The sequence below is a fragment of the Accipiter gentilis genome, chromosome 28, assembly GCF_929443795.1.
Source record: "Accipiter gentilis chromosome 28, bAccGen1.1, whole genome shotgun sequence".
NCBI lineage: Eukaryota > Metazoa > Chordata > Aves > Accipitriformes > Accipitridae > Astur > Astur gentilis.
Window position 1 is genome coordinate 5006710 of NC_064907.1, and position 142074 is coordinate 5148783.

Here is a 142074-nt window from a genome sequence, read left to right on the forward strand (position 1 = left end):
AGGTCGGACCAAGCTGCTTTGGAGTATCATGATGCAAAATCACCTGGCGATTTTGAAGATGAAGTCATCTTTATAGCTGCTAATCCAGCTAATTCTTCCACTGAAGAAACTGCCGATTTTGAAGAACTGGAGAAGGAGGAAGACAGTGAAATAGCTGAAGAGAAACCCTTCCCGATGGGACAACCAGATTCCTCAGAACTAAGAAAAGCAGCTGGTATGTTTCCTGCTACGATAACCTAAGCTTCTGCATTTTTCAGATGTCTTCAAAAGTCTAAATTACGGATGGGTGCAACAGTCCGTGATGAGCATTCACAAATGTCCGAGGCACTTCCTTGTCCTAGGCTTTTAATATTGCCACTGTGTTTTGAGTCCTTTTTTAGGTCTCGTGGACATTCTGAATGTATACTGCTTTTGGCTGGCATTTCTTGTGTGTAATTGCAGCGGAGAGGCAGCAATGAGTCGTGGGAGTTTTGAGAGGGGTACAAGTTGAAAACTTAGGCTTCTGGTTCTGTTTTAGGGGTGCTTCTGTAGGCTGCAGGTTTTTTTACAGCACGTTTAGCGTATGGTGTGCTTTGACTAGATAGGTCATCTTTTGTTGTTCTTTTGGTTTTCTACCCCCCTCGTTAGTGCTCAGTTAAATAGTTTTCTTTGGGAAGTGAGTCTGCTTGTGTATCTGCTTCTCATTACAGCTATGCTTGCTCCTTTTGCTGGCTCAACAGCTTATGCAGCCTTTTCCAAACCTATTTCAGCTGGTCTTTGGTAATTCAGCTCCATTCAACTCATTCAAGCCAGTGCGGCTGCTGAGGATGTGTTCATATGAGCAGGTCTGCTGGCAGGTTAGAAGAGATGTCACTCACTAGGTGGTGAGCAGTGATGAAGAGCTGGGAATGACAGTAGTGCAGGAACAGGGAGAAGATGTGTAAACACAGCTACAATCAGGATTGGACAAACAGAGCTCAGTCCGCTCAGCTCCTTATAACAAAAGTTTGCTATTCCTGGGAGAGGTATGCAAGTGTTGGAGTTCTGCGTCCGAGGTCTCGAAACAGTTTGTAGCGGGGAGCGTGTACTCCAGTATCAGTGCATCATAGGAAGCCTGATTCAGTCCTAAGCCCGAGATGATTCCGGAGGATCCTGGAGAGTGACTGCTGCTCCTGAAGTTCCTCAGCTCCTTTTCTTTTTCTATAAGAGCAGTGCCCAGACAGGGGCTCCGTGTACATGGGAATTCAGACCTGGGGTTCTCCAGGTCTGAGTGTTTCTAGTAAGACAGGTCAAAACATTTGCCTGTCTGATTTTAGCTGCCCTGTGTTTGGACAAGAAATCAAGGGTGCTTTTCCTTAAAAACAGTGATGAGGTCCTAATCATTAAAGAATAACCTTATGAAGAAAGTTTGTCATTGCCGGACTACGGTACAAAGAGTTCTGTACAATTTCAGTACTCTGGAAGCGTTAGAGGGCAGTCAGTATAGCTCTTGTTTGGCCTGAGCTAGCAAAATTATCCCAGTCCTGCGTACTGTCTGCAAAGGTAATTGTTGGATCTGGAGGAAGCAGACGGCAGAAACAAAGAAGAAAAGGAGGAGGGTGTTTCTAAAATTTGGCCTGTTGAGAGAAAAACAGGCTAGCAAGCAGTTGGGTTTCAACAGCACCAGTCAATCGCTAGAGAAAAGAACAGGAGACGACCTTAGATGCATTCTTGTAGAAGAGGGGAAACGAAATCAAGAGAGGAAAGAAGCATTGCTGGGATTTTCCAAAAAGAAATAAGAAAAACTTATGACCCAATTTTAAGAAGGAGGGATGTTTCGTGAGGTTTTCATGTATTAGGTCAGTAACATATCAAGTTGAGTTTGTAAACAGAATGTCAATGGCCATGCTGTTTTGTTGACGGAAATTATGCGTCAGACTTCTTCTTTTACTGGAAAGAAGAATTCAGACCTTCTGTGCATTTGAAGTCTTGGTAGCGTTGTTTTGTTAGGTCACCATCCTAGGTGAAATGCGTTACAGCTCTCTTGAAAATCATACGAGCATTTTAAAAGAAATGATGTTAAGTGCAACAGGGAAGTCACCCATCTGTCTGTTTTTGTAGGATTTGTGGAAGAATCAAATGCTGAACGTCTTACCCTTCCTGAGGATGGTAAATGGTTGTTTCAAGCTGCTGAGGCTGCTACTTCTGGGACTGCAAGTGAAGGGTAAGTTTAGGAAATAGATAACACCTTTAGGTTCACACAACATGTGACTGCTGGCTTTCCTGTGTTTGAAAACTATGATTTTTGAGCTGGTATTGGTTCTCTCCTGTGTTCTTAAATACAACAGGTTTCCTGTCCCTTTCTGTCTGTGGACAGAACTAACGTGGCATGAATAGAAGTCAAGTTGATGAGCTGTCACTTTGAGCCTTTTTTCTCAAATCATTGCAGACCCCAAAGTAGTGGGCTGAGGACTTCATTCAGCAGGCTGTACGCACCTTTCTACAGTTTGAGGGGGCTACTAAGCAGATACTGTGAAAAGAAGCCCTGCTTTTGTCTGAATGTTATGTCGGTGAAAATTACACCTGAGATTCCTGTAACTTTAGTGGGTTTATTGTGGGGCTTGAATACTTTCTGGCAGTATTTTATACACTTAATTTCTATTTTCTGTGTGTGGTCAATTAGCATCTATTTGTTTCTGGAAAGGGAAGCAGTTTTCTCACCAGGTACTTGAAAAGCTGCAACTGCTTAGTGAGAGACGTTAGCGATGAAATAACCCTTAATTTCACGTGGTAACTTACAGTGGCACAAACTTTTGTTCAGTTGCTTCTAGACCTCGAGTATGGCAGCTGCACTCTTTCTACAGAAGACAAATAATATATTATTCTTTAATACAACTCTGTTGTTATGTTATTATCCAGTGTGAGATAGCTGGGAAGAATGTTAAGTACTTGATTCGTTGCACAAGATGAGTCGGGAATTGAATGTCGATGTGTTGGTAAAGGAATTTCTAATTTTTCTTAATTTTTTTCTGTTTGGAAACTTGAAGACTTTACAGTGAGAAAGTAATTTGTAAAGCTCTTCAAGGTTTGTTTTGAAGCTTTATGATGGATTTCTCTCTTTCTGTTCATGCAGTGAAGCAAACCAGCAGGAGTCCAAAATGTCCTCTTCATCAGCAGAAAAAGCCATACCAGTTGCAACAAACCCACAGCTTTCTGAATCCCTGCAGGCAGAGGGTGAATGTACGTAACAGTATGTGGGAGATGTTATGTGAGTTAAGGTAGCTGAACGCCTCAAGTAAAACGTGCAGTTTGCCATAGCGCTACAGGCGTCTCAGACTGAAGTAGTACTAGCATGTTACTGCTACCTTTCATTAAACCGTAGAGGGAAGAATACCCTCCTCAGAGAAAGTCCTTGTAGAAAATGCATAGCCAATGTTCCTGTTCTGGATAAAGGTACTGAGAACACTGGTAGAATGTAAAATATTAGAAGGAGAGATCAGTATTTATTTCGGTGTTGTACACCACTACTAACTTGTGTGCTATGGGATCTGCTGCTTGAGTTACTATTTTGAAAGATGATGCATGCCTCAGTATTCCGGCTGTGAAGAATAACTAGCTGCCAGGTAGATGGTTCTGGTTTCTAGCGTTTGGGGAAAGCCCGATGTATGTGGCAGGATGGAGAACTGTATTCTTGGCTCCTGCTCCCTCTGTTACTTCCTGTTGTTTAAACGCATCTCATTTGTAGAGCAGTTAAGTTAAAATCATATAAATCTCTTCCAGCTGTGATACGTACCCTTGACAGCGAGGATGTGGTCAGTACTCATTCAGAAAATTGCCTTGAGGGGAAGTGTGTGGATTTACCTGAAGAACGTAACCCAGAAGCAGCTGAAGATGAAGGAAACGTTCCTCTTCCACAGGAAGAGGTAACTGTTTGTAACAATCTTCCTAAAACTGAGGAAATTAATGTAAGTAAACTATTTTCCCATTTTCTACAAAAGAGAAAACACCTTGCAAATTGAGGACAGTCCTGTCTAACTGACAATTAGAAGGCACGCAAAACCGTCTCAGTTTCTTTAGCTGGGTAACACAAGTCCAAACCTCGTTGGGTAAGGGCAGATAGGTTTTTCTCCTATGCATTTGCTGTACCTAGAACACAGAATAGAACCTGTCAAGACTTGGGCCTTTGAGAGCTGTAGGAGTGCCAAACCCCACCTAAATATTCTTTAAAATCACCGTGCCGTCATTTGGTTTGCTAGACTGTAAATGTTTCTTATTTGACTTAAAAAAAGAAATAGTTTTAATGTTGAAGACAATAAGAAAAGTTGGGGAGCGCAGCTTTTCAATACCGGAGGCCGTTTACCAAATGACAAAATGACGTGGGAACCAAACTCATTTTCAGAATGATTTGGGTGCTTAGGTCCTTTGCTATTTGTTCCTTATTAACATAAAGAGAATTCCCAGTAATGAGTTAATTTCAGTGTCAAGATATTTCCAGCTACCTAAAACTCTTTTTGTGTGTGTGTGAAAATGTGGGGGTTTTAATATCTCAACTTTGTAAAATATGAATTTTAAAAGGTTGTTCACAAGGGCTGAAAATCAGAGCCAGAGATTCCTCAGTTGTCGCAGGTTGTCCCCATTGTTCTCACTTCTGCTGGGGCCGAGGAGTGATTTGGATTCATTGTGGATGTCCTCTAAGTAGCATATAGAGTATGCTGTCGATTTCCTGTAGGGTTGTTCTCACAGGAATTAGTAATAGTTAGAGTGAAATACAAACTGAAAGGTAGGCGTAGCACAACTAGATTGGTCTCAAGCAACAGAAGATGCTTTTTGGTGTCCCAGATTTCAGATGAAGTTGAATAGGCAGTCGCTTGCGTAGCTCGTCTCGGCTTTGGGGTTTAGGACAATGCTCTAGAGAAGATGATTATAGACTTGGGAATACATAAATCACGCACTTATGGGAGTAAATGGAAAATTTGTGATGGGAAGAAGGGAGCCGGCATGTGAGACGGTCACAAAGCTGCTGCAGCCATTCCTGTAGCAGTAGAGTGAAGGTTTTCCTGTTTTCGTTATGACTGGTTCTTACTGAGCTATACGTAAAGGTGTCTTTTTGGCTTGTCTACCTTCACTGAATTTAGGACAAACTACTTCCTACTGTCTTGGTCGTAGATTTATAAGCATAAAAGGAAAGTTTATGCAGACTGAGAGGGTTGTCAAACATTGAAATGTGCTGCCCAGGGAAGTGGTTGAGTCACCATCCCTGGAGATATTCAAAAAGCGAGTGGACAGGGTACTTCAGGACATGGTTTAGTGGGCATGGTTAATGGTTGGACTCGATGATCTTGAAGGTCTTTTCCAACCTAAATGATTCTACGATTCTACAATTCTATGACTAGTGTTTCTCGAATTTAGCTTTGAAGCGTGGCACGTTGCTAGATGCGTGTTGCACAACTACATGCACTTGTTCTCAAATTTGCGCTAATACCTCGCTTGCGGTCTGTGCTCCCTGCCGTGCTGTTAATGGCCGGTGGGAACCGGGCTGGAGTTACCCTGTTGTACTTCGTAACGCCGGCTTATGACAGGGTAGAATTGCTGGTGGTCGTGAAACTAGTCTGGTATTTGTACTCGGTATTGCCGTCACCTTCATACTTCGGGAGCCATCCATCGGAAACTATTAGTAATTACAGCTTTTAGCTTTTTTCCTCGGCGAGCCCGCCTATGGGGGGCATCTCCGTACTTGGGGTGCCATCGCCTGGAGACTGTTAATGATTACACTGTTTACCTTTTCTCCTTGGGGAGCCAGCCTAGGGAGGAGAAATCTGCCCGCATCTTCCCCTTCTCTGCCAGGCTAATTACAATAGTGTTTGAGGACTTTGAAAATTTGCATATCCTTGGGCTGCTGAAACCAGCATGGTCCTATGCGAGGTCTCCTGCATGTCGTTCGGGTCTTGTTTAGGGTTGAACAACTGTTTAAGAATACGATAAAAGATGATGCTTTAGCAACTTTTGACAAGGCAGGAGGCAAGAAAATAAGCAGATTCTATGGAGGCTCCCGCTGAGTGGCTTCTTCCTTCTGCCCTCTTCGGCTAGCACTGTAACTTAGAGGGTTGGGCAAAGGTCTTCACGCGTTGATTAAATTATCTTGGCCATCTGAGTCACTTGAAATACATAACAGAGACTACTTTTGTTCTCAACATAAAAGCTTGAGTGTCTCATGTGGCTCTAGCAGGAGAGAATAATTGCTCAGTATGGGGAGCTACAAAGGCTGAGAGGGAGGTACTTAGAATCTATGTGTTGTCTCCTGCAATCCAAGTGATTCCTTAAAGTGCGGTGTTGAGTTGTGCGATGTGATACCTGGCCAGTTTGACTAAGTGTTGCGGTGACAACTATGATGACCGAAACTTTAAGCTTGGGGGACATCATTGTACTTTACCCCGTTAGATGCAGGGTCGGTCACTCTGTGTGGATTTGTAGTCAGTCCGGAAAGTACTGCAATGTGATGATTACTGCCAGCTGGGTATACAGCTTGTATTGTAAAACTGCTCACTTTGTTCACGGGTGGTGGCAAATCATTAGTCATGAACAGAAGTATCAGAAATGGAGCATGTGATTCCATACACGGAATACTCTGTTCTCTGTCCCTTAAACGCATAAACTTTTATCTGTAGTAGAGAGTACCTTGTATGTTTCTAACTTTACATTTGGTGGCGATCTGAAAGGAAAAGCAGCATTTCACTGTCCTCAGCTTCATCTAGCTCAGCCTGAAGTTAGTCTGTTTGGTAACTGATAATGCATTAAGAGACATTTTTTAACTTCAGGTTATTGAAGATGGTGCGGTTAAGGCACAAGCCTCGGAAGCAGCACCTGAAACATCACCATATAGTGAACTACATCCCTCAGGCAATCTTCAGTACAGCTATGATACGACAGAGCAACAGCTTGCGTGTCATTTGCCTGATAACAGAGATGGTGAATGTGATGCAGCTGAGGGAGATGGAGAGCTTTTTCCATCTCAGAGTAATTCTACTTTAGTCTTGGAAGGAGAAGAAGGTGAAGCAGAGGTGGGAGACCCTACATTAGTAGATGCTTCTAAAGCAGCTGGCACAACAACAGAGGAAAAACCTGTCAACAGTTTAGGAAATACTGAAACCCAAGAGCATGTTACCAACTCAGTGTCCACTGTAACTAGTGATCGGGCATCTCAAAATATTGCAGAGCCGCTCCCGTATGTGCCTGAACCCATTAAGGCAGCTATTGCTGAGAACTTACTGGATGCAATCAAAGACACAAGAAGTAAAGAATTTACATCTGAAGTTGTAGAACAATCTATTCATGAAACCACAGGTAAAAAGGTAACTGGATTCCAGAAGGCAAAAGCTCCCTTAAGAACTGTGCCAGAAGGAGTGGAAGACGAAACCAGCGTACGTCAAGTAGAGTACGGCATCGCTCCTAGAACACGTGCAAGGGGACAGCTGAGTAGAAGTCTAAGTACTCCATCGGCAGGCACTCAGCAGCTACTGAAGACAGGCAAACCAGGTCTGTTTGCACTGTCTCCTAGGAGAAGTACCAGGCGAACAAAAGAAGCACCTGAGACTTCTAGTCTTCAAACAGAAGAAAATGCTCAAGAGGAGCAAATGCTTGTGATGCCTGTTACTCCTAGGAGAGGCAGGAAGCCTAAACCAAGTAGTGCAGAAAAAGTAGAAAGCAGTCTTTCTGATGGACGAACATTGTCCCTCCCTACACAGTCTGTAGCCGCTACTCCAAGAAGAAGATCAAGGAGAGCGAAGGAAGCTGCAGCTGAACTCTTGGGAGAGGCTAACGAGGAAACTTCTCTTGCTGAAGGTAGCATTATCGCTTCTGCTACTTCCCAAAGGACTAGAGGAGGGAAAAGTTCAGCAGGAGGTCAAGAAACTGGCCAGACTGACACTGGTCATAAGATAAAAACGTCAGTCAGTCCCAGCAGAAGTGCAAGAAAACTGAAAAGCGTTAATTTACAATTTATGCAAAATATTGTCAAAGATCAAGAGGTGCAGCCTAGTGCCCAACTCCTTTTACCGGTGCCAGCTAAAAGAGGCAGAAGAAGAAAGATGAGTTCATCAGAAGATTCAGAAAATTCTGACCTTGATCTGTCTAAATCATCGCTTCCTCAAACAGAATTCAAACTTCCCATCACTCCGAGAAGAAGGGCCAGGAAGTGGGCACAAAATCTCCTGGCAGACACAGAATCTCTCTCTGCTCAGGAAGACATGTGTGCAGGTGGGAAAGTGGGAATCCTTGATACTCCTAAGAGGAGAATAAGAGGAGTCCCACCTGCTAAACTAGAAAAAAACGGATGCTCCTGAGCAAAGAGCTGCCCAGCCAAACCAGGAATCAAGCACACCCACGACTACAGTAGGAACAGGGCGTCGGGGCAGAAAGAGATGATTAGTACTGCAGGAGAGCACAGGGAGGAGGCCTTCCCCCAAAGACCTGGTGGCAGTCCTATGATTCTTGAAGAGTGAAACCCATCAAAATGTGCTGCAATATTAAGATCTGTAATGGATCGTATTACAAGAACATGCCTAGTGTGTAAATAAAGGCGCAGATAACTCTCAGGGTTGTCAGTGCAATACATTTATTTCCTGGAATTTCATCGGTTCCCATGTAACTAATCAGAAATAGCCTAGGTGTTGATTTCTGGCGGGGAAAAAAACAAGTTACAGGCAGAAACCAGTCCATAGTTTCTTGTGAGTTGTTAGGCAATACTTGTAACCTATTAGTCTAGGCCAATCTGAAAATACAAAGAGAGAATAGGATTTCAAGTAATAAGACAGCATTTGTTTCCTATTCTCTTTGTACTTTTGCCTTCTATGCAAAACTTCCAGGTTTCCATTCCAGGAACGCTTTTTTTCACCAAAGCATTCAAGATCATGAGTCTCTTTGATATGCCTGGAGATAAATGTACTGCAGTTCCTTTTGAATTAAAGCTGTTCCTAAAATGCAATGCATTTTCCAATGCACTGTGCTGTGTGGATGACCAATCTGTGAGGTAGTGGGAAAAATGCAAGTTACAGTCACTGATGTGGCTTGTTCGTTCAGGTCACTCACTCCTTGGCTGTGACTCTGACCTGGCAAGGTCCAAGAGCAGGCTTATCCCACAGCAGTCATTGGTGTGGTGCGCGTTGCTGTTGAACTTGGTTTCAATCCAGCCTAAATCGTGAATTCTTAGTGAATGACTGATTGCTTGTATTTTGGTACTACGACTGCAACTTCAATACACAGAGAGAGAAAGGTGAGGAGGTAGGTGTGCGATTTCTATGAGCACCAACAGCACAAGCATATGTAGAATCCTTTTGGAAGCAGGACGTTGGGAACAGTCTTGAAGAGGGGAAGTTTAGTTCTAAGTTAACTGCAGTTAACTCAACTCGCAAGCCTTCTCCCCGGCTCGGCTCGTTGCCGTTGAAGCTCACGGGTGACACCAGAGGCATGCTGTCACCCTGCAGGTTCCCACGCATGCCCATGTTTCCAGAGCCCCGGAAGGTCAGCACAGCCTCGAGCCCAGGTGCCGTCTGTGCCCCCACCCTGGGCTCCCTCGCTCCCCTCTGGCTGAGACACCGAGTCTCTCCAGAGCGGGGTTTTCCTCCCGCTCGCTGCCTAGCCCACCCCAGACTCTGCTAGCTATGTACACGTGCGCCTACGGCTAGGGGAAAATACAATCACCTGCTCCCTCCCCTTGCTGGCACCTCGGGCGCCTGCGCCCCATGACTGCGGTCCCCCGTCCAGCTGCTGGCACCGAGACCCTCACCGCCCCGCTTGCGGACACCGCAGACACACGGGCCTCTGTCACCCGTGACCTGACTTGGGTTGCTGACGCTTAACCGTGACCCATGGTCCCACCAGTTGCTGGCTCGGGGACCCTCGTGCGATCTGATCGCCGTGAGGTAGCAGATGCTCTCACGTCACACGTATACCCTTACGCAGGTAATACGTATGGCTGCAGCTGTTCATCCAGAAATCAGAACCATTGGCTTTTTCTTTCTTAAAACAGCCTCGAAAATAAGTACTGGTTGAACCACCATGCCCAGCTATCAAAAATTAACATTTGTCCTTCTTGAATTTTCTGCATAGCTGTCTAGATGCTGCATAACTTAATTTCTAAGTAAAATGCCTTCTTGAAATGCACCTTCTGATGGCGTCTACCTAGACGGCGATAAGGATTATGCACGTAAGAGTAGGTTGGAGAAATGCTGGAGAAGAAAGAGAGCTGGGATGAAACGGTACGGATCTGATCAATAGCTGCATGAAGTAAGCTTATGTAATGGTTTGGGATGAAGGCAAGTTTTCATCTGTGTAACCTGTGTTATTTTTACAGTGGGATGACACTCTGTGAAGTTGGTGGGTTTTTGCCCAAACACGTGTTACCTTCTAGTCACTTCTCGTCTTTACAGATTACTTCCAGTATGCTGGGAACTTCTAACCAACAGGTGATGAACTCGCTTTGTTTCAGCATTAACAAACCTTAGTTTTCTGTGTACATTTATTTCTCTTTTTTTGCTTACTGCAATTGGAAAGTCATCCGTTCTGCTATCTTAACATGAGCCTTCTGGGCACGTTGGCTGAAGTGTGGGGGTGCTACCTGGACCTCGCAGCACCTTTGTGCTGCTTTTTGCTGCCCGGCTGCTCTGCCGTGCCACTGGCCAAGCTGTTTCATCCCTTGTAGTACTTCTCTTCTTTCTGTATTTTGCTCCTTGGTGAAGAAGAAAGGGGTTAAGAAGAAAGTTAGCATTTTTATCTGCTCTCTTTCCCCGCTGCTCCTCGTCTCGTTAGTCTCTGACGTTGGCAGACGCGGGACTCGTTGCTAATTGGAAATGGGTAATCTGTTTCTCTTGAGCTGGGAGGGGATTTTGAAGATGGTGTATGTGTCAGAGCACTGAATTTTTAGCTTTCCTTCTAAGGTTTATGCAGTTTGCCACTTGCCTGCGAACTACTTTCCCCTGTACCTTCCTCCTCATTGGTCTGGAGCCACGTGGCCAATTTCAGACAGGTTTGATGCAATGGGCAGGAAAAAAATAGGAAAAAAATGAGCACAGGGGAAGACAGACCTCATTCACTTTAGCGGCTCATGGAATAAGCTTGTTTAAACTCCTTGTCTAATGGCGATGACAGAAGCAGAGGCAAATGACGCCTTTATCCTGAACGTTGCAAACGTCTTAAGTCTACAGATGTGAGCTCTCAGTGCAGATTAAATTTGCCTGGCAAGTGGAACTCTCCGGGAATGAACTTCTCACCATGGTAAAGCCCCAACAACTCCCCCGTGCTCCGCCATAGTCGATCTTAATTTTTGTTCTATCCTTACTAAGCGTAACGTGGTTTTTTTTCTTGTGCTGGTCACACATTTTGGCTCTCTAAAACCAGGAAGCCTGGTGGGCTCAAGGTAAGAGAAGAGCAGCAGCGAGGTTTTTAAGTGGACGGTTTGAAGCTGGTGCCCTGGGCTATTTACGCACAGGTGGAGAGGTTAATGGAACACAGGAATAAGATGAGAAGAGCAGCTACGACTACCGTGAATGCCACCAGCCGTCGGCCTCAGGGGGTCGTCACCATCCAGTTGGAAGAGGTGTAGTGTGCAGGCACTGTTTCCACCGTTCAGGATAGCTGTTTAGCACTCTGAATGAACTCGGTCCTCTTAGATGCACCGTCAGACGAACTCGTGGAAGTTCGTGCAGACGCAAAACGCAGGGTGGCTCTGTTTTACCTAGACCCACCCTTGTTTATTGGCACCTCCACGACAGCGAGCAGGTGAGAGCCTGTCGGGTTGCCTCACCCCGGGCTGCAGGGCCAGCCTTGCCAGCCCACCTTTTCGGCGCTTGCACGCTGCCCGCCACTGCTGCTCTCGGAGCGGGGATCGCCGAAGGCAGAGGTGTCCGAAACCACTGCCTGCCTGCAGGTTGGCTCCGTCTTTAAGATCCTCTGTGTGCCAGAGATTACAGGCGGTCTTTGAAAATCTCTCGCTGGTGTCCAGAAATAACCTACGGTGGTCCCTGTTTCTCTCTGGCAGCTGCTGCTTGCCCGTGAGCGCTCGGCAGAACTCCTGGGCTCGCGCTAACCAGCAGCCCTGCAGGGAGCAAGCTCACAGGGCACGGCACAAGGGCGGGGCAGTCTGCGGCACCGCCCCGAGCCCGCGTGAGGGAAGGCCGCAGCGCGGCGGTGGCAAAGACGTGACCCCAGAGGGTCGCCGTGGCCCGAATCCTGCTGTCCTCGCTGTGTGTGCCCCCGGCCAGGCGGAGGGGTGCTGGGTGAGCCTGGTGCTGCTGCTGACGGGCGGCTGAACCACCTCAGAGCAGCCGGGCCGGGGGAGGCGACTGCTCGCGGCTCTGCTCCGGACAGCGGGCCTTGCTGCTGTCGTCGCTCCCCCAATGCTTCTCCTCGGGAGACTGACACCGGAACTACCGTTTTCGCTGAAGTCCCCTGTCGACAGAGCTGGAGAGGGGTCTGCAGAGCCGCTTACGCAGGACGAGCCCGGGCTGGGGCTGGTTGAGGAGGAGGGGGCTCCGGCTGGCCCGGACGTGCGTGACCCGTCTCTGGAGCACACGCGAGCTCAGCTCCCCACGGCTGCTGGCGCAGGCAGCTCCGAAAGCTGCTCAGCCCTGGCAGGCCCGGCCAGTCCTGGGCTCCTCTGGGACGGGGATGGGAGGGAGACGTCGTCTTTGCAGCCGGGGGAGGTTGGGAGCCAGCGGTGCTTCCATACCCCCTTTCCGCGGGTGCAGGGGATGAGCGGCTTTGTCTGCTGCTTAATCCTGAGAGACGGTAGGTCGTTTGCTTTGTGGTCCTCGTATTTAAAGCAATTCGTCGTATGTCAGGTGTTCCGATAGCGGTAACTGTCACAACCTATTTCCTCTGCGTTTCTGCGGAGTACCGTTTTCTGTATCTTCCTTCATAATGTCTGAGCGACGGATTTGGTAATTTTTCCTGCTGTTGATACCGTATTGTAACAGATTTTTCTCGATGGAGCAATCGCCAAACAGCCAGTTACAAATCTGGCGGACTTGGCAGGAAGCGAAAGGCAGAAATCCTCTGAAGGACCTGCAGGAGACAGGCTGAAGGAAGGCAGGTGGGTAAATCTAAGTCTAACCACATTAGGAAATGTCACCAGGTATTTTTCTTCCTCTTTTTTGTTTGTTGTTTGTTTGTTTGTTTGTTTGTTTTTAAAATCCTTTCCTGTGAAGTAAAAATTAAATTCCTGCAGGTGAAAAATAGTTTTCCCTCCTTTCAGGATTCCTTGCCGTCTGGCTAATGAAGTTACTTAAATGAATAAAGCCTGAGATGTCCATAAGCGCAAACATACTGAAGCATGTGCCTAAGCATGAATATACGGAAGTTTCTAATCTGGTAGCCTCTTCCCCGCCGCCAGCCCCCCAGATTTGCTTTTCATAGTCATGCTTCTACTTTTCACTTTATTTTCCCTTAGTGCTCTGGCTGAGGTCGCTGCAGGAAAGAGGGCGGTGCATATCCCATACAGGGACTTGGTCCTGACGAGACTCCTGCAGTCTGCTCAGGGGGGAAGCAGCAGGACCATCATGGTAAATTGATTCTTGAATTTATAACCCGCTTTGCCCATTGAAATAGAATTGTGCGGCTCGGACATTGGTGAAAGGGAGTGTAGTTTAAAAGTTGACCTTGCTTCCTGTGCAACATAAAGGGGAGATCCCCTCTGCTGGTCTCAAAAGCTTCTAGCCACTACTAAACGCGTTACTCAAATGGAGAGCACTTCTGTTTTCGGAACAGAAATGTGGCTGGCACAAAAGAGATATCTCTGTCTACGTTAGAGATACAACCTCCGTTTCTTCTGAAAGAGTTTTCTGCACATCTGTGAAAATTTATCGACATCTAGGTAAATGTAGCTATAAAACTCAGAAGCACCTGTTTTATATAAAAGCCGTGTTCTTTACCTACCTAAAACTAGGCAGCATTATGAAACAAGTCCTTTTTTCCCTGAATTCTGAGATTATTGTTTGTGCTGTGCACCAGCGGTTGCATGCCTAAATGAGATGAAACTCCCCTAGGTTCTTCCTTGTCTCAGGTGAATTAACTGTATGCTCCAGCATCTTTGAAGAGGTAGTTTTTAAATAGGAAGTGCAATTAAATGAAAGATGGAAGAATATGAACAGAAAATGTGCACATGTGAAAAGGTTGACTGTAAATGCTGATACTCTCAAAACAGCTTACCTGGGTTTCTTCAAATGCTAACTTGCGTAATTCATCGAAGATGTTTTGAACAAATTGAAGGACAGATTCCTCAATTACTACTTGTACAAATACCATCAAAGTGGTTTTGCGCCTTTTTTTTTTTTTTTTTTTTGCGTTGGTGCTAGCATTAAGGCAGAGTTAGCAGGATTCGAGCGCCTTCAGTATCAATTTTTGCAAAAAACCACCTCTGTCTTCTCATCTTCCTTTCTGTCTCATTTCTCTTCTGGCACAAGTGTTAGAAAGAGTTAATATATGGCCAGATTGCTAAGATACCTGGGTTCTCCTTTTCTATTTGAGCACTTAATGGTCTATCTTTCCACGTTAATCCCTATCTGGTTTTTGGTAGTGTTTAAAACTATTTTAAAAACCCTCCTTCAAAATCTAATGTCAGTTAATACTTTTCATCTGCTTAGAGATTGCGGCCGTTGAGTCCAGCAGACATCTGTTACGAAGAAACTTTGTCAACCTTACGATATGCTGAAAGGTACGCTTTCATAAGTTTCCCCTTTCTGGTCTTGGTGCACATTGCGGTCAGGTGCTGGGCAAAATGACAGAGGATACCAGTTCAACGGGACTGACAGCTTGGAAGGAAGAAAGGGTGAATCTGTCCATAGGCAGGGGCGGCACATTAAGAGCTTATTCTTTACCCTTATTAACGAACGGCATATGTTTTTACACCTAAGTTGTGCGACAGAGGTAACTCTATTTCCTCAGAATTCCAGGTCTCCCTCATATGTGTGACTTAATTGAGCTTCTTTCCTCCCCTTCCTCTCCCAGGAACACAGCACCTCTAAAACTAAGCTGAGGTTTGGGGTCCCACAGCCCAACCGTGGTTGAAACGTAGAACGTAGAAGTGAAGCCTGCTGCCAGGCATTTGTCGCCTCTGCTTCCCAATCCCAGAGCCCAGCGACAGTACCACACAGAGCTATTCCTTCCTGCCCAGGAGCAGCTTGCTTTCCCGGCCACTTTCCCAGTCCGTCAGCTCCTTCTGGAGGAGAAGGTTCCCTCTCTGCTCCCCTTTGCTCTCCTCCTGCGCTTCCTGGGCCTCAGGACTGAAAACCGCTCTCTTTGCAGTCCTTTCAGTCAGGCTTTTGCTGGGACGCCAGCACTAATGCCTTCTTATTCCCTCTCCCATAAAAAGAGGTCAGGCACTTACACCCCAGTCCGTTATCCCAAAGCGGATGAGGGCTCAGTGACCTTGTAGCCGCAGCAGCCTGGCTGTTCGCAGGTGTCAGGAGCAGAAGGTTTAATGTCTCCAGCAGCAGTTCAGTCCTGCGGAGAGCTGAACTGCTTTCATGTGCCGATATGAACGCAGACCAGCAAACTCCCCACGCCTGAGCCAGCTCCGTGCAGGGGCAGCTGGAGTTGTGCTTTGCCTGCCTCCCTGCTGTACCCACGCTTAGAGTGGGTGAGGTGTGGTTTTGAAGTATCCCATCCCATCTTGCCCCGCATACTAGAGGCAGAGCGGCTATGGCTACATTGCTGCAAGTTAGGGTTAGCTGGAGAAGAGAAGGGCTTTCGTGGGCTGGCAGGGGCAAAACCAAACCAGGCTGTGATTGCTGGTAGCGGTACAAGAGAGGGCATCGGGTGTTTCCACCGAAGGAGCAAAGTGGCTGTGAGACTTTTTCGCTTGTGAAGTTCCAGAGCTACATGGGAAATTTCCGAACAGGGAAAAGAACAAAACAAAACAAACCCCAAAGTCACGTTTGGTTGGAAACGTTGTCGTTTGCTGGGATTGTCTGGGTAACAGCTTCTTTTTTGTCTTTTATGTATTTCCATATTTAAAAGGGCAAAACGGGTGAGGAACAAAGCAGTGGTAAATGCAAGTCCCAGTGAGAAGCTTCTAAGAGAACCAACCGCAGGCTGAAAATAACAAACTGTTGTCCAGACTGGCTGGGCTCGGGAGCACAGGGCGACCAACAGCCGATGGAACACGTACGTATTTCAGCATAAATACAGCTATGAATAGCAAGCAGATTTTGACTTCCCAAAACATTATCAGGAGGCATTTTTGGTAATCTGTAACGCTGAAGAAGTATGGTGGGCATGGAGCTGAGGAGGATTCGCCGGGGTTGGCTCCTGTGCACGCTCTGGGCGCCGTGTTTTGTTGATCACCTTCTGGTTAGAAGAGGACAAGGAAGATGGCAGCTTTCATTTTCAGTTCAGGATGCTGACAGCAGCAACAAACATCTCCGCTGTTCCGCAGCGAGGTGAGTTTGTGTCCCCACGTGCCATACGGTCCCCAGGAGGTTTGGGTTGGAAGGGCTTGCTCTGCAAGAGGCCAGACCGCCTCCCACTGCATGGCTTCCTCGCTGCTGGTCCTCGTCTCTCACGGGGTTTGATATTTTACACGTAGGTACCCTGGTTAAAGCTGTCTTGCTGTTCACAAGAGGTGTGGTTTTTGCTGGCTGAGAACAAATGGCAGATCTGGAGCACGCAGGCGACGTGGGAGTCCCGGCTGGAGGAAGCCCAGAAGGAGTGGGAGCACCAGCACGCTGCAGTGGCTCAGGCGAGTTTCCCAGTAATGGGCATCGTGGCCAGATACCTTAACCTCTGCTCTTCTGCTTCCGATGTTTTCCCCTTCTTGTCATTTTAAGACTCGTTACTCACACGCTTCTCTGCCAGCAATGCCCCGACGAGACCCTCCAGGGGCTTTTCAGCCTGGGTAAACTGGCAATAACGTAGTCCTGGGTTAAGGGTCCACAATATAATAGCAAATCTCGCATGAGTTCAGATAACAGAATATTCTGTCTACTTCTAAGTACCTTACGGTTTCTTGGTTTCATTTTGTAGTTGTGAGAAATCATGACTGAAATAAAAGATGCCAGTGAATGTACCGAGCCATGTCAAAGCAGCTCAGGCTTGGGTCGCTTCAAAGTCCTTGACAGGCAGAACCAGAGGTTTTCACTTTAAAACCAGTCATGAGATGAACACCCTAGAACTTGGGGCAGATGTGTTCTTTGCACTTTCTGAAAGAAAAAACCAAATGCAACAACAAACCAAAACCCCCAAAACCAAACCCCCCAAACCCAACACCCCCTCCCCCCCTTTTAGTTTTGGGCATGTTTCTGAAAGCAACCAAAGTTCACATGACTTAGCCAGAGAGAAGCATCTCAGTAGGAGGCTGTGGCGGTGTGTAAGAGCCAAGGAGTGCATGACGGGCTGCTCTGGGAAAGAAGGGGCCTGGTGGTGACTTGATGAATAAGTCGTTCAAGGCACACCTTCACTGAAAGGCCATACGCTGCTCCCCTCCCAGCTGCTTTTCACGAACCATTTTATTGCTTCAACATGGGTAACTGCCAAACAGAGGAGCTGGGAAATTGGCTCTCTGCATAGAGCGGCGATTGATTGTGGGAAGAGGGCTGGGTTTAATGGGGGGAGCAGAGCTTTACAGGAATCCAGAGCGTTTTGTGGGGGTCTCTTGATTTTTGCATGAAGCCTGCATCACGCGGCAAAGTTGCTGACTTAAACAAAAGTGCTTGATTTCTTCTGGCCTCGAGGTCTGGAGCTTCTGCCAATAGAAGGAAGCGTGGAGTCAGTCTTTCAGCTCTAGTAATTGCTTGCTGATGGTGTTTGGTAAAACTAGGGGAAATTCAGGGGCTGCATTCTGTCGGGAATGCTGAACCCCGTGTAGGGTGTACGGCTAAACGTGGTAGTTCAAGTGCCGCCTTAGGCCCATCGGTCTGGGTGATGGCATCAGTCTTGCCTGGCAGCTGTCACAGGTGTTTGGGCACACAGGGCAGTACCCTGTTCTGCTGAGGACAGCTCCTCATCCACTTGCTGCATCAGCTCGTTTTCCTGCATTGATTTGCCTAGGGTTTGCTTTTTGAAGACGGTGAAATGAACTTAATTGGGCTTCTTATTAGTTCTGTGTCTTCTCCCTAGCAAGCTGTTGGATATAGTTTTAGAGAAGTAATGGTGACAAGCCTTTGCTGGTGTGGTATTTTTTCACCTGTGTGGTGGAGAGAATACTTAAATTGGTAGGAGAGAGTCACGAAAAGCCTGGGCCTGTTGCACGTGTTGCCAATGTTTCTGCGGTTCAGCTTGTCAGGTTGCTGTTTGTCCAAGTACGTTTCAGAGCTAGATACTCAGAAGCCGTCTGGATGTGGTGCTGGGCAGGCTGCTCTAGGTGACCCTGCTTGAGCAGGGGCTTGGAACAGATGGCCTCCAGTGATTCTGGAAGGCCATCTTCTTCCAGAAGAGAACTTCTGGAAGTTCTCTTCCTTGTGATTCTGTGATTCTAGAATTTGTGCTGGGAGGGGCAAGCACCAGGGCGATGGCACACCGGTGTGGTATGCTGGAAACGTCAGCTGCTGTCTCCCTCTCTTAGGAAGGCTGCGCCTGTGTTCTTTACTGAGACACTTGGCACCAATGTCTGTCCAGGTACGCCAAGCAATGTAAAAAGAGCGTAAGTTCAGGAGGGGCTTGAGGAACTTTTGCTAGCTTAGCCACGTTAGACAGGGGCTTCGACTCTTGAATGCAAGTATGGTCGTGTTAGAGAATAACCATAGGAGGTGGCTGGGTAAACTGGCTCCAGTGTCAAACTCTGAGCTGTGTTGGTTTTGTTTGTGTTTTCATTTGAGGGGAAGTCAAATCTATGGTCTTAGCTGTTGGGGGTTGTTGGGATAGAGAGCTGAAATTCTTCCTTCTCCTGGCCTTCTGCTGTAGGTTTGGGCTTGTGGAGCATCCGCACAAACTCTGCAGGAGAATCTGTAGGCTGCACTTGAGTGAAATAAGCCTGGTTGTGGAGTTCCGATACAGACCGTCTCTGTTTCGCTGGTGGCTTTTTAGACTAGAACTTAGGCCTTGGATTAAATGTAGGGTTGTTGCCTAAAGCATCGGGGCGGGGGGGTGTTTCTGCCTAAGTGGGAAAGAAATGACCCTGTGGTACTCACAAAGTCACCTGCTAACTCACTCACTAAATCCTCTTTCGGCAGGAGTAAAATATGGCAAAGCACAAATTCACTGAACCCGACTACTAAGGTGCAGAAAGTGTCTTTTCCGTCCACTGCTCCTCCAGCACTTGTGAGCTGCCTCCTGCTTTTCTGGGGAAAATGTCATTGAACCAGTCGTTAATTATAATTCAGAAAATTCTGTCATTGTCATCTTTACGCGTTATTCAACAAAGTGGATGCTGTTTTTCTCAAAAGAACTTAGTTTTTCTTCCGTTTCTTCTTCTTTGGCTTCGTCCCACTCTTTGTCCTGTTTCCTTGGAAAATGTGACCTGAATCGTGTCGCACACTGTTGTCCGTTCTCTGATCGCCAGGTAGCACTTCCCTGAAATCGCTTTAGCTTCCACATCTGGCTGAATGAAAGAATGACGCCTGTCAGCTGCAGCCTTTCTCAGTGAGACAGTGAGTCTCTACGCGCACGAGGGAGTTAAAAGTTGACTGGCTGTGTCTCGGGTGGTGTCCTTTCTAAAAGGAAAGGGTTCTGCAGCTCTCCTTGCAAACTGCGTGCGTAGTTTCACACGTGTATGAGCTAGCATAACGGCTTACTGCCACCAAATGGAGACGGACGAATTCCCTCTCCTTCTTCCCAGCGCGCTGTCCTGCCTCCTTCCTTGTGCCAACTTTCATGCTTGCTCGTTCTCTCTGCCAGCCAGTTTAACTCTCTAAGCTGGTGGAAAACTAGCTCCTCTTCTGGGTTCGTTTCCCGTCTGCTTAGGCAGTTAACCTGGCTCGTAAAGTGCTCTAAAAAGTGCTCAAGTCAGTGCAAGGTAAGCCACAGGAATACAGCAGTAGAACAAAGGAGCAGATGGAGAGATGGGAGGCGGCAGCAAGGCCTCTCTTCCGGCGGCAGTGAAGGCAACGTGTTTTGTGAAGCCGTATCTTCAGCTGCGACTGAGCGTGTTTTTAGCTTTTTCTTCAGTAAGCCTGTAACATTGTTGGCCTTTGATTTTCCTGGACTACCGTCAGTCAGAACTGACATCGCAGAACTCTGACTTGGCTGTATGTGATTCCACTTGAACATGTAATTTCTCTCTTTTTTTTTTTTTTTTTTTTCCTGGGGATTTTTAATCCAGAAGTCTGTCATCAGTCTATGACTTGTGGCATGTTCCTTTCTTTGGAAACAGTTCATGGTGTTTAGAGGTCATAAGTAGCAAGGGTGAAGAAGAACGGTAATTTTGGCAACTTGTGCGCAGACCACTTTGGTGTCGGATACAGCTGGGAGGTTGGATTCTGGCTTCCTCCTGAACATGGAGTAGGCCTGTGGCATTTTACACTGATCCGTTTTCTACCAGACAGAAGGAGGAATGTGACTGTAGTTGTTGTTTTCAAAGAGAGCAGAAGTGCAGTTAGCGTTGGATATCTCTCTTAAAGGAGAGGCTTCATGCCTTTAACCTGGTTCTATCTAACTATTTTCCCACTGTGTGGATTTGCCAGTAATCCTTGGTTTAACTTAGCAGAATGATGCAAGTCAAACATCCTAATAGCCAGGTCACTGTATATACAGTTCAGGCTTTATTATGGAGTTTATCTTCCTAGTTCCATATTGCCAAGCCAGATGCCTAGGAACAAAATGTTTCAAATGCCCATTGGCATACTGGAGGAAACCTGGGCATGCCTGATGGTGTAGCGTTTTCACGTGCTTTTCTACGCCGTTAATAACTGCAGTGGAATTAAATTTAAAGTTCCATGAACGGTCCGGGCATTGGAGTGCTACATATTTGGTGGTTCTTAGCGGTGGTATGGGCCTGATAAGCACATTTGATGTGTACTGTAGGCAGGAGTACACTGTGTCAAGGTGCGAGCTTTCCACCAGAGAAGAATTCTTTCTGATTTGGTGGGGAGTTTGGGGTGGCGAGTAGTTTGTTTTTACGCTCAACTCTCCCCAGTAGAGTATCTTAAAATTTGATGTGCAATTTGGCCACGCAAAGTTCTGTGCTCTTGGCCTGTCCAGGTAGGCAGTGGCAAAGGCAGGGTGACGCAGGGTGACTCTTGTTCTTCCTCTTCTGAAATTTCTTCCCGTGATAATCTTCTCTGGTCATTCCTCCTTTCTTATTCAGCATCACGGTATTGCTGAAGGCACCTATCAAAACAGTTGGACGTTGAAGGCCTTTGAGAGATGCTATTCACCACCCAAATAGATCTGTATTTGTATTTGGTATTATGGGTTACTCATAAACCATATTGATTAAATCATTACAATTAAACTGAGCCAGAAGGCTGGTCAAACTGTGGGGCTTTTTACTCTCTGGAGCCCCTGGATGCAGTGCAAAAGTTCATCCGGCTGTCACTGTGGAAGGATGGCAAGTACCAAAAAGCAAACGCGAGAAAAGTGCTGCAAATGAGTTGTCCCACTTGGAACTTGACCTGTGCTAGTTGTGAATGCTGGCAGGGCAGTCAGGCTGGCTGGCTGCAGCAGCACCCTGCGATACTGGCTTTGCCATCGGCAACCTTTTTTTCCGAGGGTTGACTTGCGCTTAGTGCGGGACCCTGGCTCACACTGCCTGTGTTTCACGCGCTCGTTGTTTTCATGCTGGCAGAAGATACTGGAACGTGTTCTCAGGTAGAGTGCTTGTGGCCTGAAATATAGTAGATTCCAGTGCCCAGGCTTTAGAGCATAACCTTTCTCCACAGCAGTACAATTTGTGTAAATGGTATTATTTATAAGCGTTTCCCTTGAATAACTTTGTGTTGCTCCCAGAGTCTGGTCTTCAGAACTAGCTGTAACCTCCTATGCCGTAAGGAAAATAGGTTATTAGTGCACGCTGCAAGGAGCAACCATAAAACTTTGTTTGCGGGAGAACGTGTGTGCTACAGTTAATGCAGTGGGCTTTGTGTGCCCATTGAAGTGGCTGGCTGTACTGGTTTGTGGCATAGGGTAAGGGTTCTGTTTGATGCCCGAATTGGTCGGCACGTGTAACGCCCAGGAACAGCGAGCTACGTAGAATATCTTCCTTCTGAGACTCCATGGAGAAAGCAGTGCTATTTGAAGAGATGCTTGAACCTGTCTTGTCTTCCGGAGGCTTTTTCGATAACCCATAGAACTTGCAAGACGTAGTGAGCTAAAGTAGTTTGTATTTCCACGTGTGTGGCATATCTCTTCTTTAGCCTCCTATTCAATCTTGTAAGTCACCTGAGCTTTTAAGTGTGTGTGTCCCCCCCAAATCTGTCTTGACATGGTGAAATGTGAACTGTCTGTGGAGCACCGATAGAGGTGTGGAAACTGAAAGGCCTCGAAGTTTTTGTAAAATACTGCAGAGATGTGATAAGGACTGGCAATAGGAAGGAAAGGACTGGAATAAGGAATATGGGGATTTAAGTGTAGAAAAGAATCCGTGTTTTAAGGTGCTGTGTTACGTTCAGGTGATAAGTGTACGGAAAACTACTTTCCAGCTGATGAGCTATGAAAGTCTGTATTGCTTGTGATGTGGAAACATCAACAGTACATTATCTGGAAGAGTTTGAGAGTGAAAGTAGTAAAGGACTTAGTATTCCTTAAAGTTCAAAATAAACACACAAGAAGTGAACAAGACACAAATGATGCCTGAAATCTACTAGAAGACAATTGGCAATAAATAATGAAGTACAAAATCAAGAGCAAGGACAAATGGAAACTCATACCTCTTACTGCAGCGCTAATTGAAATACGCTTTTTCTCGGACCGCATCTTACTACAGACTTACATATCTGAGTAGACTTGAACTCGGTGTATTGGTTTTTTTCCTGTTATTGACCTTATCAATACCCCTGTGTCACTTTTTGTTGGTGATCTCATAGGCATTAGAAAAGTAAAAGCATTGTCCTTTTGCTCTGCTGTGAGATCAAAAACTGTCCTGAGTGCCATTTTTTGAAGGAAAAGAGCTACAGGAGCTGTATAGGGATTATTTGCGGCATACTGATGAAACTTCTGTCAATCTCAGAAAGCAAATCTCAGTTATGGCTGACATGAGTCTATTTTTGCATTTTTTTCTTTATTTACAGTGAAGAATGCAACACCTATCTGCTCAGGTAACGAGCAGTCTGCTGCAATTTCCAGAGGTGACTACTCAGGCACTTGGGGAAGATGAGATAACCCTAGGTTCTGTGCTGCGCGGGAAGTTTTCTGGAGGTGAGCATTCTGCTTTAAATTTGGTCTCGGTCTGAAGTTCTTGTTGCCTGGAGGTTACCTGAAGCACAGGGTCACAGTATCGACTGTGTCAGGCTGGTGCTGTTAAGATGCATCAGGTTTCGAGAGAACAGCAAGGAAGGAAGTTTTAACTATTAAAAATGCTAATGTTAAAACTTTACAACTAGTAGAGTTAAACTTTGAAATTACAGCAACCTTCACCAGTCTTGTGCTATTCAAATAATTTACTTAAGCATGCTGAGTCAGCAGGCCTTCCTCAATGTCGTGGTCACTCAATTTTTAATTAAATAAAAGACAGTTTTCAAAAAAGTAATAGTGTTGTTTGGGCCCTGTTTATTTGTACCAGCTCAAGCTCTATGACCATCGTAACACCACATGCTGAACTAGTTCTTCTACAACGTTACAGAGGCACCCCCCCGTTACAGAGGCACCCCCCCGTTACAGAGGCTTTGTCTTTTCCTAGTGTGAATACAAACAGCAAAGGAAGAGGATAACACTGTTAAGCGCTGCAGCCATATTTCCAACGTATTTAACAGGGTGCAGATGAGTACCCAGGGAGAGCTGCTGAAAGTGGCTAAGCAGATTAGGTAGTTGACTTTCTAGGCGATCCACAAGTAGAGCTAGCTGGGTACCTGTCTGGTTGTCTAGGCTTCTGTTAGACCAGGTGGAATCCATCTACCTGACTGAAAGTGCAGTAATTGAGTTAATACTTCCTCCGAGTTTGTTCAGTGAAAGAAAATGTGTTAAATTCTTTCTGTCATCAGCCCATGTAAAAGATTAGATTTACTCATGCAGTGCCCATTTTACAATAATTTCTTGCTGCCATCCAAATCCCTGCCCCAAGCAGGCGTGTGTCAAGTAAAATTAATAAACTAGAAATGAATTGGTTTAGATTTGTTATCTTTGAAGTATGCTTTAAGACTCGTATTCCCGTATGTATTTAGACGATTTCTAGCCAAAACAAGCCGAATATGGGATGAAGACTCTAGATCAATATGTTGTCATCTTCATCCCGAACAGTCAAAATCCTTCAGTGCGGGAATGACAAGTAGAAGTGCAAAATAATGAGGTTGTTAACATTAAGAGGTAGTGCTGGCGGATCTCCATGGGTGATTTTAAATAATTGACCACAACTAGGGAAGTCGGTCTTCCCTTTGGGGTACTTTAATTGAAGGAAAGGGGCAGTGGCTGCAATTTTTCCGTTGTTTGCAATCTTGTGTTGGAAATTTGCTTTAGTTAGCTTTCTTTTCTCTTACAGGGAGAAGTGGCTTGGCATGGTTGGCGTGTGGTCCTCAACTGGAGGTAGTGAACTATGTGACGGGAGAGCGGCGCTCTGCTTACCGTTTCCGTGGAGTAAAGAAAAAGCCTCCCACCATTCGTGTGGTGAAGGATTTTTCCTGGCAGAAGAGAACGGGACTGCTGGTTGGGTTGGAAGAAGCAGAGGGAAGTGTTCTCTGTCTGTACGACCTTGGAATATCGAGAGTGGTTAAAGCAGTTGTTCTCCCAGGAAGGGTACGTACAGTTTAATCGGAGGAACGAAGCTTTTGCATTGTCAGGTGCTGCGTAATCCTGTTTCAGGAGAAGCTTTGGAGCGTCTCTTTGCAGGCAGTATTTCTTCTATCTTGCATTAGTGCAGACTGTCACTTCAGAGTATCCAGTCGAGAGAGCCTTGGTGTGGTGCGAACTCTTGGGCTTAACGGTACCATAATCTTTTGAGCTTACTGATGGTAAAACAAGTTTTCTGGGTTTATGGTAGAGCACATAGTTACCTAATTCTCCACTGCCACAAAAAGGCATTGAGAACTATCTTTTTTTGGCCAGAGTGAAAAAGAAAAAAACCAAAACCCCCTGTTCCCAGTGTTTGTAACATACATTTCCTAAATGCTTGATTTCTATATATGATAGAAATAGTGTCTTTAAAATATCTGAAACTTCCATAGTTGTGCTGTAAATGACTTAGACACATTCCCCAGAATCTCGGACTAGCAAGCAGGTGGCTTTAGAGCAGAACAGATTTTTATGTTGACTTAGGATAGGAAAGAAGAGCCGTTAGGGAGTTACTGATGGACTGTCGAAAGATTGACTTTCAGCTTGCCGTCCTTGAATCTCTGCTTATTGAATATTGTGTTTGTGTAGATGGGAGAGGCTGGTGGAATGTTACTCCTTTTTTTCTGTCTTCTATAACCCAGGAAGTCCAATGATGTAATGTCCCCTAGTCTCATTATCTGAATGTAAACAAGGATCAGTGCAAGTTAATAGAACATCAAGATTCACTATATTGTTTTTTTCTTGATATAACTGGAAACAATGCTTTGGTTTTAAGTCTTATGGTCCTCTGTAGTTACTTTCTTGTTTCTGATGTGCTAATTCTGGCTTCACTTTTGAATGATTTCTGTTTAGCTTGTCAAAGAGCTTAAATGCTAGCTTGCAGTTTTCCTGTAGGTAACTGCTATAGAACCCATAACTAATCACGGAGGACCCAGCGTGAGCACTCGGCACCTACATCAGAGTCTGCGATGGTTCTTTGGAGTGGCAGCAGTGGCTACAGATGTTGGTCATCTACTTCTGGTAGACCTTTGTTTGGATTTCTCTTGCAATCAGAATGAAACACAAGCCTCGGGTAAGCCTGCAGTTTTTAAACTTGAATTTGAGAGTGAGAAAACTTGTGTATAAACAATATGCATCCCACTTGGAAGACACTAGTGTGCAGGCATTTCTGACTGCTGATTACAGGTGGCGGTTTGACTTGGTGTAGTCCTGACCTGCTTAAAAACGGGAGTGACTTAATACTCCTTCTAATGTGATAAATGCCCCCCTGCCACCAAGATCCGTATGTCACTATGATGCTTGCCGGTGAGGTGTAGGAATTTTACCACGTTTTGTCAATGCAGCTGCCTGAGAGGAAGTGGTGTCAGAGGCGCCCTATTTCTTGGGAATGTTCTTCTGCTTCTGTGAATTGACTTGGGGCAAATTTTAGGCTTGCTTGTTAAAATGAATCCGACTTGTCAAAAATCGTGCCTTTGGATGACGGGATTCTCTAATTTGCATATTCGGATTGCATGCGCTGTTTTGGCTATTACAAGAGTGGCTTCAGGAGTTGGTGTCGCTTCAGACAGCTTCATCATGAGGCCCAAACGCGTGATTATTATAGAGTCCAGGAAGAATTTGTCTACGAAGGTTACGCTTTTACCTGGTTTTATAATACGATTGAGAATACCTGTCCGATCAGAGAGTTCCTCTGTTCTTTGGAAACATGCAAAAGAAAGCGTTGCATAAATGGGTATTTTGCCCGGGGCGGTAGAATTGGATGAGATGTGTTGTCACATCAGTGTTCAAAATGCAGCCTAAATGGCCTAACACATTAATTCATGGCGTGGTTTTGTGTGTGTAGGTCTAGAAGTTGCCACTAGAATTCCTGCTGAAGTTCCACAAAGAAGAGAAGCTGTGACCAGAGAAGGGAGACATCTCTGCTTTCAACTACAAAATTCTTCAGGAACAGCAATATCAACCCTGTACTACATAAGCAGAAGCAATCAGCTCGTTGTGGGTTTTTCAGATGGCTGCCTGTCACTGTGGAATATGAAAACTTTGAAGAGGGAGTAAGTAGGCCTTTACACCTGGCCATGCCTGGAGGTGCAGGGGTCTCAATTGTTTGCTTACGGAAGCATGTTCACGAAAGAGAACATTTTAGGGACTGAAATTTTGGGTATAATCTTGGAATGTTTAGAAATCCTCTTCTGAAATGACTATGAAAAGTCAAACATGGATTAAGTGGACCGCCTTCTCCCCAGTGGGCTGGGATTGTTTTCCTTCTTGTGCCTGTGGCTCGAGGGATTGTGGAAAGCATGCTTCTTTGGGTTACGTCAAGCAGTTTAGGATGCGGTAGAGCTCATTTTTCTAAGACGCTTTGTCCGATCAGTAGTGTTCAGGGAAGCCAGGAAATGTGTGTATTTTGATGAACCAGGTTTTAGGAATGATTTTGCAGAACCAGTTACTGCAATTAGGGCATACATTGTGAAGCTTAAGTATGTTAATAATGTGGGTTTGGTGGTAATATTCTTTAAAGTGTCCAGGATGAAACTAGTGAGACACGAAATATCAATAGCTGATCTGTGCCTGACAAGATATTCTTTCCTACATGTCAGCCTTGTCCAAACTAGGAGGCAACATTGTGTGTGAATGAAAATTTGCTTGGAACACGATGAGGATAAGGGGCATGTAAATCTATAAGCAATAGAAAAATTAAGAGACGATTTTATATCTGCCAAAGAGCAATCGCACGTGAAATATGTGACCAAATTCAGATAGGGATTGGCTTAAGCAAACGTGCAGTGACTCACCAGAAACTGTTGGATGCATAAATAGACAGTGGAGGACTAATTGGGTGGCAAGAATAGATTGTGAAGACACACGTAAGGTTCAGAAGTCTGGAGGAAAAATGCTTTACGTAGCATCCGAGTGAAGAAATGAGAAAGTACTTGTGTTTGGCACTGTCCTAGATTTGTTCAGAAGATAGGCTGCATTTTAAGTTCAATATTGAAGTCGGCCGGAACAGGAGGAACAGTCTTTTGCCTGGCAGCTGAAGTAATCATTTATGTTCTTCCTCCCTAGGCAGAGGAGGATATAAACCCAGGTTATTGCACTTGATGGACAGTAATTTCCTCAGCTCTTGACTGTTGCATAAAAAGCAGTCGCTTCCCTGACTCACTTGTCTGAGATGGAAGTGTGACCTTCTGTACTTTGAGGATAAGCATGGAAGGATAAGCTCTTTTCTCAGAAGATGCTTCTACCCTTCCACAAACAGTTAGGGCCCATCGTAGGCTCACAGGGGTTTTATTTCCTACCTTTTCCCCTTTTCCTTTTTCTTTTTTTCATTTTTTTTCTTTCTTCTTCCCCCCCCCCCCCCCGCCCCCCCCAAACACGTAGGCACCACTCTCAGCTTGAAGGAGGAAGGATTCCTGTCTATGCTGTTACTTTTCAGGAGCCTGAGAATGATCCTCGCCATTGTTGCTACTTGTGGGCTGTTCAGTCTACACAAGAAAGGTGAATAAAAAGTTACGATAAGCCACGGAATGCATTTAAATTTTTTTGTATCTTTGTTCACATACAGTTGATACATGTATATTTGTTTTGTTTATGTAGCTGTGCAGGAATTCTCTCAGGTATGGAAGGTGTTAAGCTTACAATGCAATTTTTACAGGATTTAACAGATGTGAAGAGGGACCTACTAGTGCCTACCTTCTGAAAGAAGGCAGAGCAACAGTGGCTATATTTTTGTGCTTGCATTCTGAAACGATTTCCTTTGTTTCTTGAGGACTGCTTCACGATTTGTTTGGTACTCGCACCATGGGATTAAAATACCATTACAAGTAGTTGGGGCTGCAGATCCCGAGCGCTAAACGTGCCAATGTGACAGCCGGCTGCCCCTAAAGGAGGGAGGTGACAGTATTGCGGATTATCTTGTGCCAACTTGCGCGGTCTTTGGAGCCTTTGTGAGCCAGGTCAGCTCACCTGGCAGAGACCGATCACTGTTCAGCAGCAAAGTCAATGGTTTCCTGCTGGGCTAATGACCCAAATCCGTATGTGGAAGGGTGCAGTGTGTGTATGCAAGAGAGGGGCTGGAACTTTGGTGGGAAGGGAAGGGAAGGGAAGGGAAGGGAAGGGAAGGGAAGGGAAGGGAAGGGAAGGGAAGGGAAGGGAAGGGAAGGGAAGGGAAGGGAAGGGAAGGGAAGGGAAGGGAAGGGAAGGGAAGGGAAGGGAAGGGAAGGGGAGAAAGATCTCTCTCTTTCAGCATCAGCAAGCTATTTAATCAGCTCAGCTGTTCACAGAGTGGCAGTCTTCTTAAGTTTGACTTTAAAGCAGCAATTTGTAGTCCATACAACATATTAAAGCTTTCAGATTGTATGGTTAGCATTTGCCCCTGAAGCTGTTAGTGTCCAAATGTCCTCCTTGGTGTTATAGCGGCTACACATGACCAGTTATCTGATGGTTTGGGAAGTGGTGTTTTTCTTTTCAGCAAGAAAACACCAGTCTAGATCTAATAAAATGATAACAAGGCCTCTGAAGCAGCTTTGTAATCAAATGTCATAATTTCTACCTTTTTCAGTGAAGGTGACGTTGTGAGTTTACGTCTGTTGCAGTTAGCATTTGGTGACAGAAAACGCTTGGCCCCAGGACAAGTCATGTATGAGGTAAGGCGTGCATGTATGTGAAAAGATGAAAATAGTGATTTTGTCTATGTGAGTATCAGTTAAGTTGTCAGGGGTGATTTTTACCATCAAAATTCAGCGGTGACTGAAAACCCAATCTTTTGCTGAGTCTTCTTGGGCATGTTTTATACTGCTGCATCTCTTGTAGTGCTCTAAGCACTTGGGCAGGTCGACTGGAGAAAGATGCTTTAATCGTTCTCCAGTTTCACATTTGAACTTCTGCTTTGCTTTATCCTCTTGTAAAAGTTATTTGTAGCTACAGTCTTAGCAGTGGCAAAGACAATACCTTGTACTGTGTGCTGCTTTGGAAGAAAACCCAGACGTCGATAGCCATTCCTCACGTGGCTACTTTGTTCTGTCTCAAGGCTTTAATGTTAAAATGGGGGACCTTTTACTATTTGGCAATGCTTTGTCTCGGTCATCTTATTTTCCTGAATAAGGTGTGACGAGTGTCAGATTTCACCTCAGAGGGTTGAAATGTTTCAGCAGCTTTGAAAAATGGGTCTACTAAAAACTCCAGTTTTAAAAAAAGCACACAAAGTGATTAAATTATGTGGTTTGCGTTTGTGACCTGAGAAGGCTGTGGTGTCGTTAGTGTAAGACTTTTAACCCTCTACAGACGGTGCAACCAGTAATACATTCACAGGCTTCTAAGAGGTGTCAGGCACCAGTTTCTGGCTTTGAGATATTTTACTCCCCTGCTGTTCCTGCGTTCCTGTGATGAGCGTTGTGCAAGGTTGAAACAGGAACCAATCTCACAAGGTAGTTGAAGAGAGAACTAAACAGCTGGACCTCTGGGGGGAAAAGTCAGGTTCTTCAGCTAGCTTCCAGATGAGCCACTTAACACATGTAGCTTCATACCAAGTCTTGCTAACACCTACTGCCAAACCCCGCCCCAAACAACTCTCCCCCCCCCCCCCCGGAAAAAAAACATAAAAGAAGCATTAGTACAGGATCTGTGTTCTACAGAGGACACTTGGAGTGTTGGAATACTTCCCTGTAGTCACAGGTTGGTCAGTACTACGTGACTGTCTGCCTGCGTGACTGGCTGAGTCAAGTTTCTTGTCCGTCTTCCGTGGCAGAAAATTTCAGAGTTGTTCCCAGTTGCCAGGCCAAATTTGAGTAAAGGAGGAGGAATCTCCTGTTGACCCTTGTTCGTTGAAGAGGATGCACAGAAGCTTGAAAGAAAGCTTGAAATCTAGTGCATCCAGGCACGGTCGTGGAGCGCACCTTTACGTTTGTCCTACGTGATGCTTGCAGGTGGATAGAGTATACAGCCTCCACTTCCACATCAGAGTCTGACAAGTGCATCTCATTTGAAAACTGTCTTCAGATTTTACGGGTCAATAAAGTCATTATTTAACATCTTCCATGCAGTGGAGTTCCTTAACTTAGATTTGCTTGCCCCAGTGGAGAGCTTAAAATACACTGTTTTGCTTCAGAAGTTGTCTTAGGCAGGAATGGTTTGATATCTTTTTTCCCTTCCCCTCAGCCCTAACTTTGGGAGGGACTGGCTCTTCCTAGATGAATAAAAGTTGAAATTTCTAGCGGTTAAAATTCATCTCTAAGAGGGTGATGGAGTTGTAGTACTTTATCCGACGAAAGGGTCTTTTGGCATGGTGGACCTGTTCAGGACATCTTTTATGATAAACTGTGTTTGGTGATTATTCCTTCTGCAATAAAAATGGGATTCTTTGCTTAGGCTTCATGCTAGTTTTTCGAAGAGATGGTTTAGATTTTTCCTATCTACTCTGCACATGTCTGTTATTTCCAAAGTTACTTGATAAAGTAGAAGGAACTGTGCATACTTCAGAGCAAATTTTAGCTAGGGAAATGCTAAATTTTGAAAGTGTGCAAAGCCCGTTACTATTTGACGCTTCATTCTCTTGCATGTCAGGTGTAGTTTCTATTTGCCATCAGAAATAAGCTCATGGGAAATATACAGTACAATAGGCATATTATATTATACATATCCACATTCTTTCGTATTTAGCTGTAATGTATGTTTTTATCTCAAAATGACCTTTTCTCTCTCCTTTTATTTTTTCCCCAGGGTCTGGAATACTGTGTCGAAAGATACAGTTTAGGTCTCACAGGTGGAGTCTTTCCCTTGAGCGGGCGGGCCAGCGATATTAAATTACTTAGCTGTCAGACTGTAGAAAAACTTCCCAAATGTGTCGACGGAGAGGATAGCGTTAATGCAGGTTTGTTCTAATGTCCCTGTTTGGTTATTCTAAAATAAGTAGTTTTGGAATCTAAGCAATGAATGCTGTTCTGTACCCCAGTCTGTGAGTCTTGAATACCTTTACAGACTAGCTTGTTGGGCTTATTTAAAATGGGTGCTTAAGTTATATGGGACTTCTTCAAAGGAAAAAATAAGTTGTATTTTATGCTTGCTGACATGCTATAGCAATGTATGGTGGAGTCACCTGCATGATGCTTGCCAGTCGTTTTATTCCTCCAGCTGTCATCTTTGAACAATAAGATGATGCTCCCCATTGCTTAGGAGTGTTACCTGAATTTTTCTTTCCCTGTTCCAACCTATGTCTGCATCTGCATCCAGCTGGTGGCCGGTCACAAGTGGTGTTCCCCAGGGCTGGGTATTGGGGCCAGTTCTGTTTAATATCTCTGTCAATGATCTGGACGAGGGGATTGAGTGCACCCTCAGTAAGTTTGCAGATGACACCAAGTTGGGTGGGAGTGTTGATCTGCTTGAGGGTCTACAGAGGCTCTGTGGAGGGATCTGGACAGGCTGGCTCAATGGGCCAAGGCCAACTGTATGAGGTTCATCAAGGCTAAGTGCCAGGTCCTGCTCTTGGGTCACAAGAACCCCATGCAACACTACAGGCTTGGGAAGGAGTGGCTGGAAAGCTGCCTGGCTTTGGGCCCCTCGCTACAAGAAAGACATTGAGGTGCTGGAGTGCATCCAAAGAAGGGCAACAGAGCTGGTGAAGGGTCTGGAGAACAAGTCTTACGGGGGGCAGCTGAGGCAACTGGGGTTGTTTAGCCTGGAGAAGAGGAGGCTGAGGGGAGACCTTACCGCTCCCTACGAGTACCTGAAAGGAGGTTGTAGCGAGGTGTAGTGTTGGTCTCTTCTCCCAGGTAGCAAGTGATAGGACGAGAGGAAATGGCCTCAAGTTGCGCCTGGGGAGGTTCAGGTTGGATATTAGGAAAAATTTCTTCACTGACTGGGTTACGAAGCATTGGAACAGGCTGCCCGGGGGTGAGTCGCCATCCCTGGAGGTATGTAAAAGACAGGGAGACGTGGCGCTTAGGGACGTGGTTTGGTGGCGGACTTGGCAGTTGGGTTTAGGGTTGGGCTCAATGAGCATAAAGGTCTTTTCCAACCTAAGCAACTCTATGATTCTATGATCTGCCTGTCCATTTCTTCCTCTCTAAATCTAATAGGTTCCTACACCTGCAAGTTCTTAAAGCAATAGCTTTCCTTGTCCATATGCACAGTTAAAACTCCTACGACGTCTTTCATTATCTTGCAATAATTAAATGTCCATCTCTGGGTTTACAACTTCTCTTATGCTCTGACCATATTTTTGAGCCCGCTGCAGTGATAACTTTCATGGCCCTTTGTTTTGACTGCATTATTCACCTTCCCTCTCTTCTTACTGGCCTTTACTGATGTATGATGTTTACAAAGAAGACACTTGCATGATCTATCTAGGCTACTTCTGTTTATCATCTTTGACTTAGTCCTGAAGCGGCAACTTGCATCTCTTTTGTGATGCCACCCTCTGTCAACAGTGTGTCCAAATCTAACAAAAACCCCTTTGGATTTTCTCCACTCGTGTCACGTTTCTGAGGAGAGTGCCTCCTAAAAGCTTGTTAAAAACAAACACACACCACCACTCCACCACACCCGACAAAAAAAAACCCAAACCAAAATAAGAACAACAAAGCCCCTTTCTGTCTCCTTTTTATGAAGCATGAGGCATGGAGAAATACCTGTAATTTCTCTGATGGTTTCTAATTAGCTCTTATTCAGAATCTGTTCAAGTGAAGTTCTAGGCACACAGGAGCTGCTGTTGGATGTGGGTTGAGGCTAGCAACGAAGCTGTCTTCTGAATTATGAAATTAATTGGTATCTTCAAAGGCACTTGCAGCAGCTACAAAACAGAAGCGGCACAGGTGTTCACAATGAAACGTAGTAAAGTGTGTGAGGATCCCTAAACGTAATGATGAATTCAGCAGAGAACAGAGAAACATTTTGCCAAACAAACTGTCGCCCCCTTCCTTACTCTACTAGGGTAAATGATATACCACATCCTTTGCTTCCATCTGGAGAATGCGTTCTCCCCAGAGAAGACAAACCATTCCACTTATTGAGAGAAGTGGAGTATAACATTGTGAATGTTTTATGTTAAAATCTTTATTCCAATTTCCCGTTTGTTGGGTTTGGGGTTTTTGTACTTGTTTTGTGTGATAATTGTGTTCGTTCATTCTGAATGTGCTGGAAAGGAGCTATTCTTAAAACCTGTAATTGAGTCCAATCTGGAAATTAGTAGTGCCTGCTGAGTGATACAAGAAGAGGGGGCAGTATGACTGAAACCTGTCACAGAGATGTTTGCTATTCCGTACATTTTTTTGTTATTCTCAGTGAGTGTTGTGCTTCGTGAGTGATATAACAGAATTAAGCCAAAATAGGAAGTGGTGTTTTAAACATATCAGCTATAGCGTTATTTTCTACAAACAAGAAACAATGTCTTGTCTTTTACAGTAGTATCGCCTGACACCAGTGTATCAATCTTCAGCTGGCAAGTGAATACATGTGGTCAGGGAAAACCATCTGCTTACTTGGGTGTATTTGACATTAATTGCTGGTATCATGCTCACATGCCAGATTCACTAAGGTATATTTTTATTAAGTTGTTTTCAATATCCCTACAAATCAATCATTTGAAAGTCGGTGTTTAGCTCATGCACTTGCTTGCTTTCAGGCCAGAAGAACTCCTTCATCATTGCCCCTATTTTGCGTTGTGGTCACTGGATACTGTAATAAGCATGACTTCTCCAAACCCCCTTTTGGATATTCTGGTACACGAGCGGAGTCTAAGTCGGGGAGTTCCTCTTTCTCATCCACTACCTGAGCAGTTTTTTCATCCAAGCTCCTACAATTTTGGTAGGTATTTCACTGCTTTTGATAGTGATAAGCTTAAAGTGAGGTCAAATGCCATTTATTGGTTCTCCTGTTCATTGTTTGTCACTCAAAACCCATCCGAAACCAAAAAGCCCCAAACCCTCACAAGCTCAACCCTTGATTACGTTGTACTAACAAGGTGTTTAATGCTGTGACACATACCTGACAGTCTGCTGAGGTTTGGGTTTTGGTGCTTTTGTAATGTAGCCTGTGAAGTGGTGATGGTCATCAAATGAAATGACGTTGAACTGAAGCTCAGAGCAGAGCACCTCGCTAGCACTAGAGATAAAATTTCTACACGCAGTAATTATTTTCAAAAAAAAAAGTTTGGAAGTGATCTGACGAAGAAAATGGGTACTCAGTTACAGCTTTCCAGATACTGCTATTTACAAAACGTAAACTGGTCATAAGCTAAGTGCGAGAGTATGGAAGGCTGTCAAACGTTCATTGTCTCTGCAGGTGGTACGTGCTTGCTGAACTCCGGAGTTGTTCATATGACTTGCATCGGCTTCCAGAAGGAGGTGATCTTTTACTGTATCTTTATTGAGAATGGCAAGAGATGAACCTTTCCTCTGTTTTCTATTGCACTGCTTTCAGTGTCGGAGATCATTTTATGCCCATCCTGCCCATCCACACGCATGACGGCAATTGTGTCCTGCCAGTTTTATGCAAATGGTAACATTTTAGGTCCACTCTTGGGACTGTAAAACTACCACTGTCTCCTGTTGAAGCACGCTGAGGGATTGAATGTCTAGAGCGGAATACAACGTTGCTGTTGTAGGAGCAAGAACAAAAATGTTGTGGAAGTTGGGGAAAGCTGTTACTTCTGCATTACCCATCAGTGGAACTGCGTCCATAGTCTTGAGTTAGGGTTTTGATGCCTGATTAACTTGAAAAAGGAGGGCAGAATGGAGAAAATGAAATATTACTTAACTGTTTGAGAAGAAATGATTATTTTTTTTTCTCCCGCACTTGGCCAAACTGAAACTTCCAAGCCACTGCACAGCTTGTGACAAATAATTTTGAATTAAATTTCAGCTCACTAAGTGTTTCCAACATAAATCGACTTGTGCACAAACAAGCACAGAAAGGGTCCTCCAAAGCGTGATTTGGAGTTGTGTGCTAGCTTTAGCTTATACAGAATATATTTTGTGTCAGTGTTCAGGGTCAAAAAAGGTCTGTGTATTGACAGAGAAGCTAGAGAATACTTAATTAAGCATTGCAAGGGCTGACCTTTTGTTTTACAGGATATTTTTTATAAATCGTAGCGGTTAGTTTGGCTGCCGTCTTTAAGACTCTACGTAGTAGTGCTTACCGATGCAAGCTTTCTAACAATTTAAGCGAACATTTGTATTATTTCTCTTAGCGATTATTCAGAACCTTAGTGACTGGATAACACTGCTGTCTTAATCCGTAGTTTTTGATTAATGTTTCAGGCCTTGAATTTTTTAAAGAAATGTGGTCCTTTAAGAAGTGAAGCCATTCATGATAGCTACAAGAGGTGTCTTGTAGCTGGCTTGCTGCCTCCAAGACGCGTTGATGTCCAGCCATCCAGTTTGAGTCAGGTGAGTGCGTATCAGGGAATCAAGGGGGAAATACATCCATCTTGTCTGACAGGGCTGTAGAGGCTACAAGACATGATAATCTGATTTTCCTATTATTCGCAAGTTGCATTGAAATGCAGGTGTTGACTTGAGTTAGCAGAAGTTACAGTATTCTTCAATCCAAACTACCGAGTTTGAGTGGGGGCAGCCCTAAGAGATCTGCGTTGAGAGACCCATCTCTTAATTCCGTGCCACAGATGGGCACAAGGAAGCGTGCAGGCAGTGCTGGTCATGCGCAACATAAAGCATCTTTCCCTCACAACAACCTTCACCCCATCGGTTTCTCAAAGCATTATGTTCAGTGCAGTAGCTGACTATGGGGGTGTCTCACTCGGATGCGAGCTGTTGCAAACATCAGCTTGCTGCACTAGACGTGATCACTTGCTTCCAAGGAATTGGGCTGTGGTAAACAGTTACTCTTGTCAGCTCTGCCCGACAACTTCATCACCGCTCCCCCTCATCTTCCCTTCATCAGTAGGCTTTCCTGCAGCCTCTCAAAGCAGATCTTCACCTCTGTAGCCTCGTAGCCCAATTTACTCTGCTTAGAGTGCCCCCTTGTTGCTGCAACACCTGCATCGCCTTTATCTCATGACACCCACTATCTTCTCTCTGCTTTGTCCCCCCATAGGGACTCCACCCCCCTCGTCACAGGTTTTCCATTTGCAGTGCACCAACCTTTCTCTCTCATCTGAAGAGTTTCATGAGAGACGGAGCCTTTGTGATGAACAGCCCCTCTTCACCCAGGCAGGATCCAAGCTAAACGATTAGCTAGCTGGTCGTCACACAGTGGAGCCATTGGTAGGAAGGGGAGAGCGGTCTTCTCACTGCCCTCATCTTCCTGTCTACTGGATTGTTCACCAGATTTGTGGAAATGCGTTAAGGCAAATAACACTTCTGCACAGTGTGGTAGCTAAAATAAGTTTCTTGGCAAGCTGCCCTAGCCCACAGACTGCTTATTTTGCAAGCCTGACGTAGACTCTTGCATTCAAATGGGATGTTCTGATGTCAGCTCCGATTTGGAAATAGCTTGGGAAATCAAGACGCGTTTTAAGAACCTTTGCTGAATTGTGGCCATATCATTCAGAGACTTGTTATGCATTTGAGCAGGGATTTCTTTTGAAAGTTACTAAAACAAATTTCAGAGTTAGGGTCAAGAAGCTGGGTTTGGAGTTTTGTTTGCCACCATAAGTAGTATCTGGTGTGTTTCCTCGTGTGAAACCCATTTTCAGAAAAAGATGGACATATCATATGTGTATTCTAATGGGTAGAAATTGCTTTGAATGTAATGATTTTGCCTAGAAGGGAAAGCTACTTTTGAATGTCTTTAAAAAAACCACATTAAAAAAAAAACAAACAAAGAAAAAAACAAAAAGAAAAAAGTAAAATTTTATGAAGGCTCATTTCACCTGAAAGAAGTATCACAACACCAGCTGAAATTAGCTGCTACTTAATAATCGCACGTCTGTGCATAGCTGTGCATTATCCTGCTCAAGGATTACCACTGCATTATAATACAGTATTTGAGCAGCCTAAAATTTAAACCTATTAGAATTTAAATGTTTCACGTCTTTTTCTGTCATTTTAGAAAATGATAAAGTTTTGGGTGTCTGAACTGCTTCATGTCTTCAGAGTCTAGGAAGCTGCTTGACCTTAGCTTCACTGTTTCCGTGCAAGCGTTGCACCGTTGTCTTTGCTCTGTCCCCTTCACGCATTCCTGATGGCAAACTTCTATGTGCAAAATGCGTGACGGGTATTAGCAGAGGATGTTACCGGAAACAGTTAATTGGAACTCGGTAAACTGAGACTATGCTGCAGAGGCATGCAAATAAAGGTTAGAATCAGCCTTCAGTAAGTTGCAATGTTAGAGGAAGAGTTTAACGTGTTTCTCAGACCAACAAGCAGTGCAGCCTGTGGCTAGAGTCAAGAAAAGGAACGTGGAATTAGCTGTGTGTGTACTAGCGGACTGTGTGATGCCTGAATGAGTGTACAGTTAGAAACAAACGCTTGCTGTTGCTGGTTCAGATATTGAAAACATGTAAGATTCTCAGTTTATTTTGTCGGTTACGTTTAGGAGGAGCAGTTAGAAGCGGTATTGTCAGCTGCTGTCCAGACAGGTTCTTTAGAACTTCTGACTGGATGCATTAAACACTGGGCATCTGAAGGTAATATTTCTTACGTTGTTCTTATGTTATCTATTTTTCTAGTTTGCAATTGTCGATTCATTTCTTTTTTGTTTTCTTTTTTTAAAGCGCAGCCAAGTTCTGCTGCTAATTTACGGTTTGTTCTTGAGTGGACATGGAAGAAAGTGATCTATGCAAAAGATGAGTTTGACCAAATATGTGAGTACTAGTGTAGTCATTCTGCAAACATAAAATGGTTCTTTCTAGTTGAGCGTATTCAGGAATGTGGCGGTATATGGTACTGCACGGGGTTCTTTAAGCGTACTTTGAAACTCTGAAATTGCTCTGCAGGCTAATGATGTAATATTTATTCTTGAAAAGGTGTTCCGCTGTTTGATGGCTCTCGCAACTTTGTTGACCCGCAGACGTTACAGTCTCTTCAGCACTGCCAGTTGCTTTTGAGCAACCTTAGCGTGGTCTTAACCCGTTTTCTAACAGAAGCACAAGAGCTTACTGGAAAAGGTTTGTAATCCTATCTATGAAATCTTTGGTACGTTTTACTAAGATTTGGAATTATGCTTGAGTTGTAAGTGTGGAAAGATGAGCTTCTGTTGGTTTTGATGATTGGAAGACAGCCAAATTTAGCTGGGAGAAGGGGCTTAAATCTGAGAAGTTGGGACTACCACTTAATATGCGTTGATTTCAGGGAAATAGTTGGTTGTGGAGTTCATGCAAGTGGGTAGGGGAGGCTACATTCAGCAAGAAGCTGTGTAAGCAGCTGGGTGGAGATTCCAGCAACCGGATGTGGTAGCCCTGCAAATGATTCCTTTTAATTCTTAGCTAGCAATTTATAATTGCATGTGAATATTGTATTGCAAATTGCTAGAAAATACAAAGGAAGCACAAATGAGTAACTTGTGAAATAAGTTACTTGAGTTTCTGTAGCTTTTTATGTTATCACTTGTCCTTGGCATATTGAGGGGAAAAGAAGACTGTCCCTTTGCTACGGTAAAAATTCCCGCTATGTGAAAAACAAGTGTCTTATTCGTGAGTGTTTTTAATAGTTCCGGCTTTAGGGTTTTTTTCTTTTAACCTTTAGTGAATCTGGTTCTTTGTAGGGGTTGCTTTTTTGTTTTGGTGGTGAATGTGTTTTTTTTCTTCAAATAAGAAGGTGCTACAGAGCGCGAAATGCAAAGACCACGATTTCTACCGCATTGCTTTTACAATTTCTATTCGGGATGATGAAGGGGGTTTTGTAAAAATGAAAGGAACTGGATAACAAAAATCATCTTATGCCTTTTTTTCAGGTTTTGCTGACTTGACAAACAAGCAGGTGGTAACTGGCCTCCTTTCTTTGTATGCACGAGTGGTCATCTGGTTCTGTCGATCCAGTCTCCTTCCAGAGGGTTTAGGTAAGCATAACCTGTAATACATTTGTAACCGGGAGACTATCCAGTAAGTGATTCCAATGAACACATGCTTAGCCGTGTTTTTGTAAATGTTTTGCCAGTGCTGAAGTTCTGTTGGTGAAACGGAGATTCTCCTGTTTTTTTCAAATGCATAATGTAGAATAATGCAAGCAGTTTCTTTCTTGGATGTTCCTTAGAAAGAGCAATAAGCCTCTGACTTGAAGGAGTTGCTTGTGTCCACAGCTTGAAAGACTTGGGATTTTAAACAAATTACTGTTACACAACAAATACGGGAATGCTTGTTTTTACAGCAAAGGCATTACCTGCGTGTTTGGAACTTTTTATTCATTGCTTGAGGAAAAAATACACCTCAGCAAGACTTCTTTATTTGGGTGGATTATAAAGTCTATCGTCAGCCTTCATTGTCTCACAAATGCTCACAGGACATGTTTAAGAAACCATTCCCTTTGAGAATTGTCCTTTCGGTAGTGAGCTTGCGCTTACAGTACGTGTTCTGAATGCTACCTCAATTGTAAACTTGAAATGGCACTTGAGAGAAGAGGGAATTGAGTCTTGTGTCTTACCGCTCGTTTAGCAAAGGCAGAAAGAGGATTGGCTTCTTTCAAAGTTGGAGGCTTGCCTGTGTGCTTCTTGATGCTTAGCTCGTATGATCGTCTGTCTTTTTAGTCAAACGTTTCAGTTTCAAAATGTGATATTGCTTCTTTAACTTGCTTTTACTTTATTGCCTGTAGATGATGATGCGCGTTTGGGTAGACCTTTCTACAATTACCCTCTGATTCAGAGCTACTACACTGGTCATCGACAGAAACTTGAGCGTTTATCAAGGTAAGCCTTACAGGAGAACTCGAGAACACTTCCACTGTGAAATCAGAAGTGGCAGTGAGTGGCTTTGCTATCGACAGTTGGTATTTGCTCTTCACTTCAGCGATGCATGCGTTCTCTTGAACACAGAGGTTACTTTCCTGTGTTACAATATTTGTATATACCTCTGCTTAGTACCACTTGTTGGCATCCTTGTTTCTTGGTAGCGTACTTAATCCAGCGGCCAATCTGTATCATTTGGTACTACTGAAAAAGGTCATGTGTTCAGGATAGGGTCAGCGATCTCCCGTTCAGCAAAGCACGGCATTCACAGAACAGGTGCTTTGGACAGAGAAGAAAGCAAGTTTTAAAAACAAAACAAACCTCATCTCGTTTATTGACTAGTGAGCAAGGCTAATAACTGTATTGGCCTAATTCACAAGTACATTTGTGTGATTTAATGAGATAGAGTTCGATGTAGTTGGCACACCTAGCATTCTACTGGCTGTTGGATAAAAGTCACTTGCTGAACGTGAAGTCTCTTTGCTGCGCTAGCTCACTAGCATATAGGTGATATGCCTTGGATTAGACGATAATAGATTTTTCTTTGGAAATTGTGCTGAAAACTAAATAAAGAGCTGAAGAAGCTTAGGCTATGGCACTGCAAACAAGAAGAGGATGCTGCAAGATGAGTTAAGGTGCAAGCTGCGGTGTAGTAGCTATTGACTTTAAAGTTCATCTTACTTAGCTTACTTCTCAAGTAACTTACATACCGGCTCAGGTGTTCCTTAGAAGCATACAAGCTCCAGTGTGCTCTTTCTGCTTCTTATGATGGGGAAATGAAAGGGTAGTGTCCCAGTCAGCCAATGATTGCGATGGACTTGTGAAGAAAGCAATTTTTAAAGGTTCACCCATCCGTGGTTGTAATGGTCTGTGCATAGAAACATAATGGGGATGTGCATAGAAACATAAATGCTGCTTAAGATGACACTAAACTTCACCTGTATGCTCAGCTTTCTGAAAACAACTTTTTTTCAGTAAGAAAAGTGAGATGCTGAGAACAAAATCTGAACTTTCCGTTGTGTTGTCTTCTTCTCACAGCTGTGGATTGGAACACTCCAACGGGAGGCATTAGACTTGCGTTAAAGAATAGTCCTGGTATTTTGACACTGTTGCGTTTCCTCTGTTAGACAGTAGGAGAGTGGTTATTTCTGGCACATAAAAAACTTAGTTCACACTTCCTTTGTACTACAAGACAACAAAAGAGAAAACCTGAAAACGAAAAGGTCCCTTAGTAGGAGAGCTTTCCAGGATGTCTATTTGGAATTCCTCTAATAATTCAGTATGATCTAACAAAGATCTTTCATCTGACTCAGACATTCCTTTCATGTGCCGTTTCAAGTCATAATCATGCCTTTGTGTGTTTGTCACTTTCTTTGCCTCGTGGGAGCTTTTTTTTGTTTGGTTTGACTGGAGGAGATCTGTTACACTGAGAGGCTGGAATCAGTGTTTGACTCTCCAAATCCTTGCTACCTTTTGTTCCAGAGGAAAATGGGATTCTGACTGCTTGATGATTGATGGAATGGTTTCCCAGTTAGGAGACCAAGTTGAGAAGTTGTGGCGGAGAGATGAAGGAGGAACTGGGAAATACCCACCTGCTAGTTTACACGTGAGTGTTATGTTCACTGTAAACAGCAACGAACCCCCCAAAGCCCCACCCAAAAGCCAATGATTGATGAAAGACAGGAGTTTTTAAAAAACTTTTGATTTTTCATTTTCAGGCACTGCTGGATCTCTATTTGCTAGAAGGCATTGAAGAAAGCTACAAACATGCAATTGTATCCTTTCTCGTTATTTTTACTACACCTTCAGTATACGCACATAAATGTTCTTAAATGTTTGTCACCTGCGCGTTTAATAACGTTTTTGAATTTATGCTTCCAACACAGTGCAAGTGAAAACATTTAGTTTAGAATGGAGATGTGGACAGGAGCATTGTTTTATTTCTTTGTACTGTGGATTCTTGATGGTTTTTTTTTTTTTAATGTTTTGTTGCAAAGTCTTTTCTGACATGCGAAAACAGGTTTACTAAGAAATGTTAAAGATAAAAATCTCCCTTGGTTTTTCTGAAAACTTAGCACAGTTTTTAATTTTTTAAAGCACCCGTATCTGTAGCAAATGGCCGCTTACTAGGATGATGCAGTAATACGTGCTGCTTGAGAGCAGAAGGATTTCTAACCGGTACCTGATTTTTGCCCAATTCTTCCGTCTTCCAGCCCAGATAGCAGTGCTTGCTTTTGTTCTGTTAGAAGTGCAGGCACATGGAATAAGAAAGAGAGAGAAGAGAAAAGTCATTGGGCAGAAACTTATTTTTTAAGCTGCTGAAATATACAGAATTACATGCAGTTTTGTGGTTAGGACCTGACCGTCCTCAGGTTATAATAGCTCAAAATGGCCAGACTAATACGGCAGTGTTTTCTGCTTCCTACCACTTGTATATTCTGATTTCACTGTGTTTTTCGAAACGTGATGTGATAAATGTTTGGTCTTCCAAATTTGTTAGCCTTAACTAGATACTTGATGTCAGACAATTTACTTGCTGCTAGATATCACGCATTCCTTTCCGAATAAAACAGAGACGTCAGTCAACTCCTTCCCAACTGCCTTTGCTATCCCCTGGGGACTTGTTAAGCTTGTTGAAGGCTTTTGGCTTCTAGATCACAATGATTACGAAGTAAGTACGTTACAGTTCAGTTAGACATCCCTTACAGTCCAAAGCTGTAATCTGTAAAATGATTTTAAAAAATCGGTGCTTAGCTGATAACAGGTGCTACAACATTAGAAGCCCTTTTGTCATACTGCTACGACATCTTCAGCAATAAGTTATAATCTGAAATTTTCTTTTAGCCACTTTGACAGGAAATTGATTAAAACAAAGAAGAAATCAACTTTAATAATGCTTGATACTTGAATTTTCAAAGCCATCCATTTAGGTTGTTTTCAGCAGACCGATGGAGCGCTTTCTCAAAGACAGTGTTTTAGGTACTTTAAATATTAAAACGATGATCATAGCAGCAAGGTTTGAGGCAGAAGACTGCAGAAGTGACTGTTCAACCTAATTCATGTTCTTTCTGATGCTGAAGGTTGTTCTTTGCCTGTCACGAAGTTAATATATCTGTTTGTCTGGGAGAACAGCTTATTATTTGGTAATGTATTTATAAAAAGTGGTGTTTGTACACAGAGATTTGGTTACTCTGGAAAAGTGTGAATTACTCCTTTTAAAACACTCACTTTGTTCTGTACGGCTAACTGGATTTTTTTTTTGCAAATACTTGAGAATTTTTATTTACAGTAGTTAGTCATCTAAGTTTATTTAAGACACGTCCACCCTTACTTAAGATACTTTTGAATGTTCTTGTGGCGTGCGTGCATGTGCATATCGTAATACACCTGACCTCTAACCTCTACAGAATTCACTGGCCCTGCTCTTTCATCCAGCTACAATCAAAACTGTGTCATGGCAGCACAGGAGAATTATTCAATCCCTGATGTGCCAAGGAGAGCATAGGCGAGCCCTCAGATACCTACAGATGATGAAGCCAGCAATGCCAAGCAGCAGTGAAGTGCGGCTTTTCCTCACTGTGTTGTTGTCCAATAGGTAAAGAAACCTGTCCCACCGTTTTGGCATTCAAATATTGTGAAAGGTGGAGAACAAATAATACGAATCACCATCCCCTAACTTCCCTTTAAACTCTGAAGACAGTAGTTTGGGGGCATCTTTTTGGTTACACTATTAGTAAGCCTTTACGTCTCAAAAAATTTAATTACAGGTGCGTGGTGGAGGCTTGGGGTCTGTTGCGGCAACATGCCACCAGGTTAAACATCGAAGAGCTGTTAAAACACGTGTATGAAATCTGTCAGGAGATGGGACTAATGGAAGACTTACTGAAGCTACCTTTCACAGGCACTGAACAAGTAAGTGTGGACACGACAAAAATCTTAATGGTCTCTTTGAAAAGAGAAGAGGCAGAATCATAACAGATTTTTGAAATGTGTTATTTCGCATAGGAGTGTTTGGAGAAGATTTTACAGAGCGACGCTGCTGTTCGGAATCCTAGATTTCCTTTAGACCACCATGTGCAGCGTGCCAACTATATCCCAGTGCTGCAGTCGAATCGTTCATTGAACGTTAATCTTACGGTAAGCATGAAAGTTCTGTCAAGTGTGCAGGTTTCTGGTAGGTGTTACTGACCATTTTTGGTAGTAAATAAAATAAAAATCAATGCTTTGTTTTTTGTACCATTCTTTGAAATACTAGGAATAAGTTTCTGTTACAGCTGAACCTAAAAGTTGAACAAAATATTTCACTACTCCAAAGCTACTGCGTGAAGTTATAAATTAAGTGTTGCAGACCATTGTCGACTCCACTTAGAATAGTTTGTTTGCATCTAAGGAATAATGGTTTAGAATGCTGAACGCTGTTTGTGTCACTCCTTTCTGTGGCATGAAGAGTATGTTGTATGTCACCTCTTGAATCTTACACACAACTTTATTTTTCTAGCTGAGAGCAGTCTGGATGCCAATCCACAGGTAAAATCTGTGTGCTGGCTTGGTTTTCTTTTTATTTCCTCCAGTTATAGCATGAGCTCTGGGATTCCACAACTTCTGTTTTACCCCTTTGATGACAGAAATTCTTATCTAACTTCTATTTCTCAGAACAGCCAGATTAAATTTTGCGTTTTGCAAACTTCTGTTATGAATCTGTGATACTTTTTCTGTTTTCCGGAAACATAGTTTTCTAGTGAATCGCACTTATAAGGTGGTCTTGGAAGATTTAGGTCCTGCATTTGAAAACTTTCCTTCGGCCAGAAGGTGTGTGTAGGTAGCCTTTTCTTACTTGTTTTAATGTTCACATCATTGCGTCCACCGTAATTTGCAGTTGCCCTGTGCATTCAGTCATCTCGGACACTGGTGTTTCAGGAAAAAGACAAGGGAAAGCCTGCTATTTCGTAAGCCATTTGAAAATTGCAGGTGAGAACAAGAGGATCGGAGTAAGGTTCTGCCGAGTGCCAGAATTGTTTCAACTTGAAGTTGTAGGTTCTGTTCTTATCCTAGTCTGCCGTGCCCTTTGCTGAAATTACCAGGTGGAATTGGTGTGTGCCGAGGAGTAGAACTTGCTGCTCCTCTGTGCAGTGGCGGTATTGTACAGTATCTGTGGAGGAAATGTATTCACTAATTAGAAATAGCAGAGATAGTTGTGTGCAATGAACTTCTTGTAATCAGTTGCCTTCTTTCTTTATGCTTTTTGATCATCAGAATGATGGTGAGCCTCCCTTGAGCGAGAGAGCAGTTGCCAGAAATTCTACATTGGACCAATATGGCAAGATCCTTCCTAGAGTTCAAAGGAAGCTGGCCGTAGGGAGAGCCAAGCCTTACCACTTGCTTTCATTGGTCTCAAGAGAAGGTAATGTTTAGGGGAGGGAAATGCAATGGACAACTGACCACAACTTTGATCACACAAGGCTGATATTTTTTCCCCTCTTGCTTTACAGTCGCAGGACCAAAGCCGTTATCAACAGTACCAAAACAAGCACGTGCAGGAAATGTGCGTACAAGAGCAACGTTCATCAGTAATATATTGTCCAAAATTGGAGAAGTAGGGGTAGGAAGTGAGCAGAAAACCAGTTGCTCACGCCGTGATAGGTAAGCTGCCTTTTAACAAAGTTTAGTCTTGAGCTGCGTGTTTGAAGGGAGAGAGAGAGAGAAATCCACTTGAATTATGTTTGTGTTTTGGAGGGAAGGGGCACCTGAATAAAGCTTTCTTTGGCTTTTTTGCACCTACAAGATATAACATTTAAGAATCAATTCATCGTAAGTAATACTTGGAGCGAGAGTTCTTCTGCTATGATAATCTCATTTATGCAAATACATCTATTGACATTACAGTAAATGTGTTTACAGAATTTAAGGTAGCTGAAATGAAAACCGTGATTGCCAACAAGCTATTGGTGTACAGGTTTTGGTAGACTTGATTGTGTGATCAAATAGTAATCTTTTACCACTTTGCGCCCAGTTTCTGCTTCGTTTCTGCCGTTTTGGTTTTTTTTTACTTGAAACTAGGCAGAATTATAAAGAGCAAAAAAGAAGCTAGCAGTTGTCAGATGGTTTTCCTAGAGGTGGTATATTCAAGGTGAAACTTGAATTCTGGTACGTTTGGACTTGAGGGGAGTGAAAGTCAGTTACATTTTCCTTTCAATTCTAGGCCTAGTCATACCAGTCATAGCATGTCCTCTCCCTGATGCAGAGCTGCCCGATGCGTTTGTTGGGACACCCGTTAACAAAATTTAGCTTTGTACCTGTTAAAGAAAAGGTCGGCTTGGGGACACAACTAAGTGGAGAATTTGAAGTGGCCCCAGCAGTGAAATGCAGAGGAATTTTCTTCTGACGTGAGAACTACATCACTTGTGCCACGTAAAATTGCATTACTCTTGCCTCAGATGGCAGGGATTTAGGAAATTCAGTGTGACATGTCACGAAATAATGAAAAAGCAAGAGAAGGCCTGTAACTTGTTCATGGGCCTGATACATCAGCCCAGCAGTGAGGGTTCACCTGTATTTCTTGTTCCTTGAATGTTTTTGTTATGTATCACCTCAGATGTCTTGAGCGCAGCGTGATTTTATTTCATTTATTTTATTATATGTTGATATTTTCAATTGTGTATCTTCACAGATTGCTGGATTCGCTGGTTTATCCTGTTCCTTCAAGTTCTGCAGCACAGGGTGGTAGCTGGCAGTCACCATGCAGCGATTCTACTTCATTCATGGCACCCAGCCCGCTGAAACCAAATATGCTTGGTTCCATCTCACAAAAGAATTTTTCAAGAGCATCGGAGCTGAATTTACTGGAGACACCTCTTGTGGTTAAGGTTTGTGTTTTAAAAAACAGGATCAACCAACCGAAGCAAAAGCCTGTAAGCTTTGTTTAACATGAAACCACCACAGTATTTAACACAAACCCGGTTGGATTCAGACTGTGGAATATTTTCAGCATGCGTGTGGTTATTGGACGTAGAATCCTTTTGGAAGCAGGACAAAGTTGGGAACAGCCTTGAAGAGGGAAAGTTTAGTTCTAAGTTAACTGCTGTACGCACATTGTCCCATAGCTTTGTGAAATACTTTGTTCCATGCAATAAAACGAGTGTAAGTTAAAAAATGGACTTCTCAGTACACATAGATCCTTAGAGATGCAATTTGTAGCTTAACCATCTCATTGTTTAAGTGCTCAATAGCTCTGTGGAGTTTGACTTGCATGCCTACAAGCAAGAATGTATATGCTTCCGTTTCTTAATCCACTTAAGGGAATGACAACATAAGGGATGCCAGTTAAGCGATGTCAGTCTCTGTCAAATTCAGTGATGGCTTTTTGCAGGGATTCTACATATTGATGCTTGTGTTAAACTCTCTTTCCATTCACCGCCATCAAACTCTCCTCATGTAAGGAAATAACGACGGACCCATCTTCTTGGTGCTGCTCTTTTTGCCTTTGCCTACCTGAACAGAATAGTAGTGATCTCTCTGAATTATAACCTTTTTCTTCTTACTAACTATTGTCCATATCGTTAAGCTGGTTTCATTCTCTTCCTTTTAAACCCATTCAATACTGTAAAATCTTTTCTGAGCTGACGTAAGGAGACCTGAACGCTTCTAGATGAAGATGTGTAGGTATGTTTACAGCAGTGTCACTTCATTCAGTCCAGTGCGTGGATTGATTAATCAGAGAAGAAAGAAGGTATCGCTGTTGCTTTGCCGATTGCCATTTCTCATGGCAGTGTTTTCAGTTGCTGTATCTGGGGTAGCATTTGAAGCTGTATGCCTTGTAGAAGAGCAGTGTAGATATGGCAAAAGTTACTGGGATGGGAGATAGCATTGCAGACAAGAAGATGCCATATCCTTGTTTCTTCAGGAAATTAATTTGAACACTAATGTTTTATGTTGCATTAATAAAAAAGAAAAAAAAAAGAAGAAAGAAGCCAAAAGAGTCATAAGAAACATAAAACGCATGGTTTTTATACCATTAAGTTTTTTGTCCATTTGGAAAAAGAGCAGTGCAGAGGCTAAACTTTGTCCTCTCTGCTGGTACAAACTCAGTTTAATTTGAACTAATACTTTAGTTGTGTGCAATGAACTTCTTGTAATCAGTTACCTTCTTTCTTTATGCTTTTTGATCATCAGAATGATGGTGAGCCTCCCTTGAGCGAGAGAGCAGTTGCCAGAAATTCTACATTGGACCAATATGGCAAGATCCTTCCTAGAGTTCAAAGGAAGCTGGCCGTAGGGAGAGCCAAGCCTTACCACTTGCCTTCATCGGTCTCAAGAGAAGGTAATTTTTAGGGGAGGGAAATACAATGGACAACTGACCACGACTTTGATCACACAAGCCTGATATTTTTTCCCCTCTTGCTTTACAGTCGCAGGACCAAAGCCGTTATCAACAGTAACAAAACAAGCATGTGCAGGAAATGTGCATACGTTCATCAGTAATGTATTGGCAAAAATTAGAGAAGTAGGGGTAGGAAGTGAGCAGAAAACCAGTTGCTCACGCCGTGATAGGTAAGCAGCCTTTTAACAAAGTTTAGTCTTGAGCTGCGTGTTTGGAGGGGGGGAGAGAGAGAAATCCACTTGAATTATGTTTGTGTTTTGGAGGGAAGGGGCACCTGAATAAAGCTTCCTTTGGCTTTTTTGCACCTACAAGATATAACATTTAAGAATCAATTCATCGTAAGTAATACTTGGAGCGAGAGTTCTTCTGCTATGATAATCTCATTTATGCAAATACATCTATTGACATTACAGTAAATGTGTTTACAGAATTTAAGGTAGCTGAAATGAAAACCGTGATTGCCAACAAGCTATTGGTGTACAGGTTTTGGTAGACTTGATTGTGTGATCAAATAGTAATCTTTTACCACTTTGTGCCCAGTTTCTGCTTCGTTTCTGCCGTTTTGTTTTTTTTTTTTAACTCAAAACCAGGCAGAATTATAAAGAGCAAAAAAGAAGCTAGCAGTTGTCAGATGGTTTTCCTAGAGGTGGTATATTCAAGGTGAAACTTGAATTCTGGTACGTTTGGACTTGAGGGGAGTGAAAGTCAGTTACATTTTCCTTTCAATTCTAGGCCTAGAGCTACAGAACCACCAGTCATAGCACGTCCTCTCCCTGATGCAGAGTTGCCCGATGCGTTTGTTGGGACACCCGTTAACAAAATTTAGCTTTGTACCTGTTAAAGAAAAGGTCGGCTTGGGGACACAACTAAGTGGAGAATTTGAAGTGGCCCCAGCAGTGAAATGCAGAGGAATTTTCTTCTGACGTGAGAACTACATCACTTGTGCCACGTAAAATTGCATTACTCTTGCCTCAGATGGCAGGGATTTAGGAAATTCAGTGTGACATGTCACGAAATAATGAAAAAGCAAGAGAAGGCCTGTAACTTGTTCATGGGCCTGATACATCAGCCCAGCAGTGAGGGTTCACCTGTATTTCTTGTTCCTTGAATGTTTTTGTTATGTATCACCTCAGATGTCTTGAGCGCAGCGTGATTTTATTTCATTTATTTTATTATATGTTGATATTTTCAATTGTGTATCTTCACAGATTGCTGGATTCGCTGGTTTATCCTGTTCCTTCAAGTTCTGCAGCACAGGGTGGTAGCTGGCAGTCACCATGCAGCGCTTCTACTTCATTCATGGCACCCAGCCCGCTGAAATCAAATATGCTTGGTTCCATCTCACAAAAGAATTTTTCAAGAGCATCGGAGCTGAATTTACTGGAGACACCTCTTGTGGTTAAGGTTTGTGTTTTAAAAAACAGGATCAACCAACCAAAGCAAAAGCCTGTAAGCTTTGTTTAACATGAAACCACCACAGTATTTAACACAAACCCGGTTGGATTCAGACTGTGGAATATTTTCAGCATGCGTGTGGTTATTGGACGTAGAATCCTTTTGGAAGCAGGACAAAGTTGGGAACAGTCTTGAAGAGGGAAAGTTTAGTTCTAAGTTAACTGCTGTACGCACATTGTCCCATAGCTTTGTGAAATACTTTGTTCCATGCAATAAAACGAGTGTAAGTTAAAAATTGGACTTCTCAGTACACATAGATCCTTAGAGATGCAATCTGTAGCTTAACCATCTCATTGTTTAAGTGCTCAATAGCTCTGTGGAGTTTGACTTGCATGCCTACAAGCAAGAATGTATATGCTTCCGTTTCTTAATCCACTTAAGGGAATGACAACATAAGGGATGCCAGTTAAGCGATGTCAGTCTCTGTCAAATTCAGTGATGGCTTTTTGCAGGGATTCTACATATTGATGCTTGTGTTAAACTCTCTTTCCATTCACCGCCATCAAACTCTCCTCATGTAAGGAAATAACGACGGACCCATCTTCTTGGTGCTGCTCTTTTTGCCTTTGCCTACCTGAACAGAATAGTAGTGATCTCTCTGAATTATAACCTTTTTCTTCTTACTAACTATTGTCCATATCGTTAAGCTGGTTTCATTCTCTTCCTTTTAAACCCATTCAATACTGTAAAATCTTTTCTGAGCTGACGTAAGGAGACCTGAACGCTTCTAGATGAAGATGTGTAGGTATGTTTACAGCAGTGTCACTTCATTCAGTCCAGTGCGTGGATTGATTAATCAGAGAAGAAAGAAGGTATCGCTGTTGCTTTGCCGATTGCCATTTCTCATGGCAGTGTTTTCAGTTGCTGTATCTGGGGTAGCATTTGAAGCTGTATGCCTTGTAGAAGAGCAGTGTAGATATGGCAAAAGTTACTGGGATGGGAGATAGCATTGCAGACAAGAAGATGCCATATCCTTGTTTCTTCAGGAAATTAATTTGAACACTAATGTTTTATGTTGCATTAATAAAAAAGAAAAAAAAAAAGAAGAAAGAAGCCAAAAGAGTCATAAGAAACATAAAACGCATGGTTTTTATACCATTAAGTTTTTTGTCCATTTGGAAAAAGAGCAGTGCAGAGGCTAAACTTTGTCCTCTCTGCTGGTACAAACTCAGTTTAATTTGAACTAATACTTTAGTTGTGTGCAATGAACTTCTTGTAATCAGTTACCTTCTTTCTTTATGCTTTTTGATCATCAGAATGATGGTGAGCCTCCCTTGAGCGAGAGAGCAGTTGCCAGAAATTCTACATTGGACCAATATGGCAAGATCCTTCCTAGAGTTCAAAGGAAGCTGGCCGTAGGGAGAGCCAAGCCTTACCACTTGCCTTCATCGGTCTCAAGAGAAGGTAATTTTTAGGGGAGGGAAATACAATGGACAACTGACCACGACTTTGATCACACAAGCCTGATATTTTTTCCCCTCTTGCTTTACAGTCGCAGGACCAAAGCCGTTATCAACAGTAACAAAACAAGCATGTGCAGGAAATGTGCATACGTTCATCAGTAATGTATTGGCAAAAATTAGAGAAGTAGGGGTAGGAAGTGAGCAGAAAACCAGTTGCTCACGCCGTGATAGGTAAGCAGCCTTTTAACAAAGTTTAGTCTTGAGCTGCGTGTTTGGAGGGGGGGAGAGAGAGAAATCCACTTGAATTATGTTAGTGTTTTGGAGGGAAGGGGCACCTGAATAAAGCTTTCTTTGGCTTTTTTGCACCTACAAGATATAACATTTAAGAATCAATTCATCGTAAGTAATACTTGGAGCGAGAGTTCTTCTGCTATGATAATCTCATTTATGCAAATACATCTATTGACATTACAGTAAATGTGTTTACAGAATTTAAGGTAGCTGAAATGAAAACCGTGATTGCCAACAAGCTATTGGTGTACAGGTTTTGGTAGACTTGATTGTGTGATCAAATAGTAATCTTTTACCACTTTGTGCCCAGTTTCTGCTTCGTTTCTGCCGTTTTGTTTTTTTTTTTTAACTCAAAACCAGGCAGAATTATAAAGAGCAAAAAAGAAGCTAGCAGTTGTCAGATGGTTTTCCTAGAGGTGGTATATTCAAGGTGAAACTTGAATTCTGGTACGTTTGGACTTGAGGGGAGTGAAAGTCAGTTACATTTTCCTTTCAATTCTAGGCCTAGAGCTACAGAACCACCAGTCATAGCACGTCCTCTCCCTGATGCAGAGTTGCCCGATGCGTTTGTTGGGACACCCGTTAACAAAATTTAGCTTTGTACCTGTTAAAGAAAAGGTCGGCTTGGGGACACAACTAAGTGGAGAATTTGAAGTGGCCCCAGCAGTGAAATGCAGAGGAATTTTCTTCTGACGTGAGAACTACATCACTTGTGCCACGTAAAATTGCATTACTCTTGCCTCAGATGGCAGGGATTTAGGAAATTCAGTGTGACATGTCACGAAATAATGAAAAAGCAAGAGAAGGCCTGTAACTTGTTCATGGGCCTGATACATCAGCCCAGCAGTGAGGGTTCACCTGTATTTCTTGTTCCTTGAATGTTTTTGTTATGTATCACCTCAGATGTCTTGAGCGCAGCGTGATTTTATTTCATTTATTTTATTATATGTTGATATTTTCAATTGTGTATCTTCACAGATTGCTGGATTCGCTGGTTTATCCTGTTCCTTCAAGTTCTGCAGCACAGGGTGATAGCTGGCAGTCACCATGCAGCGCTTCTACTTCATTCATGGCACCCAGCCCACTGAAATCAAATATGCTTGGTTCCATCTCACAAAAGAATTTTTCAAGAGCATCGGAGCTGAATTTACTGGAGACACCTCTTGTGGTTAAGGTTTGTGTTTTAAAAAACAGGATCAACCAACCGAAGCAAAAGCCTGTAAGCTTTGTTTAACATGAAACCACCACAGTATTTAACACAAACCCGGTTGGATTCAGACTGTGGAATATTTTCAGCATGCGTGTGGTTATTGGACGTAGAATCCTTTTGGAAGCAGGACAAAGTTGGGAACAGTCTTGAAGAGGGAAAGTTTAGTTCTAAGTTAACTGCTGTACGCACATTGTCCCATAGCTTTGTGAAATACTTTGTTCCATGCAATAAAACGAGTGTAAGTTAAAAATTGGACTTCTCAGTACACATAGATCCTTAGAGATGCAATCTGTAGCTTAACCATCTCATTGTTTAAGTGCTCAATAGCTCTGTGGAGTTTGACTTGCATGCCTACAAGCAAGAATGTATATGCTTCCGTTTCTTAATCCACTTAAGGGAATGACAACATAAGGGATGCCAGTTAAGCGATGTCAGTCTCTGTCAAATTCAGTGATGGCTTTTTGCAGGGATTCTACATATTGATGCTTGTGTTAAACTCTCTTTCCATTCACCGCCATCAAACTCTCCTCATGTAAGGAAATAACGACGGACCCATCTTCTTGGTGCTGCTCTTTTTGCCTTTGCCTACCTGAACAGAATAGTAGTGATCTCTCTGAATTATAACCTTTTTCTTCTTACTAACTATTGTCCATATCGTTAAGCTGGTTTCATTCTCTTCCTTTTAAACCCATTCAATACTGTAAAATCTTTTCTGAGCTGACGTAAGGAGACCTGAACGCTTCTAGATGAAGATGTGTAGGTATGTTTACAGCAGTGTCACTTCATTCAGTCCAGTGCGTGGATTGATTAATCAGAGAAGAAAGAAGGTATCGCTGTTGCTTTGCCGATTGCCATTTCTCATGGCAGTGTTTTCAGTTGCTGTATCTGGGGTAGCATTTGAAGCTGTATGCCTTGTAGAAGAGCAGTGTAGATATGGCAAAAGTTACTGGGATGGGAGATAGCATTGCAGACAAGAAGATGCCATATCCTTGTTTCTTCAGGAAATTAATTTGAACACTAATGTTTTATGTTGCATTAATAAAAAAGAAAAAAAAAAGAAGAAAGAAGCCAAAAGAGTCATAAGAAACATAAAACGCATGGTTTTTATACCATTAAGTTTTTTGTCCATTTGGAAAAAGAGCAGTGCAGAGGCTAAACTTTGTCCTCTCTGCTGGTACAAACTCAGTTTAATTTGAACTAATACTTTAGTTGTGTGCAATGAACTTCTTGTAATCAGTTACCTTCTTTCTTTATGCTTTTTGATCATCAGAATGATGGTGAGCCTCCCTTGAGCGAGAGAGCAGTTGCCAGAAATTCTACATTGGACCAATATGGCAAGATCCTTCCTAGAGTTCAAAGGAAGCTGGCCGTAGGGAGAGCCAAGCCTTACCACTTGCCTTCATCGGTCTCAAGAGAAGGTAATTTTTAGGGGAGGGAAATACAATGGACAACTGACCACGACTTTGATCACACAAGCCTGATATTTTTTCCCCTCTTGCTTTACAGTCGCAGGACCAAAGCCGTTATCAACAGTAACAAAACAAGCATGTGCAGGAAATGTGCATACGTTCATCAGTAATGTATTGGCAAAAATTAGAGAAGTAGGGGTAGGAAGTGAGCAGAAAACCAGTTGCTCACGCCGTGATAGGTAAGCAGCCTTTTAACAAAGTTTAGTCTTGAGCTGCGTGTTTGGAGGGGGGGAGAGAGAGAGAGAGAGAGAGAGAGAGAAATCCACTTGAATTATGTTAGTGTTTTGGAGGGAAGGGGCACCTGAATAAAGCTTTCTTTGGCTTTTTTGCACCTACAAGATATAACATTTAAGAATCAATTCATCGTAAGTAATACTTGGAGCGAGAGTTCTTCTGCTATGATAATCTCATTTATGCAAATACATCTATTGACATTACAGTAAATGTGTTTACAGAATTTAAGGTAGCTGAAATGAAAACCGTGATTGCCAACAAGCTATTGGTGTACAGGTTTTGGTAGACTTGATTGTGTGATCAAATAGTAATCTTTTACCACTTTGTGCCCAGTTTCTGCTTCGTTTCTGCCGTTTTGTTTTTTTTTTTTAACTCAAAACCAGGCAGAATTATAAAGAGCAAAAAAGAAGCTAGCAGTTGTCAGATGGTTTTCCTAGAGGTGGTATATTCAAGGTGAAACTTGAATTCTGGTACGTTTGGACTTGAGGGGAGTGAAAGTCAGTTACATTTTCCTTTCAATTCTAGGCCTAGAGCTACAGAACCACCAGTCATAGCACGTCCTCTCCCTGATGCAGAGTTGCCCGATGCGTTTGTTGGGACACCCGTTAACAAAATTTAGCTTTGTACCTGTTAAAGAAAAGGTCGGCTTGGGGACACAACTAAGTGGAGAATTTGAAGTGGCCCCAGCAGTGAAATGCAGAGGAATTTTCTTCTGACGTGAGAACTACATCACTTGTGCCACGTAAAATTGCATTACTCTTGCCTCAGATGGCAGGGATTTAGGAAATTCAGTGTGACATGTCACGAAATAATGAAAAAGCAAGAGAAGGCCTGTAACTTGTTCATGGGCCTGATACATCAGCCCAGCAGTGAGGGTTCACCTGTATTTCTTGTTCCTTGAATGTTTTTGTTATGTATCACCTCAGATGTCTTGAGCGCAGCGTGATTTTATTTCATTTATTTTATTATATGTTGATATTTTCAATTGTGTATCTTCACAGATTGCTGGATTCGCTGGTTTATCCTGTTCCTTCAAGTTCTGCAGCACAGGGTGGTAGCTGGCAGTCACCATGCAGCGCTTCTACTTCATTCATGGCACCCAGCCCGCTGAAACCAAATATGCTTGGTTCCATCTCACAAAAGAATTTTTCAAGAGCATCGGAGCTGAATTTACTGGAGACACCTCTTGTGGTTAAGGTTTGTGTTTTAAAAAACAGGATCAACCAACCGAAGCAAAAGCCTGTAAGCTTTGTTTAACATGAAACCACCACAGTATTTAACACAAACCCGGTTGGATTCAGACTGTGGAATATTTTCAGCATGTGTGTGGTTATTGGACGTAGAATCCTTTTGGAAGCAGGACAAAGTTGGGAACAGCCTTGAAGAGGGAAAGTTTAGTTCTAAGTTAACTGCTGTACGCACATTGTCCCATAGCTTTGTGAAATACTTTGTTCCATGCAATAAAACGAGTGTAAGTTAAAAATTGGACTTCTCAGTACACATAGATCCTTAGAGATGCAATCTGTAGCTTAACCATCTCATTGTTTAAGTGCTCAATAGCTCTGTGGAGTTTGACTTGCATGCCTACAAGCAAGAATGTATATGCTTCCGTTTCTTAATCCACTTAAGGGAATGACAACATAAGGGATGCCAGTTAAGCGATGTCAGTCTCTGTCAAATTCAGTGATGGCTTTTTGCAGGGATTCTACATATTGATGCTTGTGTTAAACTCTCTTTCCATTCACCGCCATCAAACTCTCCTCATGTAAGGAAATAACAACTGACCAATCTTCTTGGTGCTGCTCTTTTTGCCTTTGCCTACCTGAACAGAATAGTAGTGATCTCTCTGAATTATAACCTTTTTCTTCTTACTAACTATTGTCCATATCATTAAGCTGGTTTAATTCTCTTCCTTTTAAACCCATTCAATACTGTAAAATCTTTTCTGAGCTGAGGTAAGGAGACCTGAACGCTTCTAGATGAAGATGTGTAGGTATGTTTACAGCAGTGTCACTTCATTCAGTCCAGTGCGTGGATTGATTAATCCGAGAAGAAAGAAGGTATCGCTGTTGCTTTGCCGATTGCCATTTCTCATGGCAGTGTTTTCAGTTGCTGTATCTGGGGTAGCATTTGAAGTTGTATGCCTTGTAGAAGAGCAGTGTAGCTGTGGCAAAAATTACTGGGATGGGAGATAGCATTGCAGACAAGAAGATGCCATATCCTTGTTTCTTCAGAAAATTAATTTGAACACTAACATTTTATGTTGCATTAACAAAAAAGAAAAAAAAAAAGAAGAAAGAAGCCAAAAGAGTCATAAGAAACATAAAACGCCTGGGTTTTATACCATTAAGTTTTTTGTCCCTTTGGAAAAAGAGCAGTGCAGAGGATAAACTTTGTCCTCTCTGCTGGTACAAACTCAGTTTAATTTGAACTAATACTTTTGACAAGTGAAGTCTTCTGTTTTGAAGATTTAACAGGTCTTCAATTAAATATTTTTATTTCTTTTCATAGAGATCTAAAGTTTTGGCCACAGCTGCTTCTGGTCTTCCTGCGTTTACTCCTCGGTCTATTCTCAGATCCAGCGTTCGCACTACACCCCAAGCAACTCCTTCTGCATCTCCAGGACAATCTCTACCTCCTCCTCTACGAGCAAAGGAGCGTAGAGTATCTTTCAGGGAAGAGAACTTGAATGCCAAATGGACTGTTGGGGTAAGCTGGCCTGTAGTTAGTGATCTTTATAGTTAAAGGCTTTAGAGACTGTGATTTGATTTAGTGTTTTTCAAGTTTTCCAAAACTCCTTATATTGAGAACTGGAATAGCAAATCAGAACGGCAGACTTGAATTTGGTCAAAAAAGGTTATGTTAGACCTTCTGTAACATCACCTGCCTGCAGGAAGATATTCATAACAAATACCAGGGACCTTGGTGGTTTTTACTCCAGCATCGCTAGGCACTGTGATTGTTCCAAATTGCATGTGTGCAGCTTCCCGCTATACCTTTTGAAATGGTGGTATGGCAGGAAGGTAAGGAATACAGATTGAGTCAGTTGTTTGGGTTCGTTAAGCTTTGTGAAGGAAACACCTCTGAAAGCAGCAAAAGTCATGAGCCGCATTTACTTTCAGTCTCTCTTTTTGCAAGGACTGGGTTTCCTTAAGTTATGGTACAAATAGACTGCCGATGAAGAGAGCTGTATGGCTGTCTCTTCTCTAGCCCTAAAGTTCTCGGTTTTGCTTCTTGCCTTGCACCAGCGATAGCATTCGTATAGTTGTCAAATGAAGTCTGTCCACCTGGAAGTTGCCCCCTTCTGCTCCTCCTTTTGTTCTGTCAGGTGGCTTCCCTGATTCAGCTCGTCATGCGGTTGCCAAAGTAACGTACCAAACGGATGGGGGCATGTGCTAGTATCTACCTGTAGGAGCTTTCCTGTCTTAACCTGTTTTTATCGTACCTGTTATTGCCTGTTAGAAAGAGCTACTCAACTGTAAGAAGAGGCTCTCTCTCCTGTAGGAAGTTCTTAGTAATAGTGCAGCGTGGCCGGATTAATTTCCTTGTTCCACGCCACAGGCATAGTGAACGCTAAAATATGTTAGTAGTGCATACAAGCTGAAAAGGCAAGCATAAAAAAAGAGAAATCTTGGAGTTACGATTTTAGGTATGCAAAGCTCCCTCTTCTTGAAAACACAGTAGTGAACCCAATGAACAGCCTTGAGATGACAGGGTAAGCAAGCACTTGCAAGGCCCACTTCATCTTAATTCCCCAAGGCTGTGGAAACTCAATAAGCAGTCAACAGTGTGACTGGTTTTTACACTCTGCTTTAAAAGCTAAGATAGTGCTCGAATGAGAACTAATTTTGTAGCGCCCTGCTTAAGGAAAACTGACAAATATCGGTATATATTTGTTCTATTTTTGTCTTGCTTTGACAAAAAGCATATGTGTGATCTTGATTGTGAACTTTCTTTTTAAAAAATAAAGGTAACGGAAGATAATAAAGCACCATCTGGAGTTTCATCTGAGCATCATCACGGAGTGGTGGAGGATGCTTGGTCTGAAAGTAGAGATGAACCAACTCTGTTTCCTCTGAGCAATCCCGAGGAAGATGGTGCTGAAGTGGAAGAGTCTGGAGATGGTTTGGAGAAAAAGGATGTCAGCAAAGAAAACAGTAACTTCTCTGCCAGGTCGGACCAAGCTGCTTTGGAGTATCATGATGCAAAATCACCTGGCGATTTTGAAGATGAAGTCATCTTTATAGCTGCTAATCCAGCTAATTCTTCCACTGAAGAAACTGCCGATTTTGAAGAACTGGAGAAGGAGGAAGACAGTGAAATAGTTGAAGAGAAACCCTTCCCAATGGAACAACCAGATTCCTCAGAACTAAGAAAAGCAGCTGGTATGTTTCCTGGTATGATAACCTAAGCTTCTGCATTTCTCGGATGTCTTCAAAAGGCTAAATTACTGATGGGTGCAACAGTCCATGATGAGCATTCACAAATGTCCCAGGCACTTCCTTGTCCTAGGCTTTTAAACTTGCCACTGTGTTTTGAGTCCTTTTTTAGGTCTCGTGGACATTCTGAATGTATACTGCTTTTGGCAGGCACTTCTTGTGTGTAATTGCAGCGGAGAGGCAGCAGTGACTTGTGGGAGTTTTGAGAGGGGTACAAGTTGAAAACTTAGGCTTCTGGTTCTGTTTTAGGGGTACTTCTGTAGGCTGCAGGTTTTTTTACAGCACGTTTAGCGTATGGCGTGCTTTGACTAGATAGGTAATTTTTTGTTGTTCTTTTGTTTTTTTACCCCCCTCGTTAGTGCTCAGTTAAATAGTTTTCTTTGGGAAGTGAGTCTGCTTGTGTATCTGCTTCTCATTACAGCTATGCTTGCTCCTTTTGCTGGCTCAACGGCTTATGCAGCCTTTTCCAAACCTATTTCAGCTGGTCTTTGGTAATTCAGCTCCATTCAACTCATTCAAGCCAGTGCGGCTGCTGAGGATGTGTTCATATGAGCAGGTCTGCTGGCAGGTTAGAAGAGATGTCACTCACTAGGTGGTGAGCAGTGATGAAGAGCTGGGAATGACAGTAGTGCAGGAACAGGGAGAAGATGTGTAAACACAGCTACAGTCAGGATTGGACAAACAGAGCTCAGTCCGCTCAGCTCCTTATAACAAAAGTTTGCTATTCCTGGGAGAGGTATGCAAGTGTCGGAGTTCTGCGTCCGAGGTCTCGAAACAGTTTGTAGTGGGGAGCGTGTACTCCGGTATCAGTGCATCATATGCAGCCTGATTCAGTCCTAAGCCCGAGATGATTCTGGAGGATCCTGGAGAGTGACTGCTGCTCCTGAAGTTCCTCAGCTCCTCTTCTTTTTCAATAAGAGGAGTGCCCAGACAGGGGCTCCGTGTACATGGGAATTCAGACCTGGGGTTCTCCAGGTCTGAGTGTTTCTAGTAAGACAGGTCAAAACATTTGCCTGTCTGATTTTAGCTGCCCTGTGTTTGGACAAGAAATCAAGGGTGCTTTTCCTTAAAAACAATGATGAGGTCCTAATCATTAAAGAATAACCTTATGAAGAAAGTTTGTCATTGCCGGACTATGGTACAAAGAGTTCTGTACAATTTCAGTACTCTGGAAGCGTTAGAGGGCAGTCAGTATAGCTCTTGTTTGGCCTGAGCTAGCAAAGTTATCCCAGTCCTGCGTACTGTCTGCAAAGGTAATTGTTGGATCTGCAGGAAGCAGACGGCAGAAACAAAGAAGAAAAGGAGGAGGGTGTTTCTAAAATTTGGCCTGTTGAGAGAAAAACAGGCTAGCAAGCAGTTGGGTTTCAACAGCACCAGTCAATCGCTAGAGAAAAGAACGGGAGACGACCTTAGATGCATTCTTGTAGAAGAGGGGAAACGAAATCAAGAGAGGAAAGAAGCATTGCTGGGATTAGTTAAATATCCAAAGAGAAATAAGAAAAACTTATGACCCGATTTTAAGAAGGAGGGATGTTTCCTGAGGTTTTTATGTATTAGGTCAGTAACATATCAAGTTGAGTTTGTAAACAGAATGTCAATGGCCATGCTGTTTTCTTGACGGAAATTACGCGTCAGACTTCTTCTTTTACTGGAAAGAAGAATTCAGACCTTCTGTGCATCTGAAGTCTTGGTAGCATTATTTTGTTAGGTCACCATCCTAGGTGAAATGCGTTACCGGCTCTCTTGAAAATCATATGAGCATTTTAAAAGAAATGATGTTAAGTGCAACAGGGAAGTCACCCATCTGTCTGTTTTTGTAGGATTTGTGGAAGAATCAAATGCTGAACGTCTTACCCTTCCTGAGGATGGTAAATGGTTGTTTCAAGCTGCTGAGGCTGCTACTTCTGGGACTGCAAGTGAAGGGTAAGTTTAGGAAATAGATAACACCTTTAGGTTCACACAACATGTGACTGCTGGCTTTCCTGTGTTTGAAAACTATGATTTTTGAGCTGGTATTGGTTCTGTCCTGTGTTCTTAAATACAACAGGTTTCCTGTTCCTTTCTGTCTGTGGACAGAACTAATGTGGCGTGAATAGAAGTGAAATTGACGAGCTGTCACTTTGAGCCTTTTTTCTCAAATCATTGCAGACCCCAAAGTAGTGGGCTGAGGACTTCATTCAGCAGGCTGTATGCACCTTTCTACAGTTTGAGGGGGCTACTAAGCAGATACTGTGAAGAGAAGCCCTGCTTTTGTCGGAATGTTATGTCGGTGAAAATTACACCTGAGATTCCTGTAACTTTAGTGGGTTTATTGTGGGGCTTGAATACTTTCTGGCAGTATTTTATACACTTAATTTCTATTTTCTGTGTGTGGTCAATTAGCATCTATTTGTTTCTGGAAAGGGAAGCAGTTTTCTCACCAGGTACTTGAAAAGCTGCAACTGCTTAGTGAGAGATGTTAGCGATGAAATAACCCTTAATTTCAAGTGGTAACTTACAGTGGCACAAACTTTTGTTCTGTTGGTTCTAGACCTCGAGTATGGCAGTTGCGCTCTTTCTACAGAAGACAAATAATATATTATTCTTTAATACAACTCTGTTGTTATGTTATTATCCAGTGTGAGGTAGCTGGGAAGAATGTTAAGTACTTGATTCGTTGCACAAGATGAGTTGGGAATTGAATGTCGATGTGTTGGTAAAGGAATTTCTAATTTTTCTTAATTTTTTTCTGTTTGGAAACTTGAAGACTTTACAGTGAGAAAGTAATTTGTAAAGCTCTTCAAGGTTTGTTTTGAAGCTTTATGATGTATTTCTCTCTTTCTGTTCATGCAGTGAAGCAAACCAGCAGGAGTCCAAAATGTCCTCTTCATCAGCAGAAAAAGCCATACCAGTTGCAACAAACCCACAGCTTTCTGAATCCCTGCAGGCAGAGGGTGAATGTACGTACAGTATGTGGGAGATGTTATGTGAGTTAAGGTAGCTGAACGCCTCAAGTAAAACGTGCAGTTTGCCATAGCGCTACAGGCGTCTCAGACTGAAGTAGTACTAGCATGTTACTGCTACCTTTCATTAAACCGTAGAGGGAAGAATACCCTCCTCAGAGAAAGTCCTTGTAGAAAATGCATAGCCAATGTTCCTGTTCTGGATAAAGGTACTGAGAACACTGGTAGAATGTAAAATATTAGAAGGAGAGATCAGTATTTATTTCGGTGTTGTACACCACTACTAACTTGTGTGCTATGGGATCTGCTGCTTGAGTTACTATTTTGAAAGATGATGCATGCCTCAGTATTCCGGCTGTGAAGAATAACTAGCTGCCAGGTAGATGGTTCTGGTTTCTAGCGTTTGGGGAAAGCCCGATGTATGTGGCAGGATGGAGAACCGTATTCTTGGCTCCTGCTCCCTCTGTTACTTCCTGTTGCTTAAACGCATCTCATTTGTAGAGCAGTTAAGTTAAAATCATATAAATCTCTTCCAGCTGTGATACGTACCCTTGACAGCGAGGATGTGGTCAGTACTCATTCAGAAAATTGCCTTGAGGGGAAGTGTGTGGATTTACCTGAAGAACGTAACCCAGAAGCAGCTGAAGATGAAGGAAACGTTCCTTTTCCACAGGAAGAAGTAACTGTTTGTAACAATCTTCCTAAAACTGAGGAAATTAATGTAAGTAAACTATTTTCCCATTTTCTACAAAAGAGAAAATACCTTGCAAATTGAGGACAGTCCTGTCTAACCGACAATTAGAAGGCACACAAAACCCTCTCAGTTTCTTTAGCTGGGGAACACAAGTCCAAACCTCGTTGGGTAAGGGCAGATAGGTTTTTCTCCTATGCATTTGCTGTACCTATAACACAGAATAGAACCTGCCAAGACTTGGGCCTTTGAGAGCTGTAGGAGTGCCAAAAACGGCCTAAATATTCTTTAAAATCACCATGCCTTCATTTGGTTTGCTAGAATGTAAATGTTTCTTATTTGACTTAAAAAAAGAAATAGTTTTAATGTTGAAGACAATAAGAAAAGTTGGGGAGCACAGCTTTTCAATACCGGAGGCCGTTTACCAAATGACAAAATGACGTGGGAACCAAACTCATTTTCAGAATGATTTGGGTGCTTAGGTCCTTTGCTATTTGTTCCTTATTAACACAAAGAGAACTCCCAGTAATGAGTTAATTTCAGTGTCAAGATATTTCCAGCTACCTAAAACTCTTTTTGTGTGTGTGTGAAAATGTGGGGGTTTTAACATCTCAACTTTGTAAAATATGAATTTTAAAAGGTTGTTCACAAGGGCTGAAAATCAGAGCCGGAGATTCCTCAGTTGTCGCAGGTTGTCCCCATTGTTCTCACTTCTGCTGGGGCCGAGGAGTGATTTGGATTCATTGTGGATGTCCTCTAAGTAGCATATAGAGTATGCTGTCGATTTCCTGTAGGGTTGTACTCACAGGAATTAGTAATAGTTAGAGTGAAATACAAACTGAAAGGTAGGCGTAGCACAAATAGATTGGTCTTCAGCAACAGAAGATGCTTTTCGGTGTCCCAGATTTCAGATGAAGTTGAATAGGCAGTCGCCTACGTAGCTCGTCTCGGCTTTGGGGTTTAGGACAATGCTCTAGAGAAGATGATTATAGACTTGGGAATACATAAATCACGCCCTTATGGGAGTAAATGGAAAATTTGGGATGGGAAGAAGGGAGCCGGCATGTGAGACGGTCACAAAGCTGCTGCAGTCATTCCTGTAGCAGTAGAGTGAAGGTTTTCCTGCTTTCGTTACGACTGGTTCTTACTGAGTTATACGTAAACATGTCTTTTTGGCTTGTCTACCTTCACTGAATTTAGGACAAACTACTTACTACTGTCTTGGTTGCAGATTTATAAGCATAAAAGGAAAGTTTATGCAGACTGAGAGGGTTGTCAAACATTGAAATGTGCTGCCCAGGGAAGTGGTTGAGTCACCACCCCTGGAAATATTCAGAAAGCGAGTGGACGGGGTACTTCAGGACATGGTTTAGTGGGCATGGTTAATGGTTGGACTCGATGATCTTGAAGGTCTTTTCCAACCTAAATGATTCTACGATTCTATGATTCTATGACTAGTGTTTCTCGAATTTAGCTTTGAAGCGTGGCACGTTGCTAGATGCGTGTTGCGCAACTACATGCACTTGTTCTCAAATTTGCGCTAATACCTCGCTTGCGGTCTGTGCTCCCTGCCGTGCTGTTAATGGCCGGTGGGAACCGGGCTGGAGTTGCCCTGTTGTTGTACTTTGTAACGCCGGCTTATGACAGGGTAGAATTGCTGGTGGTCGTGAAACTAGTCTGGTATTTGTACTCGGTATTGCCGTCACCTTCGTACTTCGGGAGCCATCCATCAGCAACTATTAGTAATTACAGCTTTTAGCTTTTTTCCTCGGCGAGCCCGCCTATGGGGGCCATCTCCGTACTTGGGGTGCCATCGCCTGGAGACTGTTAATGATTACACTGTTTACCTTTTCTCCTTGGGGAGCCAGCCTAGGGAGGAGAAATCTGCCCGCATCTTCCCCTTCTCTGCCAGGCTAATTACAATAGTGTTTGAGGACTTTGAAAATTTGCATATCCTTGGGCTGCTGAAACCAGCATGGTCCTATGCGAGGTCTCCTGCATGTCGTTCGGGTCTTGTTTAGGGTTGAACAACTGTTTAAGAATACGATAAAAGATGATGCTTTAGCAACTTTTGACAAGGCAGGAGGCAAGAAAATAAGCAGATTCTATGGAGGCTCCCGCTGAGTGGCTTCTTCCTTCTGCCCTCTTTGGCTAGCACTGTGACTTAGAGGGTTGGGCAAAGGTCTTCACGCGTTGATTAAATTATCTTGGCCATCTGAGTCACTTGAAATACATAACAGAGACTACTTTTGTTCTCAACATAAAAGCTTGAGTGTCTCATGTGGCTCTAGCAGGAGAGAACAATTGTTCACTATGGGGAGCTACAAAGGCTGAGATGGAGGTATTTAGAATCTATGTGTTGTCTCCTGCAATCCAAGTGATTCCTTAAAGTGCGGTGTTGAGTTGTGCGATGTGATACCTGGCCAGTTTGACTAAGTGTTGCGGTGACAACTATGATGACCGAAACTTTAAGCTTGGGGGACATCGTTGTACTTTACCCCGTTAGATGTAGAGTCGGTCACTCTGTGTGGATTTGTAGTCAGTCCGGAAAGTACTGCAATGTGATGATTGCTGCCAGCTGGGTATACAGCTTGTATTGTAAAACTGCTCACTTTGTTCACGGGGGGTGGCAAATCGTTAGTCAGGAACAGAAGTATCAGAAATGGAGCATGTGATTCCATACACGGAATACTCTGTTCTCTGTCCCTTAGACGCATAAACTTTTATCTGTAGTAGAGAGTACCTTGTATGTTTCTAACTTTACGTTTGGTGGCGATCTGAAAGGAAAAGCAGCATTTCACTGTCCTTAGCTTCATCTAGCTCAGCCTGAAGTTAGTCTGTTTGGTAACTGATAATGCATTAAGAGACATTTTTTAACTTCAGGTTATTGAAGATGGTGCGGTTAAGGCACAAGCCTCGGAAGCAGCACCTGAAACATCACCATATAGTGAACTACATCCCTCAGGCAATCTTCAGTACAGCCATGATACTACAGAGCAACAGCTTGCATGTCATTTGCCTGATAACAGAGATGGTGAATGTGATGCAGCTGAGGGAGATGGAGAGCTTTTTCCATCTCAGAGTAATTCTACTTTAGTCTTGGAAGGAGAAGAAGGTGAAGCAGAGGTGGGAGACCCTACATTAGTAGATGCTTCTAAAGCAGCTGGCACAACAACAGAGGAAAAACCTGTCAACAGTTTAGGAAATACTGAAACCCAAGAGCATGTTACCAACTCAGTGTCCACTGTAACTAGTGATCGGGCATCTCAAAATATTGCAGAGCCGCTCCCGTATGTGCCTGAACCCATTAAGGCAGCTATTGCTGAGAACATACTGGATGCAATCAAAGACACAAGAAGTAAAGAATTTACATCTGAAGTTGTAGAACAATCTATTCATGAAACCACAGGTAAAAAGGTAACTGGATTCCAGAAGGCAAAAGCTCCCTTAAGAACTGTGCCAGAAGGAGTGGAAGACGAAACCAGCGTACGTCAAGTAGAGTACGGCATTGCTCCTAGAACACGTGCAAGGGGACAGCTGAGTAGAAGTCTAAGTACTCCATCGGCAGGCACTCAGCAGCTACTGAAGACAGGCAAACCAGGTCTGTTTGCACTGTCTCCTAGGAGAAGTACCAGGCGAACAAAAGAAGCACCTGAGACTTCTAGTCTTCAAACAGAAGAAAATGCTCAAGAGGAGCAAATGCTTGTGATGCCTGTTACTCCTAGGAGAGGCAGGAAGCCTAAACCAAGTAGTGCAGAAAAAGTAGAAAGCAGTCTTTCTGATGGACGAACATTGTCCCTCCCTACACAGTCCGGAGCCGCTACTCCAAGAAGATTAAGGAGAGCGAAGGAAGCTGCAGCTGAACTCTTGGGAGAGGCTAACGAGGAAACTTCTCTTGCTGAAGGTAGCATTATCGCTTCTGCTACTTCCCAAAGGACTAGAGGAGGGAAAAGTTCAGCAGGAGGTCAAGAAACTGGCCAGACTGACACTGGTCATAAGATAAAAACGTCAGTCAGTCCCAGCAGAAGTGCAAGAAAACTGAAAAGCGTTAATTTACAATTTATGCAAAATATTGTCAAAGATCAAGAGGTGCAGCCTAGTGCCCAACTCCTTTTACCGGTGCCAGCTAAAAGAGGCAGAAGAAGAAAAATGAGTTCATCAGAAGTTTCAGAAAATTCTGACCTTGATCTGTCTAAATCATCGCTTCCTCAAACAGAATTCAAACTTCCCATCACTCCGAGAAGAAGGGCCAGGAAGCGGGCACAAAATCTCCTGGCAGACACAGAATCTCTCTCTGCTCAGGAAGACATGTGTGCAGGTGGGAAAGTGGGAATCCTTGATACTCCTAAGAGGAGAATAAGAGGAGTCCCACCTGCTAAACTAGAAAAAACGGATGCTCCTGACCAAAGAGCTGCCCAGCCAAACCAGGAATCAAGCACACCCACGACTACAGTAGGAACAGGACGTCGGGGCAGAAAGAGACGATTAGTATTGGAGGAGAGCACAGGGGAGGAGGCCGTCCCCCAAGGACCTGCTGGCAGTCCTTTGATGCTAGAAGAGAGAAACCCATCAAAATGTGCTGCAATAATAAGATCTGTAATGGATCGTATTACAAGAACATGCCTAGTGTGTAAATAAAGCCGGAGATAACTCTCAGGGTTGTCAGTGCAATACATTTATTTGCTGGAAATTCATCGGTTCCCATGTAACTAATCAGAAACAGCTTAGGTGTTGATTTCTGGTGGGGAAAAAAACAAGCTACAGGCAGAAACCAGTCCATAGTTTCTTGTGAGTTGTTAGGCAATACTTGTAACCTATTAGTCTAGGCCAATCTGAAAATACAAAGAGAGAATAGGATTTCAAGTAATAAGACAGCATTTGTTTCCTATTCTCTTTTACTTTTGCCTTCTATGCAAAACTTCCAGGTTTCCATTCCAGGAATGCTTTTTTCACCAAAGCAGTCAAGATCATGAGTCTCTTTGATAAGCCTGGAGATAAATGTACCGCAGTTCCTTTTGAATTAAAGCTGTTCCTAAAATGCAATGCATTTTCCAATGCACTGTGCTGTGCGGATGACCAATCTGTGAGGTAGTGGGAAAAATGCAAGTTACAGTCACTGATGTGGCTTGTTCGTTCAGGTCACTCACTCCTTGGCTGTGACTCTGACCTGGCAAGGTCCAAGAGCAGGCTTATCCCACAGCAGTCATTGGTGTGGTGCGCGTTGCTGTTGAACTTGGTTTCAATCCAGCCTAAATCGTGAATTCTTAGTGAATGACTGATTGCTTGTATTTTGGTACTACGACTGCAACTTCAATACACAGAGAGAGAAAGGTGAGGAGGTAGGTGTGCGATTTCTATGAGCACCAACAGCACAAGCATATGTAGAATCCTTCTGGAAGCAGGACGTTGGGAACAGTCTTGAAGAGGGGAAGTTTAGTTCTAAGTTAACTGCAGTACGCACATTGTCCCATAGCTTTCTGAAATACACTCGTGTTTATTGCAGGGAACAAAGTAAGTTAACATTGGACTTCTCAATATACTTAAGCCCTTAGAGATGCAATTTGTAGCTTAACCATCTCATTATTTAAGTGCTCAATGGCTCTGTAGAGTTTGACTTGCGTGCCCACAAGCAAGAATGTATATGTTTCTTAATCCACTTAAGGGAATGACAACCTAAGCGAGGCCAGTTAAGCAATCTCAGTCTCCATCAAATTCAGTGATGGCTTTTTGTAGGAATTTTACTTGTCTTAAACGGTCTTTCCATTCACTGCCATCAGACTCTTCTCATGTAAGGACATAACTGACCAATCTTCTTGGTGCTGATCTTTTTGGCTTTGCCTACCTGAACAGAATAGTTGTGATCTCAATCTTCAATACAGCTGTGATACTACAGAGCAACAGTTGCATGGGATTTGCCTGGTAATAGAGATGGTGAATGTGATGCAGCTGTGGGAGATGAAGAGATTTTTTCTATCTCAAAAGAGTAATTTTCAGAACTTTAGGAGGAAAATTTCTTATGTAAAGTACTTCAGTAAGGGTCACCAATATTAGCTTTACTCATTACATTTTTCATTTGTCTTACCTAGTTAATGACATAATGCAAGTGATCAACCAAAAGGAAAATACTATTAAGAGCCATATTCCGTTTTCCTCCAAGTTTCAAAATAAAGGATGATGTAGAATGTAAAAACCGAGATGGACTTAACCAGTTTTGGTAGACCTTAGCTACAACAACAAAAACACCCCCAACAACCACCACCACCAAACACCCCACCCAGAAAAACCCTGAACCACCACCAGCTTGTAGGGCCACTCAGGCCTCCCAGCCCTGGCACCGCTGGCCACCATGGGGAGAAGAACTGCCGTGTTGCTGATGACGGTCTCATTGACAAACCCTACTCTTTGTGCTTTCTCTTCTATTTTAGTGCAAGTCACTACAGGCAAGCTAGTAAGAATGAAAGTCAACATACCTTATGACAACAGTACAGAGTCACCTGGTCTCTATAATAACCCAGGGGGAAAAAAGAGACAAAACCGTTCCTTAAGCTCTGAGAAACAACAACTACTCTTTTATTTCACTATGGGCACTAGGGCTTTGAAAGCAAGAACACCACAAAGCAATAGCGCCCCTCCCAAACAGGCATGAGGAGTAACTAGTTGTTTCATCTGCTAAGGCACTTGTTATCCAGGGCCTGCCTGCTTTTAATAGTTGCAGACTGGGGCCAAGCAAGAAGGCTGTGGCTGATTGTGAAGCAGATGCCATAGTGGTTCTCTTAAGTAGTAGCTTAAAACTTAGCTAGAAGAGATCAAAGAAAATTCTAGAACTAGTACCCAATAAGTCACTGATTTAATATGCTTGGGAACTAAAACTCAAGCCCCTTCATGGGCTTGCTCGCTATAGCAAATAGTACTGTAACTTTTAACTCCATTTTTCTTCTGTTTCTGCTGTAAACAATAGCACACTGAAACCATTTTATGATTAGGCTTTTACAGCCAAATGAGTTTTATTGGAGTTAGACCCAGGAAAGGGGTTAGTTCATACAGTTATGTTTTGACTTCAGAGTTCAGGCTTGCTAATAACAGAGAACTCAACACCACGTTTGTTGAGGCGATCGATCGGTTTTGTTTTGGAGAAAGCAGCTCCTGGAGAATATACACCACCCCTGTTAATGAAAAGCAAGAGAGAAAAACAGTAGTGGTACAGTGAGTGAGACCTTTCATTTATTTATTTATTTATTTATAAGTCAAGGATGTATTTCACTGCCTGAGAAAGAAAAAGCCACTCTCTCCCACAGGAGAGCGTGTGCAGAATTTAGCAAGCTGGTTATATTCATAGGTTTGTTTCTGCAGCCAGCAAACTCAAGAGAAACCATTCCATTAACTGGAAATGCAGACACTGATGCAACAGATGCAGCAAAAGCATTTCTAAAGACGTATGACTACATCTTTTCAAACTGAAAGGCAGATGAAGAGTAAATGGCTGTGAATCAGTATCTGAAGGTTTCACGTATTATTTTTATAATGACCTTACAATTATTACATATATTACACGTTATTACATAGGTGTATTACGATTACACGCATAGAAGTATACTGAAATGCGGTGGACTGACCTTGGCTGAATGCCAGGTGCCCACCAAGCCGCTCTATCACTTCCCTCCTCAGTAGGACAGGGAGAGGAGAAAATCATATGGAAAAAAACCCCTCATAGGTCAAGATCAAGGTGGTTTAATAAAGCAAAAGCAAAGTGTGTGAAGTTATCTCCCTTGCACAGCCATTTGGGTGAGGCAAGACAAAAATCCACAGGGTTATGAGATCTGTAGTTTCCAAGAGAAACATACACATATAGTAGTTTTAGGGGAGATCAAGCTGTTCTGCATGGGAAAGTACTTACCGTTTAGGCAGACAAGCTGCATCCTCCAGAAGAGATACAGCTGCTTGAACCATTGCAATTGGTATAGCAACATAGCCAGGCTCTGACAAACAAACAAACAAACAAAAAAAACAAAACAAAAAACCCCAAACAAACAATGTACAGCGTGTTGAAATGTAGAATGTAATCTCGCTCTTACCCACAGCGTGCTGAAGAATAATCTCTTTGGCAACAAAACAGCCTTCCCCATTTAAGAACAGCTTTTTTACCTTGTAACCATCCCAAGTAGCTGGTGAAGTCCTTAAGATCTAATCTGGACAAATACTGCTTCAACTACAGGCCTATAACCACACAACAAGCATGAGCAATCACCTCACAGGTGAGAGAGGGCTCTCCATTACAGCAAGAGCTTTCCCCATTCTGTGCTTAAATTCAGACTTTTGCTGTGAGACTGTTGCATTCAGCAGTTATTTAAAGAAGCTATGCTTCATTAACTCCTTTCTGAATGCACATTCTTGCTGTCTCCAAATTTGACTTCAGGTGTCACCTCCCCTCAAAGGAATGACCTGAACACAGGTATGTTATGGCTAGAAATGATACTATGCCAGATCTGCTTCCGTTCACTCACAGGGGACTGGAAATAAACAAGTAGTAAGTCCAGGCTGCAACAACTGAAAACTAACCTTAAAGCACTCTCCCTTTAACTGCTCTACTCTGCAAAAATGAAAAATTGGAACAGGGAAAGTCAGAAGGAAAGCGAATGACAAGGCAGCAAATGAAGTGGCTGTGAATGCTACTATCCAAGGTAATACTCTGTAAAGGCTGCTGACTTTGTCCATGCTGCAAGCGCTCCTCAAGGGTGAGTAGCAGTGGAACCATAAACTTCTTTTCAAGCAGGGAATGTAAGGCAAAAGCAGTAAGCTGCTACTGACATACATACCTGGTCCTTTCACTTCAGTGCAGATCTTGACATTTGGTTTGCCATACTGGGGGTCTTGCCCCTCACTGTAACCCTCGCCAAAAAAAGTCATTGTAAAAGAGGTTCCATCCATCTGTAGTGGACAAGACAAACGTGGCCACCAAAACAGTAACTCACTTCTATCAGGCAAGCACAAGTAGTAAATACAGGTGTCTATTATGCCACAAATACTATCATCTATCTAAATATGAGAAGAGTTATTGGGAGTTATTGCTTAAAAGGTACAATCTCATCTAAATTTGTAATCACTTCCCCTTTGTTGGAACTGTTACTGTCCTAAAGTCCATTTATTCTCTCAGGGCTTTCAGTCCTGGGTTTGTACTACTCAGTCTCCCCCTGTCATCACCGTTGACAGATGTGAGTGCTGTGAGCCATCCCTGTAAATACATCAGACCCAGCAACATGACCCATTTTCTCCTGGTATGAGTTGCACATACTCTGATGTCTAATAGCAGAAGGCATGATGATTTAAATATTCAAAGCTAACTGAACAGGCACACACAATGTGCATTTAGAAATTATTTCTTTGGGACTAAGCAGCTGACTCTAGATTACTAGTCCACCATTATCATAACAAATCTATTCAGTAATTGTGATGGAAAACAGTCAGCTACCTGTTTCTGGGTTGGTCCTTTCTTTGTGAAGAATCCAGCAGAGAAAAATTCCGGGTACTATATAAGAACAGGGGAAAAAACCAAACAAACAACAGTAAACTAGAGGGGGAAAAAATATCCAAACACTTAATTCTTTTGTGTTCTGAACACTTACTTTTGTCAGAAGTTTTCTTCCAAAGCTCAACTTCACAAGAAGAAGAAATAAAATGCCAGCAAACATCAGCTTGATAACAGAGCCAAGACCACCTATGTTCACATAAGCACCATACTGCACCTGAGGCAAAACCATATTTCCAGTGGTAGAATTTACATTAAAATTTTTGCATCAGTTCATTTGTAAAAATGAATCTACCCCCACATTAGGATGCAACTGCTTGATACAATAGATAGCTGTTTAAATCGGGCCTTAGACAATTGTCTTGGTTCTAAGCAACTCTCTGAATAATGCTTCACTTTGTAATTCATTATGAGAAGACAGTGTAACTACAGAATGGCGAGGGAGCGAGCATGGTAAACAAGAGTGGAACACTTTAAAGAAAGGTGCATTTTGGTATCCAATTCCAGGCTGCTTTCCCAAGATCTTCCTTTCCTCCCCTTACTGCTTTAGTTTAAGACAAACTGACGCCTTCCTTTAGAATTTTGGAATAGCAATGGGAAGCCTTTCTCATGAGTAGTTTCCAAGTATATTTTCAGAGCACTGTCTCACCTTCATCTCTTAACTGATGCCTGTGATTCTGCACAGCTGTTCTATACGTTGTTGGGGCTGGTCTCCTCTCAGGAAACCATGGAAAACAAAAACTAAACACGACCACCGCTTCACCTTGCCTTTACTCTGCACACCAGAGACCCAAGCATCAAAGACGTCTCCAGATACAAATGAGCAGCATACGAATTCTTTATCAGAATGTTTACTACACTGACCTGACCTGACCATAGTTGCACAGACTACAATTACAATGCTTTTAGAAGCTCCACTGATTAAAACAAGAAAAGCCTCTGCACAGGAACAGAATTTAACGTATTCATCATTCCCCAAAATAAGGAAGCCTACCTTTCAAATATTTCCGTGACTCAAGGCTTCCATTCCCTACAAATACAGGCCCAGAAATCAGATAGCATAAGAACCCTACGAGAGACTCTCGTATCTATTATGCTAGCAGCAATAAGCAAGCTCATCAGGCAGAGCATCGAGTAGTATGAAAGAGGCCCGTGCACCCAGAAGAACCTGGACCACATCAGGTCAAACAGCTTGCAAAGGAGACCAACAGCACCAGCCTCCTTCTTTACAGAAGCAGAAGCACATCGCAGTTCGTTACTATTTACCTAACTGCAGAAGCCCTACTACGCAGATCTGCACTAAGAACAGTTATCACATAAAGGAAAGATGCGCTGAAAATGCTACTAAGGACATAGTATACCAAAACCAGTAACTTACAGGTGTTTCCTGCAACTCTGTGTGCAAGTAACACTGAGACCGTTTCACAACGGAACCATCAGATCCCATGAATCGAATGGAGTACTCTTTGAATTCCTGATTGTAAAACACAAGTCCTCTGCCAATGGAAAAAAGAAAGTCAGAAAAAATGTTCACATGTTCACGCGTGCTGAAAGAAACAGATCATAACAGCCCTACCCATACTGGCTTTTTCCTCAAGCATTTCTATGACTTCACCTCCTTCCACTGAAAGCAAACCATTCCAAATTTATCCCTGGCTCAACTCAAAATCCCATGCACTACAGCGAGGATGAATTTGATAATCAAAATAATACTCTCCTCACATTTCTTTTTTCCTCCTACCAATCGCTTCTGAAATCAAACACAAAAGTTTGCCATGTCAACAAAAGTCTCTTAGAACAAGTTAACTTTGAGAGCCCGTAAATGCTGGGACATGTTCTCTTTTTTTTCAGTAAAATAGGAACAAATCAGTAAAACTGAACTTATCTTCAATTCTACTAGATGAGTATCTATCCATTCATATTACACTGAAGTCCTAAATGCATCTTTTTAGTATTTAGCAAAGCAATATGTTGCCAACCTATGTAGTGAATACTGGAGCTGTTAGAAGACAGCGTGTTTCACGTCTTACGCTTCTTATACCTGCTTCTAAGTTTTGCACCAACTACTGGAACAGGGGCATATCCTATCTTTTTTCGAAGCTTCCTCAGGTTGTCTTGATCCGCAAGGCCATAAACCGCTGACTTCCAGGTCCCATCATGTGCACAAGAGCCCTGGCAACATACCATGAAACCGTAGTTAATTCAGCATCTGAAGGTTTCATGTATTATTTTAATAATGACCTTACAATTATTACATATATTACACATTATTACATAGATGTATTACGATTACACGCATAAAAGTACATTGAAATGCGGTGGATTGACCTTGGCTGAATGCCAGGTGCCCACCAAGCCGCTCTATCACTTCCCTCCTCAGTAGGACAGGGAGAGGAGAAAATCATATGGGAAAAAACCCCTCATAGGTCAAGATCAAGGCGGTTTACTAAAGCAAAAGCAAAGGCCGCATGCAGAAGCAAAGGAAAACAAAAGCTTTATTCTCTACTTCCCATCAGCAGGCGATGTCCAGCCACTTCCCGGGAAGCAGGGCTTCAGGACACAGAGCAGTTGCTCCAGGAGGCAAACCTTGTACTAACACATGCCCCCCACCCCTCCTCCTTTCTCGTAGCTTTTATCACCGAGCAGACATCATATGGTACGGAATACGCCTTTCGTCAGTTTGGGTCACTACCCTGGCTGTGTCCCCTCCCAGAATCTTGCCCACCCCCAGACTACTGGGTGAGGGCGGGGGGAAATATTGGAGAGCCAGCCTTGATGCTGTGCGAGCACTGCTTAGCAGCAGCCAGAACGCTGGTGTGTTATCAGCACCTTTCTAGCACCAGTACAGAGCACAGCACGATGAGGGCTGCTACGGGGAAAATTAACTCCATCTCAGCCAGACCCAATGCAATCTCCACCCCTTACGCCATACCATTTGTGTCATGCTCAGGTCCCACGGAAGTTAATACAGAGAAGATTTTATATTTATTTTTCTATATATATAAAAAACTGCCCCATTGTATTTAATTCTCGTTACTAAATCCCTTCTTACCAGCACTTACAACTTATCCTACATACTTAAACCACCTTTATACCCAACATACAGATTTATACACTCTCATTAACTACTATTCCCTGTCCTTTAACAGACAGATATTACTCTCCCAATCCACGCACTTCCTCCTCTCCTCCCAATGCTCATAAGAACAGGCTATGACTTGGGCCCCATCTGGCAATATGGGTGCTCAGGACAGGACAGGAGAAGCAGTATGTTCCATTGCTGGGCACCAACACTGTCTTGGTTTGGGTCATCGTTGCATTATTTCAATAATGACCTTACAGTTATTACATACATTACACCTTGTTGCAATTATTATACTTTAATGCCTGTAATGCTAATACATGTACCTTGAAACATACCCCCCAAACAAAACAAGCAAGCAAGCAAAAAAACCCACCAAACGGCCAAACACTAGGATTACTGGCAACACACTATGTATCTGTTACAGTTTATTTATGTATGAATCCTTCCGACATCTCTGCAAATATTATTTCCTGAAATGGCTTAACACAGCAAACTTTAGGTAGACAGCCTATGCAAACGAACCTTACAAAAGCGTGTTTGCTCGGCATACTTCTGTTAGCTCCTAAAGTTCTTAGAGCCATCACCAAAGACCTGCCAGCTTGTTCCTTGGTCTGAATTAATGTAACAACAGTTATTCTAATGGGCTACAGTGAAGTCACCACAAATACCTCTCAGTTTCCAAGAAGGCGTAAACCAACCAACCTCAGGCCCAGATTTCACCTTCAGGAAACTTTCAACAGCAGTTAGGGTACCTTTAAGGGAGGAGAAAACATGACTTGGCATATACAGTCATTAGTTCACAAAGCCAGAGTACACTCTGGTAGACTCAAACAGCAGGCCACTGACACTGTTAGTTGAAAAGGCAGAGTCACATCTTTACCTCAAAGTAAAATAAACTATGATTAAGTTCCACAGCTCTTTTAGTTAGCAAGTATCAAACTTCTTACGTAAAGTACTTCAAGAAGCGTCACCAATATTAGCTTTACTCGCTACATTTTTCATTTGTCTTATCCACTTAATGACATAATAAAAATAATACACACCAAAAAAAAAAAAAAAGGAAAGGAATATTAAGAGCCATATTCAGTTTTCCTCCAAGTTTCAAAATTAAGGATGACGTAGGCTGTGAAAACTGAGATGGACTTACAGATTTTGGTAGACCTTAACTACAAAAAAACCCAAACCAGCACCTTTGTGCTGCTTTTTGCTGCCCGGCTGCTCTGCCGTGCCACTGGCCAAGCTGTTTCATCCCTTGTAGTACTTTTCTTTCTGTATTTTGCTCCTTGGTGAAGAAGAAAGGGGTTAAGAAGAAAGTTAGCATTTTTATCTGCTCTCTTTCCCCGCTGCTCCTCATCTCGTTAGTCTCTGACGTTGGCAGACGCGGGACTCGTTGCTAATTGGAAATGGGTAATCTGTTTCTCTTGAGCTGGGAGGGGATTTTGAAGATGGTGTATGTGTCAGAGCACTGAATTTTTAGCTTTCCTTCTAAGGTTTATGCAGTTTGCCACTTGCCTGCGAACTACTTTCCCCTGTACCTTCCTCCTCATTGGTCTGGAGCCACGTGGCCAATTTCAGACAGGTTTGATGCAATGGGCAGGAAAAAAATAGGAAAAAAATGAGCACAGGGGAAGACAGACCTCATTCACTTTAGCGGCTCATGGAATAAGCTTGTTTAAACTCCTTGTCTAATGGCGATGACAGAAGCAGAGGCAAATGACGCCTTTATCCTGAACGTTGCAAACGTCTTAAGTCTACAGATGTGAGCTCTCAGTGCAGATTAAATTTGCCTGGCAAGTGGAACTCTCCGGGAATGAACTTCTCACCATGGTAAAGCCCCAACAACTCCCCCGTGCTCCGCCATAGTCGATCTTAATTTTTGTTCTATCCTTACTAAGCGTAACGTGGTTTTTTTTCTTGTGCTGGTCACACATTTTGGCTCTCTAAAACCAGGAAGCCTGGTGGGCTCAAGGTAAGAGAAGAGCAGCAGCGAGGTTTTTAAGTGGACGGTTTGAAGCTGGTGCCCTGGGCTATTTACGCACAGGTGGAGAGGTTAATGGAACACGGGAATAAGATGAGAAGAGCAGCTACGACTACCGTGAATGCCACCAGCCGTCGGCCTCAGGGGGTCGTCACCATCCAGTTGGAAGAGGTGTAGTGTGCAGGCACTGTTTCCACCGTTCAGGATAGCTGTTTAGCACTCTGAATGAACTCGGTCCTCTTAGATGCACCGTCAGACGAACTCGTGGAAGTTCGTGCAGACGCAAAACGCAGGGTGGCTCTGTTTTACCTAGACCCACCCTTGTTTATTGGCACCTCCACGACAGCGAGCAGGTGAGAGCCTGTCGGGTTGCCTCACCCCGGGCTGCAGGGCCAGCCTTGCCAGCCCACCTTTTCGGCGCTTGCACGCTGCCCGCCACTGCTGCTCTCGGAGCGGGGATCGCCGAAGGCAGAGGTGTCCGAAACCACTGCCTGCCTGCAGGTTGGCTCCGTCTTTAAGATCCTCTGTGTGCCAGAGATTACAGGCGGTCTTTGAAAATCTCTCGCTGGTGTCCAGAAATAACCTACGGTGGTCCCTGTTTCTCTCTGGCAGCTGCTGCTTGCCCGTGAGCGCTCGGCAGAACTCCTGGGCTCGCGCTAACCAGCAGCCCTGCAGGGAGCAAGCTCACAGGGCACGGCACAAGGGCGGGGCAGTCTGCGGCACCGCCCCGAGCCCGCGTGAGGGAAGGCCGCAGCGCGGCGGTGGCAAAGACGTGACCCCAGAGGGTCGCCGTGGCCCGAATCCTGCTGTCCTCGCTGTGTGTGCCCCCGGCCAGGCGGAGGGGTGCTGGGTGAGCCTGGTGCTGCTGCTGACGGGCGGCTGAACCACCTCAGAGCAGCCGGGCCGGGGGAGGCGACTGCTCGCGGCTCTGCTCCGGACAGCGGGCCTTGCTGCTGTCGTCGCTCCCCCAACGCTTCTCCTCGGGAGACTGACACCGGAACTACCGTTTTCGCTGAAGTCCCCTGTCGACAGAGCTGGAGAGGGGTCTGCAGAGCCGCTTACGCAGGACGAGCCCGGGCTGGGGCTGGTTGAGGAGGAGGGGGCTCCGGCTGGCCCGGACGTGCGTGACCCGTCTCTGGAGCACACGCGAGCTCAGCTCCCCACGGCTGCTGGCGCAGGCAGCTCCGAAAGCTGCTCAGCCCTGGCAGGCCCGGCCAGTCCTGGGCTCCTCTGGGACGGGGATGGGAGGGAGACGTCGTCTTTGCAGCCGGGGGAGGTTGGGAGCCAGCGGTGCTTCCATACCCCCTTTCCGCGGGTGCAGGGGATGAGCGGCTTTGTCTGCTGCTTAATCCTGAGAGACGGTAGGTCGTTTGCTTTGTGGTCCTCGTATTTAAAGCAATTCGTCGTATGTCAGGTGTTCCGATAGCGGTAACTGTCACAACCTATTGCCTCTGCGTTTCTGCGGAGTACCGTTTTCTGTATCTTCCTTCATAATGTCTGAGCGACGGATTTGGTAATTTTTCCTGCTGTTGATACCGTATTGTAACAGATTTTTCTCGATGGAGCAATCGCCAAACAGCCAGTTACAAATCTGGCGGACTTGGCAGGAAGCGAAAGGCAGAAATCCTCTGAAGGACCTGCAGGAGACAGGCTGAAGGAAGGCAGGTGGGTAAATCTAAGTCTAACCACATTAGGAAATGTCACCAGGTATTTTTCTTCCTCTTTTTTGTTTGTTGTTTGTTTGTTTGTTTGTTTGTTTTTAAAATCCTTTCCTGTGAAGTAAAAATTAAATTCCTGCAGGTGAAAAATAGTTTTCCCTCCTTTCAGGATTCCTTGCCGTCTGGCTAATGAAGTTACTTAAATGAATAAAGCCTGAGATGTCCATGAGCGCAAACATACTGAAGCATGTGCCTAAGCATGAATATACGGAAGTTTCTAATCTGGTAGCCTCTTCCCCGCCGCCAGCCCCCCAGATTTGCTTTTCATAGTCATGCTTCTACTTTTCACTTTATTTTCCCTTAGTGCTCTGGCTGAGGTCGCTGCAGGAAAGAGGGCGGTGCATATCCCATACAGGGACTTGGTCCTGACGAGACTCCTGCAGTCTGCTCAGGGGGGAAGCAGCAGGACCATCATGGTAAATTGATTCTTGAATTTATAACCCGCTTTGCCCATTGAAATAGAATTGTGCGGCTCGGACATTGGTGAAAGGGAGTGTAGTTTAAAAGTTGACCTTGCTTCCTGTGCAACATAAAGGGGAGATCCCCTCTGCTGGTCTCAAAAGCTTCTAGCCACTACTAAACGCGTTACTCAAATGGAGAGCACTTCTGTTTTCGGAACAGAAATGTGGCTGGCACAAAAGAGATATCTCTGTCTACGTTAGAGATACAACCTCCGTTTCTTCTGAAAGAGTTTTCTGCACATCTGTGAAAATTTATCGACATCTAGGTAAATGTAGCTATAAAACTCAGAAGCACCTGTTTTATATAAAAGCCGTGTTCTTTACCTACCTAAAACTAGGCAGCATTATGAAACAAGTCCTTTTTTCCCTGAATTCTGAGATTATTGTTTGTGCTGTGCACCAGCGGTTGCATGCCTAAATGAGATGAAACTCCCCTAGGTTCTTCCTTGTCTCAGGTGAATTAACTGTATGCTCCAGCATCTTTGAAGAGGTAGTTTTTAAATAGGAAGTGCAATTAAATGAAAGATGGAAGAATATGAACAGAAAATGTGCACATGTGAAAAGGTTGACTGTAAATGCTGATACTCTCAAAACAGCTTACCTGGGTTTCTTCAAATGCTAACTTGCGTAATTCATCGAAGATGTTTTGAACAAATTGAAGGACAGATTCCTCAATTACTACTTGTACAAATACCATCAAAGTGGTTTTGCGCTTTTTTTTTTTTTTTTTTTTTTTGCGTTGGTGCTAGCATTAAGGCAGAGTTAGCAGGATTCGAGCGCCTTCAGTATCAATTTTTGCAAAAAACCACCTCTGTCTTCTCATCTTTCTTTCTGTCTCATTTCTCTTCTGGCACAAGTATTAGAAAGAGTTAATATATGGCCAGATTGCTAAGATACCTGGGTTCTCCTTTTCTATTTGAGCACTTAATGGTCTATCTTTCCACGTTAATCCCTATCTGGTTTTTGGTAGTGTTTAAAACTATTTTAAAAACCCTCCTTCAAAATCTAATGTCAGTTAATACTTTTCATCTGCTTAGAGATTGCGGCCGTTGAGTCCAGCAGACATCTGTTACGAAGAAACTTTGTCAACCTTACGATATGCTGAAAGGTACGCTTTCATAAGTTTCCCCTTTCTGGTCTTGGTGCACATTGCGGTCAGGTGCTGGGCAAAATGACAGAGGATACCAGTTCAACGGGACTGACAGCTTGGAAGGAAGAAAGGGTGAATCTGTCCATAGGCAGGGGCGGCACATTAAGAGCTTATTCTTTACCCTTATTAACGAACGGCATATGTTTTTACACCTAAGTTGTGCGACAGAGGTAACTCTATTTCCTCAGAATTCCAGGTCTCCCTCATATGTGTGACTTAATTGAGCTTCTTTCCTCCCCTTCCTCTCCCAGGAACACAGCACCTCTAAAACTAAGCTGAGGTTTGGGGTCCCACAGCCCAACCGTGGTTGAAACGTAGAACGTAGAAGTGAAGCCTGCTGCCAGGCATTTGTCGCCTCTGCTTCCCAATCCCAGAGCCCAGCGACAGTACCACACAGAGCTATTCCTTCCTGCCCAGGAGCAGCTTGCTTTCCCGGCCACTTTCCCAGTCCGTCAGCTCCTTCTGGAGGAGAAGGTTCCCTCTCTGCTCCCCTTTGCTCTCCTCCTGCGCTTCCTGGGCCTCAGGACTGAAAACCGCTCTCTTTGCAGTCCTTTCAGTCAGGCTTTTGCTGGGACGCCAGCACTAATGCCTTCTTATTCCCTCTCCCATAAAAAGAGGTCAGGCACTTACACCCCAGTCCGTTATCCCAAAGCGGATGAGGGCTCAGTGACCTTGTAGCCGCAGCAGCCTGGCTGTTCGCAGGTGTCAGGAGCAGAAGGTTTAATGTCTCCAGCAGCAGTTCAGTCCTGCGGAGAGCTGAACTGCTTTCATGTGCCGATATGAACGCAGACCAGCAAACTCCCCACGCCTGAGCCAGCTCCGTGCAGGGGCAGCTGGAGTTGTCCTTTGCCTGCCTCCCTGCTGTACCCACGCTTAGAGTGGGTGAGGTGTGGTTTTGAAGTATCCCATCCCATCTTGCCCCGCATACTAGAGGCAGAGCGGCTATGGCTACATTGCTGCAAGTTAGGGTTAGCTGGAGAAGAGAAGGGCTTTCGTGGGCTGGCAGGGGCAAAACCAAACCAGGCTGTGATTGCTGGTAGCGGTACAAGAGAGGGCATCGGGTGTTTCCACCGAAGGAGCAAAGTGGCTGTGAGACTTTTTCGCTTGTGAAGTTCCAGAGCTACATGGGAAATTTCCGAACAGGGAAAAGAACAAAACAAAACAAACCCCAAAGTCACGTTTGGTTGGAAACGTTGTCGTTTGCTGGGATTGTCTGGGTAACAGCTTCTTTTTTGTCTTTTATGTATTTCCATATTTAAAAGGGCAAAACGGGTGAGGAACAAAGCAGTGGTAAATGCAAGTCCCAGTGAGAAGCTTCTAAGAGAACCAACCGCAGGCTGAAAATAACAAACTGTTGTCCAGACTGGCTGGGCTCGGGAGCACAGGGCGACCAACAGCCAATGGAACACGTACGTATTTCAGCATAAATACAGCTATGAATAGCAAGCAGATTTTGACTTCCCAAAACATTATCAGGAGGCATTTTTGGTAATCTGTAACGCTGAAGAAGTATGGTGGGCATGGAGCTGAGGAGGATTCGCCGGGGTTGGCTCCTGTGCACGCTCTGGGCGCCGTGTTTTGTTGATCGCCTTCTGGTTAGAAGAGGACAAGGAAGATGGCAGCTTTCATTTCCAGTTCAGGATGCTGACAGCAGCAACAAACATCTCCGCTGTTCCGCAGCGAGGTGAGTTTGTGTCCCCACGTGCCATACGGTCCCCAGGAGGTTTGGGGTGGAAGGGCTTGCTCTGCAAGAGGCCAGACCGCCTCCCACTGCATGGCTTCCTCGCTGCTGGTCCTCGTCTCTCACGGGGTTTGATATTTTACACATAGGTACCCTGGTTAAAGCTGTCTTGCTGTTCACAAGAGGTGTGGTTTTTGCTGGCTGAGAACAAGTGGCAGATCTGGAGCACGCAGGCGACGTGGGAGTCCCGGCTGGAGGAAGCCCAGAAGGAGTGGGAGCACCAGCACGCTGCAGTGGCTCAGGCGAGTTTCCCAGTAATGGGCATCGTGGCCAGATACCTTAACCTCTGCTCTTCTGCTTCCGATGTTTTCCCCTTCTTGTCATTTTAAGACTCGTTACTCACACGCTTCTCTGCCAGCAATGCCCCGACGAGACCCTCCAGGGGCTTTTCAGCCTGGGTAAACTGGCAATAATGTAGTCCTGGGTTAAGGGTCCACAATATAATAGCAAATCTCGCATGAGTTCAGATAACAGAATATTCTGTCTACTTCTAAGTACCTTACGGTTTCTTGGTTTCATTTTGTAGTTGTGAGAAATCATGACTGAAATAAAAGATGCCAGTGAATGTACCGAGCCATGTCAAAGCAGCTCAGGCTTGGGTCGCTTCAAAGTCCTTGACAGGCAGAACCAGAGGTTTTCACTTTAAAACCAGTCATGAGATGAACACCCTAGAACTTGGGGCAGATGTGTTCTTTGCACTTTCTGAAAGAAAAAACCAAATGCAACAACAAACCAAAACCCCCAAAACCAAACCCCCCAAACCCAACACCCCCTCCCCCCCGTTTAGTTTTGGGCATGTTTCTGAAAGCAACCAAAGTTCACATGACTTAGCCAGAGAGAAGCATCTCAGTAGGAGGCTGTGGCGGTGTGTAAGAGCCAAGGAGTGCATGACGGGCTGCTCTGGGAAAGAAGGGGCCTGGTGGTGACTTGATGAATAAGTCGTTCAAGGCACACCTTCACTGAAAGGCCATACGCTGCTCCCCTCCCAGCTGCTTTTCACGAACCATTTTATTGCTTCAACATGGGTAACTGCCAAACAGAGGAGCTGGGAAATTGGCTCTCTGCATAGAGCGGCGATTGATTGTGGGAAGAGGGCTGGGTTTAATGGGGGGAGCAGAGCTTTACAGGAATCCAGAGCGTTTTGTGGGGGTCTCTTGATTTTTGCATGAAGCCTGCATCACGCGGCAAAGTTGCTGACTTAAACAAAAGTGCTTGATTTCTTCTGGCCTCGAGGTCTGGAGCTTCTGCCAATAGAAGGAAGCGTGGAGTCAGTCTTTCAGCTCTAGTAATTGCTTGCTGATGGTGTTTGGTAAAACTAGGGGAAATTCAGGGGCTGCATTCTGTCGGGAATGCTGAACCCCGTGTAGGGTGTACGGCTAAACGTGGTAGTTCAAGTGCCGCCTTAGGCCCATCGGTCTGGGTGATGGCATCAGTCTTGCCTGGCAGCTGTCACAGGTGTTTGGGCACACAGGGCAGTACCCTGTTCTGCTGAGGACAGCTCCTCATCCACTTGCTGCATCAGCTCGTTTTCCTGCATTGATTTGCCTAGGGTTTGCTTTTTGAAGATGGTGAAATGAACTTAATTGGGCTTCTTATTAGTTCTGTGTCTTCTCCCTAGCAAGCTGTTGGATATAGTTTTAGAGAAGTAATGGTGACAAGCCTTTGCTGGTGTGGTATTTTTTCACCTGTGTGGTGGAGAGAATACTTAAATTGGTAGGAGAGAGTCACGAAAAGCCTGGGCCTGTTGCACGTGTTGCCAATGTTTCTGCGGTTCAGCTTGTCAGGTTGCTGTTTGTCCAAGTACGTTTCAGAGCTAGATACTCAGAAGCCGTCTGGATGTGGTGCTGGGCAGGCTGCTCTAGGTGACCCTGCTTGAGCAGGGGCTTGGAACAGATGGCCTCCAGTGATTCTGGAAGGCCTTCTTCTTCCAGAAGAGAACTTCTGGAAGTTCTCTTCCTTGTGATTCTGTGATTCTAGAATTTGTGCTGGGAGGGGCAAGCACCAGGGCGATGGCACACCGGTGTGGTATGCTGGAAACGTCAGCTGCTGTCTCCCTCTCTTAGGAAGGCTGCGCCTGTGTTCTTTACTGAGACACTTGGCACCAATGTCTGTCCAGGTACGCCAAGCAATGTAAAAAGAGCGTAAGTTCAGGAGGGGCTTGAGGAACTTTTGCTAGCTTAGCCACGTTAGACAGGGGCTTCGACTCTTGAATGCAAGTATGGTCGTGTTAGAGAATAACCATAGGAGGTGGCTGGGTAAACTGGCTCCAGTGTCAAACTCTGAGCTGTGTTGGTTTTGTTTGTGTTTTCATTTGAGGGGAAGTCAAATCTATGGTCTTAGCTGTTGGGGGTTGTTGGGATAGAGAGCTGAAATTCTTCCTTCTCCTGGCCTTCTGCTGTAGGTTTGGGCTTGTGGAGCATCCGCACAAACTCTGCAGGAGAATCTGTAGGCTGCACTTGAGTGAAATAAGCCTGGTTGTGGAGTTCCGATACAGACCGTCTCTGTTTCGCTGGTGGCTTTTTAGACTAGAACTTAGGCCTTGGATTAAATGTAGGGTTGTTGCCTAAAGCATCGGGGCGGGGGGGTGTTTCTGCCTAAGTGGGAAAGAAATGACCCTGTGGTACTCACAAAGTCACCTGCTAACTCACTCACTAAATCCTCTTTCGGCAGGAGTAAAATATGGCAAAGCCCAAATTCACTGAACCCGACTACTAAGGTGCAGAAAGTGTCTTTTCCGTCCACTGCTCCTCCAGCACTTGTGAGCTGCCTCCTGCTTTTCTGGGGAAAATGTCATTGAACCAGTCGTTAATTATAATTCAGAAAATTCTGTCATTGTCATCTTTACGCGTTATTCAACAAAGTGGATGCTGTTTTTCTCAAAAGAACTTAGTTTTTCTTCCGTTTCTTCTTCTTTGGCTTCGTCCCACTCTTTGTCCTGTTTCCTTGGAAAATGTGACCTGAATCGTGTCGCACACTGTTGTCCGTTCTCTGATCGCCAGGTAGCACTTCCCTGAAATCGCTTTAGCTTCCACATCTGGCTGAATGAAAGAATGACGCCTGTCAGCTGCAGCCTTTCTCAGTGAGACAGTGAGTCTCTACGCGCACGAGGGAGTTAAAAGTTGACTGGCTGTGTCTCGGGTGGTGTCCTTTCTAAAAGGAAAGGGTTCTGCAGCTCTCCTTGCAAACTGCGTGCGTAGTTTCACACGTGTATGAGCTAGCATAACGGCTTACTGCCACCAAATGGAGACGGACGAATTCCCTCTCCTTCTTCCCAGCGCGCTGTCCTGCCTCCTTCCTTGTGCCAACTTTCATGCTTGCTCGTTCTCTCTGCCAGCCAGTTTAACTCTCTAAGCTGGTGGAAAACTAGCTCCTCTTCTGGGTTCGTTTCCCGTCTGCTTAGGCAGTTAACCTGGCTCGTAAAGTGCTCTAAAAAGTGCTCAAGTCAGTGCAAGGTAAGCCACAGGAATACAGCAGTAGAACAAAGGAGCAGATGGAGAGATGGGAGGCGGCAGCAAGGCCTCTCTTCCGGCGGCAGTGAAGGCAACGTGTTTTGTGAAGCCGTATCTTCAGCTGCGACTGAGCGTGTTTTTAGCTTTTTCTTCAGTAAGCCTGTAACATTGTTGGCCTTTGATTTTCCTGGACTACCGTCAGTCAGAACTGACATCGCAGAACTCTGACTTGGCTGTATGTGATTCCACTTGAACATGTAATTTCTCTCTTTTTTTTTTTTTTTTTTTTTCCTGGGGATTTTTAATCCAGAAGTCTGTCATCAGTCTATGACTTGTGGCATGTTCCTTTCTTTGGAAACAGTTCATGGTGTTTAGAGGTCATAAGTAGCAAGGGTGAAGAAGAACGGTAATTTTGGCAACTTGTGCGCAGACCACTTTGGTGTCGGATACAGCTGGGAGGTTGGATTCTGGCTTCCTCCTGAACATGGAGTAGGCCTGTGGCGTTTTACACTGATCCGTTTTCTACCAGACAGAAGGAGGAATGTGACTGTAGTTGTTGTTTTCAAAGAGAGCAGAAGTGCAGTTAGCGTTGGATATCTCTCTTAAAGGAGAGGCTTCATGCCTTTAACCTGGTTCTATCTAACTATTTTCCCACTGTGTGGATTTGCCAGTAATCCTTGGTTTAACTTAGCAGAATGATGCAAGTCAAACATCCTAATAGCCAGGTCACTGTATATACAGTTCAGGCTTTATTATGGAGTTTATCTTCCTAGTTCCATATTGCCAAGCCAGATGCCTAGGAACAAAATGTTTCAAATGCCCATTGGCATACTGGAGGAAACCTGGGCATGCCTGATGGTGTAGCGTTTTCACGTGCTTTTCTACGCCGTTAATAACTGCAGTGGAATTAAATTTAAAGTTCCATGAACGGTCCGGGCATTGGAGTGCTACATATTTGGTGGTTCTTAGCGGTGGTATGGGCCTGATAAGCACATTTGATGTGTACTGTAGGCAGGAGTACACTGTGTCAAGGTGCGAGCTTTCCACCAGAGAAGAATTATTTCTGATTTGGTGGGGAGTTTGGGGTGGCGAGTAGTTTGTTTTTACGCTCAACTCTCCCCAGTAGAGTATCTTAAAATTTGATGTGCAATTTGGCCACGCAAAGTTCTGTGCTCTTGGCCTGTCCAGGTAGGCAGTGGCAAAGGCAGGGTGACGCAGGGTGACTCTTGTTCTTCCTCTTCTGAAATTTCTTCCCGTGATAATCTTCTCTGGTCATTCCTCCTTTCTTATTCAGCATCACGGTATTGCTGAAGGCACCTATCAAAACAGTTGGATGTTGAAGGCCTTTGAGAGATGCTATTCACCACCCCAATAGATCTGTATTTGTATTTGGTATTATGGGTTACTCATAAACCATATTGATTAAATCATTACAATTAAACTGAGCCAGAAGGCTGGTCAAACTGTGGGGCTTTTTACTCTCTGGAGCCCCTGGATGCAGTGCAAAAGTTCATCCGGCTGTCACTGTGGAAGGATGGCAAGTACCAAAAAGCAAACGCGAGAAAAGTGCTGCAAATGAGTTGTCCCACTTGGAACTTGACCTGTGCTAGTTGTGAATGCTGGCAGGGCAGTCAGGCTGGCTGGCTGCAGCAGCACCCTGCGATACTGGCTTTGCCATCGGCAACCTTTTTTTCCGAGGGTTGACTTGCGCTTAGTGCGGGACCCTGGCTCACACTGCCTGTGTTTCACGCGCTCGTTGTTTTCATGCTGGCAGAAGATACTGGAACGTGTTCTCAGGTAGAGTGCTTGTGGCCTGAAATATAGTAGATTCCAGTGCCCAGGCTTTAGAGCATAACCTTTCTCCACAGCAGTACAATTTGTGTAAATGGTATTATTTATAAGCGTTTCCCTTGAATAACTTTGTGTTGCTCCCAGAGTCTGGTCTTCAGAACTAGCTGTAACCTCCTATGCCGTAAGGAAAATAGGTTATTAGTGCACGCTGCAAGGAGCAACCATAAAACTTTGTTTGCGGGAGAACGTGTGTGCTACAGTTAATGCAGTGGGCTTTGTGTGCCCATTGAAGTGGCTGGCTGTACTGGTTTGTGGCATAGGGTAAGGGTTCTGTTTGATGCCCGAATTGGTCGGCACGTGTAACGCCCAGGAACAGCGAGCTACGTAGAATATCTTCCTTCTGAGACTCCATGGAGAAAGCAGTGCTATTTGAAGAGATGCTTGAACCTGTCTTGTCTTCCGGAGGCTTTTTCGATAACCCATAGAACTTGCAAGACGTAGTGAGCTAAAGTAGTTTGTATTTCCACGTGTGTGGCATATCTCTTCTTTAGCCTCCTATTCAATCTTGTAAGTCACCTGAGCTTTTAAGTGTGTGTGTCCCCCCCAAATCTGTCTTGACATGGTGAAATGTGAACTGTCTGTGGAGCACCGATAGAGGTGTGGAAACTGAAAGGCCTCGAAGTTTTTGTAAAATACTGCAGAGATGTGATAAGGACTGGCAATAGGAAGGAAAGGACTGGAATAAGGAATATGGGGATTTAAGTGTAGAAAAGAATCCGTGTTTTAAGGTGCTGTGTTACGTTCAGGTGATAAGTGTACGGAAAACTACTTTCCAGCTGATGAGCTATGAAAGTCTGTATTGCTTGTGATGTGGAAACATCAACAGTACATTATCTGGAAGAGTTTGAGAGTGAAAGTAGTAAAGGACTTAGTATTCCTTAAAGTTCAAAATAAACACACAAGAAGTGAACAAGACACAAATGATGCCTGAAATCTACTAGAAGACAATTGGCAATAAATAATGAAGTACAAAATCAAGAGCAAGGACAAATGGAAACTCATACCTCTTACTGCAGCGCTAATTGAAATACGCTTTTTCTCGGACCGCATCTTACTACAGACTTACATATCTGAGTAGACTTGAACTCGGTGTATTGGTTTTTTTCCTGTTATTGACCTTATCAATACCCCTGTGTCACTTTTTGTTGGTGATCTCATAGGCATTAGAAAAGTAAAAGCATTGTCCTTTTGCTCTGCTGTGAGATCAAAAACTGTCCTGAGTGCCATTTTTTGAAGGAAAAGAGCTACAGGAGCTGTATAGGGATTATTTGCGGCATACTGATGAAACTTCTGTCAATCTCAGAAAGCAAATCTCAGTTATGGCTGACATGAGTCTATTTTTGCATTTTTTTCTTTATTTACAGTGAAGAATGCAACACCTATCTGCTCAGGTAACGAGCAGTCTGCTGCAGTTTCCAGAGGTGACTACTCAGGCACTTGGGGAAGATGAGATAACCCTAGGTTCTGTGCTGCGCGGGAAGTTTTCTGGAGGTGAGCATTCTGCTTTAAATTTGGTCTCGGTCTGAAGTTCTTGTTGTCTGGAGGTTACCTGAAGCACAGGGTCACAGTATCGACTGTGTCAGGCTGGTGCTGTTAAGATGCATCAGGTTTCGAGAGAACAGCAAGGAAGGAAGTTTTAACTATTAAAAATGCTAATGTTAAAACTTTACAACTAGTAGAGTTAAACTTTGAAATTACAGCAACCTTCACCAGTCTTGTGCTATTCAAATAATTTACTTAAGCATGCTGAGTCAGCGGGCCTTCCTCAATGTCGTGGTCACTCAATTTTTAATTAAATAAAAGACAGTTTTCAAAAAAGTAATAGTGTTGTTTGGGCCCTGTTTATTTGTACCAGCTCAAGCTCTATGACCATCGTAACACCACATGCTGAACTAGTTCTTCTACAACGTTACAGAGGCACCCCCCCGTTACAGAGGCACCCCCCCGTTACAGAGGCTTTGTCTTTTCCTAGTGTGAATACAAACAGCAAAGGAAGAGGATAACACTGTTAAGCGCTGCAGCCATATTTCCAACGTATTTAACAGGGTGCAGATGAGTACCCAGGGAGAGCTGCTGAAAGTGGCTAAGCAGATTAGGTAGTTGACTTTCTAGGCGATCCACAAGTAGAGCTAGCTGGGTACCTGTCTGGTTGTCTAGGCTTCTGTTAGACCAGGTGGAATCCATCTACCTGACTGAAAGTGCAGTAATTGAGTTAATACTTCCTCCGAGTTTGTTCAGTGAAAGAAAATGTGTTAAATTCTTTCTGTCATCAGCCCATGTAAAAGATTAGATTTACTCATGCAGTGCCCATTTTACAATAATTTCTTGCTGCCATCCAAATCCCTGCCCCAAGCAGGCGTGTGTCAAGTAAAATTAATAAACTAGAAATGAATTGGTTTAGATTTGTTAACTTTGAAGTATGCTTTAAGACTCGTATTCCCGTATGTATTTAGACGATTTCTAGCCAAAACAAGCCGAATATGGGATGAAGACTCTAGATCAATATGTTGTCATCTTCATCCCGAACAGTCAAAATCCTTCAGTGCGGGAATGACAAGTAGAAGTGCAAAATAATGAGGTTGTTAACATTAAGAGGTAGTGCTGGCGGATCTCCATGGGTGATTTTAAATAATTGACCACAACTAGGGAAGTCGGTCTTCCCTTTGGGGTACTTTAATTGAAGGAAAGGGGCAGTGGCTGCAATTTTTCCGTTGTTTGCAATCTTGTGTTGGAAATTTGCTTTAGTTAGCTTTCTTTTCTCTTACAGGGAGAAGTGGCTTGGCATGGTTGGCGTGTGGTCCTCAACTGGAGGTAGTGAACTATGTGACGGGAGAGCGGCGCTCTGCTTACCGTTTCCGTGGAGTAAAGAAAAAGCCTCCCACCATTCGTGTGGTGAAGGATTTTTCCTGGCAGAAGAGAACGGGACTGCTGGTTGGGTTGGAAGAAGCAGAGGGAAGTGTTCTCTGTCTGTACGACCTTGGAATATCGAGAGTGGTTAAAGCAGTTGTTCTCCCAGGAAGGGTACGTACAGTTTAATCGGAGGAACGAAGCTTTTGCATTGTCAGGTGCTGCGTAATCCTGTTTCAGGAGAAGCTTTGGAGCGTCTCTTTGCAGGCAGTATTTCTTCTATCTTGCATTAGTGCAGACTGTCACTTCAGAGTATCCAGTCGAGAGAGCCTTGGTGTGGTGCGAACTCTTGGGCTTAACGGTACCATAATCTTTTGAGCTTACTGATGGTAAAACAAGTTTTCTGGGTTTATGGTAGAGCACATAGTTACCTAATTCTCCACTGCCACAAAAAGGCATTGAGAACTATCTTTTTTTGGCCAGAGTGAAAAAGAAAAAAACCAAAACCCCCTGTTCCCAGTGTCTGTAACATACATTTCCTAAATGCTTGATTTCTATATATGATAGAAATAGTGTCTTTAAAATATCTGAAACTTCCATAGTTGTGCTGTAAATGACTTAGACACATTCCCCAGAATCTCGGACTAGCAAGCAGGTGGCTTTAGAGCAGAACAGATTTTTATGTTGACTTAGGATAGGAAAGAAGAGCCGTTAGGGAGTTACTGATGGACTGTCGAAAGATTGACTTTCAGCTTGCCGTCCTTGAATCTCTGCTTATTGAATATTGTGTTTGTGTAGATGGGAGAGGCTGGTGGAATGTTACTCCTTTTTTTCTGTCTTCTATAACCCAGGAAGTCCAATGATGTAATGTCCCCTAGTCTCATTATCTGAATGTAAACAAGGATCAGTGCAAGTTAATAGAACATCAAGATTCACTATATTGTTTTTTTCTTGATATAACTGGAAACAATGCTTTGGTTTTAAGTCTTATGGTCCTCTGTAGTTACTTTCTTGTTTCTGATGTGCTAATTCTGGCTTCACTTTTGAATGATTTCTGTTTAGCTTGTCAAAGAGCTTAAATGCTAGCTTGCAGTTTTCCTGTAGGTAACTGCTATAGAACCCATAACTAATCACGGAGGACCCAGCGTGAGCACTCGGCACCTACATCAGAGTCTGCGATGGTTCTTTGGAGTGGCAGCAGTGGCTACAGATGTTGGTCATCTACTTCTGGTGGACCTTTGTTTGGATTTCTCTTGCAATCAGAATGAAACACAAGCCTCGGGTAAGCCTGCAGTTTTTAAACTTGAATTTGAGAGTGAGAAAACTTGTGTATAAACAATATGCATCCCACTTGGAAGACACTAGTGTGCAGGCATTTCTGACTGCTGATTACAGGTGGCGGTTTGACTTGGTGTAGTCCTGACCTGCTTAAAAACGGGAGTGACTTAATACTCCTTCTAATGGGATAAATGCCCCCCTGCCACCAAGATCCGTATGTCACTATGATGCTTGCCGGTGAGGTGTAGGAATTTTACCACGTTTTGTCAATGCAGCTGCCTGAGAGGAAGTGGTGTCAGAGGCGCCCTATTTCTTGGGAATGTTCTTCTGCTTCTGTGAATTGACTTGGGGCAAATTTTAGGCTTGCTTGTTAAAATGAATCCGACTTGTCAAAAATCGTGCCTTTGGATGACGGGATTCTCTAATTTGCATATTCGGATTGCATGCGCTGTTTTGGCTATTACAAGAGTGGCTTCAGGAGTTGGTGTCGCTTCAGACAGCTTCATCATGAGGCCCAAACGCGTGATTATTATAGAGTCCAGGAAGAATTTGTCTACGAAGGTTACGCTTTTACCTGGTTTTATAATACGATTGAGAATACCTGTCCGATCAGAGAGTTCCTCTGTTCTTTGGAAACATGCAAAAGAAAGCGTTGCATAAATGGGTATTTTGCCCGGGGCGGTAGAATTGGATGAGATGTGTTGTCACATCAGTGTTCAAAATGCAGCCTAAATGGCCTAACACATTAATTCATGGCGTGGTTTTGTGTGTGTAGGTCTAGAAGTTGCCACTAGAATTCCTGCTGAAGTTCCACAAAGAAGAGAAGCTGTGACCAGAGAAGGGAGACATCTCTGCTTTCAACTACAAAATCCTTCAGGAACAGCAATATCAACCCTGTACTACATAAGCAGAAGCAATCAGCTCGTTGTGGGTTTTTCAGATGGCTGCCTGTCACTGTGGAATATGAAAACTTTGAAGAGGGAGTAAGTAGGCCTTTACACCTGGCCATGCCTGGAGGTGCAGGGGTCTCAATTGTTTGCTTACGGAAGCATGTTCACGAAAGAGAACATTTTAGGGACTGAAATTTTGGGTATAATCTTGGAATGTTTAGAAATCCTCTTCTGAAATAACTATGAAAAGTCAAACATGGATTAAGTGGACCGCCTTCTCCCCAGTGGGCTGGGATTGTTTTCCTTCTTGTGCCTGTGGCTCGAGGGATTGTGGAAAGCATGCTTCTTTGGGTTACGTCAAGCAGTTTAGGATGCGGTAGAGCTCATTTTTCTAAGACGCTTTGTCCGATCAGTAGTGTTCAGGGAAGCCAGGAAATGTGTGTATTTTGATGAACCAGGTTTTAGGAATGATTTTGCAGAACCAGTTACTGCAATTAGGGCATACATTGTGAAGCTTAAGTATGTTAATAATGTGGGTTTGGTGGTAATATTCTTTAAAGTGTCCAGGATGAAACTAGTGAGACACGAAATATCAATAGCTGATCTGTGCCTGACAAGATATTCTTTCCTACATGTCAGCCTTGTCCAAACTAGGAGGCAACATTGTGTGTGAATGAAAATTTGCTTGGAACACGATGAGGATAAGGGGCATGTAAATCTATAAGCAATAGAAAAATTAAGAGACGATTTTATATCTGCCAAAGAGCAATCGCACGTGAAATATGTGACCAAATTCAGATAGGGATTGGCTTAAGCAAACGTGCAGTGACTCACCAGAAACTGTTGGATGCATAAATAGACAGTGGAGGACTAATTGGGTGGCAAGAATAGATTGTGAAGACACACGTAAGGTTCAGAAGTCTGGAGGAAAAATGCTTTACGTAGCATCCGAGTGAAGAAATGAGAAAGTACTTGTGTTTGGCACTGTCCTAGATTTGTTCAGAAGATAGGCTGCATTTTAAGTTCAATATTGAAGTCGGCCGGAACAGGAGGAACAGTCTTTTGCCTGGCAGCTGAAGTAATCATTTATGTTCTTCCTCCCTAGGCAGAGGAGGATATAAACCCAGGTTATTGCACTTGATGGACAGTAATTTCCTCAGCTCTTGACTGTTGCATAAAAAGCAGTCGCTTCCCTGACTCACTTGTCTGAGATGGAAGTGTGACCTTCTGTACTTTGAGGATAAGCATGGAAGGATAAGCTCTTTTCTCAGAAGATGCTTCTACCCTTCCACAAACAGTTAGGGCCCATCGTAGGCTCACAGGGGTTTTATTTCCTACCTTTTCCCCTTTTCCTTTTTCTTTTTTTCATTTTTTTTCTTTCTTCTTCCCTCCCCCCCCCCCCAAACACGTAGGCACCACTCTCAGCTTGAAGGAGGAAGGATTCCTGTCTATGCTGTTACTTTTCAGGAGCCTGAGAATGATCCTCGCCATTGTTGCTACTTGTGGGCTGTTCAGTCTACACAAGAAAGGTGAATAAAAAGTTACGATAAGCCACGGAATGCATTTAAATTTTTTTGTATCTTTGTTCACATACAGTTGATACATGTATATTTGTTTTGTTTATGTAGCTGTGCAGGAGATTCTCTCAGGTATGGAAGGTGTTAAGCTTACAATGCAATTTTTAAAGGATTTAACAGATGTGAAGAGGGACCTACTAGTGCCTACCTTCTGAAAGAAGGCAGAGCAACAGTGGCTATATTTTTGTGCTTGCATTCTGAAACGATTTCCTTTGTTTCTTGAGGACTGCTTCACGATTTGTTTGGTACTCGCACCATGGGATTAAAATACCATTACAAGTAGTTGGGGCTGCAGATCCCGAGCGCTAAACGTGCCAATGTGACAGCCGGCTGCCCCTAAAGGAGGGAGGTGACAGTATTGCGGATTACCTTGTGCCAACTTGCGCGGTCTTTGGAGCCTTTGTGAGCCAGGTCAGCTCACCTGGCGGAGACCGATCACTGTTCAGCAGCAAAGTCAATGGTTTCCTGCTGGGCTAATGACCCAAATCCGTATGTGGAAGGGTGCAGTGTGTGTATGCAAGAGAGGGGCTGGAACTTTGGTGGGAAGGGAAGGGAAGGGGAGAAAGATCTCTCTCTTTCAGCATCAGCAAGCTATTTAATCAGCTCAGCTGTTCACAGAGTGGCAGTCTTCTTAAGTTTGACTTTAAAGCAGCAATTTGTAGTCCATACAACATATTAAAGCTTTCAGATTGTGTGGTTAGCATTTGCCCCTGAAGCTGTTAGTGTCCAAATGTCCTCCTTGGTGTTATAGCGGCTACACATGACCAGTTATCTGATGGTTTGGGAAGTGGTGTTTTTCTTTTCAGCAAGAAAACACCAGTCTAGATCTAATAAAATGATAACAAGGCCTCTGAAGCAGCTTTGTAATCAAATGTCATAATTTCTACCTTTTTCAGTGAAGGTGACGTTGTGAGTTTACGTCTGTTGCAGTTAGCATTTGGTGACAGAAAACGCTTGGCCCCAGGACAAGTCATGTATGAGGTAAGGCGTGCATGTATGTGAAAAGATGAAAATAGTGATTTTGTCTATGTGAGTATCAGTTAAGTTGTCAGGGGTGATTTTTACCATCAAAATTCAGCGGTGACTGAAAACCCAATCTTTTGCTGAGTCTTCTTGGGCATGTTTTATACTGCTGCATCTCTTGTAGTGCTCTAAGCACTTGGGCAGGTCGACTGGAGAAAGATGCTTTAATCGTTCTCCAGTTTCACTTTTGAACTTCTGCTTTGCTTTATCCTCTTGTAAAAGTTATTTGTAGCTACAGTCTTAGCAGTGGCAAAGACAATACCTTGTACTGTGTGCTGCTTTGGAAGAACACCCAGACGTCGATAGCCATTCCTCACGTGGCTACTTTGTTCTGTCTCAAGGCTTTAATGTTAAAATGGGGGACCTTTTACTATTTGGCAATGCTTTGTCTCGGTCATCTTATTTTCCTGAATAAGGTGTGACGAGTGTCAGATTTCACCTCAGAGGGTTGAAATGTTTCAGCAGCTTTGAAAAATGGGTCTACTAAAAACTCCAGTTTTAAAAAAAGCACACAAAGTGATTAAATTATGTGGTTTGCGTTTGTGACCTGAGAAGGCTGTGGTGTCGTTAGTGTAAGACTTTTAACCCTCTACAGACGGTGCAACCAGTAATACATTCACAGGCTTCTAAGAGGTGTCAGGCACCAGTTTCTGGCTTTGAGATATTTTACTCCCCTGCTGTTCCTGCGTTCCTGTGATGAGCGTTGTGCAAGGTTGAAACAGGAACCAATCTCACAAGGTAGTTGAAGAGAGAACTAAACAGCTGGACCTCTGGGGGGAAAAGTCAGGTTCTTCAGCTAGCTTCCAGATGAGCCACTTAACACATGTAGCTTCATACCAAGTCTTGCTAACACCTACTGCCAAACCCCGCCCCAAACAACTCTCCCCCCCCGCCCCCCCCGGAAAAAAAACATAAAAGAAGCATTAGTACAGGATCTGTGTTCTACAGAGGACACTTGGAGTGTCGGAATACTTCCCTGTAGTCACAGATTGGTCAGTACTACGTGACTGTCTGCCTGCGTGACTGGCTGAGTCAAGTTTCTTGTCCGTCTTCCGTGGCAGAAAATTTCAGAGTTGTTCCCAGTTGCCAGGCCAAATTTGAGTAAAGGAGGAGGAATCTCCTGTTGACCCTTGTTCGTTGAAGAGGGTGCACAGAAGCTTGAAAGAAAGCTTGAAATCTAGTGCATCCAGGCACGGTCGTGGAGCGCACCTTTACGTTTGTCCTACGTGATGCTTGCAGGTGGATAGAGTATACAGCCTCCACTTCCACATCAGAGTCTGACAAGTGCATCTCATTTGAAAACTGTCTTCAGATTTTACGGGTCAATAAAGTCATTATTTAACATCTTCCATGCAGTGGAGTTCCTTAACTTAGATTTGCTTGCCCCAGTGGAGAGCTTAAAATACACTGTTTTGCTTCAGAAGTTGTCTTAGGCAGGAATGGTTTGATATCTTTTTTCCCTTCCCCTCAGCCCTAACTTTGGGAGGGACTGGCTCTTCCTAGATGAATAAAAGTTGAAATTTCTAGCGGTTAAAATTCATCTCTAAGAGGTTGATGGAGTTGTAGTACTTTATCCGACGAAAGGGTCTTTTGGCATGGTGGACCTTTTCAGGACATCTTTTATGATAAACTGTGTTTGGTGATTATTCCTTCTGCAATAAAAATGGGATTCTTTGCTTAGGCTTCATGCTAGTTTTTCGAAGAGATGGTTTAGATTTTTCCTATCTACTCTGCACATGTCTGTTATTTCCAAAGTTACTTGATAAAGTAGAATGAACTGTGCATACTTCAGAGCAAATTTTAGCTAGGGAAATGCTAAATTTTGAAAATGTGCAAAGCCCGTTACTATTTGACGCTTCATTCTCTTGCATGCCAGGTATAGTTTCTATTTGCCGTCAGAAATAAGCTCGTGGGAAATATACAGTACAATAGGCATATTATATTATACATATCCACATTCTTTCGTATTTAGTTGTAATGTTTTTATCTCAAAATGACCTTTTCTCTCTCCTTTTATTTTTTCCCCAGGGTCTGGAATACTGTGTCGAAAGATACAGTTTAGGTCTCACAGGTGGAGTCTTTCCCTTGAGCGGGCGGGCCAGCGATATTAAATTACTTAGCTGTCAGACTGTAGAAAAACTTCCCAAATGTGTCGACGGAGAGGATAGCGTTAATGCAGGTTTGTTCTAATGTCCCTGTTTGGTTATTCTAAAATAAGTAGTTTTGGAATCTAAGCAATGAATGCTGTTCTGTACCCCAGTCTGTGAGTCTTGAATACCTTTACAGACTAGCTTGTTGGGCTTATTTAAAATGGGTGCTTAAGTTATATGGGACTTCTTCAAAGGAAAAAATAAGTTGTATTTTATGCTTGCTGACATGCTATAGCAATGTATGGTGGAGTCACCTGCATGATGCTTGCCAGTCGTTTTATTCCTCCAGCTGTCATCTTTGAACAATAAGATGATGCTCCCCATTGCTTAGGAGTGTTACCTGAATTTTTCTTTCCCTGTTCCAACCTATGTCTGCATCTGCATCCAGCTGGTGGCCGGTCACAAGTGGTGTTCCCCAGGGCTGGGTATTGGGGCCAGTTCTGTTTAATATCTCTGTCAATGATCTGGACGAGGGGATTGAGTGCACCCTCAGTAAGTTTGCAGATGACACCAAGTTGGGTGGGAGTGTTGATCTGCTTGAGGGTCTACAGAGGCTCTGTGGAGGGATCTGGACAGGCTGGCTCAATGGGCCAAGGCCAACTGTATGAGGTTCATCAAGGCTACGTGCCAGGTCCTGCTCTTGGGTCACAAGAACCCCATGCAACACTACAGGCTTGGGAAGGAGTGGCTGGAAAGCTGCCTGGCTTTGGGCCCCTCGCTACAAGAAAGACATTGAGGTGCTGGAGTGCATCCAAAGAAGGGCAACAGAGCTGGTGAAGGGTCTGGAGAACAAGTCTTACGGGGGGCAGCTGAGGCAACTGGGGTTGTTTAGCCTGGAGAAGAGGAGGCTGAGGGGAGACCTTACCGCTCCCTACGAGTACCTGAAAGGAGGTTGTAGCGAGGTGTAGTGTTGGTCTCTTCTCCCAGGTAGCAAGTGATAGGATGAGAGGAAATGGCCTCAAGTTGCGCCTGGGGAGGTTCAGGTTGGATATTAGGAAAAATTTCTTCACTGACTGGGTTACGAAGCATTGGAACAGGCTGCCCGGGGGTGAGTCGCCATCCCTGGAGGTATGTAAAAGACAGGGAGACGTGGCGCTTAGGGACGTGGTTTGGTGGCGGACTTGGCAGTTGGGTTTAGGGTTGGGCTCAATGAGCATAAAGGTCTTTTCCAACCTAAGCAACTCTATGATTCTATGATCTGCCTGTCCATTTCTTCCTCTCTAAATCTAATAGGTTCCTACACCTGCAAGTTCTTAAAGCAATAGCTTTCCTTGTCCATATGCACAGTTAAAACTCCTACGACGTCTTTCATTGCAATAATTAAATGTCCATCTCTGGGTTTACAACTTCTCTTATGCTCTGACCATATTTTTGAGCCCGCTGCAGTGATAACTTTCATGGCCCTTTGTTTTGACTGCATTATTCACCTTCCCTCTCTTCTTACTGGCCTTTACTGATGTATGATGTTTACAAAGAAGACACTTGCATGATCTTTCTAGGCTACTTCTGTTTATCATCTTTGACTTAGTCCTGAAGCGGCAACTTGCATCTCTTTTGTGATGCCACCCTCTGTCAACAGTGTGTCCAAATCTAACAAAAACCCCTTTGGATTTTCTCCACTCGTGTCACGTTTCTGAGGAGAGTGCCTCCTAAAAGCTTGTTAAAAACAAACACACACCACCACTCCACCACACCCGACAAAAAAAAACCCAAACCAAAATAAGAACAACAAAGCCCCTTTCTGTCTCCTTTTTATGAAGCATGAGGCATGGAGAAATACCTGTAATTTCTCTGATGGTTTCTAATTAGCTCTTATTCAGAATCTGTTCGAGTGAAGTTCTAGGCACACAGGAGCTGCTGTTGGATGTGGGTTGAGGCTAGCAACGAAGCTGTCTTCTGAATTATGAAATTAATTGGTATCTTCAAAGGCACTTGCAGCAGCTACAAAACGGAAGCGGCACAGGTGTTCACAATGAAACGTAGTAAAGTGTGTGAGGATCCCTAAACGTAATGATGAATTCAGCAGAGAACAGAGAAACATTTTGCCAAACAAACTGTCGCCGCCTTCCTTACTCTACTAGGGTAAATGATATACCACATCCTTTGCTTCCATCTGGAGAATGCGTTCTCCCCAGAGAAGACAAACCATTCCACTTATTGAGAGAAGTGGAGTATAACATTGTGAATGTTTTATGTTAAAATCTTTATTCCAATTTCCCGTTTGTTGGGTTTGGGGTTTTTGTACTTGTTTTGTGTGATAATTGTGTTCGTTCATTCTGAATGTGCTGGAAAGGAGCTATTCTTAAAACCTGTAATTGAGTCCAATCTGGAAATTAATAGTGCCTGCTGAGTGATACAAGAAGAGGGGGCAGTATGACTGAAACCTGTCACAGAGATGTTTGCTATTCCGTACATTTTTTTGTTATTCTCAGTGAGTGTTGTGCTTCGTGAGTGATATAACAGAATTAAGCCAAAATAGGAAGTGGTGTTTTAAACATATCAGCTATAGCGTTATTTTCTACAAACAAGAAACAATGTCTTGTCTTTTACAGTAGTATCGCCTGACACCAGTGTATCAATCTTCAGCTGGCAAGTGAATACATGTGGTCAGGGAAAACCATCTGCTTACTTGGGTGTATTTGACATTAATTGCTGGTATCATGCTCACATGCCAGATTCACTAAGGTATATTTTTATTAAGTTGTTTTCAATATCCCTACAAATCAATCATTTGAAAGTCGGTGTTTAGCTCATGCACTTGCTTGCTTTCAGGCCAGAAGAACTCCTTCATCATTGCCCCTATTTTGCGTTGTGGTCACTGGATACTGTAATAAGCATGACTTCTCCAAACCCCCTTTTGGATATTCTGGTACACGAGCGGAGTCTAAGTCGGGGAGTTCCTCTTTCTCATCCACTACCTGAGCAGTTTTTTCATCCAAGCTCCTACAATTTTGGTAGGTATTTCACTGCTTTTGATAGTGATAAGCTTAAAGTGAGGTCAAATGCCATTTATTGGTTCTCCTGTTCATTGTTTGTCACTCAAAACCCATCCGAAACCAAAAAGCCCCAAACCCTCACAAGCTCAACCCTTGATTACGTTGTACTAACAAGGTGTTTAATGCTGTGACACATACCTGACAGTCTGCTGAGGTTTGGGTTTTGGTGCTTTTGTAATGTAGCCTGTGAAGTGGTGATGGTCATCAAATGAAATGAGGTTGAACTGAAGCTCAGAGCAGAGCACCTCGCTAGCACTAGAGATAAAATTTCTACACGCAGTAATTATTTTCAAAAAAATAAGTTTGGAAGTGATCTGACGAAGAAAATGGGTACTCAGTTACAGCTTTCCAGATACTGCTATTTACAAAACGTAAACTGGTCATAAGCTAAGTGCGAGAGTATGGAAGGCTGTCAAACGTTCATTGTCTCTGCAGGTGGTACGTGCTTGCTGAACTCCGGAGTTGTTCATATGACTTGCATCGGCTTCCAGAAGGAGGTGATCTTTTACTGTATCTTTATTGAGAATGGCAAGAGATGAACCTTTCCTCTGTTTTCTATTGCACTGCTTTCAGTGTCGGAGATCATTTTATGCCCATCCTGCCCATCCACACGCATGACGGCAATTGTGTCCTGCCAGTTTTATGCAAATGGTAACATTTTAGGTGCACTCTTGGGACTGTAAAACTACCACTGTCTCCTGTTGAAGCACGCTGAGGGATTGAATGTCTAGAGCGGAATACAACGTTGCTGTTGTAGGAGCAAGAACAAAAATGTTGTGGAAGTTGGGGAAAGCTGTTACTTCTGCATTACCCATCAGTGGAACTGCGTCCATAGTCTTGAGTTAGGGTTTTGATGCCTGATTAACTTGAAAAAGGAGGGCAGAATGGAGAAAATGAAATATTACTTAACTGTTTGAGAAGAAATGATTATTTTTTTTTCTCCCGCACTTGGCCAAACTGAAACTTCCAAGCCACTGCACAGCTTGTGACAAATAATTTTGAATTAAATTTCAGCTCACTAAGTGTTTCCAACATAAATCGACTTGTGCACAAACAAGCACAGAAAGGGTCCTCCAAAGCGTGATTTGGAGTTGTGTGCTAGCTTTAGCTTATACAGAATATATTTTGTGTCAGTGTTCAGGGTCGAAAAAGGTCTGTGTATTGACAGAGAAGCTAGAGAATACTTAATTAAGCATTGCAAGGGCTGACCTTTTGTTTTACAGGATATTTTTTATAAACCGTAGCGGTTAGTTTGGCTGCCGTCTTTAAGACTCTACCTAGTAGTGCTTACCGATGCAAGCTTTCTAACAATTTAAGCGAACATTTGTATTATTTCTCTTAGCGATTATTCAGAACCTTAGTGACTGGATAACACTGCTGTCTTAATCCGTAGTTTTTGATTAATGTTTCAGGCCTTGAATTTTTTAAAGAAATGTGGTCCTCTAAGAAGTGAAGCCATTCATGATAGCTACAAGAGGTGTCTTGTAGCTGGCTTGCTGCCTCCAAGACGCGTTGATGTCCAGCCATCCAGTTTGAGTCAGGTGAGTGCGTATCAGGGAATCAAGGGGGAAATACATCCATCTTGTCTGACAGGGCTGTAGAGGCTACAAGACATGATAATCTGATTTTCCTATTATTCGCAAGTTGCATTGAAATGCAGGTGTTGACTTGAGTTAGCAGAAGTTACAGTATTCTTCAATCCAAACTACCGAGTTTGAGTGGGGGCAGCACTAAGAGATCTGCGTTGAGAGACCCATCTCTTAATTCCGTGCCACAGATGGGCACAAGGAAGCGTGCAGGCAGTGCTGGTCATGCGCAACATAAAGCATCTTTCCCTCACAACAACCTTCACCCCATCGGTTTCTCAAAGCATTATGTTCAGTGCAGTAGCTGACTATGGGGGTGTCTCACTCGGATGCAAGCTGTTGCAAACATCAGCTTGCTGCACTAGACGTGATCACTTGCTTCCAAGGAATTGGGCTGTGGTAAACAGTTACTCTTGTCAGCTCTGCCCGACAACTTCATCACCGCTCCCCCTCATCTTCCCTTCATCAGTAGGCTTTCCTGCAGCCTCTCAAAGCAGATCTTCACCTCTGTAGCCTCGTAGCCCAATTTACTCTGCTTAGAGTGCCCCCTTGTTGCTGCAACACCTGCATCGCCTTTATCTCATGACACCCACTATCTTCTCTCTGCTTTGTCCCCCCATAGGGACTCCACCCCCCTCGTCACAGGTTTTCCATTTGCAGTGCACCAACCTTTCTCTCTCATCTGAAGAGTTTCATGAGAGACGGAGCCTTTGTGATGAACAGCCCCTCTTCACCCAGGCAGGATCCAAGCTAAACGATTAGCTAGCTGGTCGTCACACAGTGGAGCCATTGGTAGGAAGGGGAGAGCGGTCTTCTCACTGCCCTCATCTTCCTGTCTACTGGATTGTTCACCAGATTTGTGGAAATGCGTTAAGGCAAATAACACTTCTGCACAGTGTGGTAGCTAAAATAAGTTTCTTGGCAAGCTGCCCTAGCCCACAGACTGCTTATTTTGCAAGCCTGACGTAGACTCTTGCATTCAAATGGGATGTTCTGATGTCAGCTCCGGTCTGGAAATAGCTTGGGAAATCAAGACGCGTTTTAAGAACCTTTGCTGAATTGTGGCCATATCATTCAGAGACTTGTTATGCATTTGAGCAGGGATTTCTTTTGAAAGTTAGTAAGACAAATTTCAGAGTTAGGGTCAAGAAGCTGGGTTTGGAGTTTTGTTTGCCACCATAAGTAGTATCTGGTGTGTTTCCTCGTCTGAAACCCATTTTCAGAAAAAGATGGACATATCATATGTGTATTCTAATGGGTAGAAATTGCTTTGAATGTAATGATTTTGCCTAGAAGGGAAAGCTACTTTTGAATGTCTTTAAAAAAAACACATTAAAAAAAAAACAAACAAAGAAAAAAACAAAAAGAAAAAAGTAAAATTTTATGAAGGCTCATTTCACCTGAAAGAAGTATCACAACACCAGCTGAAATTAGCTGCTACTTAATAATCGCACGTCTGTGCATAGCTGTGCATTATCCTGCTCAAGGATTACCACTGCATTATAATACAGTATTTGAGCAGCCTAAAATTTAAACCTATTAGAATTTAAATGTTTCACGTCTTTTTCTGTCATTTTAGAAAATGATAAAGTTTTGGGTGTCTGAACTGCTTCATGTCTTCAGAGTCTAGGAAGCTGCTTGACCTTAGCTTCACTGTTTCCGTGCAAGCGTTGCACCGTTGTCTTTGCTCTGTCCCCTTCACGCATTCCTGATGGCAAACTTCTATGTGCAAAATGCGTGACGGGTATTAGCAGAGGATGTTACCGGAAACAGTTAATTGGAACTCGGTAAACTGAGACTATGCTGCAGAGGCATGCAAATAAAGGTTAGAATCAGCCTTCAGTAAGTTGCAATGTTAGAGGAAGAGTTTAACGTGTTTCTCAGACCAACAAGCAGTGCAGCCTGTGGCTAGAGTCAAGAAAAGGAACGTGGAATTAGCTGTGTGTGTACTAGCGGACTGTGTGATGCCTGAATGAGTGTACAGTTAGAAACAAACGCTTGCTGTTGCTGGTTCAGATATTGAAAACATGTAAGATTCTCAGTTTATTTTGTCGGTTACGTTTAGGAGGAGCAGTTAGAAGCGGTATTGTCAGCTGCTGTCCAGACAGGTTCTTTAGAACTTCTGACTGGATGCATTAAACACTGGGCATCTGAAGGTAATATTTCTTACGTTGTTCTTATGTTATCTATTTTTCTAGTTTGCAATTGTCGATTCATTTCTTTTTTGTTTTCTTTTTTTAAAGCGCAGCCAAGTTCTGCTGCTAATTTACGGTTTGTTCTTGAGTGGACATGGAACAAAGTGATCTATGCAAAAGATGAGTTTGACCAAATATGTGAGTACTAGTGTAGTCATTCTGCAAACATAAAATGGTTCTTTCTAGTTGAGCGTATTCAGGAATGTGGCGGTATATGGTACGGCACGGGGTTCTTTAAGCGTACTTTGAAACTCTGAAATTGCTCTGCAGGCTAATGATGTAATATTTATTCTTGAAAAGGTGTTCCGCTGTTTGATGGCTCTCGCAACTTTGTTGACCCGCAGACGTTACAGTCTCTTCAGCACTGCCAGTTGCTTTTGAGCAACCTTAGCGTGGTCTTAACCCGTTTTCTAACAGAAGCACAAGAGCTTACTGGAAAAGGTTTGTAATCGTATCTATGAAATCTTTGGTATGTTTTACTAAGATTTGGAATTATGCTTGAGTTGTAAGTGTGGAAAGATGAGCTTCTGTTGGTTTTGATGATTGGAAGACAGCCAAATTTAGCTGGGAGAAGGGGCTTAAATCTGAGAAGTTGGGACTACCACTTAATATGCGTTGATTTCAGGGAAATAGTTGGTTGTGGAGTTCATGCAAGTGGGTAGGGGAGGCTACATTCAGCAAGAAGCTGTGTAAGCAGCTGGGTGGAGATTCCAGCAACCGGATGTGGTAGCGCTGCAAATGATTCCTTTTAATTCTTAGCTAGCAATTTATAATTGCATGCGAATATTGTACTGCAAATTGCTAGAAAATACAAAGGAAGCACAAATGAGTAACTTGTGAAATAAGTTACTTGAGTTTCTGTAGCTTTTTATGTTATCACTTGTCCTTGGCATATTGAGGGGAAAAGAAGACTATCCCTTTGCTACGGTAAAAATCCCCGCTACGTGAAGAACAAGTGTCTTATTTGTGAGTGTATTTAATAGTTCTGGCTTGAGGGTTTTTTTCTTTTAACCTTTAGTGGATCTGGTTCTTTGTAGGGGTTGCTTTTTTGTTTTGGTGGTGAATGTGTTTTTTTTTCTTCAAATAAGAAGGTGCTACAGAGTGAGAAATGCAAAGACCATGATTTCTACCGCGTTCCTTTGATTCTTTCTATTTGGGATGATGAAGGGGGTTTTGTAAAAATGAAAGGAATTGGATAACAAAAATCATCTTACGCCTTTTTTTCAGGTTTTACTGACTTGACAAACAAGCAGGTGGTAACTGGCCTCCTTTCTTTGTATGCACGAGTGGTCATCTGGTTCTGTCGATCCAGTCTCCTTCCAGAGGGTTTAGGTAAGCATAAACTGTAATACATTTGTAACCGGGAGACTATCCAGTAAGTGATTCCGATGAACACATGCTTAGCCGTGTTTTTGTAAATGTTTTGTCAGTGCTGAAGTTCTGTTGGTGAAACGGAGATTCTCCTGTTTTTTTCAAATGCATAGTGTAGAATAATGCAAGCAGTTTCTTTCCTGGATGTTCCTTAGAAAGAGCAATAAGCCTCTGACTTGAAGGAGTTGCTTGTGTCCACAGCTTGAAAGACTTGGGATTTTAAACAAATTACTGTTACACAACAAATACGGGAATGCTTGTTTTTACAGCAAAGGCATTACCTGCGTGTTTGGAACTTTTTATTCATTGCTTGAGGAAAAAATACACCTCAGCAAGACTTCTTTATTTGGGTGGATTATAAAGTCTATTGTCAGCCTTCATTGTCTCACAAATGCTCACAGGACATGTTTAAGAAACCATTCCCTTTGAGAATTGTCCTTTCTGTAGTGAGCTTCCGCTTACAGTACGTGTTCTAAATGCTACCTCAATTGTAAACTTGAAATGGCACTTGAGAGAAGAAGGAGTTGAGTCTTGTGTCTTACCACTCCTTTAGCAAAGGCAGAAAGAGGATCGGCTTCTTTCAAAGTTGGAGGCTTGCCTGTGTGCTTCTTGATGCTTAGCTCATATGATCGTCTGTCTTTTAGTCAAACGTTTCAGTTTCAAAATGTGATATTGCTTCTTTAACTTGCTTTTACTTTATTGCCTGTAGATGATGATGCGCGTTTGGGTAGACCTTTCTACAATTACCCTCTGATTCAGAGCTACTACACTGGTCATCGACAGAAACTTGAGCGTTTATCAAGGTAAGCCTTACAGGAGAACTTGAGAACACTTCCACTGTGAAATGAGAAGTGGCAGTGAGTGGCTTTGCTATCAACAGTTGGTATTTGCTCTGCTTAATGCAGTTGCCAGCAATCCTCTTCACTTCAGTGATGCATGCGTTCTCTTGAACACGGAGGTTACTTTCCTGTGTTACAATATTTGTATATACCTCTGCTTAGTACCACTTGTTGGCATCGTCGTTTCTTGGTAGCGTGCTTAATCCGGCAGCCAATCTGTATCATTTGGTACTACTGAAAAAGGTCATGTGTTCAGGAGAGGGTCAGCGATCTCCCGTTCAGCAAAGCACGGCGTTCACAGAACAGGTGCTTTGGACAGAGAAGAAAGCAAGTTTTAAAAACAAAACAAACCTCATCTCGTTTATTGACTAGCGAGCGATGGTAATAACTGTATTGGCCTAAATCACAAGTACATTTGTGTGATTTAATGAGATAGTCAGAGTTTGATGTAGTTGGCCCACCTAGCACTCTACTGGCTGTTGGATAAAAGTCACTTGCCGAACGTGAACTCTCTTTGCTGCGCTAGCTCACTAGCATATAGGTGATACGCCTTGGATTGGACGATAATAGATTTTTCTTTGGAAATTGTGCTGAAAACTAAATAAAGAGCTCAAAGAAGCTTAGGCTATGGCACCGCGAACAAGAAGAGGATGCTGCAAGATGAGTTAAGGTGCAAGCTGCGGCGTAGTAGCTATTGACTTTAAAGTTCATCTTACTTAGCTTACTTCTCAAGTAACTTACATACCGGCTCAGGTGTTCCTTAGAAGCATACAACCTCCAGTGTGCTCTTTCTGCTTCTTATGATGGGGAAATGAAAGGGTAGTGTCCCAGTCAGCCAAAGATTGCGATGGACTTGTGAAGAAAGCAATTTTTAAAGGTTCACCCATCCGTGGTTGTAATGGTCTGTGCATAGAAACATAATGGGGATGTGCATAGAAACATAAATGCTGCTTAAGATGACACTAAACTTCACCTGTATGCTCAGCTTTCTGAAAACAACTTTTTTTCAGTAAGAAAAGTGAGATGCTGAGAACAAAATCTGAACTTTCCGTGGTGTTGTCTTCTTCTCACAGCTGTGTATTGGAACACTCCAACGGGAGGCATTAGACTTGCGTTAAAGAATAGTCCTGGTATTTTGACACTGTTGCGTTTCCTCTGTTAGACAGTAGGAGAGTGGTTATTTCTGGCACATAAAAAACTTAGTTCACACTTCCTTTGTACTACAAGACAACAAAAGAGAAAACCTGAAAACGAAAAGGTCCCTTAGTAGGAGAGCTTTCCAGGATGTCTATTTGGAATTCCTCTAATAATTCAGTATGATCTAACAAAGATCTTTCATCTGACTCAGACATTCCTTTCATGTGCCGTTTCAAGTCATAATCATGCCTTTGTGTGTTTGTCACTTTCTTTGCCTCGTGGGAGCTTTTTTTTGTTTGGTTTGACTGGAGGAGATCTGTTACACTGAGAGGCTGGAATCAGTGTTTGACTCTCCAAATCCTTGCTACCTTTTGTTCCAGAGGAAAATGGGATTCTGACTGCTTGATGATTGATGGAATGGTTTCCCAGTTAGGAGACCAAGTTGAGAAGTTGTGGCGGAGAGATGAAGGAGGAACTGGGAAATACCCACCTGCTAGTTTACACGTGAGTGTTATGTTCACTGTAAACAGCAACGAACCCCCCAAAGCCCCACCCAAAAGCCAATGATTGATGAAAGACAGGAGTTTTTAAAAAACTTTTGATTTTTCATTTTCAGGCACTGCTGGATCTCTATTTGCTAGAAGGCATTGAAGAAAGCTACAAACATGCAATTGTATCCTTTCTCGTTATTTTTACTACACCTTCAGTATACGCACATAAATGTTCTTAAATGTTTGTCACCTGCGCGTTTAATAACGTTTTTGAATTTATGCTTCCAACACAGTGCAAGTGAAAACATTTAGTTTAGAATGGAGATGTGGACAGGAGCATTGTTTTATTTCTTTGTACTGTGGATTCTTGATGGTTTTTTTTTTTTTAATGTTTTGTTGCAAAGTCTTTTCTGACATGCGAAAACAGGTTTACTAAGAAATGTTAAAGATAAAAAATCTCCCTTGGTTTTTCTGAAAACTTAGCACAGTTTTTAATTTTTTAAAGCACCCGTATCTGTAGCAAATGGCCGCTTACTAGGATGATGCAGTAATACGTGCTGCTTGAGAGCAGAAGGATTTCTAACCGGTACCTGATTTTTGCCCAATTCTTCCGTCTTCCAGCCCAGATAGCAGTGCTTGCTTTTGTTCTGTTAGAAGTGCAGGCACACGGAATAAGAAAGAGAGAGAAGAGAAAAGTCATTGGGCAGAAACTTATTTTTTAAGCTGCTGAAATATACAGAATTACATGCAGTTTTGTGGTTAGGACCTGACCGTCCTCAGGTCCTAACCACAAAACTGCATTTAATTCTGTATAGCTCAAAATGGCAAGACTAATACGGCAGTATTTTCTGCTTCCTACCACTTGTATATTCTGATTTCACTGTGTTTTTCGAAACGTGATGTGATAAATGTTTGGTCTTCCAAATTTGTTAGCCTTAACTAGATACTTGATGTCAGACAATTTACTTGCTGCTAGATATCACGCATTCCTTTCCGAATAAAACAGAGACGTCAGTCAACTCCTTCCCAACTGCCTTTGCTATCCCCTGGGGACTTGTTAAGCTTGTTGAAGGCTTTTGGCTTCTAGATCACAATGATTACGAAGTAAGTACGTTACAGTTCAGTTAGACATCCCTTACAGTCCAAAGCTGTAATCTGTAAAATGATTTTAAAAAATCGGTGCTTAGCTGATAACAGGTGCTACAACATTAGAAGCCCTTTTGTCATACTGCTACGACATCTTCAGCAATAAGTTATAATCTGAAATTTTCTTTTAGCCACTTTGACAGGAAATTGATTAAAACAAAGAAGAAATCAACTTTAATAATGCTTGATACTTGAATTTTCAAAGCCATCCATTTAGGTTGTTTTCAGCAGACCGATGGAGCGCTTTCTCAAAGACAGTGTTTTAGGTACTTTAAATATTAAAACGATGATCATAGCAGCAAGGTTTGAGGCAGAAGACTGCAGAAGTGACTGTTCAACCTAATTCATGTTCTTTCTGATGCTGAAGGTTGTTCTTTGCCTGTCACGAAGTTAATATATCTGTTTGTCTGGGAGAACAGCTTATTATTTGGTAATGTATTTATAAAAAGTGGTGTTTGTACACAGAGATTTGGTTACTCTGGAAAAGTGTGAATTACTCCTTTTAAAACACTCACTTTGTTCTGTACGGCTAACTGGATTTTTTTTTTGCAAATACTTGAGAATTTTTATTTACAGTAGTTAGTCATCTAAGTTTATTTAAGACACGTCCACCCTTACTTAAGATACTTTTGAATGTTCTTGTGGCGTGCGTGCATGTGCATATCGTAATACACCTGACCTCTAACCTCTACAGAATTCACTGGCCCTGCTCTTTCATCCAGCTACAATCAAAACTGTGTCATGGCAGCACAGGAGAATTATTCAATCCCTGATGTGCCAAGGAGAGCATAGGCGAGCCCTCAGATACCTACAGATGATGAAGCCAGCAATGCCAAGCAGCAGTGAAGTGCGGCTTTTCCTCACTGTGTTGTTGTCCAATAGGTAAAGAAACCTGTCCCACCGTTTTGGCATTCAAATATTGTGAAAGGTGGAGAACAAATAATACGAATCACCATCCCCTAACTTCCCTTTAAACTCTGAAGACAGTAGTTTGGGGGCATCTTTTTGGTTACACTATTAGTAAGCCTTTACGTCTCAAAAAATTTAATTACAGGTGCGTGGTGGAGGCTTGGGGTCTGTTGCGGCAACATGCCACCAGGTTAAACATCGAAGAGCTGTTAAAACACATGTATGAAATCTGTCAGGAGATGGGACTAATGGAAGACTTACTGAAGCTACCTTTCACAGGCACTGAACAAGTAAGTGTGGACACGACAAAAATCTTAATGGTCTCTTTGAAAAGAGAAGAGGCAGAATCATAACAGATTTTTGAAATGTGTTATTTCGCATAGGAGTGTTTGGAGAAGATTTTACAGAGCGACGCTGCTGTTCGGAATCCTAGATTTCCTTTAGATCACCATGTGCAGCGTGCCAACTATATCCCAGTGCTGCAGTCGAATCGTTCAATGAACGTTAATCTTACGGTAAGCATGAAAGTTCTGTCAAGTGTGCAGGTTTCTGGTAGGTGTTACTGACCATTTTTGGTAGTAAATAAAATAAAAATCAATGCTTTGTTTTTTGTACCATTCTTTGAAATACTAGGAATAAGTTTCTGTTACAGCTGAACCTAAAAGTTGAACAAAATATTTCACTACTCCAAAGCTACTGCGTGAAGTTATAAATTAAGTGTTGCAGACCATTGTCGACTCCACTTAGAATAGTTTGTTTGCATCTAAGGAATAATGGTTTAGAATGCTGAACGCTGTTTGTGTCACTCCTTTCTGTGGCATGAAGAGTATGTTGTATGTCACCTCTTGAATCTTACACACAACTTTATTTTTCTAGCTGAGAGCAGTCTGGATGCCAATCCACAGGTAAAATCTGTGTGCTGGCTTGGTTTTCTTTTTATTTCCTCCAGTTATAGCATGAGCTCTGGGATTCCACAACTTCTGTTTTACCCCTTTGATGACAGAAATTCTTATCTAACTTCTATTTCTCAGAACAGCCAGATTAAATTTTGCGTTTTGCAAACTTCTGTTATGAATCTGTGATACTTTTTCTGTTTTCCGGAAACATAGTTTTCTAGTGAATCGCACTTATAAGGTGGTCTTGGAAGATTTAGGTCCTGCATTTGAAAACTTTCCTTCGGCCAGAAGGTGTGTGTAGGTAGCCTTTTCTTACTTGTTTTAATGTTCACATCATTGCGTCCACCGTAATTTGCAGTTGCCCTGTGCATTCAGTCATCTCGGACACTGGTGTTTCAGGAAAAAGACAAGGGAAAGCCTGCTATTTCGTAAGCCATTTGAAAATTGCAGGTGAGAACAAGAGGATCGGAGTAAGGTTCTGCCGAGTGCCAGAATTGTTTCAACTTGAAGTTGTAGGTTCTGTTCTTATCCTAGTCTGCCGTGCCCTTTGCTGAAATTACCAGGTGGAATTGGTGTGTGCCGAGGAGTAGAACTTGCTGCTCCTCTGTGCAGTGGCGGTATTGTACAGTATCTGTGGAGGAAATGTATTCACTAATTAGAAATAGCAGAGATAGTTGTGTGCAATGAACTTCTTGTAATCAGTTGCCTTCTTGCTTTACGCTTTTTGATCATCAGAATGATGGTGAGCCTCCCTTGAGCGAGAGAGCAGTTGCCAGAAATTCTACATTGGACCAATATGGCAAGATCCTTCCTAGAGTTCAAAGGAAGCTGGCCGTAGGGAGAGCCAAGCCTTACCACTTGCTTTCATTGGTCTCAAGAGAAGGTAATTTTTAGGGGAGGGAAATACAATGGACAACTGACCACAACTTTGATCACACAAGGCTGATATTTTTTCCCCTCTTGCTTTACAGTCGCAGGACCAAAGCCGTTATCAACAGTACCAAAACAAGCACGTGCAGGAAATGTGCGTACAAGAGCAACGTTCATCAGTAATATATTGTCCAAAATTGGAGAAGTAGGGGTAGGAAGTGAGCAGAAAACCAGTTGCTCACGCCGTGATAGGTAAGCTGCCTTTTAACAAAGTTTAGTCTTGAGCTGCGTGTTTGAAGGGAGAGAGAGAGAGAAATCCACTTGAATTATGTTAGTGTTTTGGAGGGAAGGGGCACCTGAATAAAGCTTTCTTTGGCTTTTTTGCACCTACAAGATATAACATTTAAGAATCAATTCATCGTAAGTAATACTTGGAGCGAGAGTTTTTCTGCTATGATAATCTCATTTATGCAAATACATCTATTGACATTACAGTAAATGTGTTTACAGAATTTAAGGTAGCTGAAATGAAAACCGTGATTGCCAACAAGCTATTGGTGTACAGGTTTTGGTAGACTTGATTGTGTGATCAAATAGTAATCTTTTACCACTTTGCGCCCAGTTTCTGCTTCGTTTCTGCCGTTTTGTTTTTTTTTTACTTGAAACTAGGCAGAATTATAAAGAGCAAAAAAGAAGCTAGCAGTTGTCAGATGGTTTTCCTAGAGGTGGTATATTCAAGGTGAAACTTGAATTCTGGTACGTTTGGACTTGAGGGGAGTGAAAGTCAGTTACATTTTCCTTTCAATTCTAGGCCTAGTCATACCAGTCATAGCATGTCCTCTCCCTGATGCAGAGCTGCCCGATGCATTTGTTGGGACACCCGTTAACAAAATTTAGCTTTGTACCTGTTAAAGAAAAGGTCGGCTTGGGGACACAACTAAGTGGAGAATTTGAAGTGGCCCCAGCAGTGAAATGCAGAGGAATTTTCTTCTGACGTGAGAACTACATCACTTGTGCCACGTAAAATTGCATTACTCTTGCCTCAGATGGCAGGGATTTAGGAAATTCAGTGTGACATGTCACGAAATAATGAAAAAGCAAGAGAAGGCCTGTAACTTGTTCATGGGCCTGATACATCAGCCCAGCAGTGAGGGTTCACCTGTATTTCTTGTTCCTTGAATGTTTTTGTTATGTATCACCTCAGATGTCTTGAGCGCAGCGTGATTTTATTTCATTTATTTTATTATATGTTGATATTTTCAATTGTGTATCTTCACAGATTGCTGGATTCGCTGGTTTATCCTGTTCCTTCAAGTTCTGCAGCACAGGGTGGTAGCTGGCAGTCACCATGCAGCGCTTCTACTTCATTCATGGCACCCAGCCCGCTGAAACCAAATATGCTTGGTTCCATCTCACAAAAGAATTTTTCAAGAGCATCGGAGCTGAATTTACTGGAGACACCTCTTGTGGTTAAGGTTTGTGTTTTAAAAAACAGGATCAACCAACCGAAGCAAAAGCCTGTAAGCTTTGTTTAACATGAAACCACCACAGTATTTAACACAAACCCGGTTGGATTCAGACTGTGGAATATTTTCAGCATGCGTGTGGTTATTGGACGTAGAATCCTTTTGGAAGCAGGACAAAGTTGGGAACAGCCTTGAAGAGGGAAAGTTTAGTTCTAAGTTAACTGCTGTACGCACATTGTCCCATAGCTTTGTGAAATACTTTGTTCCATGCAATAAAACGAGTGTAAGTTAAAAAATGGACTTCTCAGTACACATAGATCCTTAGAGATGCAATCTGTAGCTTAACCATCTCATTGTTTAAGTGCTCAATAGCTCTGTGGAGTTTGACTTGCATGCCTACAAGCAAGAATGTATATGCTTCCGTTTCTTAATCCACTTAAGGGAATGACAACATAAGGGATGCCAGTTAAGCGATGTCAGTCTCTGTCAAATTCAGTGATGGCTTTTTGCAGGGATTCTACGTATTGATGCTTGTGTTAAACTCTCTTTCCATTCACCGCCATCAAACTCTCCTCATGTAAGGAAATAACGACGGACCCATCTTCTTGGTGCTGCTCTTTTTGCCTTTGCCTACCTGAACAGAATAGTAGTGATCTCTCTGAATTATAACCTTTTTCTTCTTACTAACTATTGTCCATATCGTTAAGCTGGTTTCATTCTCTTCCTTTTAAACCCATTCAATACTGTAAAATCTTTTCTGAGCTGACGTAAGGAGACCTGAACGCTTCTAGATGAAGATGTGTAGGTATGTTTACAGCAGTGTCACTTCATTCAGTCCAGTGCGTGGATTGATTAATCAGAGAAGAAAGAAGGTATCGCTGTTGCTTTGCCGATTGCCATTTCTCATGGCAGTGTTTTCAGTTGCTGTATCTGGGGTAGCATTTGAAGCTGTATGCCTTGTAGAAGAGCAGTGTAGATATGGCAAAAGTTACTGGGATGGGAGATAGCATTGCAGACAAGAAGATGCCATATCCTTGTTTCTTCAGGAAATTAATTTGAACACTAATGTTTTATGTTGCATTAATAAAAAAGAAAAAAAAAAGAAGAAAGAAGCCAAAAGAGTCATAAGAAACATAAAACGCATGGTTTTTATACCATTAAGTTTTTTGTCCCTTTGGAAAAAGAGCAGTGCAGAGGCTAAACTTTGTCCTCTCTGCTGGTACAAACTCAGTTTAATTTGAACTAATACTTTAGTTGTGTGCAATGAACTTCTTGTAATCAGTTACCTTCTTTCTTTATGCTTTTTGATCATCAGAATGATGGTGAGCCTCCCTTGAGCGAGAGAGCAGTTGCCAGAAATTCTACATTGGACCAATATGGCAAGATCCTTCCTAGAGTTCAAAGGAAGCTGGCCGTAGGGAGAGCCAAGCCTTACCACTTGCCTTCATCGGTCTCAAGAGAAGGTAATTTTTAGGGGAGGGAAATACAATGGACAACTGACCACGACTTTGATCACACAAGCCTGATATTTTTTCCCCTCTTGCTTTACAGTCGCAGGACCAAAGCCGTTATCAACAGTAACAAAACAAGCATGTGCAGGAAATGTGCATACGTTCATCAGTAATGTATTGGCAAAAATTAGAGAAGTAGGGGTAGGAAGTGAGCAGAAAACCAGTTGCTCACGCCGTGATAGGTAAGCAGCCTTTTAACAAAGTTTAGTCTTGAGCTGCGTGTTTGGAGGGGGAGAGAGAGAGAGAGAGAGAGAGAGAGAAATCCACTTGAATTATGTTAGTGTTTTGGAGGGAAGGGGCACCTGAATAAAGCTTTCTTTGGCTTTTTTGCACCTACAAGATATAACATTTAAGAATCAATTCATCGTAAGTAATACTTGGAGCGAGAGTTTTTCTGCTATGATAATCTCATTTATGCAAATACATCTATTGACATTACAGTAAATGTGTTTACAGAATTTAAGGTAGCTGAAATGAAAACCGTGATTGCCAACAAGCTATTGGTGTACAGGTTTTGGTAGACTTGATTGTGTGATCAAATAGTAATCTTTTACCACTTTGGGCCCAGTTTCTGCTTCGTTTCTGCCGTTTTGTTTTTTTTTTTAACTCAAAACCAGGCAGAATTATAAAGAGCAAAAAAGAAGCTAGCAGTTGTCAGATGGTTTTCCTAGAGGTGGTATATTCAAGGTGAAACTTGAATTCTGGTACGTTTGGACTTGAGGGGAGTGAAAGTCAGTTACATTTTCCTTTCAATTCTAGGCCTAGAGCTACAGAACCACCAGTCATAGCACGTCCTCTCCCTGATGCAGAGTTGCCCGATGCGTTTGTTGGGACACCCGTTAACAAAATTTAGCTTTGTACCTGTTAAAGAAAAGGTCGGCTTGGGGACACAACTAAGTGGAGAATTTGAAGTGGCCCCAGCAGTGAAATGCAGAGGAATTTTCTTCTGACGTGAGAACTACATCACTTGTGCCACGTAAAATTGCATTACTCTTGCCTCAGATGGCAGGGATTTAGGAAATTCAGTGTGACATGTCACGAAATAATGAAAAAGCAAGAGAAGGCCTGTAACTTGTTCATGGGCCTGATACATCAGCCCAGCAGTGAGGGTTCACCTGTATTTCTTGTTCCTTGAATGTTTTTGTTATGTATCACCTCAGATGTCTTGAGCGCAGCGTGATTTTATTTCATTTATTTTATTATATGTTGATATTTTCAATTGTGTATCTTCACAGATTGCTGGATTCGCTGGTTTATCCTGTTCCTTCAAGTTCTGCAGCACAGGGTGGTAGCTGGCAGTCACCATGCAGCGCTTCTACTTCATTCATGGCACCCAGCCCACTGAAATCAAATATGCTTGGTTCCATCTCACAAAAGAATTTTTCAAGAGCATCGGAGCTGAATTTACTGGAGACACCTCTTGTGGTTAAGGTTTGTGTTTTAAAAAACAGGATCAACCAACCGAAGCAAAAGCCTGTAAGCTTTGTTTAACATGAAACCACCACAGTATTTAACACAAACCCGGTTGGATTCAGACTGTGGAATATTTTCAGCATGCGTGTGGTTATTGGACGTAGAATCCTTTTGGAAGCAGGACAAAGTTGGGAACAGTCTTGAAGAGGGAAAGTTTAGTTCTAAGTTAACTGCTGTACGCACATTGTCCCATAGCTTTGTGAAATACTTTGTTCCATGCAATAAAACGAGTGTAAGTTAAAAATTGGACTTCTCAGTACACATAGATCCTTAGAGATGCAATCTGTAGCTTAACCATCTCATTGTTTAAGTGCTCAATAGCTCTGTGGAGTTTGACTTGCATGCCTACAAGCAAGAATGTATATGCTTCCGTTTCTTAATCCACTTAAGGGAATGACAACATAAGGGATGCCAGTTAAGCGATGTCAGTCTCTGTCAAATTCAGTGATGGCTTTTTGCAGGGATTCTACATATTGATGCTTGTGTTAAACTCTCTTTCCATTCACCGCCATCAAACTCTCCTCATGTAAGGAAATAACGACGGACCCATCTTCTTGGTGCTGCTCTTTTTGCCTTTGCCTACCTGAACAGAATAGTAGTGATCTCTCTGAATTATAACCTTTTTCTTCTTACTAACTATTGTCCATATCGTTAAGCTGGTTTCATTCTCTTCCTTTCAAACCCATTCAATACTGTAAAATCTTTTCTGAGCTGACGTAAGGAGACCTGAACGCTTCTAGATGAAGATGTGTAGGTATGTTTACAGCAGTGTCACTTCATTCAGTCCAGTGCGTGGATTGATTAATCAGAGAAGAAAGAAGGTATCGCTGTTGCTTTGCCGATTGCCATTTCTCATGGCAGTGTTTTCAGTTGCTGTATCTGGGGTAGCATTTGAAGCTGTATGCCTTGTAGAAGAGCAGTGTAGATATGGCAAAAGTTACTGGGATGGGAGATAGCATTGCAGACAAGAAGATGCCATATCCTTGTTTCTTCAGGAAATTAATTTGAACACTAATGTTTTATGTTGCATTAATAAAAAAGAAAAAAAAAAGAAGAAAGAAGCCAAAAGAGTCATAAGAAACATAAAACGCCTGGTTTTTATACCATTAAGTTTTTTGTCCCTTTGGAAAAAGAGCAGTGCAGAGGCTAAACTTTGTCCTCTCTGCTGGTACAAACTCAGTTTAATTTGAACTAATACTTTAGTTGTGTGCAATGAACTTCTTGTAATCAGTTACCTTCTTTCTTTATGCTTTTTGATCATCAGAATGATGGTGAGCCTCCCTTGAGCGAGAGAGCAGTTGCCAGAAATTCTACATTGGACCAATATGGCAAGATCCTTCCTAGAGTTCAAAGGAAGCTGGCCGTAGGGAGAGCCAAGCCTTACCACTTGCCTTCATCGGTCTCAAGAGAAGGTAATTTTTAGGGGAGGGAAATACAATGGACAACTGACCACGACTTTGATCACACAAGCCTGATATTTTTTCCCCTCTTGCTTTACAGTCGCAGGACCAAAGCCGTTATCAACAGTAACAAAACAAGCATGTGCAGGAAATGTGCATACGTTCATCAGTAATGTATTGGCAAAAATTAGAGAAGTAGGGGTAGGAAGTGAGCAGAAAACCAGTTGCTCACGCCGTGATAGGTAAGCAGCCTTTTAACAAAGTTTAGTCTTGAGCTGCGTGTTTGGAGGGGGAGAGAGAGAGAGAGAGAGAGAGAGAGAAATCCACTTGAATTATGTTAGTGTTTTGGAGGGAAGGGGCACCTGAATAAAGCTTTCTTTGGCTTTTTTGCACCTACAAGATATAACATTTAAGAATCAATTCATCGTAAGTAATACTTGGAGCGAGAGTTTTTCTGCTATGATAATCTCATTTATGCAAATACATCTATTGACATTACAGTAAATGTGTTTACAGAATTTAAGGTAGCTGAAACGAAAACCGTGATTGCCAACAAGCTATTGGTGTACAGGTTTTGGTAGACTTGATTGTGTGATCAAATAGTAATCTTTTACCACTTTGGGCCCAGTTTCTGCTTCGTTTCTGCCGTTTTGTTTTTTTTTTTTAACTCAAAACCAGGCAGAATTATAAAGAGCAAAAAAGAAGCTAGCAGTTGTCAGATGGTTTTCCTAGAGGTGGTATATTCAAGGTGAAACTTGAATTCTGGTACGTTTGGACTTGAGGGGAGTGAAAGTCAGTTACATTTTCCTTTCAATTCTAGGCCTAGAGCTACAGAACCACCAGTCATAGCACGTCCTCTCCCTGATGCAGAGTTGCCCGATGCGTTTGTTGGGACACCCGTTAACAAAATTTAGCTTTGTACCTGTTAAAGAAAAGGTCGGCTTGGGGACACAACTAAGTGGAGAATTTGAAGTGGCCCCAGCAGTGAAATGCAGAGGAATTTTCTTCTGACGTGAGAACTACATCACTTGTGCCACGTAAAATTGCATTACTCTTGCCTCAGATGGCAGGGATTTAGGAAATTCAGTGTGACATGTCACGAAATAATGAAAAAGCAAGAGAAGGCCTGTAACTTGTTCATGGGCCTGATACATCAGCCCAGCAGTGAGGGTTCACCTGTATTTCTTGTTCCTTGAATGTTTTTGTTATGTATCACCTCAGATGTCTTGAGCGCAGCGTGATTTTATTTCATTTATTTTATTATATGTTGATATTTTCAATTGTGTATCTTCACAGATTGCTGGATTCGCTGGTTTATCCTGTTCCTTCAAGTTCTGCAGCACAGGGTGGTAGCTGGCAGTCACCATGCAGCGCTTCTACTTCATTCATGGCACCCAGCCCGCTGAAACCAAATATGCTTGGTTCCATCTCACAAAAGAATTTTTCAAGAGCATCGGAGCTGAATTTACTGGAGACACCTCTTGTGGTTAAGGTTTGTGTTTTAAAAAACAGGATCAACCAACCGAAGCAAAAGCCTGTAAGCTTTGTTTAACATGAAACCACCACAGTATTTAACACAGACCCTGTTGGATTCAGACTGTGGAATATTTTCAGCATGCGTGTGGTTATTGGACGTAGAATCCTTTTGGAAGCAGGACAAAGTTGGGAACAGCCTTGAAGAGGGAAAGTTTAGTTCTAAGTTAACTGCTGTACGCACATTGTCCCATAGCTTTGTGAAATACTTTGTTCCATGCAATAAAACGAGTGTAAGTTAAAAATTGGACTTCTCAGTACACATAGATCCTTAGAGATGCAATCTGTAGCTTAACCATCTCATTGTTTAAGTGCTCAATAGCTCTGTGGAGTTTGACTTGCATGCCTACAAGCAAGAATGTATATGCTTCCGTTTCTTAAGGGAATGACAACGTAAGTGATGCCAGTTAAGCGATGTCAGTCTCTGTCAAATTCAGTGATGGCTTTTTGCAGGGATTCTACGTATTGATGCTTGTGTTAAACTCTCTTTCCATTCACCGCCATCAAACTCTCCTCATGTAAGGAAATAACAACTGACCAATCTTCTTGGTGCTGCTCTTTTTGCCTTTGCCTACCTGAACAGAATAGTAGTGATCTCTCTGAATTATAACCTTTTTCTTCTTACTAACTATTGTCCATATCCTTAAGCTGGTTTAATTCTCTTCCTTTTAAACCCATTCAATACTGTAAAATCTTTTCTGAGCTGAGGTAAGGAGACCTGAACGCTTCTAGATGAAGATGTGTAGGTATGTTTACAGCAGTGTCACTTCATTCAGTCCAGTGCGTGGATTGATTAATCAGAGAAGAAAGAAGGTATCGCTGTTGCTTTGCCGATTGCCATTTCTCATGGCAGTGTTTTCAGTTGCTGTATCTGGGGTAGCATTTGAAGTTGTATGCCTTGTAGAAGACCAGTGTAGCTGTGGCAAAAATTACTGGGATGGGAGATAGCATTGCAGACGACAAGATGCCATATCCTTGTTTCTTCAGAAAATTAATTTGAACACTAACATTTTATGTTGCATTAACAAAAAAGAAAAAAAAAAAGAAGAAAGAAGCCAAAAGAGTCATAAGAAACATAAAACGCCTGGTTTTTATACCATTAAGTTTTTTGTCCCTTTGTAAAAAGAGCAGTGCAGAGGATAAACTTTGTCCTCTCTGCTGGTACAAACTCAGTTTAATTTGAACTAATACTTTTGACAAGTGAAGTCTTCTGTTTTGAAGATTTAACAGGTCTTCAATTAAATATTTTTATTTCTTTTCATAGAGATCTAAAGTTTTGGCCACAGCTGCTTCTGGTCTTCCTGCGTTTACTCCTCGGTCTATTCTCAGATCCAGCGTTCGCACTACACCCCAAGCAACTCCTTCTGCATCTCCAGGACAATCTCTACCTCCTCCTCTACGAGCAAAGGAGCGTAGAGTATCTTTCAGGGAAGAGAACTTGAATGCCAAATGGACTGTTGGGGTAAGCTGGCCTGTAGTTAGTGATCTTTATAGTTAAAGGCTTTAGAGACTGTGATTTGATTTAGTGTTTTTCAAGTTTTCCAAAACTCCTTATATTGAGAACTGGAATAGCAAATCAGAACGGCAGACTTGAATTTGGTCAAAAAAGGTTATGTTAGACCTTCTGTAACATCACCTGCCTGCAGGAAGATATTCATAACAAATACCAGGGACCTTGGTGGTTTTTACTCCAGCATCGCTAGGCACTGTGATTGTTCCAAATTGCATGTGTGCAGCTTCCCGCTATACCTTTTGAAATGGTGGTATGGCAGGAAGGTAAGGAATACAGATTGAGTCAGTTGTTTGGGTTCGTTAAGCTTTGTGAAGGAAACACCTCTGAAAGCAGCAAAAGTCATGAGCCGCATTTACTTTCAGTCTCTCTTTTTGCAAGGACTGGGTTTCCTTAAGTTATGGTACAAATAGACTGCCGATGAAGAGAGCTGTATGGCTGTCTCTTCTCTAGCCCTAAAGTTCTCGGTTTTGCTTCTTGCCTTGCACCAGCGATAGCATTCGTATAGTTGTCAAATGAAGTCTGTCCACCTGGAAGTTGCCCCCTTCTGCTCCTCCTTTTGTTCTGTCAGGTGGCTTCCCTGATTCAGCTCGTCATGCGGTTGCCAAAGTAACGTACCAAACGGATGGGGGCATGTGCTAGTATCTACCTGTAGGAGCTTTCCTGTCTTAACCTGTTTTTATCGTACCTGTTATTGCCTGTTAGAAAGAGCTACTCAACTGTAAGAAGAGGCTCTCTCTCCTGTAGGAAGTTCTTAGTAATAGTGCAGCGTGGCCGGATTAATTTCCTTGTTCCACGCCACAGGCATAGTGAACGCTAAAATATGTTAGTAGTGCATACAAGCTGAAAAGGCAAGCATAAAAAAAGAGAAATCTTGGAGTTACGATTTTAGGTATGCAAAGCTCCCTCTTCTTGAAAACACAGTAGTGAACCCAATGAACAGCCTTGAGATGACAGGGTAAGCAAGCACTTGCAAGGCCCACTTCATCTTAATTCCCCAAGGCTGTGGAAACTCAATAAGCAGTCAACAGTGTGACTGGTTTTTACACTCTGCTTTAAAAGCTAAGATAGTGCTCGAATGAGAACTAATTTTGTAGCGCCCTGCTTAAGGAAAACTGACAAATATCGGTATATATTTGTTCTATTTTTGTCTTGCTTTGACAAAAAGCATATGTGTGATCTTGATTGTGAACTTTCTTTTTAAAAAATAAAGGTAACGGAAGATAATAAAGCACCATCTGGAGTTTCATCTGAGCATCATCACGGAGTGGTGGAGGATGCTTGGTCTGAAAGTAGAGATGAACCAACTCTGTTTCCTCTGAGCAATCCCGAGGAAGATGGTGCTGAAGTGGAAGAGTCTGGAGATGGTTTGGAGAAAAAGGATGTCAGCAAAGAAAACAGTAACTTCTCTGCCAGGTCGGACCAAGCTGCTTTGGAGTATCATGATGCAAAATCACCTGGCGATTTTGAAGATGAAGTCATCTTTATAGCTGCTAATCCAGCTAATTCTTCCACTGAAGAAACTGCCGATTTTGAAGAACTGGAGAAGGAGGAAGACAGTGAAATAGTTGAAGAGAAACCCTTCCCGATGGAACAACCAGATTCATCAGAACTAAGAAAAGCAGCTGGTATGTTTCCTGGTATGATAACCTAAGCTTCTGCATTTCTCGGATGACTTCAAAAGGCTAAATTACTGATGGGTGCAACAGTCCATGATGAGCATTCACAAATGTCCCAGGCACTTCCTTGTCCTAGGCTTTTAAACTTGCCACTGTGTTTTGAGTCCTTTTTTAGGTCTCGTGGACATTCTGAATGTATACTGCTTTTGGCAGGCACTTCTTGTGTGTAATTGCAGCGGAGAGGCAGCAGTGACTTGTGGGAGTTTTGAGAGGGGTACAAGTTGAAAACTTAGGCTTCTGGTTCTGTTTTAGGGGTACTTCTGTAGGCTGCAGGTTTTTTTACAGCACGTTTAGCGTGCTTTGACTAGATAGGTAATTTTTTGTTGTTCTTTTGTTTTTTTACCCCCCTCGTTAGTGCTCAGTTAAATAGTTTTCTTTGGGAAGTGAGTCTGCTTGTGTATCTGCTTCTCATTACAGCTATGCTTGCTCCTTTTGCTGGCTCAACAGCTTATGCAGCCTTTTCCAAACCTATTTCAGCTGGTCTTTGGTAATTCAGCTCCATTCAACTCATTCAAGCCAGTGCAGCTGCTGAGGATGTGTTCATATGAGCAGGTCTGCTGGCAGGTTAGAAGAGATGTCACTCACTAGGTGGTGAGCAGTGATGAAGAGCTGGGAATGACAGTAGTGCAGGAACAGGGAGAAGATGTGTAAACACAGCTACAGTCAGGATTGGACAAACAGAGCTCAGTCCGCTCAGCTCCTTATAACAAAAGTTTGCTATTCCTGGGAGAGGTATGCAAGTGTCGGAGTTCTGCGTCCGAGGTCTCGAAACAGTTTGTAGTGGGGAGCGTGTACTCCGGTATCAGTGCATCATATGCAGCCTGATTCAGTCCTAAGCCCGAGATGATTCTGGAGGATCCTGGAGAGTGACTGCTGCTACTGAAGTTCCTCAGCTCCTCTTCTTTTTCAATAAGAGGAGTGCCCAGACAGGGGCTCCGTGTACATGGGAATTCAGACCTGGGGTTCTCCAGGTCTGAGTGTTTCTAGTAAGACAGGTCAAAACATTTGCCTGTCTGATTTTAGCTGCCCTGTGTTTGGACAAGAAATCAAGGGCGCTTTTCCTTAAAAACAATGATGAGGTCCTAATCATTAAAGAATAACCTTATGAAGAAAGTTTGTCATTGCCGGACTATGGTACAAAGAGTTCTGTACAATTTCAGTACTCTGGAAGCGTTAGAGGGCAGTCAGTATAGCTCTTGTTTGGCCTGAGCTAGCAAAGTTATCCCAGTCCTGCGTACTGTCTGCAAAGGTAATTGTTGGATCTGCAGGAAGCAGACGGCAGAAACAAAGAAGAAAAGGAGGAGGGTGTTTCTAAAATTTGGCCTGTTGAGAGAAAAACAGGCTAGCAAGCAGTTGGGTTTCAACAGCACCAGTCAATCGCTAGAGAAAAGAACGGGAGACGACCTTAGATGCATTCTTGTAGAAGAGGGGAAACGAAATCAAGAGAGGAAAGAAGCATTGCTGGGATTAGTTAAATATCCAAAGAGAAATAAGAAAAACTTATGACCCGATTTTAAGAAGGAGGGATGTTTCCTGAGGTTTTTATGTATTAGGTCAGTAACATATCAAGTTGAGTTTGTAAACAGAATGTCAATGGCCATGCTGTTTTCTTGACGGAAATTACGCGTCAGACTTCTTCTTTTACTGGAAAGAAGAATTCAGACCTTCTGTGCATCTGAAGTCTTGGTAGCATTATTTTGTTAGGTCACCATCCTAGGTGAAATGCGTTACCGGCTCTCTTGAAAATCATATGAGCATTTTAAAAGAAATGATGTTAAGTGCAACAGGGAAGTCACCCATCTGTCTGTTTTTGTAGGATTTGTGGAAGAATCAAATGCTGAACGTCTTACCCTTCCTGAGGATGGTAAATGGTTGTTTCAAGCTGCTGAGGCTGCTACTTCTGGGACTGCAAGTGAAGGGTAAGTTTAGGAAATAGATAACACCTTTAGGTTCACACAACATGTGACTGCTGGCTTTCCTGTGTTTGAAAACTATGATTTTTGAGCTGGTATTGGTTCTGTCCTGTGTTCTTAAATACAACAGGTTTCCTGTTCCTTTCTGTCTGTGGACAGAACTAATGTGGCGTGAATAGAAGTGAAATTGACGAGCTGTCACTTTGAGCCTTTTTTCTCAAATCATTGCAGACCCCAAAGTAGTGGGCTGAGGACTTCATTCAGCAGGCTGTATGCACCTTTCTACAGTTTGAGGGGGCTACTAAGCAGATACTGTGAAGAGAAGCCCTGCTTTTGTCGGAATGTTATGTCGGTGAAAATTACACCTGAGATTCCTGTAACTTTAGTGGGTTTATTGCGCGGCTTGAATACTTTCTGGCAGTATTTTATACACTTAATTTCTATTTTCTGTGTGTGGTCAATTAGCATCTATTTGTTTCTGGAAAGGGAAGCAGTTTTCTCACCAGGTACTTGAAAAGCTGCAACTGCTTAGTGAGAGATGTTAGCGATGAAATAACCCTTAATTTCAAGTGGTAACTTACAGTGGCACACACTTTTGTTCTGTTGGTTCTAGACCTCGAGTATGGCAGTTGCGCTCTTTCTACAGAAGACAAATAATATATTATTCTTTAATACAACTCTGTTGTTATGTTATTATCCAGTGTGAGGTAGCTGGGAAGAATGTTAAGTACTTGATTCGTTGCACAAGATGAGTCGGGAATTGAATGTCGATGTGTTGGTAAAGGAATTTCTAATTTTTCTTAATTTTTTTCTGTTTGGAAACTTGAAGACTTTACAGTGAGAAAGTAATTTGTAAAGCTCTTCAAGGTTTGTTTTGAAGCTTTATGATGGATTTCTCTCTTTCTGTTCATGCAGTGAAGCAAACCAGCAGGAGTCCAAAATGTCCTCTTCATCAGCAGAAAAAGCCATACCAGTTGCAACAAACCCACAGCTTTCTGAATCCCTGCAGGCAGAGGGTGAATGTACGTACAGTATGTGGGAGATGTTATGTGAGTTAAGGTAGCTGAACGCCTCAAGTAAAACGTGCAGTTTGCCATAGCGCTACAGGCGTCTCAGACTGAAGTAGTACTAGCATGTTACTGCTACCTTTCATTAAACCGTAGAGGGAAGAATACCCTCCTCAGAGAAAGTCCTTGTAGAAAATGCATAGCCAATGTTCCTGTTCTGGATAAAGGTACTGAGAAAACTGGTAGAATGTAAAATATTAGAAGGAGAGATCAGTATTTATTTCGGTGTTGTACACCACTACTAACTTGTGTGCTATGGGATCTGCTGCTTGAGTTACTATTTTGAAAGATGATGCATGCCTCAGTATTCCGGCTGTGAAGAATAACTAGCTGCCAGGTAGATGGTTCTGGTTTCTAGCGTTTGGGGAAAGCCCGATGTATGTGGCAGGATGGAGAACCGTATTCTTGGCTCCTGCTCCCTCTGTTACTTCCTGTTGCTTAAACGCATCTCATTTGTAGAGCAGTTAAGTTAAAATCATATAAATCTCTTCCAGCTGTGATACGTACCCTTGACAGCGAGGATGTGGTCAGTACTCATTCAGAAAATTGCCTTGAGGGGAAGTGTGTGGATTTACCTGAAGAACGTAACCCAGAAGCAGCTGAAGATGAAGGAAACGTTCCTTTTCCACAGGAAGAAGTAACTGTTTGTAACAATCTTCCTAAAACTGAGGAAATTAATGTAAGTAAACTATTTTCCCATTTTCTACAAAAGAGAAAACACCTTGCAAATTGAGGACAGTCCTGTCTAACCGACAATTAGAAGGCACACAAAACCCTCTCAGTTTCTTTAGCTGGGGAACACAAGTCCAAACCTCGTTGGGTAAGGGCAGATAGGTTTTTCTCCTATGCATTTGCTGTACCTAGAACACAGAATAGAACCTGCCAAGACTTGGGCCTTTGAGAGCTGTAGGAGTGCCAAAAACAGCCTAAATATTCTTTAAAATCACCATGCCTTCATTTGGTTTGCTAGACTGTAAATGTTTCTTATTTGACTTAAAAAAAGAAATAGTTTTAATGTTGAAGACAATAAGAAAAGTTGGGGAGCACAGCTTTTCAATACCGGAGGCCGTTTACCAAATGACAAAATGACGTGGGAACCAAACTCATTTTCAGAATGATTTGGGTGCTTAGGTCCTTTGCTATTTGTTCCTTATTAACATAAAGAGAACTCCCAGTAATGAGTTAATTTCAGTGTCAAGATATTTCCAGCTACCTAAAACTCTTTTTGTGTGTGTGTGAAAATGTGGGGGTTTTAACATCTCAACTTTGTAAAATATGAATTTTAAAAGGTTGTTCACAAGGGCTGAAAATCAGAGCCGGAGATTCCTCAGTTGTCGCAGGTTGTCCCCATTGTTCTCACTTCTGCTGGGGCCGAGGAGTGATTTGGATTCATTGTGGATGTCCTCTAAGTAGCATATAGAGTATGCTGTCGATTTCCTGTAGGGTTGTACTCACAGGAATTAGGAATAGTTAGAGTGAAATACAAACTGAAAGGTAGGCGTAGCACAAATAGATTGGTCTTCAGCAACAGAAGATGCTTTTCGGTGTCCCAGATTTCAGATGAAGTTGAATAGGCAGTCGCCTACGTAGCTCGTCTCGGCTTTGGGGTTTAGGACAATGCTCTAGAGAAGATGATTATAGACTTGGGAATACATAAATCACGCCCTTATGGGAGTAAATGGAAAATTTGTGATGGGAAGAAGGGAGCCGGCATGTGAGACGGTCACAAAGCTGCTGCAGTCATTCCTGTAGCAGTAGAGTGAAGGTTTTCCTGCTTTCGTTACGACTGGTTCTTACTGAGTTATATGTAAACATGTCTTTTTGGCTTGTCTACCTTCACTGAATTTAGGACAAACTACTTACTACTGTCTTGGTTGCAGATTTATAAGCATAAAAGGAAAGTTTATGCAGACTGAGAGGGTTGTCAAACATTGAAATGTGCTGCCCAGGGAAGTGGTTGAGTCACCACCCCTGGAAATATTCAGAAAGCGAGTGGACGGGGTACTTCAGGACATGGTTTAGTGGGCATGGTTAATGGTTGGACTCGATGATCTTGAAGGTCTTTTCCAACCTAAATGATTCTACGATTCTATGATTCTATGACTAGTGTTTCTCGAATTTAGCTTTGAAGCGTGGCACGTTGCTAGATGCGTGTTGCGCAACTACATGCACTTGTTCTCAAATTTGCGCTAATACCTCGCTTGCGGTCTGTGCTCCCTGCCGTGCTGTTAATGGCCGGTGGGAACCGGGCTGGAGTTGCCCTGTTGTTGTACTTTGTAACGCCGGCTTATGACAGGGTAGAATTGCTGGTGGTCGTGAAACTAGTCTGGTATTTGTACTCGGTATTGCCGTCACCTTCGTACTTCGGGAGCCATCCATCAGCAACTATTAGTAATTACAGCTTTTAGCTTTTTTCCTCGGCGAGCCCGCCTATGGGGGCCATCTCCGTACTTGGGGTGCCATCGCCTGGAGACTGTTAATGATTACACTGTTTACCTTTTCTCCTTGGGGAGCCAGCCTAGGGAGGAGAAATCTGCCCGCATCTTCCCCTTCTCTGCCAGGCTAATTACAATAGTGTTTGAGGACTTTGAAAATTTGCATATCCTTGGGCTGCGGAAACCAGCATGGTCCTATGCGAGGTCTCCTGCATGTCGTTCGGGTCTTGTTTAGGGTTGAACAACTGTTTAAGAATACGATAAAAGATGATGCTTTAGCAACTTTTGACAAGGCAGGAGGCAAGAAAATAAGCAGATTCTATGGAGGCTCCCGCTGAGTGGCTTCTTCCTTCTGCCCTCTTTGGCTAGCACTGTGACTTAGAGGGTTGGGCAAAGGTCTTCACGCGTTGATTAAATTATCTTGGCCATCTGAGTCACTTGAAATACATAACAGAGACTACTTTTGTTCTCAACATAAAAGCTTGAGTGTCTCATGTGGCTCTAGCAGGAGAGAACAATTGTTCACTATGGGGAGCTACAAAGGCTGAGAGGGAGGTACTTAGAATCTATGTGTTGTCTCCTGCAATCCAAGTGATTCCTTAAAGTGCGGTGTTGAGTTGTGCGATGTGATACCTGGCCAGTTTGACTAAGTGTTGCGGTGACAACTATGATGACCGAAACTTTAAGCTTGGGGGACATCGTTGTACTTTACCCCGTTAGATGTAGAGTCGGTCACTCTGTGTGGATTTGTAGTCAGTCCGGAAAGTACTGCAATGTGATGATTACTGCCAGCTGGGTATACAGCTTGTATTGTAAAACTGCTCACTTTGTTCACGGGGGGTGGCAAATCGTTAGTCAGGAACAGAAGTATCAGAAATGGAGCATGTGATTGCATACACGGAATACTCTGTTCTCTGTCCCTTAGACGCATAAACTTTTATCTGTAGTAGAGAGTACCTTGTATGTTTCTAACTTTACGTTTGGTGGCGATCTGAAAGGAAAAGCAGCATTTCACTGTCCTTAGCTTCATCTAGCTCAGCCTGAAGTTAGTCTGTTTGGTAACTGATAATGCATTAAGAGACATTTTTTAACTTCAGGTTATTGAAGATGGTGCGGTTAAGGCACAAGCCTCGGAAGCAGCACCTGAAACATCACCATATAGTGAACTACATCCCTCAGGCAATCTTCAGTACAGCCATGATACTACAGAGCAACAGCTTGCATGTCATTTGCCTGATAACAGAGATGGTGAATGTGATGCAGCTGAGGGAGATGGAGAGCTTTTTCCATCTCAGAGTAATTCTACTTTAGTCTTGGAAGGAGAAGAAGGTGAAGCAGAGGTGGGAGACCCTACATTAGTAGATGCTTCTAAAGCAGCTGGCACAACAACAGAGGAAAAACCTGTCAACAGTTTAGGAAATACTGAAACCCAAGAGCATGTTACCAACTCAGTGTCCACTGTAACTAGTGATCGGGCATCTCAAAATATTGCAGAGCCGCTCCCGTATGTGCCTGAACCCATTAAGGCAGCTATTGCTGAGAACATACTGGATGCAATCAAAGACACAAGAAGTAAAGAATTTACATCTGAAGTTGTAGAACAATCTATTCATGAAACCACAGGTAAAAAGGTAACTGGATTCCAGAAGGCAAAAGCTCCCTTAAGAACTGTGCCAGAAGGAGTGGAAGACGAAACCAGCGTACGTCAAGTAGAGTACGGCATCGCTCCTAGAACACGTGCAAGGGGACAGCTGAGTAGAAGTCTAAGTACTCCATCGGCAGGCACTCAGCAGCTACTGAAGACAGGCAAACCAGGTCTGTTTGCACTGTCTCCTAGGAGAAGTACCAGGCGAACAAAAGAAGCACCTGAGACTTCTAGTCTTCAAACAGAAGAAAATGCTCAAGAGGAGCAAATGCTTGTGATGCCTGTTACTCCTAGGAGAGGCAGGAAGCCTAAACCAAGTAGTGCAGAAAAAGTAGAAAGCAGTCTTTCTGATGGACGAACATTGTCCCTCCCTACACAGTCCGGAGCCGCTACTCCAAGAAGATTAAGGAGAGCGAAGGAAGCTGCAGCTGAACTCTTGGGAGAGGCTAACGAGGAAACTTCTCTTGCTGAAGGTAGCATTATCGCTTCTGCTACTTCCCAAAGGACTAGAGGAGGGAAAAGTTCAGCAGGAGGTCAAGAAACTGGCCAGACTGACACTGGTCATAAGATAAAAACGTCAGTCAGTCCCAGCAGAAGTGCAAGAAAACTGAAAAGCGTTAATTTACAATTTATGCAAAATATTGTCAAAGATCAAGAGGTGCAGCCTAGTGCCCAACTCCTTTTACCGGTGCCAGCTAAAAGAGGCAGAAGAAGAAAAATGAGTTCATCAGAAGTTTCAGAAAATTCTGACCTTGATCTGTCTAAATCATCGCTTCCTCAAACAGAATTCAAACTTCCCATCACTCCGAGAAGAAGGGCCAGGAAGCGGGCACAAAATCTCCTGGCAGACACAGAATCTCTCTCTGCTCAGGAAGACATGTGTGCAGGTGGGAAAGTGGGAATCCTTGATACTCCTAAGAGGAGAATAAGAGGAGTCCCACCTGCTAAACTAGAAAAAATGGATGCTCCTGACCAAAGAGCTGCCCAGCCAAACCAGGAATCAAGCACACCCACGACTACAGTAGGAACAGGACGTCGGGGCAGAAAGAGACGATTAGTATTGGAGGAGAGCACAGGGGAGGAGGCCGTCCCCCAAGGACCTGCTGGCAGTCCTTTGATGCTAGAAGAGAGAAACCCATCAAAATGTGCTGCAATAATAAGATCTGTAATGGATCGTATTACAAGAACATGCCTAGTGTGTAAATAAAGCCGGAGATAACTCTCAGGGTTGTCAGTGCAATACATTTATTTGCTGGAAATTCATCGGTTCCCATGTAACTAATCAGAAACAGCTTAGGTGTTGATTTCTGGTGGGGAAAAAAACAAGCTACAGGCAGAAACCAGTCCATAGTTTCTTGTGAGTTGTTAGGCAATACTTGTAACCTATTAGTCTAGGCCAATCTGAAAATACAAAGAGAGAATAGGATTTCAAGTAATAAGACAGCATTTGTTTCCTATTCTCTTTTACTTTTGCCTTCTATGCAAAACTTCCAGGTTTCCATTCCAGGAATGCTTTTTTCACCAAAGCAGTCAAGATCATGAGTCTCTTTGATAAGCCTGGAGATAAATGTACCGCAGTTCCTTTTGAATTAAAGCTGTTCCTAAAATGCAATGCATTTTCCAATGCACTGTGCTGTGCGGATGACCAATCTGTGAGGTAGTGGGAAAAATGCAAGTTACAGTCACTGATGTGGCTTGTTCGTTCAGGTCACTCACTCCTTGGCTGTGACTCTGACCTGGCAAGGTCCAAGAGCAGGCTTATCCCACAGCAGTCATTGGTGTGGTGCGCGTTGCTGTTGAACTTGGTTTCAATCCAGCCTAAATCGTGAATTCTTAGTGAATGACTGATTGCTTGTATTTTGGTACTACGACTGCAACTTCAATACACAGAGAGAGAAAGGTGAGGAGGTAGGTGTGCGATTTCTATGAGCACCAACAGCACAAGCATATGTAGAATCCTTCTGGAAGCAGGACGTTGGGAACAGTCTTGAAGAGGGGAAGTTTAGTTCTAAGTTAACTGCAGTACGCACATTGTCCCATAGCTTTCTGAAATACACTCGTGTTTATTGCAGGGAACAAAGTAAGTTAACATTGGACTTCTCAATATACTTAAGCCGTTAGAGATGCAATTTGTAGCTTAACCGTCTCATTATTTAAGTGCTCAATGGCTCTGTAGAGTTTGACTTGCGTGCCCACAAGCAAGAATGTATATGTTTCTTAATCCACTTAAGGGAATGACAACCTAAGCGAGGCCAGTTAAGCAATCTCAGTCTCCATCAAATTCAGTGATGGCTTTTTGTAGGAATTTTACTTGTCTTAAACGGTCTTTCCATTCACTGCCATCAGACTCTTCTCATGTAAGGACATAACTGACCAATCTTCTTGGTGCTGATCTTTTTGGCTTTGCCTACCTGAACAGAATAGTTGTGATCTCAATCTTCAATACAGCTGTGATACTACAGAGCAACAGTTGCATGGGATTTGCCTGGTAATAGAGATGGTGAATGTGATGCAGCTGTGGGAGATGAAGAGATTTTTTCTATCTCAAAAGAGTAATTTTCAGAACTTTAGGAGGAAAATTTCTTATGTAAAGTACTTCAGTAAGGGTCACCAATATTAGCTTTACTCATTACATTTTTCATTTGTCTTACCTAGTTAATGACATAATGCAAGTGATCAACCAAAAGGAAAATACTATTAAGAGCCATATTCCGTTTTCCTCCAAGTTTCAAAATAAAGGATGATGTAGAATGTAAAAACCGAGATGGACTTAACCAGTTTTGGTAGACCTTAGCTACAACAACAAAAACACCCCCAACAACCACCACCACCAAACACCCCACCCAGAAAAACCCTGAACCACCACCAGCTTGTAGGGCCACTCAGGCCTCCCAGCCCTGGCACCGCTGGCCACCATGGGGAGAAGAACTGCCGTGTTGCTGATGACGGTCTCATTGACAAACCCTACTCTTTGTGCTTTCTCTTCTATTTTAGTGCAAGTCACTACAGGCAAGCTAGTAAGAATGAAAGTCAACATACCTTATGACAACAGTACAGAGTCACCTGGTCTCTATAATAACCCAGGGGGAAAAAAGAGACAAAACCGTTCCTTAAGCTCTGAGAAACAACAACTACTCTTTTATTTCACTATGGGCACTAGGGCTTTGAAAGCAAGAACACCACAAAGCAATAGCGCCCCTCCCAAACAGGCATGAGGAGTAACTAGTTGTTTCATCTGCTAAGGCACTTGTTATCCAGGGCCTGCCTGCTTTTAATAGTTGCAGACTGGGGCCAAGCAAGAAGGCTGTGGCTGATTGTGAAGCAGATGCCATAGTGGTTCTCTTAAGTAGTAGCTTAAAACTTAGCTAGAAGAGATCAAAGAAAATTCTAGAACTAGTACCCAATAAGTCACTGATTTAATATGCTTGGGAACTAAAACTCAAGCCCCTTCATGGGCTTGCTCGCTATAGCAAATAGTACTGTAACTTTTAACTCCATTTTTCTTCTGTTTCTGCTGTAAACAATAGCACACTGAAACCATTTTATGATTAGGCTTTTACAGCCAAATGAGTTTTATTGGAGTTAGACCCAGGAAAGGGGTTAGTTCATACAGTTATGTTTTGACTTCAGAGTTCAGGCTTGCTAATAACAGAGAACTCAACACCACGTTTGTTGAGGCGATCGATCGGTTTTGTTTTGGAGAAAGCAGCTCCTGGAGAATATACACCACCCCTGTTAATGAAAAGCAAGAGAGAAAAACAGTAGTGGTACAGTGAGTGAGACCTTTCATTTATTTATTTATTTATTTATAAGTCAAGGATGTATTTCACTGCCTGAGAAAGAAAAAGCCACTCTCTCCCACAGGAGAGCGTGTGCAGAATTTAGCAAGCTGGTTATATTCATAGGTTTGTTTCTGCAGCCAGCAAACTCAAGAGAAACCATTCCATTAACTGGAAATGCAGACACTGATGCAACAGATGCAGCAAAAGCATTTCTAAAGACGTATGACTACATCTTTTCAAACTGAAAGGCAGATGAAGAGTAAATGGCTGTGAATCAGTATCTGAAGGTTTCACGTATTATTTTTATAATGACCTTACAATTATTACATATATTACACGTTATTACATAGGTGTATTACGATTACACGCATAGAAGTATACTGAAATGCGGTGGACTGACCTTGGCTGAATGCCAGGTGCCCACCAAGCCGCTCTATCACTTCCCTCCTCAGTAGGACAGGGAGAGGAGAAAATCATATGGAAAAAAACCCCTCATAGGTCAAGATCAAGGTGGTTTAATAAAGCAAAAGCAAAGTGTGTGAAGTTATCTCCCTTGCACAGCCATTTGGGTGAGGCAAGACAAAAATCCACAGGGTTATGAGATCTGTAGTTTCCAAGAGAAACATACACATATAGTAGTTTTAGGGGAGATCAAGCTGTTCTGCATGGGAAAGTACTTACCGTTTAGGCAGACAAGCTGCATCCTCCAGAAGAGATACAGCTGCTTGAACCATTGCAATTGGTATAGCAACATAGCCAGGCTCTGACAAACAAACAAACAAACAAAAAAAACAAAACAAAAAACCCCAAACAAACAATGTACAGCGTGTTGAAATGTAGAATGTAATCTCGCTCTTACCCACAGCGTGCTGAAGAATAATCTCTTTGGCAACAAAACAGCCTTCCCCATTTAAGAACAGCTTTTTTACCTTGTAACCATCCCAAGTAGCTGGTGAAGTCCTTAAGATCTAATCTGGACAAATACTGCTTCAACTACAGGCCTATAACCACACAACAAGCATGAGCGATCACCTCACAGGTGAGAGAGGGCTCTCCATTACAGCAAGAGCTTTCCCCATTCTGTGCTTAAATTCAGACTTTTGCTGTGAGACTGTTGCATTCAGCAGTTATTTAAAGAAGCTATGCTTCATTAACTCCTTTCTGAATGCACATTCTTGCTGTCTCCAAACTTGACTTCAGGTGTCACCTCCCCTCAAAGGAATGACCTGAACACAGGTATGTTATGGCTAGAAATGATACTATGCCACATCTGCTTCCGTTCACTCACAGGGGACTGGAAATAAACAAGTAGTAAGTCCAGGCTGCAACAACTGAAAACTAACCTTAAAGCACTCTCCCTTTAACTGCTCTACTCTGCAAAAATGAAAAATTGGAACAGGGAAAGTCAGAAGGAAAGCGAATGACAAGGCAGCAAATGAAGTGGCTGTGAATGCTACTATCCAAGGTAATACTCTGTAAAGGCTGCTGACTTTGTCCATGCTGCAAGCGCTCCTCAAGGGTGAGTAGCAGTGGAACCATAAACTTCTTTTCAAGCAGGGAATGTAAGGCAAAAGCAGTAAGCTGCTACTGACATACATACCTGGTCCTTTCACTTCAGTGCAGATCTTGACATTTGGTTTGCCATACTGGGGGTCTTGCCCCTCACTGTAACCCTCGCCAAAAAAAAGTCATTGTAAAAGAGGTTCCATCCATCTGTAGTGGACAAGACAAATGTGGCCACCAAAACAGTAACTCACTTCTATCAGGCAAGCACAAGTAGTAAATACAGGTGTCTATTATGCCACAAATACTATCATCTATCTAAATATGAGAAGAGTTATTGGGAGTTATTGCTTAAAAGGTACAATCTCATCTAAATTTGTAATCACTTCCCCTTTGTTGGAACTGTTACTGTCCTAAAGTCCATTTATTCTCTCAGGGCTTTCAGTCCTGGGTTTGTACTACTCAGTCTCCCCCTGTCATCACCGTTGACAGATGTGAGTGCTGTGAGCCATCCCTGTAAATACATCAGACCCAGCAACATGACCCATTTTCTCCTGGTATGAGTTGCACATACTCTGATGTCTAATAGCAGAAGGCATGATGATTTAAATATTCAAAGCTAACTGAACAGGCACACACAATGTGCATTTAGAAATTATTTCTTTGGGACTAAGCAGCTGACTCTAGATTACTATTCCACCATTATCATAACAAATCTATTCAGTAATTGTGATGGAAAACAGTCAGCTACCTGTTTCTGGGTTGGTCCTTTCTTTGTGAAGAATCCAGCAGAGAAAAATTCCGGGTACTATATAAGAACAGGGGAAAAAACCAAACAAACAACAGTAAACTAGAGGGGGAAAAAATATCCAAACACTTAATTCTTTTGTGTTCTGAACACTTACTTTTGTCAGAAGTTTTCTTCCAAAGCTCAACTTCACAAGAAGAAGCAATAAAATGCCAGCAAACATCAGCTTGATAACAGAGCCAAGACCACCTATGTTCACATAAGCACCATACTGCACCTGAGGCAAAACCATATTTCCAGTGGTAGAATTTACATTAAAATTTTTGCATCAGTTCATTTGTAAAAATGAATCTACCCCCACATTAGGATGCAACTGCTTGATACAATAGATAGCTGTTTAAATCGGGCCTTAGACAATTGTCTTGGTTCTAAGCAACTCTCTGAATAATGCTTCACTTTGTAATTCATTATGAGAAGACAGTGTAACTACAGAATGGCGAGGGAGCGAGCATGGTAAACAAGAGTGGAACACTTTAAAGAAAGGTGCATTTTGGTATCCAATTCCAGGCTGCTTTCCCAAGATCTTCCTTTCCTCCCCTTACTGCTTTAGTTTAAGACAAACTGACGCCTTCCTTTAGAATTTTGGAATAGCAATGGGAAGCCTTTCTCATGAGTAGTTTCCAAGTATATTTTCAGAGCACTGTCTCACCTTCATCTCTTAACTGATGCCTGTGATTCTGCACAGCTGTTCTATACGTTGTTGGGGCTGGTCTCCTCTCAGGAAACCATGGAAAACAAAAACTAAACACGACCACCGCTTCACCTTGCCTTTACTCTGCACACCAGAGACCCAAGCATCAAAGACGTCTCCAGATACAAATGAGCAGCATACGAATTCTTTATCAGAATGTTTACTACACTGACCTGACCTGACCATAGTTGCACAGACTACAATTACAATGCTTTTAGAAGCTCCACTGATTAAAACAAGAAAAGCTTCTGCACAGGAACAGAATTTAACGTATTCATCATTCCCCAAAATAAGGAAGCCTACCTTTCAAATATTTCCGTGACTCAAGGCTTCCATTCCCTACAAATACAGGCCCAGAAATCAGATAGCATAAGAACCCTACGAGAGACTCTCGTATCTATTATGCTAGCAGCAATAAGCAAGCTCATCAGGCAGAGCATCGAGTAGTATGAAAGAGGCCCGTGCACCCAGAAGAACCTGGACCACATCAGGTCAAACAGCTTGCAAAGGAGACCAACAGCACCAGCCTCCTTCTTTACAGAAGCAGAAGCACATCGCAGTTCGTTACTATTTACCTAACTGCAGAAGCCCTACTACGCAGATCTGCACTAAGAACAGTTATCACATAAAGGAAAGATGCGCTGAAAATGCTACTAAGGACATAGTATACCAAAACCAGTAACTTACAGGTGTTTCCTGCAACTCTGTGTGCAAGTAACACTGAGACCGTTTCACAACGGAACCATCAGATCCCATGAATCGAATGGAGTACTCTTTGAATTCCTGATTGTAAAACACAAGTCCTCTGCCAATGGAAAAAAGAAAGTCAGAAAAAATGTTCACATGTTCACGCGTGCTGAAAGAAACAGATCATAACAGCCCTACCCATACTGGCTTTTTCCTCAAGCATTTCTATGACTTCACCTCCTTCCACTGAAAGCAAACCATTCCAAATTTATCCCTGGCTCAACTCAAAATCCCATGCACTACAGCGAGGATGAATTTGATAATCAAAATAATACTCTCCTCACATTTCTTTTTTCCTCCTACCAATCGCTTCTGAAATCAAACACAAAAGTTTGCCATGTCAACAAAAGTCTCTTAGAACAAGTTAACTTTGAGAGCCCGTAAATGCTGGGACATGTTCTCTTTTTTTTCAGTAAAATAGGAACAAATCAGTAAAACTGAACTTATCTTCAATTCTACTAGATGAGTATCTATCCATTCATATTACACTGAAGTCCTAAATGCATCTTTTTAGTATTTAGCAAAGCAATATGTTGCCAACCTATGTAGTGAATACTGGAGCTGTTAGAAGACAGCGTGTTTCACGTCTTACGCTTCTTATACCTGCTTCTAAGTTTTGCACCAACTACTGGAACAGGGGCATATCCTATCTTTTTTCGAAGCTTCCTCAGGTTGTCTTGATCCGCAAGGCCATAAACCGCTGACTTCCAGGTCCCATCATGTGCACAAGAGCCCTGGCAACATACCATGAAACCGTAGTTAATTCAGCATCTGAAGGTTTCATGTATTATTTTAATAATGACCTTACAATTATTACATATATTACACATTATTACATAGATGTATTACAATTACACGCATAAAAGTACATTGAAATGCGGTGGATTGACCTTGGCTGAATGCCAGGTGCCCACCAAGCCGCTCTATCACTTCCCTCCTCAGTAGGACAGGGAGAGGAGAAAATCATATGGGAAAAAACCCCTCATAGGTCAAGATCAAGGCGGTTTACTAAAGCAAAAGCAAAGGCCGCATGCAGAAGCAAAGGAAAACAAAAGCTTTATTCTCTACTTCCCATCAGCAGGCGATGTCCAGCCACTTCCCGGGAAGCAGGGCTTCAGGACACAGAGCAGTTGCTCCAGGAGGCAAACCTTGTACTAACACATGCCCCCCACCCCTCCTCCTTTCTCGTAGCTTTTATCACCGAGCAGACATCATATGGTACGGAATACGCCTTTCGTCAGTTTGGGTCACTACCCTGGCTGTGTCCCCTCCCAGAATCTTGCCCACCCCCAGACTACTGGGTGAGGGCGGGGGGAAATATTGGAGAGCCAGCCTTGATGCTGTGCGAGCACTGCTTAGCAGCAGCCAGAACGCTGGTGTGTTATCAGCACCTTTCTAGCACCAGTACAGAGCACAGCACGATGAGGGCTGCTACGGGGAAAATTAACTCCATCTCAGCCAGACCCAATGCAATCTCCACCCCTTACGCCATACCATTTGTGTCATGCTCAGGTCCCACGGAAGTTAATACAGAGAAGATTTTATATTTATTTTTCTATATATATAAAAAACTGCCCCATTGTATTTAATTCTCGTTACTAAATCCCTTCTTACCAGCACTTACAACTTATCCTACATACTTAAACCACCTTTATACCCAACATACAGATTTATACACTCTCATTAACTACTATTCCCTGTCCTTTAACAGACAGATATTACTCTCCCAATCCACGCACTTCCTCCTCTCCTCCCAATGCTCATAAGAACAGGCTATGACTTGGGCCCCATCTGGCAATATGGGTGCTCAGGACAGGACAGGAGAAGCAGTATGTTCCATTGCTGGGCACCAACACTGTCTTGGTTTGGGTCATCGTTGCATTATTTCAATAATGACCTTACAGTTATTACATACATTACACCTTGTTGCAATTATTATACTTTAATGCCTGTAATGCTAATACATGTACCTTGAAACATACCCCCCAAACAAAACAAGCAAGCAAGCAAAAAAACCCACCAAACGGCCAAACACTAGGATTACTGGCAACACACTATGTATCTGTTACAGTTTATTTATGTATGAATCCTTCCGACATCTCTGCAAATATTATTTCCTGAAATGGCTTAACACAGCAAACTTTAGGTAGACAGCCTATGCAAACGAACCTTACAAAAGCGTGTTTGCTCGGCATACTTCTGTTAGCTCCTAAAGTTCTTAGAGCCATCACCAAAGACCTGCCAGCTTGTTCCTTGGTCTGAATTAATGTAACAACAGTTATTCTAATGGGCTACAGTGAAGTCACCACAAATACCTCTCAGTTTCCAAGAAGGCGTAAACCAACCAACCTCAGGCCCAGATTTCACCTTCAGGAAACTTTCAACAGCAGTTAGGGTACCTTTAAGGGAGGAGAAAACATGACTTGGCATATACAGTCATTAGTTCACAAAGCCAGAGTACACTCTGGTAGACTCAAACAGCAGGCCACTGACACTGTTAGTTGAAAAGGCAGAGTCACATCTTTACCTCAAAGTAAAATAAACTACGATTAAGTTCCACAGCTCTTTTAGTTAGCAAGTATCAAACTTCTTACGTAAAGTACTTCAAGAAGCGTCACCAATATTAGCTTTACTCGCTACATTTTTCATTTGTCTTATCCACTTAATGACATAATAAAAATAATACACACCAAAAAAAAAAATAAAGGAAAGGAATATTAAGAGCCATATTCAGTTTTCCTCCAAGTTTCAAAATTAAGGATGACGTAGGCTGTGAAAACTGAGATGGACTTACAGATTTTGGTAGACCTTAACTACAAAAAAACCCAAACCAGCACCTTTGTGCTGCTTTTTGCTGCCCGGCTGCTCTGCCGTGCCACTGGCCAAGCTGTTTCATCCCTTGTAGTACTTCTCTTCTTTCTGTATTTTGCTCCTTGGTGAAGAAGAAAGGGGTTAAGAAGAAAGTTAGCATTTTTATCTGCTCTCTTTCCCCGCTGCTCCTCGTCTCGTTAGTCTCTGACGTTGGCAGACGCGGGACTCGTTGCTAATTGGAAATGGGTAATCTGTTTCTCTTGAGCTGGGAGGGGATTTTGAAGATGGTGTATGTGTCAGAGCACTGAATTTTTAGCTTTCCTTCTAAGGTTTATGCAGTTTGCCACTTGCCTGCGAACTACTTTCCCCTGTACCTTCCTCCTCATTGGTCTGGAGCCACGTGGCCAATTTCAGACAGGTTTGATGCAATGGGCAGGAAAAAAATAGGAAAAAAATGAGCACAGGGGAAGACAGACCTCATTCACTTTAGCGGCTCATGGAATAAGCTTGTTTAAACTCCTTGTCTAATGGCGATGACAGAAGCAGAGGCAAATGACGCCTTTATCCTGAACGTTGCAAACGTCTTAAGTCTACAGATGTGAGCTCTCAGTGCAGATTAAATTTGCCTGGCAAGTGGAACTCTCCGGGAATGAACTTCTCACCATGGTAAAGCCCCAACAACTCCCCCGTGCTCCGCCATAGTCGATCTTAATTTTTGTTCTATCCTTACTAAGCGTAACGTGGTTTTTTTTCTTGTGCTGGTCACACATTTTGGCTCTCTAAAACCAGGAAGCCTGGTGGGCTCAAGGTAAGAGAAGAGCAGCAGCGAGGTTTTTAAGTGGACGGTTTGAAGCTGGTGCCCTGGGCTATTTACGCACAGGTGGAGAGGTTAATGGAACACGGGAATAAGATGAGAAGAGCAGCTACGACTACCGTGAATGCCACCAGCCGTCGGCCTCAGGGGGTCGTCACCATCCAGTTGGAAGAGGTGTAGTGTGCAGGCACTGTTTCCACCGTTCAGGATAGCTGTTTAGCACTCTGAATGAACTCGGTCCTCTTAGATGCACCGTCAGACGAACTCGTGGAAGTTCGTGCAGACGCAAAACGCAGGGTGGCTCTGTTTTACCTAGACCCACCCTTGTTTATTGGCACCTCCACGACAGCGAGCAGGTGAGAGCCTGTCGGGTTGCCTCACCCCGGGCTGCAGGGCCAGCCTTGCCAGCCCACCTTTTCGGCGCTTGCACGCTGCCCGCCACTGCTGCTCTCGGAGCGGGGATCGCCGAAGGCAGAGGTGTCCGAAACCACTGCCTGCCTGCAGGTTGGCTCCGTCTTTAAGATCCTCTGTGTGCCAGAGATTACAGGCGGTCTTTGAAAATCTCTCGCTGGTGTCCAGAAATAACCTACGGTGGTCCCTGTTTCTCTCTGGCAGCTGCTGCTTGCCCGTGAGCGCTCGGCAGAACTCCTGGGCTCGCGCTAACCAGCAGCCCTGCAGGGAGCAAGCTCACAGGGCACGGCACAAGGGCGGGGCAGTCTGCGGCACCGCCCCGAGCCCGCGTGAGGGAAGGCCGCAGCGCGGCGGTGGCAAAGACGTGACCCCAGAGGGTCGCCGTGGCCCGAATCCTGCTGTCCTCGCTGTGTGTGCCCCCGGCCAGGCGGAGGGGTGCTGGGTGAGCCTGGTGCTGCTGCTGACGGGCGGCTGAACCACCTCAGAGCAGCCGGGCCGGGGGAGGCGACTGCTCGCGGCTCTGCTCCGGACAGCGGGCCTTGCTGCTGTCGTCGCTCCCCCAACGCTTCTCCTCG

General features: G+C 43.2%; 3 protein-coding genes and 1 pseudogene across 3 annotated transcripts; 2 read left to right on the plus strand and 2 right to left on the minus strand.

Moving 5' to 3' along the window:
- Positions 1–23114: 23114 nt before the first annotated feature.
- On the plus strand, positions 23115–67781 carry LOC126051806 (protein ELYS-like). The gene is made up of 32 exons (XM_049831497.1): positions 23115–23235; positions 24512–24765; positions 25696–25873; positions 26645–26852; positions 28180–28296; positions 29360–29444; positions 31516–31666; positions 34195–34327; positions 34415–34596; positions 35074–35135; positions 36051–36179; positions 38290–38380; positions 38468–38557; positions 38720–38860; positions 39646–39750; positions 40500–40593; positions 42115–42238; positions 42351–42407; positions 43157–43303; positions 44040–44227; positions 44400–44544; positions 44638–44769; positions 48802–48949; positions 49038–49179; positions 49742–49828; positions 50194–50413; positions 57583–57780; positions 59042–59456; positions 61331–61433; positions 62343–62449; positions 62989–63173; positions 66027–67781. The coding sequence occupies exons 1-32, from the start codon at positions 23115–23117 to the stop codon at positions 67779–67781; spliced, it is 6294 nt and encodes a 2097-aa protein (XP_049687454.1).
- A 2333-nt stretch (positions 67782–70114) lies between these two features.
- Positions 70115–74853, minus strand: LOC126051807 (saccharopine dehydrogenase-like oxidoreductase). The gene is made up of 7 exons (XM_049831498.1): positions 74708–74853; positions 74045–74162; positions 72764–72883; positions 72610–72666; positions 71957–72068; positions 71038–71119; positions 70115–70306 (listed from the first exon to the last, which is right to left on the minus strand). The coding sequence occupies exons 1-7, from the start codon at positions 74851–74853 to the stop codon at positions 70201–70203; spliced, it is 741 nt and encodes a 246-aa protein (XP_049687455.1). The 3' UTR covers positions 70115–70200.
- A 14614-nt stretch (positions 74854–89467) lies between these two features.
- Positions 89468–131139, plus strand: LOC126051808 (protein ELYS-like). The gene is made up of 32 exons (XM_049831499.1): positions 89468–89590; positions 90867–91120; positions 92051–92228; positions 93000–93207; positions 94527–94643; positions 95588–95672; positions 97743–97893; positions 100417–100549; positions 100637–100818; positions 101296–101357; positions 102273–102401; positions 104512–104602; positions 104690–104779; positions 104942–105082; positions 105869–105973; positions 106722–106815; positions 108369–108492; positions 108605–108661; positions 109437–109583; positions 110320–110507; positions 110680–110824; positions 110918–111049; positions 115082–115229; positions 115318–115459; positions 116037–116123; positions 116489–116708; positions 120948–121145; positions 122407–122821; positions 124689–124791; positions 125701–125807; positions 126347–126531; positions 129385–131139. The coding sequence occupies exons 1-32, from the start codon at positions 89470–89472 to the stop codon at positions 131137–131139; spliced, it is 6294 nt and encodes a 2097-aa protein (XP_049687456.1). The 5' UTR covers positions 89468–89469.
- A 2333-nt stretch (positions 131140–133472) lies between these two features.
- On the minus strand, positions 133473–138212 carry LOC126051809 (saccharopine dehydrogenase-like oxidoreductase; annotated as a pseudogene).
- Between the last annotated feature and the right edge of the window lie 3862 nt (positions 138213–142074).

What these genes read in the sequence shown, in the direction of transcription:
- LOC126051807 (XM_049831498.1), bottom strand. Translation starts at nt 74,853, where the DNA reads ATGGTATGTTGCCAGGGCTCTTGTGCACATGATGGGACCTGGAAGTCA. An exon ending in CACTGAAGTGAAAGGACCAG is followed by an intron (nt 71,120 to 71,956) that starts GTATGTATGTCA and finishes TTTGTTTGTCAG; the next exon opens with AGCCTGGCTATGTTGCTATA. An exon ending in GCAGCTTGTCTGCCTAAACG is followed by an intron (nt 70,307 to 71,037) that starts GTAAGTACTTTC and finishes TTTCATTAACAG; the next exon opens with GGGTGGTGTATATTCTCCAG.
- LOC126051806 (XM_049831497.1), top strand. Translation starts at nt 23,115, where the DNA reads ATGCAACACCTATCTGCTCAGGTAACGAGCAGTCTGCTGCAATTTCCA. An exon ending in TAGATCACAATGATTACGAA is followed by an intron (nt 43,304 to 44,039) that starts GTAAGTACGTTA and finishes TAACCTCTACAG; the next exon opens with AATTCACTGGCCCTGCTCTT. An exon ending in CATTGAACGTTAATCTTACG is followed by an intron (nt 44,770 to 48,801) that starts GTAAGCATGAAA and finishes TTTGATCATCAG; the next exon opens with AATGATGGTGAGCCTCCCTT.
- LOC126051808 (XM_049831499.1), top strand. Translation starts at nt 89,470, where the DNA reads ATGCAACACCTATCTGCTCAGGTAACGAGCAGTCTGCTGCAGTTTCCA. An exon ending in AGCCATCCAGTTTGAGTCAG is followed by an intron (nt 102,402 to 104,511) that starts GTGAGTGCGTAT and finishes GGTTACGTTTAG; the next exon opens with GAGGAGCAGTTAGAAGCGGT. An exon ending in TTCATCGGTCTCAAGAGAAG is followed by an intron (nt 115,230 to 115,317) that starts GTAATTTTTAGG and finishes CTTGCTTTACAG; the next exon opens with TCGCAGGACCAAAGCCGTTA.